At 33.3% G+C, this 125,160-nt stretch overlaps 4 protein-coding genes and 4 non-coding genes across 10 annotated transcripts in view; 7 read left to right on the top strand and 1 right to left on the bottom strand.

Moving 5' to 3' along the window:
* The first annotated feature begins 11,094 nt into the window (after nt 1–11,094).
* Nucleotides 11,095–14,352, top strand: LOC105254184 (kinesin-like protein costa). 2 transcript variants are annotated; one of them, XM_025411303.1, is made up of 3 exons: nt 11,095–11,227; nt 11,309–11,555; nt 11,705–14,352. In XM_025411303.1, exon 3 carries the CDS (start codon nt 11,740–11,742, stop codon nt 14,296–14,298), a length of 2,559 nt encoding a protein of 852 aa, XP_025267088.1. In that variant the 5' UTR covers nt 11,095–11,227; nt 11,309–11,555; nt 11,705–11,739; the 3' UTR covers nt 14,299–14,352. The 2 variants fall into 2 exon arrangements, with proteins under 2 accessions (XP_025267088.1, XP_011260999.1); XM_011262697.3 differs by having other exon boundaries at nt 11,095–11,555.
* Nucleotides 14,353–18,894: 4,542 nt separating this feature from the next.
* Trnav-cac lies at nt 18,895–18,967 on the top strand. The gene has a single exon. It is a non-coding gene; the product is annotated as a tRNA-Val (tRNA).
* Nucleotides 18,968–19,187: 220 nt separating this feature from the next.
* Nucleotides 19,188–19,309, top strand: Trnal-caa. Its single transcript has 2 exons — nt 19,188–19,225; nt 19,265–19,309. It is a non-coding gene; the product is annotated as a tRNA-Leu (tRNA).
* Nucleotides 19,310–19,610: 301 nt separating this feature from the next.
* On the top strand, nt 19,611–19,732 carry Trnal-caa. Its single transcript has 2 exons — nt 19,611–19,648; nt 19,688–19,732. It is a non-coding gene; the product is annotated as a tRNA-Leu (tRNA).
* Nucleotides 19,733–20,197: 465 nt separating this feature from the next.
* Nucleotides 20,198–20,269, top strand: Trnae-cuc. Its single transcript has one exon. It is a non-coding gene; the product is annotated as a tRNA-Glu (tRNA).
* Nucleotides 20,270–20,710: 441 nt separating this feature from the next.
* Nucleotides 20,711–25,963, top strand: LOC105254183 (odorant receptor 85c). The gene is made up of 7 exons (XM_020028409.2): nt 20,711–20,849; nt 20,960–21,079; nt 21,255–21,544; nt 23,092–23,687; nt 23,757–23,861; nt 24,317–24,475; nt 25,896–25,963. The coding sequence occupies exons 2-7, from the start codon at nt 21,006–21,008 to the stop codon at nt 25,953–25,955; spliced, it is 1,284 nt and encodes a 427-aa protein (XP_019883968.1). The 5' UTR covers nt 20,711–20,849; nt 20,960–21,005; the 3' UTR covers nt 25,956–25,963.
* Nucleotides 25,964–25,997: 34 nt separating this feature from the next.
* LOC105254943 lies at nt 25,998–121,287 on the top strand. 2 transcript variants are annotated; one of them, XM_025411312.1, is made up of 12 exons: nt 25,998–26,080; nt 32,728–32,772; nt 39,395–39,587; nt 93,073–93,202; nt 95,203–95,376; nt 113,688–113,801; nt 115,292–115,425; nt 115,863–116,013; nt 116,461–116,792; nt 117,527–117,745; nt 117,914–118,016; nt 118,353–121,287. In XM_025411312.1, the coding sequence occupies exons 4-12, from the start codon at nt 93,088–93,090 to the stop codon at nt 121,211–121,213; spliced, it is 4,203 nt and encodes a 1,400-aa protein (XP_025267097.1). In that variant the 5' UTR covers nt 25,998–26,080; nt 32,728–32,772; nt 39,395–39,587; nt 93,073–93,087; the 3' UTR covers nt 121,214–121,287. The 2 variants fall into 2 exon arrangements, with proteins under 2 accessions (XP_025267097.1, XP_025267096.1); XM_025411311.1 differs by having other exon boundaries at nt 117,524–117,745.
* Nucleotides 121,288–125,141: 3,854 nt separating this feature from the next.
* LOC105254965 (putative ATP-dependent RNA helicase DHX30) overlaps nt 125,142–125,160 on the bottom strand; it is a 5,147-nt gene continuing 5,128 nt past the window's right edge. Inside the window, exon 12 of the mRNA XM_025411307.1 lies at nt 125,142–125,160. This exon is cut by the window's right edge and continues 199 nt beyond it. The gene's annotated coding sequence lies outside the window, so the exon portion shown is untranslated.

The following is a 125,160-nucleotide window of genomic DNA, read 5'->3' as shown; positions in this document are numbered from 1 at the left end:
TTTATTTTAAATTTTTTAATTTAGAATAAATCTCAAGGAGCCTGAAGAGGAAGCTAAGTACCCCTTTCGCGTCGTCGGTGCCGTCAACGTGTCGCGGATGGCGGCGTCTCGTTACCGCGTTTTCGCGTTTAGCTTTTTCGCGTCATCGCGTCATCGCGTTTTCGCGTTGGACTTTCTCGCAATCCCAATTTCATTTATTTGTCATCGAGTTGTCATCTTCCGACGTCAATTAACTGGGATGTTCATTGAGTCGTTGCTGCAACGATCTTTGTCTCACGCCTGGTGCAACGCGGCACTTAGGTGATGCCGGCGCGCATGCGGATGCCAGTACTGTGTATGTGGGCGCGCGATTTTGAGCTTTTGCTCAAAAGTCCGGCTGATTGAGGTCACGCTCTGCTTCTGGCTCCAGTTCGGTACGAATCGGTTAGGATTCGATCGATTGCTTGGAATCGTCGTTAATGGATCCCTTCTCTTGTTCCGTCTGAGATAGGATATTAGGCGCGGACAAGAGTCGAGTGAACTCCATTCGCGTTGATTCCATCAATCGATAGTTTTCTTCCGTTTCGGACTTAACTCTTGTTTGGAGGTAAGATGCGTTGAATTCCCGACCTGTTGACTCGAAGATGACTCTTGTAAAAGTGAAACGGGATTTTCGCTCGTACCGAAACGGGGAGTGCCGTTTAAAGTATATATATATTAAATATATACATCGCGCGACAAAACAGAAAATTTTTAATCGTATCGAATAGTACGGGAGTGCCGTTCAGTATCACGCGTAAAAGTGCGAAAATATCGATATAAAAATATCGCACGTGAGTGCGGGAGTGCCGCTAAAAGTATCGCGCGATTAAGACTGAGAGGAGGAGGAGGCCTAGGAGAGGCATCGAGCTTCGGCAGAGCAACCGTCGGGTAAATAGTTTATTTGCAATTATATATATATATATATATATATATATATATATAAATTAAATATTGAATATATTTATTATAATTTAAATTAAGCAATTAATCGTAATTTGATTTTTTTATTCATATGATTTAAATACGAATTTTAAAGAAAAAGATTTTTATATAAAATTTATAATCTTATAAAGGTTTTATAAAGTTATTGAAGAATTATTAGTAATATTTTATTTTATTAATCTGCTATTATTATGCGTCGGATATAAAATTCAATGCATACAATAATTTTTAAAATATTAATTATTTTGAACATTATTACAATTTAGATCTTCTATTTGTATGTTATAGATCGACGCAACAACTCAGATGATCTGAGAGGAGGAGCAGGCCTAGGAGAGGCATCCTGCACCAGCGGAACAACCTGATGGTGAATATTATTATTTATATTAATTGTATATAAATGAATAATTAATTTATTAATTTGATTTATGTGAATGATTTAAACAAGAAAAAATTGGGAAAATTTTTGTAATATTTCTTTCTAACAATTCTTTCTAAAGGTTCTACTTGAAAAAATTAATTAATTATAAAATTATTTTATATTTATATATCTATTTATAATTGCGCACATCGGACATAAAATTCAATGAATCCAATAATAAATTTCTTAAAATATTAATTATTTTAAACATTGATGTAATTTGCATTTTATATTTGTATGTTACAGACAACGTAGCTTCAATATCAATTCCGCTGTTGCGCATCAGTGCCGGTAAGTGACAACCTTTTATTTTGAAGCAAAGGATTTATAAATGCATGAAGAAATCCATTGCTTCTAACTCTCCGTTGGCGGGACAATACGCGAGTAAAAATTAAAGTGGAAAAGTAAAGGAAAAATATTTTTAATAAAGATAGATGATATTTTTGTTGCAATTGTATGATGGACATGCATGAAATATTCTAAAATTCTATTATATATCGGTCTCTATAAAAAACAATTTTATAAAAATATAGGTTTTTAATCGATAAATATTTAATCTATAAAATAGAGATATTTCTAACCAATCTGCCAACCGAGAGTTAAAATGCATGCTTTTTATCTTTTATGCATGATAATTTATAACTTGTAATTTTTGACGATTGAATAACGTGCGTAAAGAAACGATCATAATATCGCATGATCGTTTTTGAAACAAATTAGTCGTCAGAATAAATGACCAGAAGTGGAGATAACTGGCCTGAAAAATACATGGTCAATATTGGCCAAAAGATGTGTTGCGCGATTAAATTTTATTGCGAATTTTCCGATTAGGGCTCCCCAAATTGCACCTTATCGCGAATTTTTGCTGGTGCAAGCCAGCAAGTAAGGCGGCTAGGGCTGTTAGGGATGTTAGGGCTGTTAGGTTTGTTTATTTTCAGAGAAAAAAACATATATATATATATATATATATACATTGCGTCGTCGACTTTTCGTCGTCGGTGCCGTCAACGTGTCGCGGACGGCGGCGTCTCGTTACCGCGTTTTCGCGTTTAGCTTTTTCGCGTCATCGCGTTATCGCGTTTTCGCGTTGGACTTTCTCGCAATCCCAATTTCATTTATTTGTCATCGAGTTGTCATCTTCCGACGTCAATTAACTGGGATGTTCATTGAGTCGTTGCTGCAACGATCTTTGTCTCACGCCTGGTGCAACGCGGCACTTAGGTGATGCCGGCGCGCATGCGGATGCCAGTACTGTGTATGTGGGCGCGCGATTTTGAGCTTTTGCTCAAAAGTCCGGCTGATTGAGGTCACGCTCTGCTTCTGGCTCCAGTTCGGTACGGATCGGTTAGGATTCGATCGATTGCTTGGAATCGTCGTTAATGGATCCCTTCTCTTGTTCCGTCTGAGATAGGATATTAGGCGCGGACAAGAGTCGAGTGAACTTCATTCGCGTTGATTCCATCAATCGATAGTTTTCTTCCGTTTCGGACTTAACTCTTGTTCGGAGGTAAGATGCGTTGAATTCCCGACCTGTTGACTCGAAGATGACTCTTGTAAAAGTGAAACGGGATTTCCGCTCGTACCGAAACCGGGAGTGCCGTTTAAAGTATATATATATTAAATATATACATCGCGCGACAAAACAGAAAATTTTTAATCGTATCGAATAGTGCGGGAGTGCCGTTCAGTATCGCGCGTAAAAGTGCGAAAATAGCGATATAAAAATATCGCTCGTGAGTGCGGGAGTGCCGTTAAGTATCGCGCGTCTAACTGAGAGGAGGAGGAGGCCTAGGAAAGGCATCAGGCTCCGGCAGAGCAACCTTCTGGTAAATAGTTTATTTATTTGCAATTATATATTAAATATTAAATATATTTATTATAATTTAAATCAAACAATTAATCGCAACAATTAATTTGATTTGTTTATTTATATGATTTAAATAAGAGAGAAAAAGATTTTTAAATAAAAGCTATAGTCTCTTGTAAAGATATAAGCTTTTATAAAATTATTAAAGAATTATTAATAATGTTTTTCTTTAATTTATAGAATTATTTTATGAATCTACTTATTATTATATGGATTGAATATAAGATACACAATACATACAATAATAATTCTTTGAAATATTAATTATTTTGGATGTTATTATAATTTGGATTTTCTATGTGTATGTTATAGATGTAACCAACCCAGATGATCTGAGAGGAGGAGCAGGCCTAGGAAAGGCATCTTGCACCAGCGGAACAACCTGATGGTGTGTATTATTATTTATATTAATTTTATATTAATTAATTAATTAATTAATTTGATTTATATAAATTATTTAAACATGAAAAAATTCGACAAATTTTTATAATAATTCTTTCTATAAAAGTTTCTGCTTAAAAAAATTAATTACTTATAAAATTATTTTATATTTATACATCTATTTATAATTGCGTACATCGGATATAAAATTCAATGAGTCCAATAATAATTTCTTAAAATATTAATTATTTTGAACATTGATATAATTTGCATTTTATATTTGTATGTTACAGACAACATAGCTTCAATATCAATTCCGCTGTTGCGCATCAGTGCCGGTAAGTGACAACTTTTTATTTTGAAGCAAAGGATTTGTAAATGCATGAAGAAATCCGTTGCTTCTAACTCTTGATTGGCGGGACAATACGTGTAAAAATTAAAGTAAAAGAAAAAATATTTGTAAAATAACAATAGATATAGACATACATGAAATATTTATTTCCATTATATATATATGGACACACAGACTTTTACAAAACGATTTTAAAAATAGATTTTTAATTTCTAAATATTTAATCTAAAAAATAAAAATATTTATAAGCAACCCGCCGACCGAGAGTTAAAATGCATGCTAATTATATTTTATGCATGATAATTTATTTTGCGATTTCTGACGACTAAATGACGCACATTAAAATACGATCATAATATCGTACGATCGTAAACAAATAGTCGTCATAATGAATATAGCCAGAAGCAGAGATAACTGGCTTGGAAAATACATCAATATTGGCAATATTGGCCAAAAGATGTGTTGCGCCGCTAAGGCTTCCTTTTATCGCGAATTTCCGGTTAGGGCTTCCTAAATTTTTCATTATCGCGGATTCCTAATTAGGGTTCCCCAAATTTCACTTGATCGTGAATTTCTGCTGGCGTAAGCCAGCAAATAGGGCTGTTAGGTCTTTGTTAGGTCTGTTAGGTCTGTTAGGGCTGTTAGGACTGTTAGGTTTGTTAAGCCTATTAGGTTTGTTAGGGCTATTAAAGCATATAAAAATTAAATTTATTTTCAAGAAAAAAAAAACATAAAAAAAAGTTATTTTTAGGGGTCTGTATTAGGCTTGTTAGGGCTATTAGGTCTGTTAGGGTTGTTAAGATTGTTAGGGCTATTAGGGCATATAAAAATTAAATATATAATATATATATAATTTATTTCATATAAAATTAAATAAATTATATATAAAGAATTGAAATTAATTATAAAAAAAAACTATAAATAAAAATAAAAAAATTAATGTATGGAAAATGTAAAAAATGTAACTTAAATACATAATGCACATTTAAGTTGCATTTTATTATACGTATAACATGTACTAAATTTAATATTTTATTATTTGTATTTTTTTTTTAAATTATACAATTTTAAATTCAAAGATGAATGTTATTAGTATCTAATATGATAATATTTATTTGATAAAATATTGAGAGACAAAAGTAATTCAATTTAAATAATTTTTTTTTCTAACTTATTTGAAATCATATACATTGATTATCATTGAATAATCATTTTAAATAATAAAAATTTTGCAATTTTCTTATGTTGAGAATATTGATACTAATAGCATCGATTATTAAATTGTAATTAACATTATAATTATATCTATAAATTGTAATTATATTATTTTTTATTTTTCATAATTTTCTTTGCAATTGTATAGAAATTATAATCTAGTTGTAATAATGTAAAAGAAATCTATTGTACATTACACGAAATTAGGTGAATACGTACAATAATAAAATTTGTTTAATTAACACATTTGATATATTTTATTTGAATATTTTTATTGCAAAATATTTGGATAGCTTATTTTTTATACTAAAAGATTATTAATAAATTCGAGAAACTTTCGTAATCGCGCAAATACCGTAAAAAAGATTTTTTTACATAATATAAAGGTTATTAAATAAAAGTGAATCAAGAAAAACACGATGTTAACCCAATAATTAGATATTAGCTTTTTACGTAAAATTGGTCGTTCTTTTAATATTATAGAAAACACAAGTATATTCGAAAATAAAATATTGCGAAATATTAAACATTATCAATCATGCGGAAATTAAAATCTAACAAAATAATTTTCTTTGCAATTGTATAGAAAACAAAATAATTTTCTTTGATTATCGTTTTTAATTTAATGTATTTCGAGAATTTCGCATCGCGTTAAATATTTATAGATTACGATTTATTGATTTACGATTTTATAATAAATTATATTGCAAACAATTGCGTTCTTTTCACGTTTTTGGATGTGATCGCTGTCTCGACGAAGAAGCCTTATCGCTGTCCCTCATGTCAGGTGGACATGCAAATGCGCGGTTTGTACTGGCGGAGAATCGAAACGATTTTCATTGCGGGAAAGTTATTTCTCGCCGGTTTTTGTGAGATCTATCCGCAACGCTTAGTTCGGTGCCTCATTGAAAATTGAAAGTTTCATTACAGAATAGGAATTAAACCCAGGTTTTCGTGGCGGTTCCTGGAAACAATGTTTTGGCAGTGATTTAACGACAATCACCGTACATTGTTTGAAATCGAATTACAAAATTCATTATACTTTGAGAGAAGATATATTTTCTCTTTTTGTTAAAAATGTTCTTCCATTAATATTCTCCTATTAATATCACTATTATTTTAATAATGAAAATAATAATTCAAAAATGGATATAATAGATAAAATTCATTTTTTCAAATATAAATTTAATTTAATAAGTTTTTGCGGAAACTTTTTTGTGTAAAATTTTTATTATTTGAAAAATTATGGTTACAAACAAGTATATTTTATTAATTAATTTTGAATTAATTTTATTTTTGGTCTCTTTTAAGAAACCACTTGCAGAAATTACTGGATGCTCCTTACTATCTTATGTATATTATAATTAGTTTATTTTAGATAAGAGTATACATATAATAAAATACATGTGCGTAAATTGTGACATATTTGAAAAACTATTTTTTAATATTATTCTTAATAATATATTAGGAATGCATGATATAATATAAAATGTGTGATTAATTAAAAAATTCGAGACAAATCGAATGGGTACTCTGATATCAGTAAGATATCTGCAAATTATTGTTACGTGCTAAACTGTTAAATGCAACAGAAAAATTAATTTCTTGATAATCTTTCATTTGATGTTGCTAAATATTCAAGTTGAATTTTTTTTTAATCTTGCTGTTATCAGATTTGATTTGTCTCGAATTTTGAGCAAATTTGGTACCCTAAAATTATTATTATTCACACATTTAATCAAGCAACGATAAAAGCGCATGTATTTCATTTTACTTTTAAATATATTTGATTGTAACATGTATATAAAAACTATTATATCCAGTCATTATTTAGTAAAAAAAGATATTTCTTAAAATGGAAGAACATTTTTTTTACGAGAATTTTAATTTCATTTATTGAAAATGATAAGAAGGGTAACAGTTAATTCGCTGCTGAAATCACTGTTATCAGGAGCAATTAGGAAGATCAGGGATTCGTTCCTTCTTGTAAAGGGATTTCTGATGTTTAATGAATCACTTAACTATTCATTGTAGATCGATTTCGCAAGATCCAAAATAGAAGAAATAAGACAAATTGAAGTCGTTTTCCACTTTTAGGATCGTTCTTCTCTCTGTCAGATATTAACCAGCGTGTCACTCGGCAGAGGGATTTTGATTTGATTTAATCGTTGGGCCAATTATCCTTCATTGAACGTGGTGATAACGCGATTAGTTTAAAAATTATTAGAGTTTAGCTTGTTTGCAATTGTCCGTGAAACAAAATTGTATATTTTACTTTTGGTCGCAAAATTTCTTTACATAAAATTATAAGTATATGATAATAAATCAAGCATTAAATTCTGCATTCGCGTTTGATTTTTTTACGTATATATAATTGCAGATCATATGAAATGCGCCTCTAATATTGCAGTATTTTTATTATTACATAAAATGATAATAATTATATTGCGTGTGCGCACATTCCGTCGAGATTATTATAAAAATTATATGGATTGTAATTAAATATTACTATTACTGTCAATTTATTTATTTGTCATATATATTTGTAAAATTCAAATCGCGATTTTTTTCTCATTTAATTGTTGGATAACATCGAAGCTTAGTTTATCTTTTCACGATAATATTTCTTTTAAATATTTGTTTTAGAAAACCTTATAAAATGTATTAAAATTCCGGGTACTCTTTCTTATTTAAAAACATAATCGATAAATTTATTAATGATTTTTTTAGTTGCGATAAACATCAGCTCTACGCTATTCTCAAAATTTCTAATCAGTTTTACATTGTACGTATTTCAGATATTCGTGTAATATGATAAAATAATTTATGTATGTATTCTATATAATATTTTTATGTATCGTATTACGTATAATGTATTTTTTATTATTGTTATAATTATGTATATTATATACTATATATTTCCAACAAGAAATTTTATGTATTAATAATTTTTTGTGTTAACAATAATGAAAAACTTTGTATTAAAAATTTTATATATTATATATTATAATACACACACACATATATATTTTGTTATTGTTATAATTATGTATTATATGGACTATGTATTTTCAATTTAATTATAATTGATTATATATATTAAATGAAATTGTAATTTAAATTTTTAAATTATTTATATTGTACTCCGCGTGTATAAAATATTGCATTTTATAAAATATCTTCAGAATGAAATATTATGCAATAAATCAATTTTTATTCAAGATTAATTCTATTGTAATGTTATAAATAACTTTTACACATAGTTTTGTTATAATTTTCATAGTATAATTTTAATAGTATAATTTGATGCATAATATTTTATTATAATAATATGTAAATTCACATATAAGTGCGTTAATGCTCTCAACATCAAATTATCTATATTATTGAAAATATTTGGATAAATTCGAATATATTTATGATGTTGATAACATCACCAATTAATAAATATATAATTATACTATAATTATAATATATATCTTATAATATATTTTTATTTGATTGCAAGTTATATGTAATTATACACTACAATATTTTGTGTAATTATATAATATATATTTTATAAATTCTTTGTATTATATTTTTTCTATTTGGAAAATTTGAAAAACTACCTACACCACCTACACCCTTTTAAAAGAAAATAAAAATAAAGTAAAAATTTTTTTCCTCCTCATTGTATCTCCACCTTAACGAAGGCCCTTGCCGGGTGAGGAGGTTTGAGTACTCTTATGATCCTAAGAGCTATGCCGGCGGTAACATAATTACCAGTAGGGTCACCCATGCCGGACAGGTCAAAGGGAAAGAGTCAGACTAAGAGAGATACAATAATTATATATGTGTGTGTGTATCTACACATATTCATATATATATATATATATATATATATATATATATATATATATATGAATATACATTATATAAATATTCTTTTGAAAAAAGATAGAATAATCAAGAAAAGGAAGAAAAGGAGAACTGAGTGAAACATCTCTCAAGAATGCTTGAGGACAAATGGCCACAGAAGAAATTCCGATGGACTTCATAAGAAGAAAGAAGTGCGACAAGAGTTCTTACGATCTTGCGACGATAATACGATAATAGTTCATTACAGGACTAGAAGAAGGAATGCGTTGAATAGGAATGCATAGTAATTACGAATAAAAAGATAGCTTGCAGTAGTATAAAAATCGTTCATAATAATAATGTTTTGTAATTATTATGTATTTACTATATATAATATTTTACTATTATGTTATAATTTATAATTTAATATATTGTATTATATAAAGCATTAAGTATCAAAATTATGCCTATGAAAACTGTAATAAAATAACAAAAATATTTACTATAAACTTTTGAACTTTCTTTATATTTTATATGAAGCAAGAAACATTTGGAATATTTTGCAAAATCTATATTTTTCGAGGATCTTAATACTTTATATAATTCTTATAGATTCTTCGGGAGATTTATGATTAATTTAATTTTAAGATTTAAGAAATTTTTATCCTTCTAAATAGTAAATATTCTGTTATTTATTGTTGTAAATTACTAAAGAGATATCCAAATTTATTATTTATTATTATAATTATTAATATATTTAAAAAAGACAATTTTAAAGATTTCAATTGAAAGTATAGAAGGAAATGTAACATTTCATAAATCAATTATTTTTAAAATAGCTAGGCTAAAATCTTTATTTTAATTAAACTTCTGTTTACTACTTTCATATGCTTTATTAAAATATTGTATAGTGATGATTTTTTGAATATTATTCTGGGATGGATAAAAAAACTGGAGATATATAATACAACATTAAGCGTTAAAATAAAACTATGCAAGTTTCTCAGATTAAATTTTTAGACAAAATTCTTGAGATTAATTATATTGTTTTTGATATTTTTTGCGAAACTTCCTTTATGATCAAATTTAAATTTTCTATTTTCGTCGCAATATCATTCGGTGATTTCGCGATGCATTCGGTTGAATCTTGATGAGGTTTGCTTTATAAAATTTCATTTGTCTGACTATATATATATATATATATATATATATATATATATATATATATATATAGGGTGTGCCATTTTATGTGTCCACCCCAAATATTTCTTTCATTTTTGATTAATATTTATATATATATTTATATATATAAATATTTAACGAATTAATCGAATAAATGCATTCCGATTCATCTTTTCGTTTGGTATATATAAATATTTAATTCACTATTCGACTGATTGCATTCCGACTTGCTTTTTTATTCGATATATATAAATATTTAATTAATTAATTAAATCGATTAATTCGTTAAATATTTATATATATATATATATATATATATATATATATATATATAACGAATCAATCGAACGAATGCATTCCGATTCATCTTTTCGTTTGGTATATATAAATATTTAATTCACTATTCGACTAAATCGGAATGCATTCGTTCGATATATATAAATATTTAATTTATATGTATAGTACATTATTATTTTTATATATTAAAAATTTCATAATTCATTTTAAATACTTTCAAGAAGATCGAACAAAACATAAAAGTTTTTGCTTTTATTTTATGGATATTTAAAGTCGCAAATTATTATAGATAACGAAAGAAAAGTTTCCAATATCATTGAGATATATAAGGACAAAACATTTTATTCATTTAAAAGTAATTTTAATGGAATAATGAGAATTTTTTGATTAAAGTGACATCAACCACGACTTAAATCGGATAAATTTAATTAAATTTGTAATCAAAATTTTTATCATTAGACTAATTAGAGTGTATTACCGACACTTTGTGCACATAGCACGGAACAGAACCACAATTTGGACAGCGTGTTATCCATTAAGAAGTTTCATGGAATTGGCTACGTAGTTCAATGTCCATGTTTTATAAACATAGAGGCGCTATCTGCGGCTTCTCTTTCAGAGCCCCGTCTATTAAAGGTGCCTAACCTTACCTGATCTCGTTGATGTATCGTGTAAATACTGAAGTCTTTTAATCTGCGTCGTTAATTTCGTAATTTTATTATCATTCCCATATTTCGCAGATCAATATTTAATCATCTTTCTTATGGAAATGACTGATTTTATGCCGTAGTATACAAACACGCGATTCCATTCTGTGGATTCCACTGCTCGACGTAGTTGACATCGACTCTTTTGTCAGCTGAGAGAAAGCTCGAGAGTTTTTAATGAACATATTTTTTCGTGAACGTTAAATCCTTGTGATATCCATCTCTGTAATCGTAATATATCGTTGGATTATTGCAATATGCCTTGGACGATCTTTCCGTGTAATAAAAAATTTCAAGACACGATTTTGAGATAGATTAGGAATTTTATCAGTAAGTACTCTATATAGTGTTAATTTATTATCTAAATATTTTTATTACAATTTCGTTAAAACACTATGTAATATTATGTAATATTTGGAACATGATAGCTTCTATTGTCACAATAATTTTGCATAAGCGTAACAATAAAAATCCTGCAGGTTCAAATTTACTTATTTGACTAAACAAGCATTGGATGAGATTATATGAGGTGGATAAAATGATGCATTACGGGCTATGGAGTCAATATCAAGGAATATTGAATAATCATCAATGTTACTCACCATATGTCGAGACAATGCCATCCTATCAACATCGTGATCACGAGCGTCATCAGTTAACTGAAGAGGAAAACGAACAGGCTGGTGAAGAGACACATGACACAATGACGCCTGCTACTTCTGGAGAACGTAGTTCTAGCGCGGATCTGTTTAGATTAGAATTTGCAGCTGCTCAATGGTCTAAGTTAGTTTCTAACGCAGAAGGCCTATTTACAAAGCTCATGATGAATAATATCTTGCCACATACCGAACAGGATCAAATTGAACAGTGGCTATGCATGAAACAAGAGTACGAAGAATGTATTGCTAGCGATGAGACCACTAGTTTGCAAGGATATGCAGAGAATACAAGGAGATCATTGGAACGTATCGAGGAAGTAACTGAAACAGATGAGAAAACGGATGAATCTGCGAATCAAGTAAAACTCAAGCTTAATTCCAATTGCACCTCCAGTTCTGAGAGCGAACTATCCGAAGGTGATGATGACGAAGATGAAGATGAAGAAGAGGATCAAAGTGATGCGAGCTCAGAAAGTCCAGATTTTCTAGAGAAGCTAGATGAGTTTATGAACAAATTTAAAATAGAGACCGATATAATTGTTGGTTCTAAAAAGGACGATTTCAGAGAAACAAATATTGAGCTTGTATCGCCTCCAGTGACAAGATCCGTGAATAATAATTATGTACCAGTAGCTCGCCCTGTACCATTAAGAAATCCAAATTCTAGGAGAAATTCTATGCTTCCTGGTTCTGACATGTGTAATGAGGTGTTAGTCTTCAATGATAGTTTGAAACCTTGTTCCAATCAAATTCTTAGAAATCATACGTCAGAGTATACCAAGCCATGTATGTTAGATAATCGTGAGTCGGAAATCAACATTAATGATAATGCTATTAACGATAATTTCCTTGCAATACAAAATGACAATTCGCCAGATTTGTTACTCGATGCTCTAAAAACCACAGAGATACCTGAACCCATTAAGGAATTGAAAGCCCTAACATTGAATAATGAAGCGAAGCAAACACAAGTAAAGAGGATTCAATCAAATTTGGATGGTGCGCACAAACGTATCGAAGAACTGCAGACGACAATTAAGATTAAGCAACGTTTTATAGCAGATATGATTAAGAACTCTGATACACGTACTAATGCGAAGCAAAAATTTCAACGTAAACGTAGTAAATTGGAAGAAGAATATTATAATACAAAGACACAATTAGCACAGGCAGAAAATGCATCTATGTACAGAGAGCCTGAGGAAAAATCGGTACACAAGAAAGAAATTGAACTAATGAAAAATATGGCGATACACTACGAGAAACGATTGATGGATATAGACATGATAAAGCAAATTGCCGGTGATTCGGCGAAAAAAGTTCTGGAGCTTGAAGCCTCATTAAATACTTCCAAGAAGCAGATGGACAAATTGAAACGACAACTAAAACGCGAAGAAGAGCGTAAAAAGCAATTGGAGGAAGAACTTGCGAAGGATCAGCAGAAGATTCGCGAACTCGAGGAGAAGTACAATTTGACTGCTTCCAAGTTGAAGGAAATGCAATCGGAGAGTGAAGATGAGAGACATAATACAAAACCGAAGACTGATTGCTCGGATAAGAAGAAGAATTTATTAGATGTAAGCGCGAGAATATCTCATCTGGACCACGTTTTGAAAGAAAAATCTATGGACTTGGAAAGAACCGCGGACACAGACGAGAAGGAAGCGCTACGGCACGAGATTAGAAACTTGAGACATACTCGGGACTGCTTGGTAGACGAGAAATGCGATCTAGATGAAAAATTCCAAAAGGAGAGGACTCTGACTACGGTCGAGGAACGTAAATTGCTGGAATGCGGCGAAACCATCGAAGCTATCGATGCAATGATCGAGCACAAGAACGAAATGATTTGCGGACGAAAAGATTTCGATGAGAATCAATCTCAACGTGAGAAGGGCGAGAGAATGCTGATGGAACGCTTAAAGAAACTCTCTCACGGTGAAATAATAACGTTATTTATGAAGTACTTTCGCAAGGTAATCGACTTGAAGGAGAGTTCGAAAAATCTGGAAGTTCAGATAACGGAGCTGGAGGCGCACATCGCTAATCAGGATTGGCGACTGATGGAGGCCGAGAGACGAATGGTCTTGATGCAGAGGCAGTACGAGGACAAGTTGCATCATGTATTCAGACACTTTGCGGAGGAGACTAGCAGCTCCGGCCACGAGAGATTGGACAAGGATTCCGAGCTCGCGAGGTACAAGAAAGAGAACAGGGCCTTGAAGAAGCGATTGGCAGACGTCGAAGCTCTACTCAAAGGTACTGCACTTCCGCGTACAGCTAGTCCGTGTAGAGCTCTACAGCAGGGATTAAAACAGATCACGCCGAATACTCGCTCGACAACTAAGGTAACGAGACAGCGAAATAAGCTGATAATTCAAAAGACGACCGACTGCGATAAAAGGAAAAAGTGAGTTTGTTAAGAAACGTTAATTTCGTTTTTTGTTGCATATTGGCAGCCGATTTGGTTTAAATTTTTTACTATACACACTTGTTTTATATAGTCTACATTTCTACACAGTATCTTTATAAGTATTAAAATGCGACCTAGGTAGAATTAAATTTCGCTTTTTTATGCAGTACAAAAATCTCATAATTTATACAGATTATAATGTGTGATAAGTTTTAGGCGCGAGAAGTAATTACTTATTCTGTATTTTTGTAGGATATATATTGTTATAGTAAGAACATATTAATACCTTGCGAGATGTATTAGTACATCAATATTGGTTTGTGTTAATATTAGATAGGTGTTAATAATAGGCATTTGTTTACAGGCACAACTAATTAACTTGACGATAATTGCACTCGTTAATAGATGAAGTTCATATTTACAAAGAGGGATTTACTATGTACATTTAAATTGCATGCGATTTACCCACGTTATATTTATTACAGGGTATACGTAGTCGTAATTTCAAGCTCATAATTATTAAGATTTAAGAAAACAATATGCAGGAATCTCGTTCGGAAGTGTATTTGCATGTTACTCGTAATAATATCGCGTTATTATTTTTAGCAACTGATTATAAGTATCACGATGTAGTAAGATACGGCATGATCGTTTCGTGATAAGATAGCTTAGATGTTTACACGCCTTGCGAATAGCGATGCTCAATTATACACATTAAACAGTAGCATTCGACATCTGAAATGAATTTTAGTCAAATAATGTTTGAATGCGGACAGGAATGCGATGTAGGAAATTCGTTTCACTTGTTAGGCCATCAAAAATCTAGTTATTGATTAGCAGTAACTTTAGGTCTGATTAGGACTAAAGTGAATTCTGTCCATCGATTGTATTTCTTGAACGTGATCATTGATACAAAACGCATAATATATTAGTATGTTAGTATTGTTCTTGTATTTGGAAGATATATACATTCAAGATGGACACATATTGATCTCTGTATTATTAGCTCGCATTACCATGTTAATTATTAAATTATTTATATCACTTATGATGTGATTATCTATGACGAATTTTTCTTTTCTTTAATATTTTTCTAAAAATAATTATATCATTTTTACAGAAATTATTGTAGGTATATAATCTTCTGTCAAAAATATTTTATTTATATTTTATAAATGAAGAAGAGAAAGAAGGAAAGAAAGAGAAAGGTATTGTACATTATATATAATATGAAATATATATATAATATATATAAGAAATTATATATGTACTTTATGATGTTAGAAACTTAAAAGCAAAAGATTGACAACGTGATTTCGGTTGGACGAGAATTAATATCGTTTCATCAAATGTATAGAATAGTCTCGATTGTTTGGCATGACATTAGTCACACATATTCTGAGTTAAGGTATCAATCCACTTCCATTATAATTTATTGTAATTTTGTAAATAAATCGATGCTACATACTTATAAATTCTCGTTTCTTCCAGCTGATTAATGTCTCATGTGCATTGATAATCTAGGAAATAAAAATTTATTCCAGACTTGTATTATTATTTTAAAAATGATTTTCATGAATCTACACGAAGTGGATTTATATTAAGCTTTCTAAATCCAAATAAATATATCTCATGATCTTGATATAAATATATAAAATATTCGAAAGACGTATCTAGATTTATAGATGATTCACATATTTATTAAAACGTCAGAGATTTTGAAAAATGAAATTCAGGTTTTACCGATAAAAATTAAGGCAAATGATGATCTTTTATCAAACTTTCGTTATAAAAATTCGAATTTATCGTGAAATATATGACTGAATAAATATATCCACAGATCTTGCCATAAAGTGTTTCAGACCGTGGAATCTGGAAATGTGTTTTCTCCAAGTGTCATCGTGAATTGATGCTGGAAAGTCATGTAAAATGGGAACGTAAATGGAGCATCAATATCTATCTGAGAATGAAGAATCGCACAATCACATACATTTCTGCACGTGTGTAATACGTATGCATACAGGGCATATCAATATGCGAATCTCAAATTTGCGCCCGCTAAGTGACCGAGAAGTACATTTCACGGTACGATGCCCACGAATTGGCAGCCGCATCTTGAAGACGCACATAATTTCCTGAGTATTTGGTACCCGATCAATCGCGGATCGATCCGAGATCAATTCTAGCGTCCAGCACCGTTATCATGCTCGCCACGCGTGAAAACTGGGATGATCCAGATTTCGAGAGAATACATTGGCATTGCATTGTGTGCTGGACCGCATCATCGGACATGATTTTAGCGGATTTTAGCTCTTTTTGTGTATTATTTTTGCATTATTTATACGATACACACCGTTTTTATTCGAATGTATAAATACGCGAACAACCTGAATTTTTTCCGCGTTCAATAAATAAAGGTCTTTATGTAATCCCTACATTATGATAAAACTAAGCCGTTCGACGGCTTTTTTACGCTTGTAATTTTTTTCTCCCTTTTATTGAAGCTTCTGCGGTCGCAAAGTTCCGATCCTCCGATAAATTTCAGATTTAACGACTATGCGATCAGCTGGTGTGTCAATTAAATTGTACCAATGTAGATTCGAAGTTTATTCCTTATTTTCGTTCGCTGTTATTTTTTTCTGGAAACATTGTATGAATCGGTCTTAATATGTGCAATAATACGTGAATCTTAAGGAGAGGATATCTTTGAAGCAAAAAAATAGCTGTAATAAATCGCTTGCGAGAGACATAAATGAATTAACTCATTAAAATGTTTAGCTCTAGTTTCCACATGGATTTTGCGAAAAAAATTGAGATATTTTAAATTGCAAATAATTTGTTTATATGAGATATAGAATAATAAACAATCGTTTTTTTATATTGTCACGATTCAATCACCCATACGCAAAATTTTGAGATGCCAACGGTATTCTCCCTCTTTAATTATTTCTTTATTGATTGAAACAGAAGCGAAAAAATTTAAGTGACGATAAAAAAAATTTTCGATTTAAAAAAATTTTTTTACATAATCAAGTAGATTTTTGTTAACAAAATTTAAATTTAGTTGTAAATAAATTAATATAAATATATTATATTATATTATATTATAAACATATCTAGATAAATTATTTACAAATATAGATAATTTAGAGAAAAAAACTTCTTGATACCGTATTCGTAGTAAAACAAGAAAATTTTTTTTTTATTACTCTAACAATTAGTGAAAAAATATTTTTACAACTTTAAATATTTCACTTTTTCATCTTATATAAAACTAATGCTAAACTAGTATTAAATAGTAAATTCATTTATATTTATCGAGCAATTTATCAGAAGTGATTTATCCATCTGTTTTGCGGCTTCAAAGATATCTACCTCTTTAATTAATTGTCTTGTTTATCAAATCAAATATTTTGCAATTCATCAATAAATGCACAATTTATTAAATGATTATCTGAATTTGACAATATGATGAACACTTTGCTGTGCAGTAATTTATTACTCTCAACAAAGCTATTACGTTATTCATTAATATCTCTTACATCGTTTTTGCGGTCCTTAAGTGTATATAAGTAACAAGCCTCCTCTCTTTAACTTTAAAACAGGCTGTTTCCGTGTGGGAAAAATGTTTCATGGAAGAGATGCGTTAATTGAGTTTCGAGAAAAATGGTCGAGAGCATTTGGCAGGCGAACAAAATTCGAAATGAGAGAGAGAAAATTAACGTTCGCAGTTTTTACGCACGCACGAATCGTAATGTCAAGAGAGATCACGAGATTGTCGGATTTGCTTAATAATTCGCGATTTCGTCGATGCCATGTATTTTTGCTCAAACATGATATTTATCATTCATCCGAACAATTACATTGTAATCATCTCTGTATCTGTCATGGGAGAAAATGTATATATTACATAATATTACATATATAAGAAATGCAATCATCAACGAGAGCTGAGTAAATCGCATATCCGGGTATTATAATTCACAGGTAATTACAATCGTAACACGATATTATTGTTCGAATCGGAATGTAAATCTTTGTACCATGACGTTAATCTCGAGCCCCCCTCCCCCTTTTCTGTAGGAATTCCGCGGATCCACCAGAGCGATGGTCCAATTTAGTATCATTTACAACTCAAAAGATACTAAAATATTTCCGGCATACGATTGTATTTTCCGATGATGAATGATATGAATTTCAGGAATTTATTTACGAATGCAATGGCGCGCAATTTTTTTAAATTAAAATTAAAATTGCCATTTATTTTATTACATCTCTTTCAATTCATTACAGAAAAATCATTAGATTTGTATGGTTAAAAAACATTTATTTTACAGTAAAAAATATTTACTTATTTTAATAATAAAATTATTATTTATAAATTATTGTATATCTTAATAGAAGAGAAAAGTATCCATGAAATTTATAATGTATTGAATTGTTTTTTCAATCTTGCGTTCCGTATTAATTTACACTAATTATTTTTTATTAATTATTTCATATAAATAAAATATATTTTGACAAATAATATTATATAATTTTATTAAAATTTTTAGATATGCTACATCTATCTTGTTAGAAGAACTACTTCCAACAAGTTTCTGTAGTGTAGTGGTTATCACGTGTGCTTCACACGCACAAGGTCCCCGGTTCGATCCCGGGCGGAAACATCTTTTGTCGTCGTGCGATTTTTTTTTATGATTTACAATTTTATGTATTCTTTTTTTCTTTTTAATCCAATCTAAAAATTACGCACGTACTTTACATTATTAATAAATTATCTTTATGTTTTTTTAGTTTAATATATACATATATATATATATATATATATATATGTTCAAGCATTCACTCTAGAAAAATGAAGTGATTTTAACGAACACGAGTTCAACTGTCAGGATGGCCGAGCGGTCTAAGGCGCCAGACTCAAGGTTCACACCTTCTCGGTTGAAGACCGAGTTTCCCGGGCTTTCTGGTCCTCTCTGAGGGCGTGGGTTCGAATCCCACTTCTGACAAATTCTTTTGCATATGACAACAATATAGGGAAAAGTAAGTGTTTACGAATTTGTTTAAAAAATTGCACAATGTTTTTTTTATATTTTATTTGCACTTTATTAAAGAAAAAATTTTCCGAGAAAATTTATTATTCATTATAACTTATTTTTTATACATAAGGTGTATATATTTATGTGTATGTGTATTTATAGGAAGTTTGATAATTATTTATCTAAATCTTTTACACATTAAATAAATTTAATATATATTTTATTATGTGAGTGCGTGTTATATAGCTTATTGAAACAGTCTGAAGCAAGTGTCAGGATGGCCGAGCGGTCTAAGGCGCCAGACTCAAGGTTCATAACCTTCTCGGTTCGAGACCGAGTGGATGGGCGTTCTGGTCCTCTCTGAGGGCGTGGGTTCGAATCCCACTTCTGACAAATCTTTTTGGTTATCGAAAATATATTTTGCAATTATTATTTTCACATTAATAATCGATAATATATAAAAACAATAAATTTTTTGTCAAATATGCATTGATTAATTTTTGACAGCTTAATTCTCTTTATGATAAATATTTTTTATCACGCTTCCAAGAATCTTTTTTTTATAATATTATAATACACATATAATATTTATACCAGATATCACCAGTTTTATTACAATTGTCTATAATAATAATTATATTATTGGATATAAGAGATAGTAATTTTATTTATTGTGTGTTAACAGTAACAAAACAGTCTCTTAAAATGGATTTTTGTTGGATTGTTGTAATAAGGCATTATAGAAAACTAACGATATTATATTCTAGATATATAAAAATATTTCCAATGCATAAATATATTAAAATTAATGTACAATAGTTCACTATTTCTTCAATTTTCAAGAAGACGTTTCCATAATCCGGTATGGTCTAGTGGCTAGGATACCTGGCTCTCACCCAGGAGGCTCGGGTTCGATTCCCGGTACCGGAATTTATTTTTTTTTTCAGGTAATAAAAAGTATTATATTTTTAATTTAATTTAATTTTTATTTAAATATATGTTATATATAATTTTACAATTATAACAAGTGTAAAAATTATGTATTTAAAGTCTATAATTATATATATATAAAAATTCTCACGCAATTATTTTCCGTTCTTACCGGCCGTGAATCACAATCATCGTTACATAAATTCAAAGCGCGATTGACTGCTCTAGAGCAACGTGTGTGTAAATCGTCCTACAGTAAAACACACATCATTAAATTTGCAAATCGAGTCGCTTATTTCTTTAAGTGGAAAACGGCAGATCGTTTCAGACGCTTGTCAATCGCGACTTGATAAATTATCCCGGTTATTTGCCTCTTTGTAGTAAAACAATCTGTCAAAGCGAGCGAAACGGGGATAAGGACATCGCGGGGAAGTGCATCGCTGCAATTACCGGCACTTTAGTAAATTATCGACGGAGAGGAATAAGTGAGGGAAACGGCGCACTTGTGTCGCGACGAGCGGGAAGGTCTATAATTCGAAGAAGCAGCAATAAAATTGCGTGTCTGCTTTATCCGAGACGGGTGAGTTTTTCGCCAAGCTATTCATTTATAAACGACCCTCGATGCAACGCTTAAACGTAAACACTGTTCGAGGAGCTGCACCCACGCAACATAGGCCTCTTATGCCCTAGCACGAGTCCCTTATCGTTGTCGCAGTCACGAAGGAATCGCGTAGGAATGTCGCAAAAAACGGCCCGTAACCGTTTGGACCAATTCCGAGAATTAAGTGCTCTGCACATCACTTATCTCAAGTGAGGATACGCTTTATATATATTCCATTTTTGACAGTTCAATTCCTTGTGATTAATATTTTCAAGAATCTTTGTTTTCTCTTATAATGTATATTTTATAATATATAATTTGAAAATTTATCTCCGCCATCTTGTTTACGTCATCATCTTCTCATTTTGTATTTTACGTTTATAGGTACATTGGCTTATGGGCTGTTGACTCCGATTCGTCTGCATTGTTAAAATGTTTATACTTCGCGTATAACAAGTTTATTCTGACAATTATGCTCGTCTTCATGGTGACTCTGCTGGCTGACATTTGTTCGAGCTTCGACGACCTGTCAATCGTTACGGATGATGGATGCATCTTCGCCGGGATCGTCGTCGTGTTTTTCAAAGTGATGATCTTCCAAACACGTCGCGCGCAGATCGTGCGATTGCTGCGAGAGACTATCGACGGCTGCGATCAACTCTGCAAGTTTCCCGGTAAGTGAAAAAATTTGCTGGTATTCGTGTAACGAGCATTTAGATGTACGAAATTGATACGGTGAAGGAATTCAGGAACCACCATGTAAAATGTGTTCCACGTTAAATATGCGCCATGTAAATATGCTCGGAATTTCACTCCACATCTTTTTTTATGTATATTGTACAATTTCTGTATGGCTAAAGAGGTAATTATGCATCACTAACTGTTCTTAAGTTGAATTAAATTATTGTCAGTTAAAAAAATATATGCAAAACGGCTTTAAGAATTTTTCCAGGATACTCTAGCAGTGTGAAAAATTGATAATTTTTAGGAATTTTTCTTGAGGAATATTAGAAATTAATTCTTTTTAACATTTTTCTCGATGTTTAAACAATACGTTAGTATTTTTAAATCCTGGATATTTAGTTATTTTTATTCAATATTCGCTTTATTCAATATTTTTATTCAATATTTTTATTTCAATATTTTTATTCAATAATTTTTTATTTGCTCCTCATATAATTATTTGAAACGAAAAAAATATTCTATAAATATATAAAATATATATTATATATTTATATATTTTATATATTTATAGAATATTTTTAAATTAAATATTTCAATTTTCTAAAATGTTTTTACTTCTTGAAATGAGAAAAATAATATATTAAATATTAATTTTTTAAATTTTAATTAGGTTCTAATTAGGTTCACTACCTCAACAATATTCTATGGAATAAAATTATATCGAGTTTTTTCATTTTAGATAATTATGAGAAGCAGCATACCATCGTTGTTGAATACATTATGCACTGAAATTCGTATTGAACGAATAAAAAATTAAATATCCAAGATTTATATATAAACATATTAATTTTATGTTTTCATTAAAAATATATTATTTATAAATTATATTATATATATAAATATAATTTATGTACAATATCGATATTATATATAAATCGATAAATATAATTTAAATATAAATTTCGACAAAAAAAATTTGTAAAAGTCAAAAGAGAGTGGACTGGGCCCTTAGAAAATGCTGAGTCACATATAAATGTATATTCTATTAAGTAAACACCATGACAGGAAAGTACGTAATTTCGTGATTTAATGAGACCCGTGCGTCGAAAAGGACAGTGCAAAAGGGCCATTTTTCAGCTCGTCGAGTTCTTCGTTAATTCAGAACTACTTGAATAATTCTTCCTCCGTCAGTCCTATCTCCTCGACACGCGATTAAAGATCTACGCGCAGAATTACTCGACAGTTTGCATAATCACGCTTGATATATACATCTGTGGTGACATGTGACGTTTCTTTGAAACTGTATATCACGTTTCGCTAATTCTAATATCGTATCGCAGAAAATACACACCAGCAATGATCATGACTAAGATTGTACTTTCCCTTTGAATCCCTATCTTCTCGGTCATACATTGATATTTATAACAATTTGAAATGCATCATTTCAATATTAATTTTTTCATTCATCATAGCTGTAAATTGCAGATATTTATGTTTTTATTCTATATGAATTTTTGATTTAATTACATGACTCAAGTTGGCGATGAGGGCGAGATCCTGGGCAAGTACCTGCTGCTCTCTCGCGTAACCTTTTACGGGTTCAGCACGCTGGCCGTTTTCCTCGTGATCGCCTTGCTCTTCCTCGTGCCCGTGGAGGACGGCGAACTTCCGGTCAGGGCACTGTATCCCTTCGACACGACCAAGTACCCGTGGCACGCAGTCGGCTTCTTCGTCGAAGCCTGCACAGTCTCTATCGGCATGACAGCCATCATCGGGATGGACAGTTTGCATACCAACCTTTGCAATCTGTTTCTCGTGCATCTCGGGATCTTGAACGAACACTTCAAGAGCTGCAGCAGCAACGGAATCGAGCGAGACGATTTAGGCTTTCGTTTCAAGATCTCATCTTCTACGGTCGAGGAAAGGAACCGCGAAAAAGATAATTACGATTCGGACGAGATTCGTCGCGGCAGCAGTAACGTCTTCGTCGAGCGGTTCAGGAGATCTATCCGCAATCATCAACGTCTGCTCGCTATAATAGACGACTTCAACAAGGTATTCAGCGCCGGCATGTTCGTTCAGATGCTCTCGAGCACCTCGATGATTTGCCTAACCGGCTTCCAAGCCGCTTTGGTAAGTCATGATAAGTCAAAGTACCATCGCGGTCAAATCGTGATCAAAGCCTCGCTTTGTTTGGACCAGGTCGTGGGCCAGAGATCCAACATCTGTAAGTTTTCGATATACCTGGCGGCGGCGGTCTCGCAGCTCTTCTACATCTGTTGGATAGGAAACGAAGTAATATATCAGGTACAATTATTTCTCCCGTAATATAATAGCTTCTTTCTATTATAATAAATACTGTACTCTTTCATTAATTATTTACACCGCTTTGAATTATATATAAAAGAGATTTTATAAATTCATTTAGAACGGGTTGTATTTTAATGCTACATTAAGTGTGTGATTGGAATTTTTTACCTATATTAAAACGATAAAATGTTGTATATGTAACATTTACTCTCTCATGTTCACATCCAGTATTAATACATGATCAAGGAAAAGTTAGAAAGTTAATATAATATCAATTACATCTAATATATATATATATATATATATATATATATATATATATATGAATCTTTATATATACAATTCCTACAAGAAATTACTACCTATAATTAATACGATTCGTTATTAATTTCGGAATTATAATATATATATATAATTAACTTTCTCATCGCATTAAATTAATGATCTTGCAGAGCGCGTTGCTAACTCAAAGCCAGTGGCTCTCGGGATGGAGTGATGAACTTTCCTCCAAGACCGGACGTCTGATAAATCTATCCATGATATTTACAAAGAAAACGTTAAATCTGAAAGCAGGTGTCTTCTATGTCTTATCTATGGAAACATTCATTGCGGTGAGTTTAGAAGATGATAATGTTTGATTATCTTTATGTTTAGACTGATATATCAAGCGATACGATAAAGAAGCACGAGATCGTGATAATTAGACGAAATTAAAATCACCCGATCATAAATGCTCAGCAAGCACAAAATTTAATTTATAGATAATTAATTTAGATTGATTAGAACCGGATCTTTCTTTCACGCGATCACGCAAACTTTTCAATTGCGAGCGAAATTTATTGTTAGCTAGAGATATTTGTAAAAATAAAATATGATTTAGGGATTCGAGATAACTTGTATATTTTACTGAGACATTAGATGAATTATTATTTCGATCTCTCTTTATTATGTGTAGGTGTGATATTTTGTTTCTTTTTGAGAAACGATTCTTTTTCTCATTGCTTTCTCTCATGGCGAGTCGATGCTAATATTTTTTATAAGAATATCGGACGAAGAAGCTGAAGAGCGACTGCTATGAATAATATTCCATAAGAATCTAGAAGGAACAAAAAGAGCAAAATGCACATCTCTCGCGCAAAGAGAGACGATGCATGTCTCCGCCCATCCGTTATGAACAACCATATATTAAATCGATAGTCTGCGATTGTCTGATACAACAAAATGCCTAGAGACAAAACGTCAAAGTATATAAAGTTTTAATAGTATCGAGCACTCATGTATTCAAAGATACTCACCTGATATATGAGGATTATCCAAAAATAATTTACGATCGATTATAATAATGATTGGTCAACTTGGAAAGTAGAGTTGCAGAAGACTTAAGACAAGACAATAGTCAAGATAATAAATAACAATAATTAAATAATAAACAATAATAAAAATTATTATATATGAAAATAAGAAATAAAATTATATATATAATAATGATATGAAAATTTTCGAAAATTTAAATTTCCTCTTGAGTAAGAAAAAGATTTCTTTGTAGCAAAATCTATTGTTTTATAATATTAATTATTTTTATTTGATGCTGACTAATATTTAAAATAATATTTAACATAAGTTTGAAAATATAATTTAAGATAATTATTATTATCAAATACATTTATGTCATTTTCTAATTAATTTTAATTTAATATAAATATAATGACTTTTTCTCATGTAATAATTCACCAATATATATATATATATATATATATATATATATATATATATATGAACTTTCTTAATTTTGAACTCTTGGTATTGCCTTGACAATTAATTATAAATTTTATTTTAAAAATTTAATTTGTTGTTTCGAATTTCGAGAAAGAACATTTGGTCTCAATTTGAAAATGAAATAATGGCTACATGAAATATTTCATTAGATTTCTTGTAATAAATACGTTCTTTTTGATGTGCATTTGTCAGTCGCGATTTATCACGATATTTACACGAAAGATCAATTGATAATTTATGCCAATTTTTTTACAGATTCTAAAAGGCTCGTATTCCTTCTTCACTCTGCTGACTACTATGGAAAACGATCAGTGATTCCGACAACCTCTCGGCTTTAGTTATCGTGTAGCGCAATCTCAGAATTCGATCACTAGCGAAGAATATTGGAACAACATGACTAAAAACCAGCTGCAACACGTGTATCGTCGATCCGGAATAAAGTGAGTTTACCATTTATTGTTACCTTGTACAAAATATATCAAATATTTTGTTTTATCAAATGAAGTTGTTGAAATATAAGAGAAAATTGACGAAGCAGTAACTGCAAGTCGTAAATACTTGGAATTAGAAATTTTAGAAATAATTATAGAAATCGTTATATTAATATATGTAATCTCACGATTAATAATGTGGAAAATGACTTTTATTGATATATTTACAATGTATTAATATTACATTTTGAATATTTATTCGAATTATTAAAATAATATATTATTAAAATAATATATCTAATATCATAAAAATATAAAATCGAAACTAATTTAACAGAATAATGTTCCTCTAGTTTGTATAATTTATTATATTAAATATACATAGTATATTTATTATACATAAGAGGAAATGATTGAATTTTTATAAATTTTTACTATTTATTAGTTAGAGCGAATTGATAAATGTCTGTGTACACAGAATTTATATCTTGATCCGCTAAGAGAGACTGCTCAATGTTAGAATCATCGTAAGATCGTGTCTGTGAAACAGGTTGGCGACAAGTTGACAGCTTTTATGATTATGGATCCGCCGAAAACAGGATCCTATTCTCGAGTCGTGCAATCAGGCTGCAACAGCGACAACCTGACCGATCAATTACAATCGTAGTTGTCGGATCTGACGGTTGGTTGTCACATTTCGTCGTGAAATATCATATTGATAGCAATCAAAATCTGTATAGCTCGGTCAGTGCAGGTGATCGTCAAACATATTTTGCATAGGAAGTGATCGCTCTTGTTTTTTTATAAATATTCCGCAGGGTTACAAGTATTATTAGGATTTGATTTGCAACTAAAAACTAAGATAAAATTCTATTTATAATTTTATATGTCACAATATGTCTTAATGTCTATATATATGTATATGTGTGTGTATTCTGATATATTTTGTAATTTAATTTTTCAAAATTGTCTGCATTATATGACATTACGATGTAAAATTGTAAATGGAATTCTGTTTTGAATTTTATCGCAAATTATAAATATCTATAAAGTGGATTTTAAAGAAGAGAAAAACGATATGAATCAATTGGCGCTATCTTTAGTTGAGACAAAATTCATGGAATAAATCGTATATTAAATAACGATATATTTTTATATTATTTTATTTTATATTAAAATAACGATATATTTTTATATTATTTGCATTAATAATTGTTTAATAAAAAAATAATTTGTATAATTTTAATAGATTTGATTTCTACGATTTTGTTTAGTAAAGATAGTTTATTTAGATTCTCGTTTTCTATCAGGCACTTTGTAATCATTGATTGCGACGAAGTCAGAATTTCAAAGATTGTCATAATTAGATACACGATTTCATATAATTCACGTCGTGGCACGCGATCGGGGGGGCAAAAATCGAAAATGAGAATTAGCTTTCCTATCGCGATTCCGTTAGCCAATTGATTGAAGTGCGTTTTTCTAACGAGGACCGCGCATTTTCAATCGCCCACCAATACTCCGCAAGTGTGTTGTTGAATATTAATAAACAGCGAGAGGGGGATAGTTCGACGGACGAATTTCCGAGGTAATCACGCGCGATGTACACGATTAGATTCTTAATTAACTTCATTAAACACTCCGCGCAATTAATCGTCGATTTTGACACGCTTAATTAAGTATTTGTGTGGTAGCCACGAGGTCGGCATCGCGACTCATCGATAAATATCGGCACTGATAATTCACGAAATGAAATCGCGCAGATCCCCGTAGATAGGACCGCCTTATTCTCGGCTTGCAAATAAGGTAACACGCGGACGCTATCGGACGGAAAGATCGACATGACGCGGTCACGACGCGTGAGGCTGGCGAGATCCCGAAAATCCAGTTTTGAAAATCTCTACGTCCTCGACTTGCGATTCAAGGTCATAATTTCTTAATCTCTTTCCACAGTGTTAAGCATATACATATTTAAGAAGTCTACTTTCTGCACGGGAAGCGATCTCTCTCATTTTTTTCATGATTATCTCGCAGATTATCGATGTGAATATTATATCCCGTTTTATTTATTCTCTGTAAAAAAGAAAGAAAATGTCGAATGACTGGCGCTCTTCGTAAAAAAATATTTTTACGTGTGGTTAGCATAAGATTTTTCTTCCATCATCACTCACAATGTAATGTACCAAACTGCACAATTAAAGATTATTATTATTATTAGTATTGTTTTAAAGTTTCTGAATATTTTTGCAAGATACATTACTGTAATTTTTCACAATTGAACGTCAGTAGTATTTTAATCGCAAATAATAATTTTTTGACACATCATCCTTAGATACGCAACAATCTTACTCTCGTTCCCATCGCTAGCTGGAAAACTCGCTACCAGTGCTTTATCCAGAAGTAGGAGTATCGTTAAAAATTGAGACACGGGAGATCAAACGTCGTTTATCATGCTCATCGTATGGCAGTAAAGAGGGAATTAAGCGCGGTAGCCACCAGAGAGTTCGTCGGCAATTAACGAAAGGCCGCGTCTTGATTATCACCTGTTTCTGATCGGAGCGAAACTTCACCTTCCGTGAGCTCTCGCGGTTTGCGGCGTCCCAACGAAAGGAAGAAGACGAGGCAATAATACGTGCCGTGAGACGTGGATGATTATTATGAAAAGAAAGAGAGAGAAAGAGAGAGCCCCGGAGCACTACGAGTGCCACCATGAATTTTTCTCGATGCGACTAAAAAGCCTTGTCGACGTTCTCCGGGATGAGAAGAAGGCGAGGGATCGAGGGGTCGAGGGGGAGATTCAGGAGTCAATCAGCTGTGTCCGCTAATATCTTCCGTTTCATGGGCATTTGTTACATCTTTTTCAAATGGTGTATCGGCGTGATTATAGGGAGAGATAGAGAGCTCTCACGCATCGTGCAAGTGGAATTCATCGACCGGCGCGACCGTTCGCTTACATGATGTGTAATTGAAATTTTTCTTAATCTTGCTTACGATGCACGCTCGGGGTCGACCTACGCGGTATATATTATATATCCCGTCGATCGTTTAGTTTCAATAGATGATTAGATTGATCATTTAATTGATATTTTTCTCGCGCAATTGATTTTTATATATAATTTATGTTTAATTAAATTTAATTTTTCTCGCTCAATTGATTTTTATATATTTTTTTTCTTATATAAAACACATTTTTTTTTATACAAGTTTGTATGCTTTGTTGACAGATATATGTATATTTATTTTTAACTTTCATATAATTTGCTATACACTTTGCAAAGAATATTACATAATTTCATTAGAAATTATATAATATTCTTTGAGTGACTATTTTTATTTTGAAAAAATTATAGATACTACATGGTATGATTTATTAGATACATATGTATGCATTTATAAAATATAACAGGTTATCATTTCTATATTTAAATAATTTTATTTTTATTAATAAATAAATAAATGAAAAAAAATATATATATATTTGAAATATATTGAGATCGAGTATCATATGTGCACTATTGGAATTTCACATAGATGCAAAAAATTTAACCGCAAATCGGAATTTATTTCGCGAAACTATGAGAGATGCACGTACATCGGCCAATTAACTCGTACAATGACATTGATATATCGACGTAAGCTTCAACTAAGAATCGTTTGACACATTGCCTCATTCAAGTACGTTCAATATAAATATTCCGGTCAATATTTTCGTGTCGAATATAATTTATAATTAAAATGTAAATCGAGACGGCGCAAAAACGCAATTCATTCCCTTCATTACTTTATCCGCGAGTCAATATTATAATGTTATAATATGCATACGTACATATTAATTAAGTGATCAGTTAACATAATTTCGATAAATGGGGTCGATAAGAATTCAAATTGGAAATCTATTTTACGTCTGTAAAGTATGTCAACTTTGACATATGTACATATAAAACATGGAGCTATCAATTAATCTTAAATAACAAATTAAAAAATATTAATTCTAATAAATATTCCTATCGTTGCATGTTATTAATTATTAATTTAGAAGCGGGCAAGTTTAATTAGATTAATAATCGAAAAATATAGTGATTATAGTGATTATAGTGATAATATTCAAAAAACGCGTTTTTTTTGACAAATTAGAAAAATTCGCTTTTTCCTTAATTAATATCTGATTAAATATTAAATCGAGATCGCTTTTTTGCAACACTTTTAATATTTTCGAAACTAAATATTTTATTAACGATTTTCTTCCTTAAATTCCTATTTATTTAAATCTAGCTAAGTGTGGTTGAATTGTATGCTTTTGTACACTATTTATTTGTCAGTTCAAAATCGAAGCCTTCTATCCAATGAGTCGCTTACTTATGCATTAAGTCTGACATTCGTCTCTCCGTTCAGTCAATGAACTTCAACTACATTTCAGGTTTCGTGTAAAGTGGTAAACGTAACACCAGTGGTTCTGTCAATCACCGCGAGATACTTGGCATTATGCGCGAGACAGCAAAGTGGGCATACGCCTTCAAAGTCGAGCCAGTCACACATAATGGACTATCTCGTCTTCTCGCCCAGAGAGAAGGCGAAGCGAGAGACGCTGTTCCTCCTCGCGTATTTCTCGGGGCCCTCGCAAATCCCGCCGGTGTTCGCTTCCTAGACAGATGGTCGCTTCGCCACATGTTGCCTAACTGTAGACTGCCTTTAAGTACCATTCCTGCTGGTGGTATCGAATACTTCTTGCCGGTCATTGTATAGCATCTTACGGCTAACGTTGTATGAATTTAGCGTTCGCGTCAAGTTGCACGCTACCACCGTAGAAAATGCGACCGTTCAAGATCGTTTCCGGCATATCTTTTTATATATATTTAGAAAGATTAATTTTTTTCATATACATACATTTTAAGTAATTTAAAATATTTTTATACATAAACGTGATATTTTTTCTTTCTCAAATGTGGATATTTTGAATTTTAAAATTTAGTATATATATTTATTAAGATCATATATCAGCTGATTTATTGTCATCTTGAAATATTATTTTAGAGAATTGCTATTTAACGCTTATGAAATAATTTTACGTCAAATATTCTATTTCTCGGACTTTTAATTAATTATTAAATTATTAAATTTATTAGTTATTAATTTATTAATTTATTAATTATTAAATTTATTCGATTCGTACATATTATTTCATGTTTTATATATATTATATTTATTTTCCGTTGTTAAATTATTTGATTTGATAATTCGTACGTTTTTATTTAATCATTTATTCAATACAATAAATTAAAGTTTCCAGATTGGATTCCTTGACTTATACGTATTATTGTTACAACACGTGTATTGTGATTGACTCGTAGTCGCTTTGTTGTCATTCGTGCGGCGAAGGTTGAACGTACAGGTAGCGAGACACATTCCATGCGTCATCCCATTACTCTCAGAGCAAGAACGCGAAGAGGATCGAGAAACGCCAAACGATCGTTCTTTACGACTGCTACAATTAGCGATCATTAATTTGCACAATTAATTAACCTTCGCGATTAACGACTTATAAAGGAGATAATAACTTTTTCTCTAAATATATATGTACTTTACGCGATATAATTACTTAAAGTAAGAATCAAAGTGATATAGAGATAATTAATCATGCAAACAGAATAATCGTTAATTGTAGCAGTTGTAAAAAATGATTTGATACGTTGAATGATGTACCTGTCTTATCGCGGATTCTCGTCGTGTGTTAATTAGCTTTTGAAAGTGTCGCGTAAAATATCGCATAAATGTATATCGCGCATTTAACGGGTATACAAGACTTATAAGGCTTTAATTGATATTGGGTTAATGAGTCGACTAGGATAATTTAGCTCGATTTTCGCACGTGTGACAAAAGAGATCGATCCCCCCATTTCTTAGATTGTCTATATCGTTAGCATCGGAAATGAGTACCTTTCTCTCTCGTCGCGTCTACCTGCCGCTATGATATCGTATAGTGCTCCAGGTGTCTCATAATGAATCGTGGCCAAGTGAATTCGAGTCCGAGATGCGAATACGCTCGGAGACGAGAATTGGGATGAACCTCATCACGTTTTATCGAGTGATTCGTGCGCGATTGTAATTAATTATATTTAAAGAGTGCAACAAATTATATCAAGAATATAAAACAAGGTGGAGACTTGGGAAATATCTAGTGAAGCGATCCTGAGGTGAATATAAAATGTATTACTTATATATGTCTGTTACTGTAAATCATTTTAATTTATTTTGCAATATTTAGACGTTTTCCGTTTATTATTATTATTATTATTTATTTGCTATTTTCAAAATTATTTCCCCAGCTATTGTATGACACGATTTTTTTACTTTTCTTTACGCATTGTTATATTATGTTATATGTATAAAATATTTTTTGCATATTTAAAATTTATAATTATTTATACAAAAATTAAATATTTATTAAATATTATATGTGCAGCTTATATATATAAAAACTTTTTTTGAAGAAATCATGTGTGTACTTGTTAAATATATTTAAAATGCTAAATATATTTGAAAAACAAATTCAATTTTTGTGCATATTATATGATAATGCATTTATATGATAATTATTTTTTGTAATATTAATAATTTTGAACATTATTCTAATATTTGAATATATTTGTATGTTACAGGTCACATACACAACGTGCGTAATTTCGCTGCAACGCATCCAATCGGTGAGTTAAATTATTCCTTTATTTCATTCTTAGGATGAGATCGATTTATGAAGATTATGTATATATATGTTTAAAAAATAATCAAAGGGTAAAAGTTTCTTTTTCTTGATTATCAATAAGAATCATAATTTTTAATGAATATGGACGCAACAATAATATATAAGTGATTAAAATGTTAATTTATTTTTATAATTATATTTAAAAAAGTAAAAATTTAAATGAAAATTTAAAATATATAGTAAAAAGTTTAAATACAATATCTATATTATACATATATATACATACAAAATCTTATAAATATCTTTATCCTATGTTCTTGAAATAGATTAAGAAAAAGCGCAAATATTTATATACATTACGTATATTATTCATTTTATTATTCTCACATATGCATGATATACATTTATTTTTAATGATTCAATTTTGTTGCCATATCGAGATATCTTTTCGAAATAATCGAAAATGATTGATTCGGATAAAGCAATCTACAAATAAATACGAAGAATGCATTTTAAAATGGAATTTTTAGACATATATGAATCTGTCATTTCCTCTAGCTATCTAGCATCGATGCAAAACGGTAAACTCTCATTTCATATTACTTTCACCGCTCTCGTCACGCTAATTATAACTAAACAAGTATGAGTTTATGATTCGTTAAGCGATTTAAGATCGCTTTAACACCAGAAAGAGAATACAAGCGTGCTTTCCGTACATATTAGCGACGTGGTGTCGTATAAGAAAGCCGTAAGAGAAGCGCTCTCGAACACGACAAAACGTTCGACGTTATTTCGGATATAATTCGCAACCCGCTTTTACGCGAGGATCTCCAATAATTAGCGCACGCCATGCTATAAATATCCTCGGCGACAGATTGCATTAACGGGATACCGCAAAACGCAGCAGGGGAGGCATCATAGTCGAAATTTTAATAACGGTTAATAGCGGTTACATTTCCTGAAGAGGACGAAGCGCGACAGGACGAACTTATGGATTAAAAACTTCTTGCGTGAGAGCGCACGAGCGGGCAATTTTTTCACTTATCTCGCACATTTCATCTAACGGAGACATAAATCCGACGTTGAGACCGGCGTCGTTTGTACTGCCGCGTTCCTTTAAGTGGTTCATTCGCAAAATACGGTCGTACCATCTTTTTATACATATGTACATACGTGTCCTGTGAATCAGCCGCATCCTTCTTCCTTCGCACTTCCACTTTGCTCGAGCAAAAATGCGACGCCTTCGGGAAATAACGTAACATTATTGGAAAAAATTGATGATACGGATAATTTCTATAATCGAAGACACAAAAATCAGGGATAAATACATATAATAAGTGCGATAATGTTATCTTGTTACGACATATGATTTTAAATAGCCAGTCTACTCTAGTACTATGAAATTATTTTTAGGAATTTTTTTTTAAATATTAGCAATTGATCTTTTTTTGAGTATTTCACTTATATTTTTATTGATATTTAAGCAGTTCGTCAGTATTTTTAAATCTAGGATATTTAGCTTTTTTATTCAGTACGAGCCTCTGTGCATAATACATCAAAAATTGTTCTTCTTGTGTGTAATTGACTGAAATAAAAAAATTTGATTTAGTTTTGTTCCGTAAGATATTTTTGGAGTACTGAATTTAATTTCATTTAAAAAAATTGACAAATAAAAAAGTGTTATTTTAAATTTAGATGTTTCAATTTTGCTGAAATCTTTTTAATTTCTTGAACGTTAGAAAAATATATTAAATGTTAATTTGTTAAATTCTAATCAAATTCCATATTTTAAAAATATCCTACGGAATAAAAGTAGAATTTTTTCAGATAATCATCGACAATTTATTTATTATTTTATTATTTTTTTGAACAAAAGAACATTTAAATATCCGAGATTTAAAACTATTTAAATATCTATGAAAAACATATGTAAATCTCTGAAAAGATTAATTCCTTTATAAAAAAATTCTCAATAAAAATCACCAATTTTTTTATTTAAATTGGTAGAGTAGACTCTTAATGAAGATACAAGGGGGGGCGGACAAATGGACGAGATTAACCGCTATGAATTTTTAACGACGATAAACACACGCGTTTTCTTTCCATTCTCTTGTTCGCTCTTCAATCTTATTCCGAGAATTAACAGTCAGGTGGGTGCAGGCGAACCAAGGGCGGAAACGATGACAAAAAAAGGAGAGAAAAGAGGAAAATAAAAGAGCGAAGGGGCAGATCGTATTCTGCACGTGACGGTGACAAATTGCTGCATCTTCTACATCTTGCATAAAAAAAAAAAGAAAAAAAGAAAGCAATGACGCTCCCCGTTTGCCGCTACGTTTCCATGTGGGACACGAATTCGCACTTTCTCGACACGCGGAAGGAAAATAAAAAAAAAAGCGGCAAACGCGCGCGGTGGAGGACTCGTTATTGTGCATAAATCTCTCAGATTACTCGAGATTTATGGCTTTTTCGTACACAAGCCGTATACGGTGCCGTCTTGCGTTCAGCCGCTTCCTCGCCGCCTCTTACGCGCTCTTTCCCTATCATCCTTTGACCTCTTGGACCCCCGGCTTCTTTTCATTCGCGCGAACGTAAGTCTTCACTTGACAGAAGCGTCTTTGAATGACAAATGGAGTCGTTTAGTTTATAAAGCGTATGTCAAGTGTTAATACCGGTATGACAAGTTATAAGAGCGAGGATTAAAGATACATGAAAATGAAACAGGTTTGTGTAGGATTTTTGCGATTTTTAAAAATATTTTTCGTTTTTTAATATTCTTAATATAATTGCTTTTTAAATATAATATTTAGAATAAATAATCAAATTGCATTCCCACTTTTACGTTATGCTTATCCCTCGTACGTATATAATGAATAGCTTCTATTATTTTTTTACTCATCACAAGAAGCGCTTTGTACGATCCAGATATTCATATTTAATCTTCTTAAAACAACGATAAATTCCTAAATAATTTCTTCTTGCGTCGCAATTATTTATTCTAAAAATATATTTATTCGAAAATAAATAAATATATTTATTCGAAAATAAATAAATATATTTATTCTAAAAATTATAGTCACCTCTTATTCATTTCACCAGAAATTTCTCTGTTTTCGAAGTTCCATTTTGTCGCAGACTGTTTTAAAAATCGAGTCTTCGGTTCAGGAATCAATCGGAGATATTAGTGTACCATGCTATTACGAGACACGCGAGACGTTTGACCCGAATCTAATAATTCACATGCGAAATCTCACAAATTAAGATAAGCGCGCTGACGACGATTTTTGCACCGTTAATTCTCTCTCTTTCTCTCGAGAAGTCTGCCTTTCCTCTTCAAAGAGACGCACCGACAATGAGCATAAATCTTGACCACGACCGATATCGGACCTTTTCTTTTTTTTTTTTATGTATATTCGCGTGACCCTCGTCCCTGATATGGCGTTTGAGCATCACCGTTTATCGCATTCCGTCGAATCCGACTTAAAATGCGGCGCTAAATTTAATCAATTTTATCGAGGGAGAAAGTAGGGGAGGAGAATAAGCGACGAAAAGCCGTCGCACGGTTTATCGGGGTTACATCGTGAGTGCATTCGCGAAAAAGAGGAGCGCCGATTATCCATTAATTACTTTCCGGGTGGCCGTGATGATTTTTGTGTCAATATCCTCTCCTTCTCTTTCTTTCTCTACTGACGAAAGTATCAGAACAGCCATCTGCATAGCCGGTTAAACGAATGAAAACTGTACCTCTAATTGCGTGGCGGGTGGGCCCCGAATATTGACGCTTCTCCATCGACCCCTCTGGCCTGCCAATGTATCGCTGGTCCACGAAATTTGATTTTACGTCAATATTCATAAGCTGTGATCGGGACGGGGAGATGTCATTAAAACGCCCATGAAATTATCAGGGGGCACATTGTAATTACTTTGAGATCTTATTGCAGCCTCGTAAACGACGTGCAGCGATAACACGTTCTACAGTGAACTTTCGCCAGATCTCTCGCCAAAATATAACGTGCCCGATATAGGCAAAATCATTTTTTATTTCTCAAAAATACGAATAATTATAGCGATTATTATTGCCCTAGTTTGTTTGTTATTTTTAGCAAAAATAATAGTGCGCGTTTCTTTGATGGCTTGGCTAGAAATGATTGTATAAAGGAAATGAAATAAACATTAAAATATTACGACGCAAGATACAATAGAAAATTGTGCAAAATTATATATTAAAACAATTAGGTGTCAAAGAAAAAGAAAATGGCAAATTTAACGTTCATGAACGTATTATTTTTTTTTCTAAAGTACACGTCTCGGTACTCATCTTATTACGATCGCAATTAGCACGAGACGATGGTAAAATCATTTTTTATTTCTCAAAGATACGAATAATTATGGCGATTATTATCGCCCTATTTTGTTTGTTATTTTTAGCAAAAATAATAGTGCGCGTTTCTTTGATGACTTGGCTAGAAATGATTGTATAAAGGGAATGAAATAAACATTAAAATATTACGACGCAAGATACAATAGAAAATTGTGCAAAATTATATATTAAAACAATTAGGTGTCAAAGAAAGAGAAAATGGCAAATGTAACGTTCATGAACGTATTTTTTTTTTTCTAAAGTACACGTCTCGGTACTCATCTTATTACGATCGCAATTATCACGAGACGATGGTACAGTCATTTCATTTTATGAACGTGTTAAACTACCTCTTTCTGCACGCATCACGAGAAGAAGCTTGAAATTTTGCCAGACTTATGAGACATCGCTGTATTTTGAATATATTATGCAATTTCATCGAGATTTTACATTCATGACTTTCAAAGGAGTTCGTTAATATTTATCCAAAGTATTTCGTGAAATTGCGAGAGATTGACAATAATTTAGAGATCCACGATCAGGAGCATTTAAAGGATCAAATCTTACGTTTATTACTTGATATCAATAATACTGAACGTTACAATTAGTCTCGAAATTTCACCAGCTGAGAGAGATTAATCTAGATTGACGGGATTATCGAGGATAACGCTACGTTTCCATCGCTCTGGATGAGCGGTCACGTGCCGGTCCGTGAAAAGCGTCACGACGGGACGATTGTATTTATTTTCCCAGTTAGCATGGTCAATAAGGTGGCACGAGCCGTGCGAAAGTCGACCTCCTTTCGACTGTGCAGCACAATGTGCAATCTGCATACTCCACTTTGACAGTTTGCCCGATCAATCAGCTGTTTCCCTGAAAAAAAGAGAGGGGCAGGTTTTTAACGCGATAATTCATATCGAAATGATTGACTTTGAGAGTATCATTGAACGACTCAATGCTACCTCTCCTCGCCGAGGTATCCGACAGGAACGTGCGTAACGCGCACCGGAATAAGGAAGTGCTTCCTCTCGCTCGTCGACGCGGGCGCGACGAGGAAGGACGACTCGCTGCTAGAGGAAGAGAGAGACAGCCGTGTGCAATAGCGCGGTTAGAAGGAGGCCGGAGAGCGAGGGAAGCCGCGGAAGAGCGAAGGGAAGGAGCGAGCGAGAGACGGCGGAAGAGCGACGAGGAACCGCTGTTCTCTCCGCAAGGACGAAGACGGCGCGGCGGCGCTCCGTGTCGTAGGCACTTCTCCTGTGTGGTGCCTCTCGCAGCCACAAACTACCCGACCACCACGCGGCACGGATCCACCACGAAACTCATCCTCCTGGTCTCTCTCTCTCGTCTATCCCGTCACGCGACACCATCCGTCAAAATATCGTTGGCGCGCTCCGATCCCTTCGCATCCCTTCTTGCCCTTGGGATCGCGGCCGAAACTCGCGGGAGATGGACCTCCTGGATGGAGCAAGCACATCGATTAATTCCGGAGAGCTTGGACGAGACGTCGTAATTTTCTAAATTCTGTCTCATGCGCCACCGCTAATGTTGGGTATTGTTGAAGTGTGAAGATAAGATCCTTGCGAAGAGCATACATATTGAAGCAACGATGGATTCGGTAAAATAGAAAATAGAGAACGAGCCGATCTACTGCGCGATGCAATTTGAATTTTATGAAATTTATCGTCGTATCGTTATTGCTTTATTATTAGCGAGAGAAGGAATAAAATGAGAGGTGCATCGCACAATTGCTGCATTTATATAAAGAGAAAAATTTCCAACAAGGAGTAAAAATGGAAAGGATAATATTTTTCATGGAATCATTTATTCTTTACCGATGAAAACCGCGATATAAATTTTACTACCATTCGATATAGTAAATTTATACGCATCTGGGATCTATTTAAATTTAGATAAATAAAAATAGAAGAAAGGAAGAGAGAGATACCTTGCAAGAATAATCTGCTTCTCGCCGCATCAGTTTGCCTTCTGAAGAAATTTCACTCATAAATTCTGGCCTTCGATTATGCCAACGAAACACAAATCTTTCGTTTCTCGTCAAAAATGTACAAATTTTACTATCGTAATTGAATATCTTCGAAAAGTGTATGATTCATCTTTCATGCTACCTTCGAAAGTTTCCACGTGAACATTAGAACTAGCACTTTTTTAAAAAATTCGTAAAATTCGCGATGTGAAGTAGTTTCTATAGAATTATAGTCGCGCGTTAATTGACTGGTGAACTGACAATTAATAAAATTTGTGACAGAGGATGTGAATCAAGCTCGAAAATTAACCGCCACAGCTGTTGAAATGCTGGAGGATCCGAGGGAAGCCGCGACCTACGCTCATTATCGTTCCTGACAAACGTCGTCCACGTGCTACGAAGATCATCGATCACCTGGCTGTAGAGTGTCTACAACTTACCGCATGGCCTGCCGCATCCAGCTGACATTTAACAGGTTAGTGCCAGTTAGGATCTTTCAAGATTTTTCTGACACATGTCTCCGAGACATATATATTATATCGAGAACAGAAAAATCGCAAAGTATTTTATTTATTGCCAATTATTTATCTACAATATAAATCATAAATCTTCGAAGGCGATATAAATAACAGGTTCAAAGATGCATCGAAGTAGACTGATATTTAGATTATTTAGTGCATTGATTGTCTGCGTTAAAATAATTACTATCTCGCATAAACACAGACATACACATGTGTAGTATTGAGATTTTCAAGTCTTTTGCATATGTGACGAGCTGCCGACAATAATTAAAACTTACCATCGCAATTTGCTCTTCCAGATTGACGTTCGATTGATTATCTTCAATTGCGATACCGTTATCAATCATTTCGAAATATTGCTCACTCATTATTCCGTATCAGTTGGCGAAATTTCGAATAATTATTTTGATCATTCGAAAAGACCGTTTCGATTCCGGTTGGTGTCCCGGTTCAAGGCTGACACTAACACGCGAGAACTTTCTTTTACCATCATGCAATGTTCTTTCATCAATATGTACATAGATTTTTGAGACAAATATATTTAAAAATTAGCGAATTAATATAGAAAAATTTCTATTAAATTGAAAAATTATTAAATTGTTGCATTAAATCAGCTACTTTGTTTCTTTCATTCGAGTCATCTATTTTATTTTGTTTAAGCAGATAACATTAATTTTTCTTATACATTAATAATTTGCCTCAAAGATAAAATCTCTTATGAAGATAAAAATTTGATTTATTAAATCAATTTAAATTTTATGCAAGCCTTTTTCTCGTAAACAAAAATGAAAAAAAGAAACATTTTTCTTTCGAATGATTTCATGATTTTTTAATATATCAGAAAGCAAAGAAAAAACTTAAATAATTTAGTTTAATTAACGTATTGCCTTAATCTTTAAATTTAAATATCGCATATATCTCGAGATGAATAATTATCTCTTTCAGATGTAGATGTACATAAATCTTTTCTCTGAATATTCGATTGATTTGCTCTTTGATTGATTTGATCTTCTTCCTTGAGACATTTATAGAATTGTATAGCGTATATACGTACATGATCGGTGATTGCGAAATTCTTGATCTCAAAATGCTGATTGTACATACTTCAAACTTATTTCACTGTAATAACGTGAGGTAATGTTTAGGTGTAATTACTATAATAATACTTATTTTCGACAAAATTATGCATCGACTCGTTGCATAATTTTCATTTTTTGAAACTTGTACGACAGTGCAGTTGTTGCGTTGTATTTTGTTAATAATTTGAAAAAAGATAATTTTTTAAAAATAAGTTTCATTAATAGTAGTTTTCGGTCAAATGAAGTAGGTACTTTATTAGATTATTATTCTGATAATGATTAGCAAGGAAGAAAAGAAAGGTCTGTGTAAGAATCTTCGAATAATTATTTCGAAATTAAACCGTATCGAGTACTATTCTATCAGTCGTCCAATCTTTAACTAATTAACATATCTTAAATCTAATACAAAATAAATTTTCAATGACGAAATAAGAAATTCTCGCGAAAGGTTTACGATGATGTCGCATCTTTCTAAATTTTCTCATTCTCGCGAACGAGAGAACAATCTGATTTCCGATTGCTTAGAAATGGCCTTGCAAGGCCATGTGGGGCTCGAGAAACTCGCCTACTTACATACCCACTTTATTCCCGTGGAACAAGACAAGCGAGGCCAGATCGAGATCTCAGCTGAAGAGCAGGTATCGCTCTTCCTTAAGTCTAATAGAACAGATGGTCGTCCCGGTGCCACGCCTTGATGTTCCAATTTCCTCGATCACGGTCACTTTTTGCTCCTTTCGTTCATTTTCCATCTGTTCTTGCGATATCTTCCTCGATACACGGGTATCTCTTTACAAAATAGAGAACGTAATTATCGAAATTGAAAGTTTGTTAGATCGTTCCGTGTGTTTTTCGATCTAATTTTGTCTATTGATTTTTTTGTAGCGTTTTTTTTTTAGAGCAAATCCACAATTAATAATTTGAATTTATTGATTCTTTTTTTCTTTTTTTATTTACATGTTTTATTATTTTTATTTATTTTTATTTTATTTTTATTTATTTATTTTTATCTTTTTCAAATTTCCTATGGTACCGTTAATTCGTCTCGACTTAAGCTGTTTATAAGTGTTCTATTATAATGAGTAATATTCGTGTTTATAAGTGTTCTATCATATGAGTAATAATCTCTCGAAAAAGATGAGGCAGACTGATAAAAATATTCATATAATTTAAGAGAAGGGCTATATAATTCTTCCTCCCCTCCCTCGTTTTGAAGGAAATCCGCAATCCATCATATTTGCGGTAACGCGGTAATTTCGCGTCATCCCATGTATATACTTACCCGAATCTGCGTAGTCTGAAAATTATCCTCGTTTCATTTCATCAATTCTTGCGTACCCATTAAGCCCTTCGCGACCATATAAAGTATAAACGTCAACGCGCGGTCGAATGGCGGTTATTTTTGCCGAAAAATGTTAATCGCCCGAGAGAGGAAACAGTTAAAGACGGTTGGCATCGCTCCCTCTTGAACCCGCAATCAAATTTCTGGCCAGCGAATCGTTCCTCGCGAGGGACCTCGTTAAAATCGCCAGCTGCCACGGTTCCCGAGCTTTTTTCCTCCGCTTCACCCAACCACCCGGCGCGGTCGCCATTTTCGCGCGAGCTCCTCTTCTTTAATTTTAATGCGACCGTGTCCGCGTCGCACGTAACGAGACACGGAGGCACCTCCGGCATAAATGCCAGACATTCATCAATCGATGCCGCCGTTCGAATCGTATTAATTCATCGCGAGGCATGCAATTAGCGAAATTTTAAGGTCGCTCGTTATGGATGTCTCGCGTGTTCTTCACGTGCTACTCCTTTTCGGGAGGAAATCTTTTTACGCCGAGATTGGATCTGTAACGCATTTCTTTTATTTTATTTCGGAGTCGGAATGCAACGCTGACGATTTATCGGAGTTCCCGTATCGTCTCGTTGGACTCTGAACGCACCGAGCGTGAGCCATTGAATAGATTTCACGGTCTTTCGTGGGAATTGGCGGAAACGTGAAAAATACGACATAGAAAAGCGCATCTCAAACTCTCTCGTCTTCATCGATGCAACGAAGTACGACGCGTATTCTATGGCTTTGACTTTTTTACTTTGCGCTCGATTGCTTACGGCAAAAACGGCGCATTATTATTGGAGGAGGGCTCGTGAGATCATCTCGCTAAGAGGTATATTATGATACTGATTTTTTACCGTAATGGATTGATTATTTGAGCCGCTTGTTTCCAAAATTATGTAAATTTAATTTTAAAACATTATGAGTATCAATAAGCATAGATAACGGAAGAAAAAAGCGAATTTAATTTTGGATAAACAAATTGAGTTTTATTTAAAATGTTGGGATATTTTTTTAATAATCAATTTAGAAAAAATATTTTATATGTATTGTATATTAATATAAATTTCAAAATCAATTTAGGAAACAATACAATTTAGATTTACATAATTTATATTTTACATGTATTATATTAATGTAAATTTTATTTTTGACATATTTTCAATCATATAATTCATATATTAAATATTTTTTCTATTTTATTTCCAAAGTAAAATTAACTTACACTATATATTTGGATATAATTTTGATAAAGAGTTTTATCTCAAGCAAGTCATTTCATTGCTAATTAACAGTATATAAGTTTAATTAAGACACGATAATTAATGTTCTCGCCGTATTCGTCATTTACGAAATTTTATTAGCAGCCCTTACGGAAACTTGATGAGTTCCTAATTAGAATCATAATTCACTGTCGTAGAGTTTTATTGCGAAATCGTGGAACCGTTACTTTTTTACAAGGTTTAAACTAGATATACCAGCGGCCCTACGCATTCTTGCATGAAAACATACATTAACCATGATATACATTATTTCTTTTCGCTGCGTAAACTCGTACAAAGTTATTCTCTGTTTTTCCTGATTTCTATAAAGAATTATAACTGCCGATTCTAAAGACAAATCGATACTTCGTATTGAGCGATGCAATCGATTTATTTGATGCGTTCGATTTAAATTTCTCTGACCTGAATATCTAATTACAATAAGAAGTCTTGTGAAAATGGATATAAATTTATCGCTTATCAGATCGGAAAAGAAGATGATACGCGAAAAGTTGTTTTAGTCAATATCACTTTTTGCGAGAATAAAAATAGACAATGACGTACTTGAGTAGTCAAATTGTAAAATAATCTATTTATTTTGAAGAACAAAATTATTTTTCGTTCTTATAAAATTTATTTTTTTTTTTTTATTTCTTTCGCTCTTAACAAAATTAAATATTTCTTATAAAATATTCACGAAAATATATTTTATAATTAATCGCAATCTTAAATTTCGAAAACTTTGAGAGATATTTGTTATATTGCATTTTTATCTAATTTATTCAAATAAGAAATAAAATATTTTACAAGCTTTTTCTAATAATAATTTTTATAAGCTTTTTCTGTTTTTAAATAATTAAAAAACGTTTTTAAACCGCATTTATAAGATGAATGTGCAATTAACAATTTGACAAATTTTATCTTGACAGCTAGAGAACCAAATATCATAATTATTTAGCGATATACGAGACGTGAAATTTTCGCAACCGGTAAAAAATCTGTATAATTGAATTAATTTATTGACATTAGCGTAAATATTACTCCTAAATAACTGCGCGTTGCATTAAATCTTACATCATATTTCGCATCCACCAGAAAAATATGTAAAGTAGCTACTTTTTCTCTTTCACGATCTTTGGAATAAAATAAATCACGGCGACATATTCATCCTCATAATTAACGGTTTACCTAATCTTTTCCATTTTTTTGCACGTCAAAGTGCCTCGCTAAGTGAGAAATCATTATCTCCCGTTGAATTCAAAATCACATCTGTTACGTCGCAGCATCATTATCACGCTCCCTATGCGTGTGTGTATATGTTTCGTATCATAATATATATTCGACGATATTATCGCGCGCGTGACAATATCGATGTCTTCTTTAAGTCACGTCGGATGACTCGTATGAAGTATCACTGAACCGAGTCGTACGGGGAGATTTATGGGGTTCGGAAAAAAAAGTCGAGGGTCCGGCATAATTTTCAACGGTTATTATTCATCGGATACTGACTTCTGGTAGTCGGTATTCTTGTTTGGTATTAAACGTTCACCGCCGCAATTCGTCATTCCGTGCACGCGTGTTGGTGAACGGCTGATGATGCTCGCGACTCTGAACCGGGCTGGAGCCCCGAAAAAATCAGATCACTTCAACAATCCGGACCATTTCAATCAGATTATATTTTGGAGAAGTGATGATTGGAAGGATTCTTGCTAGATTCGCTTTTTTAGCGGTCGCAATAAGTAACGGAAATGCTTTCACTCGAAGATCGGAGAGTGTATTCTTCACCTCGTTAGGCCAGCGACTTAATTGCGTGCTCGATATAATTGACGAAGGTTTAATGGCATCTTACCTTGAAAGTTTAATGACTTATTATTAATAGATGGCAAGCTGGAGAGCGAGGATAATTCTATATAGGTTTTGTCGTCGGCGTCTTTAGTAGAATTATACGTAATAAACCGTAATCGATTCAGGTGTGATTCTAAAATCTGATATTAACAGATAGATGAGGTCGAAGTCAGCCAAGATAATTGTGTGGAATAAATAACTATATTGTAGCGAAATATTTATAATGTCATCATAATAATTTTATCGCTCAGTTATAACAAATTATTCGATTCCGTTTATATAAAAATTATTGCGAAATAAAAAGTATAGATTAACTTAATAATTATTTTCTAATTACAAATATTAATTTATAATTTTTTAATTAGATTTTAAACCAGCTGTTATATTTTACTGCATGAAAAATTATTATAATTTATTCTCCGCTGTCACTATTCACTCGGCACCACTACTGCGCTATTTTACATCCTAACAAAGTATATATCATTAATATCTATAATGAAAATTTACTAATTACTCATTAGATAGCCGTGTTACTTTCAGTCAGCTGAAAATCTATGCAATCTCTCATGGATGTATTTTAATGATTCTACAAATTACTCGTTTACGATGAAATCTCTCACGATTTCTATTTTTCACGCTTTGGAGAAAAGACTTTCGTTGCTTTGACACATTCGAGACGGGGCAGGGGATTTGGCTCATATACAGATACATTGTACGCGAGGATGAAATTGCCAATAGGCAGTAAAAATAACGATGCAAATTGATCCTTTGGCGGAAATTCTTTCTTAAATATTTCAATGAGTATTTTTTACGACACCGCGATTACACATGTAGTTAAGAATGAATTATAGTTGTAGGACGAAAAGATCGTAAAAAGAGAAAAAAAAAAAAGAAAAAGAAAAGCGCTCGTTCGCCCTCGTGTAATTACATCGTGTGTGTGGTTATTACCCTGCCGCATCGGAAAAATCTACCGCAGCGGAAGAGGAGGGGGAGAGAGGAGGAGAGAAAAGAATTAAAGATCGTATCGACGCGCCTTCGAAAACTCGATGATTGATTTCGTTTACTCGCGCGATATCGGGCCCCGGGAGCGCTTGCGGCGACCGGTACCAAGTAATTACGAAATTGTGATTAACGGTGAGTAATTACAAAGTTCGCTACCTCGGTGATGGATTAATTACCGGGGCTATTACGCGAGCGCGCGCGGTCGCGAGAAGGAAAGCGCGCGGTTCGTCGTGACATGCTATTAACCCCGACCCTCCGATTGGCAAGTCTCAATCTTGTTCTTGTTGCGGAATTTCATTGACGCGCGGCGCGCGCATTATTTTGCATACGGGACAGCTAACGAGACGCTTCAATCGCGGCGGAGACGAAGCTCGCATAAAGATGTCGAAGAGCCTCGAAGAGGACCTTGAGGAGTCGACGTGAAGCTGCATAAGAAAAAGAATGACAAATCTGATCCAGCGACGTTAGGATGATCTTGCAAGAAAAGTATTTCGCGAAAATTGAATGCGTTCTTGCATTTATAAAAGACGAGGGGAAATACAAATGTTACAGCTATAAACATCATCGTTTGCCGAGAATCAATTTACGCAAGAGCTGTTTGTCCAACAGCCGCATCCTATAAAGCTGTGCCTACCTTTGAGCGATTGCATCCACCTTTCGCGCGAACTTTTTCTCGTGCTTTTTTCGATCGTTAGGTAGCCGACATAAATTGATTAACTGACGGCGATTAATTAATCACAAACGCCGGGGTGAATTAGTTTCATCGCCGCAAATCTTTCGGCGAGCACGCGTTCGCTCTTCTGGTATCTTTGATGAATCAAGGAGATTTTGTTAGCTATTAAAATCTAGTTTAAATCGCGAAACGCATTTCTAGCTCTTGCAAAGAAAATATCACATTAGCGGAATCCTTTTCTCTCCCAATTTATCTCTTTGGATTTAACGAGAATTAAGGGAAAGCGAGTTTTCAGTTGATGCGATCAAAGAATGCCGCTCGTTTAATCGCTTAATCGCAGCTCCTTGTCGTGAATGTAATATGTGAGGAACGCACGCGGTATTATACTTATGATTTTAGGTAGGATGAGAAAAAGACACGTTGGAACGTGTGTTTTTAACGATGGAATTAATTGTTATATCAGTGAATTCGAAAAATGCTAATAAATTACGACCGGTAGAAATATTTAATGAGAGCAAGATAAGCGAGATCATTGATATATGTTTGAGGCATTGCAAACACGTATTATATCGGAAACACATTTTTATGAAAGTTATCATTCTCGTGTTTATAAGAGCATATAGCATGACGAGATACATGTGTAGTTGTTTTTACAAATTATTCCATGCTATTCTACAAGAAAGTAACAAGCGCTTCTGAAGAAAAAAGAAAGAAAAATTGATACAGAAGAACGTAAAAAATATTAAAAGAATAAAATAAGAATGCAATTTATGTACAATAATTTCTTAATCGTAAACTACTTTCATAAACAAAACTATTGTAAAGTAAATAACGTAAACATTTAAAAGAAATAATTAATAATAATCTTTAAGGTAATAATAATAATAATAAATTTAATAATAATAATAAATTTAATAAAAATAATTAGTTCAGGTAATAATATAATAATAATAGATTTAATAATCTTTGTATATTATGCAATTGGATTAAATATGAGTGATGAAAAAACACTGGTTGTAACAAAGATCGGAGCGACAACTGTCAGTTGATATATGCCATCCATCCATAAAGAAATAAGTGAATAAATTACAAATTTGAAAGAAAACAAATAAATGATATATTAATTAATACAAAGTATCTAACAAAAGCATGAGCTTTAATCATTTTATTAATTAGTAATTAGTATGCTGCTCGATTCGCGTTTTTTTTTCTGAATAACGGTTCTTTCTCCATCTGCCCGTAAATCCTCTATCCTGAAGTTTCTCTCCCAGCTGATTCACTAGTATACCCTTGGCGAAACCCCTTTCATTTTCTAGTCGGTGTCTACCACACCTCCGTATATATCCGCGGTATAATAAAGCATGCATTTATACATCGAGACTAGACTAATTGAAATGGAAAGTGCGCGCGCTTGACATGAGTGGGATGAATCACATTTTACGATCGTGTTATCTCGAAATGAATCTTTTTGTCACGAAGATTTTCCAGCGGAATTCGAGTATTTTTAAATATAATAAACCGTATTTTAATATAATAAATTTTCAATATAATAAATTTTCAATATAATAAACCGTCTCTAAAAATAACTTTCCTCTGATTTCCGCTTTATCCAAAATGATTGTCCAATTTAAAGAGTGAATTTCTTATTTTTTATTATCAACTTCCGACGTGGCATTCATCCGCAAATATATTCAGATCTAGAGGAAAAGCATCTGCCTCGCATTTATTTTATCGTCACATTCGCGGTGTGAAAATTTATGTTTCCTCGAATAGTCTAGCCGTTTTCGCGAGCAAGCAAGAGTTCATAAAAAGCTAAAGGAATCGCGCGTCACGGCGCGATGATCAATCGAACACGCACATGCACGCTTTTTAATATCGTGGCACGCACACATTGCGGCGAATGCATAATTGCGGTCTAGCAACATACGTGCTCTGTTGTTTATTATGTAATAATGTACTTGGAACTCATTATCTCGATCGGCAGCTACAAGTGAGTCTTCGCAATTAGGCATCGCATATAGAACTATTCTTGCTAAAATTTTACGAAAAAAAAAAAAAAAAAAAAATATATATATATATATATATATTTTAATAAAACAAATATTTTATAAAAAAGATATATATTCGACCTCTTTGATCCTTTATCACGCCAATTCTAGACAGCGAATACTATATCTGGATTACTGAAAGCGAATCGAAAGCCAAAGAAGAATAGTTTAATTTAAATTCGAATAAATTTAAACCTCGAAATAGAGATGCAAAAAAACTAAATGTTTCATTTTTCATAAAATATGTTTTATTTTTGTGAAAAAGAAGCAACAAATTTTGTTTCTTTTTCATATATGTATTTTTTTTAAATCTTTATTTTCATTAAAAAGCACTTTATAATCAGATTCTTGCATCCATTCACAATTCATAAATGTGATCATCTTATAAAGTAAAAACTAATCTTTTTATTTATTTTATCCTTTTGAAAATATTTTTAATGAGGATTAATGAGTTTTCTTGTAGTTAAAATAAGATCAAATATAATGTAATTCGAATAATTTCCCGTTAGATGTATAAATTTTTGTTATATATCTCTAACTGATAATTATTTGAATCATATTATGCTTGACTTAATTTATTTAATTTAAAAGTTTCGTTAAAATTATTTTCGAAAAAAAGATAAATTAAAAACACAAACTTTAGTTTCTTTATTATAGAATAAAGAAAAATATTATATTAAAGAAAAATAATGAAAAAAAATAAATTTGATTCTTCTACTAGAAAAAAGTTCTTTTGTATCTCTATTTTGAAATCATCTTTTCCAAAAAAAATATTAAAGTTGTTAAAAATATTGATATATTTTTAATTTTATTTTGTATTCCATATTATATATTCCGTGTCTCATATGTTATATGTAAAAAGGATCCTGTCAAGAGGTTTCCTTCGAGGTCCTTCCTTTCAAAGAGGCTTTCATCGAAGAGTAGCCGAATCGATAATTACGATCGAAGGGAGTGAAAAAAGTGGGGATCGCGTTGCGGGATGAAGTTATTTCAGACGGAGATTCGCATCGACAAAACGAAGGTTATTAAATCCGCGACGAGAAAGAGAGAGATAGGGAGACGACGTAGCTACTCCAATAAAAATCGAAATCGAGTCTCTATCTTGCTCTCTCTTTTCCCCCCTCGCCGCGATTAACGGCCTTAATAAGGCGCGGAGCGTGAATAATGCGGATGCAACCGCGTTAGAATTAATGTATACGCAAAGGAAGCGTCATGGCCACGTGGGCAGAGGCATAAATATTAATTAATGGACCATTATTACGCCGGCGTAGTGAGTTTTACTATGGTTGGATGAGCCCGCGCGTGCTGTCCGTTGCTGTCTGGTTTCGTCGTCGCGATCGTCGATATATAATAAAGTGTTAATATCGACGAGAAGGAAATTTAATCGCGCCCGACGTCGGCGACATTGACTTGTTTGCATCGTAAATCGGATAAATATCGTTACGGAAAATCGTACGCACAGCGGGATACGCACTGAATTATTCAATTTTGGAGGAATATCGACGGATTAATTATTCAAGATTGAGCATATTGCTTGATAAAATCACCAATCAATGTCATCAATATTTTTTTAATTACACTAAAGCACCGTAGCGAGAGATAACTTTAACAGAATTCTGTGAATATATTTTCAGAGATATATTTTCTTATTTTTCATGATAGGCGAAATAATATTTACAATATTAAGATACTTATTACTATAAAAATGCTTTAAAAATGCTTTATAAATTACTTCAAATTATATGCAATTATCTGTGAATTAAAATATGTGAATAATTACAATATTCTTTTTAAATTTAATAATTAATTTTAATATTTAATTTAATAATATAATAATTTAATAATATTTAATTTAATAATTAATTTTAATATTTAAATTTTTACAATATTCTTTTATAAAATATAATGCGTATATATTTTCGTAATATTTGCGTATATTATTGAATAAAAATATTGATTTTTCTCTTACATATTATTTCGCTTACATTGGTATGTTCCACGATTATAAAAAATGATACTATATTTTTCGTAGATATTTAGAACCATATTTGTTTACAGCAAAAGGGAGAGTTCAGTTAGAAATATTAGCCGTTTACCGTATTCTATTGTGTCTTTCCACGGTTAAACACAATATATCGACATTTCTCGCTTAACAATGATGTCCACTTCACGGTGACCGTTACGTCTATTCCGCCACGCGACTTCATCCGAGGATTGTTCCGTTGATTGAATAAAGGAGTAGGACATATCTACGACATCGGTTCCGCGTTAGCAGTAACACTTCCTAGACGTAGTCTAAGGCCGCATTACCGATGTCAAATAAATTAGCGTGCACAGAGCCGGAGTAATCGAGAGGTGACTGCCTAAGATCGCATACCTCCGATGGGCCACTAATTTGTCACGTAGCCGCGCCAGTGATGCACAATTTGCTTCTTGAGACCAATCGCTAAATCGACCTTCATTATCCGGTCATGAGTTAAGAGCCGATCGATTAAGTTGCCTTGGTATTCAAAGGATATTCAATCAAACGTAATTTATAGCGCTTGCGTTTCAAGCAATACAGTATTCTATTCGGAAATAAGGCGTTTAATTTGGCTTTTATAATTTAATTCTCGCGGATTTTTTTATTTTTTTATTTTGAAATCAAGAATTATCGAGAATATTATATTTAACTCTCGCGGATTTTTTAATTAATCAAGAATTATAGAGAATATTAATTATAAATCACGTGGAATTATTAGGACGCGAGTTGTGCATCACTGTATCATAGAGAGAAGCCTCTCTTCTTGAAGCACCCTCGCATCCTCCGCAGGAAGTCAATGAAACGCTGCGAGCACAACGCCCCTAAAAAGATACAGATGACTGCTTGAGCAGGAGTTTATGCACTTTTCGCGTGTGCACAAGTCGCTCTTTTGAATGAATCCTGCCTTTACCGTTGCCTCGAATACAGAATAACGTTACAAATGTTCGTAAATAACGCAGTCGAAAACAAATGATTATCTTTAAGAAAAAATGTCACAGTTTTAGAGAGACATCATGTATTGATAACGATAATCATATTCGCTGATAAATGAAAACAATACGTAATTATGATGATTTTATAAAAAAGAGCGATATCAAAATTTGTACAAAAATTTGTTTTTTTTCTTAAAATTATATCTTGCTGGTCAAGAAGAATCACACGTAGGATTTTCTAAAAATTAATTTTCTGAAATTGATTAGCGAGCATAGGACAATATTTCTTCATCTCATATATGTAACATATAAAATCTCAATTCGAGAAATTCAATACAAATAAATTACATACTCGCTATAGGCCTAAGAAAAATTAAAATTAAAATTAATTTTTATTTTTTAAAAATTAAGAAGAGTTGAAATTAATTTCTAATTTAAAAAAAAATAATTTTCCATGAAACTGACGAGCATCTCGCCTCTGCTTCTTATTGAGATCCCGTGAGATTTAATCGTCTCACATCAGAGCTCGATTAATTTAAACGTTTTTTTCATTTATATAAAGTCCTTTCATCCTGTTCTATTTAAAATCGAGTCGAGTTTAGATACATCACCACGTTACAGCGTTAAATGGAATAAAATTTGCAAACGACGAAGGAAGAAAATATTATAAGACGCTTCGTGGAGCGTAAACGGCGAATTCCTTGCCTCTGGACGCGCCGCCGGCATAATTTCCATGCCGTTGTAGACGGGATCCGATTGATAGGCTGCAAGACTTCCGCGGCGTCCATAAGTTAGATTTAACCATTTCTTGCCTTTGCGGAATGTCATGCGTGCTACCGGTAGCCACAATCACTCGGAACATCGTGATACGCCGTCGCGATTGCGGCATCTGTTATGGGGAATCCTCTAATAAATATTCGAAAAAAATCTCACTCGCGCAGAGACGACGCCGCCGTATTTCCCGAATGATCTGAAAAGAGAGGATTCATTAATTACCATCGCCTGGTTGTTTGATCTCCCCCTTGAAGCTTCCAATTAACGGCGCGCGGTATATTCGTCGATTTAATTAATGAATTACCCCTTATACGTTTGTTTACCCCGTTTACTAATTTATAAATTAAATCCGCATTAAAGCTAGAAACGCAAATTTTTGCAAGAGACGCGGTGGATTGACACAAGCAGTCGTTAAACCGGCTCCAAGTTGGAGCCAGGAAACCGTAAATGAAAATACCCTAGAACCACGACACTTTGAATTTTTTTCACGCGATAAGTATTAACAGGGCAAATCATTAAAATCATATATATCCAACGTAATGAGACGTAGGATTCTATAAACATCTTTGATAGCCGTATAAATTCCGAATAAAAAAGTAAAACAGTTATCCGGCGATGTAACAAGCCATATGGCCGAGCCGCAGGAAAAAAATGGCGCCGCGTCACTTGGTGTAAGCTATCGCGATTTTTTTCACCCGCAAGCGGCCCTAATCGCTTATGAAAGAAAAAAAAAATGAAACTATAGCAGAGCAAGTTTAAGAACGAACGAGCTATTTATTCCTCGATTAATATCAGCCATTAACAAGATTATCTCGGAATAGAAACTTTTTATTTCTCCTCTCTCATCCTTCCTTTTAGTATTCTTCGATGTCATTGATTAGAGTACGTCGGCCTTTGTGGATCCCTTTTTCGTGACTGCACCTCGGATAAAAATTTATAATATAAATATTTTAAAATATTAAATATTTTACATCAGCTGATAATGATTTTTACTATACAGCTGATTTTATTCTTTCTCATGTGTATGAATATTAATATTAATTATATTATAAATGTTGTATGTAAAATATTTAATTATTTCTTAAATGTAAGATTACATTTAAATAAAATTATGAACTTAATATTTTCACATTTAAGAAATATGAGGTTTATTTTTATTTTGATAGAAGAAGTATTTGTGGGAATCAGTTCATTAATTTTTTTATAAATCGATAATAAATGACAGAGCCATATCAAATACTACACAATATTATTGACAAGCTTGATAACTTGTAATTCAAAAATTACTGTCGATATTTTCTTAGATATATTTGATTCCATTTTACTTTTAAAATATGCTATTAAAATATTGTACGGAGATTATGAAACATCCTGTTAAATAACGACCGTGTTAAAAATCGAGATAACGCAGGTGAAGGGGGAATCCGCTTCCTGCATTAATTAACATCGCATTCAGAATTAAAGTTATTTTAACTAAGCGCCGCGTGATAAAATATCGTATCTCGTGTTAACGGATTCCACTTCACCATCCGTGTTTGTTTGAAGTATTGTGACTACATTTTATTTTCACTCAATTTCGAATCTCTCGGTGATTTAATAGATACGAAATATCGACTCATCCTCTTGGAAAAATATCTTTCGGTGAGAAGCTAAACGACAAAGTTATCACGTTTTTTGTGAGAGTGAATGAAAAATGTCCAGTTTATTCCGAGAATAAGAGATTTACACGCATACTTTTTGAAGATTTATGAAGAGATCTTTTACCTTGACGCGAATCATTAGCGTAAATCATCGGCGTAAATACGGTAGAGGATTAAAAAAAAAATTTCCTTATACGCTCAATTAAAAAATAATTTGCATAAATCGATTCTTTACACGGTCTGTCAATAAAAGAGAAATACGCATCGAGGATTATCCTATCGAGAGTAATTGGCTGTCATACATTGGAGAATCGAATTATATAAAGTTTTTATAACGAAACTTTTTGTAAAATATTAAAAATTAATGAGCGATACCGTACGCTTGTCCAAATCTATTCTTGTCGAATGTAATTGCTGCTTAATTTCTCATTTGGGTTTCAAAAGGAGAAGCTCTCGTTTCATCGTCTGCAAAAAATCAACGCCGGCGATCGACTCGAATATTTTATATCGGCACGTGTTTCGACTAATTTTTTTTCTCTGCCCACGTCATACATTCTCTCGGGGATACACCTTCCCGATGCTTTAACGACCGTTAAAAATCTACCGAATTCCTGAGCGAATCGTTAAAGAGTCGTCTTTCGATTATTGCTTAATAAAAAGTACCGGACAACAACAACAACGTCGATGCTCGTGATAAAATTCGCGTGAGAATCAAGACCGTCTTTTAATCGAGAAGCTTTTTCTCTTTATACGCAATGGGCTATCAGTTTAGGCAGTTGAAAAAAATGGCCTAGTGGTCTTAAAAACGTGGAAGTAGACCACTCGATAAAGTATTTCATTGTATTTGAGATTCATTGTCGGTCAATTGTAGATGATTCGTTACGTCGATATTAATTTCGAGCAATTCACATCTTTGATAGCCTTGGATCTTAAAGTGGATTTTTAAATAAATATTTTAAGAAAGAAAAATATATGAGAGATTAATCAAGTTTGATACAAATTGTGCATTACCTTTAAAATAGTAAAAAATATATTTTGATACATTTATATTTTTTTATTTGTTATCTTATATTATCGAGTGGAACTTCTTAATTTTTACGAAATTTTCATGCAAAAAGAAATGCAGCTGCGAGAGCAAAACCAGCCCTGCTGGGAATGAAAGGAAAAAAAAGCGATCGGTTATAAGCCTGGGGACCATGTCAATGTCGCGATTACAAGACGTGTAACGTCGCTTTAATTAATGCATTGACACGGACGTGGAAATTGCAGGCAGTAAACGGTCCAGGTTCGCCATGTTCCTCGAGGATTTACGTCGACACGTGGGCAAAGGGCTCGAAAATTAAAAATTCCTCCGCGCTTGTCATCCGAGTCATCAATTTTCAATATTGTAGTCGTAAAATCGTCTATCTTCGATGCCGATGACAGACAAGTGATATTTTATCGAAAAATTCCGAAATTTAGTGCTAAACGGTCATCTCTTCGTCGGGATTTTACGGCGGAGAAATCGGCGAAGAAATCGGTGTTGATGTGTTTATTGTAATGAAAACGGATCTCTCGAATAGAGTCGAATACCGTAATCTTAGGAATCTAATTTCATGAATTATATCTTATTCCGTATTTAAGAGCGAACAGTCCGTTAACTGATTGAAAGACATTCGCTCTGAGTGGATGCTTTCACAGAGTGCTGTTTTAGAATTTAACGTTTCATTTTAAAAAATTCATATTTTGCATATATGAATTATGGTATAATATCATTCTAATCCTTATTTATTTACGTTTATAATGATTTTTGTATTCTAATCCTTTTACTAAGGAAGCAAAGTAGAAAAGAGGTATTTTCCTCTGCTTAAAATCTCGTCGAGATCTTTTTTTCATCCTTCCTTTTTTCATAAATTTTGGGATTTTAAGTGTCTCTCATGAATATGATAATAATTTCTAAGATACTTATTGGCTCTCTTGTCGCGCGCGCGGCCCTGATACAAACTGTCGCCGTAATAAGCGGCGAGATCACTTAATTCGGCTTCGGAAATTGCGCCTCGTACGCAGGTGTATTAACTATTCAGCGAATGTGACCGGGACTATTAAGCAAATCGTCGTACGATATGAAGGGAGAGTCGGTGAGGGTAATCGCTTACTCAATTAGCCTCTTGATGTAAATTTCTCACGCTCGCGCAAGCGGCTCATTACCGATCGATACGAAATTCGAGATGTCATTTATGCTTTCACCTGGCGGTTAATAATCCTCCAGTCCACTCTAGCAGTATAAAAAATTGATGATTTTTTTTTAAGAATATTGGAAATTGATCTTTTTGATGTTTTACGTATATTTAGATCGATGTTTAAATCGTACGTCAGTATTTTTAAAGGGAAAAAGTTTCTTTAAGACACTTTAGTATTTCTTGAGTTTCTGTTAAATATAAATTTTAATTAATAAATATTTTTTTAGACTTTATCGAGGAAAATTAGGATATTTTTCATGTATTTGTGTTTAAATCTTAGATATTTCTTCTTTTTTCAATACAAATCTCTGCATATGTTCAAGAACAACGATATGATATGCTATTCCTCGTGTAATTGTCTAAAATGAAAAAAACTCGATCCAGTTTTATCAATAAGATATTATGGGATATTGTGAATCTAATTAGAATTTTAAAAAATTAATATTGAATATTTTTCTGATCTTCAAGAAATGAATAAGGTTCAGCAAAATAGAAATATCTTGAAAATTAATAGATCGAATAATTTTAATATTTCTCAAAAATTAAAAGTTAATAAATAAAATTTTTTTAAATGAAGGAAGACTTTTTTGGGTCTACCAATCTAAATAGAAAATTTAAAAGAAAGAATTCTAATTAGAACCTAATTAAAATTATAAAAAAATTAATATTTCGTATCTAATTTTAAAATGACTTTTTGACTATTTCGTATCTAATTTTAAAATGATTGTTTTGTTATTTTTCAATACTTTTCAATCAAATTAGGCAATATTCCAAAAATATCCGAAATAAAAAAATTGAATTTTTTCATTTCAGACAATTACACCAGGAACAAAATTTTACATTATCCAAGTATGCATTTTTAAACATTCGTTCAAAGACTTATATTAGACAAAAAAAGCTAAATATCCAAGATTTAAAAATAGCGATTGTTTAAACATCAATAATAAATATAAAAAAATTTGAAAAAAAGTCCTGAAAATTCATCAATTTTTTTATACTTGAGTAGATTGGGCCTTTAATGTCCCGCGTGTTTTACATCGCTTTTTGTAACCGTATCAACGTGACATGCGTCGTAGCCTCGGGCCATGGTGTTCTTCTACTTGGCAAACGAGGTAGGGAGGCACGGATTATCCGTTAACTAAAGGAATATCTTCTTTAAAGTCTGCCTCGTTACGCGCTCATCATTACAGCGGATCTACGTATCGGGTGTACAATCTTATTGCAGGTCACGCGCCGCGAGAATTACACTCGATCCCTCCCCTCCTTCGAGATGACCTGATAAGATCGCACACCTCGTTCGGACAACGAAGCAATTTCGACATGTGGTTGCTTAATAAAGGCCTTCTCCTGGGAACAAATGATAAATAAGCTCATCATTTTCTTCGCCTACGCGAGCAACAAGGAATCTCGCGGATACCATTTGCATAATTAACTTCGTAATTTCGTCTGTTAACGCTACATTGCGTTTGATGCAATACTTGGCTAGAAATTCAAGGCGCGATAGAATAATTGCAAATTTATGTTGCTTCAGTTTTAAATATTTAAATGCGAATTTTTGCTGCATAATAAGGCATGAAAATTATTTTTTTCGCTCGATCTTTTTCTTTTGCTTTCATACCCCCGATATTACTCACGTCGAAATAAGCAATGGAAGGTTGAAAAAAATATACACTCGGATAATACACTCGGTGTGCAAACAGCACTCTCGCGAAATGGTCGGGACGGTCTGTAATTCGCGACTCATCTCCGCAAATTTACGACTGGATCGATCGTAAATCTCGATCGAATCCACGCATATTGAAAATACGAAAAATCGAAAAATAAAAAAGAAACGTATGATGCGGTAAAAACATATATCATCGACGAGTTCGTATGTTGCATTCGCCTCCCGTTTGCTCCCTTCGTCTTCTGTTCATATATGTATGGCTTGCCGGTTTCTCATCGTGGCTGCATCTTATGTAATGACACCAAACGATCGTGAATATATATATGCGTTAACCCCGGTCGTGGAACGGTCGCTGCTGGATTGGCCGATCGCAGGGGCAACTCGACGTGGAGCTCGGACCAATCAGGAAATTATCTCGTGATCGGCGAAAGATGCAAAAGAACCGTCGATCTCTCGAAAACGGGAACGTACGATCGGCATATCGAGAGAAGATGAAGCAACATGAAGCGACCGCTTGTGCGAACGTGATCTTAAAGAGATGGGTAACTTTTTAATCAAGGGATCTATTTATCATTTAGTCAACAAAAATTGATTTTTAAGATTTTTTTCAAGGATATTAAAAATTAATCTATGTTTTTATTGTCATAAATATTTTTTTTGATATTGGATTTTTTCGATAAATATTAACTTCCATGCGTAACGTGTTTAAAAGCGTATAATTGTACGATGTGAGATACTATTCCTTGTGTAATTGTTTGAAATGCAAAAATTTGATCTATTTTTTTTTATAAAATAATTATAACGAACGAAATTTTATTAGAGAAAAATTGAAAAACGTCAAAGTAGTGTCATTTTAAAATAAAATATTTCAATCTTGTTTAATTTTTTAATTTTAAAAGAAGATCGGAAAATTATTAATTACTACATTTTTTAATTTTTATTAAATTTAGTATTCAGAAAGTGATTTTTCGATATTAAATTGTATTCACACATGTGACACATACACACACACACACACACACATATATATATATATATATATATATATATATATATATATACAGCATAATATTCTATATGATATATATATAAATTTGAAAATAATAATATAACAGGAAAAATTAATCCCCCAAAAGATTTCATCTCTCGAAATCAAGAAAGTATTGCTGTAACTTCTTCGAAAAAAGAAACAGAAATATCAGAAAAAATAGAAATCTCAAATAAGTATTTAGCCAGCTTAAAAAAATCATTTATTAAAATCTTTGATTATTTATATTGCCTATTTTTGTAGAGACAATTTTTCATAAAATCTCGATATTATGGAAATGTGTCTAACGCTTCCATTACATCTCGCACGCTCCACTTTACACGTTCGCGCGTAAGCGCAAGTAAACTGTTACTTTCATCCTTCTACTCGCCCGAGTCGCTTTCATGAGCTATGATTTACGGTTAATAGACAGCAGAGATCGCGTGCTCGCTCGCGACGTGGAAAAACAAACCGACCAGTTGGATGCAAATCCCTGCGGGTCCTCGAGTGGAGAAGGATAACGCGCGCCGGATCTCCTTCGGCGCTTCCTCGATCCAGGGGGGAAACATCTGACCGAGAGTTATGCAAACCGAGTCATTTTCCAGTTACGCATGCCTGCGTGGCACGCATGATAATTCGAGCGGTTGTCTGCAATAACAGGTGTACTTTATGCATACCAGGAGAGAGAAAGAGAGAGAGAGAGAGAGAGAGGAGAGATCTATCAGATATAGAGAGCACGTAGCTCGTAATTCTGTCTATTATGTGGAGATTTTTTCTTCGGCCTTGAGCAGATCTTGAATAGATTTATATTAGCGAGGAAAAAAATATAGATAAAAACGATCATTTGCTTTACCTCTAAAATTCAGTCGCATCAATGTAATTCGAATTAATTAACTAGACTAGCAGTTGGTTGTCGTTTAAAATGGATCTTTTAGATCAACATTTTTTGCTATACATGATATGGATACCAGAAAAAAAATGTCTATCTACCGCACGATCTAGTAAGCAGTCATTCCTAATTTCATGGATAGTTAAAATAACTGAGAGAGAGAGAAATTTTAAATTTCTATCTTTCTGTCATAAAAAATAAATAAAGCTCGAATTATATAATTGTAATGTAATATATATTTTATATATATATATATTAATATATATATATTTAACATATATATTTTATATGTCCAAAGCGAGTGTTAAAACGTAAAGAAGCTTCGATAAGATTGGTATAATTCTTCGTGCATGGTTAAGGGACGGTTTGGGTTTCTTGAGAACCGAAGGCGCACACCCTCGAGGGGTTGACGTGAATTTCCATAACGCGTCCGTTAGTAACCGTCGTCGATTGCGGATAATTGGTCGCGGACGTACCGTCGGCAGAGACCGACCACTTTGCGTTTCCGTAAGGTGCCCGCAGATTTTTCCAACCAACGGCGGGATTGCGGATAATAATCGGCGGCGATGGTTGACCGCAACGTTGGTCCGCGCGCCACGCGTCCCGTACCTTCCGCAGGTGCTTTCGCGGATTTTTTTCGCCGGCTGAATTACGGATAATCAACTTGTCCCCCGCCGTTACAAACGGTTCCAGCCGTTTGCCGGTCGTGCTAATTTGGCGCACTTCGGGTCCGGATGATCGGCGATGCGGAAAGCCGGACTCTTCGAGCACGATCTGCTTCAACGCATTGCGTAATTCGGTGCGTTGCGAAAAATATTTCAGACATGCCACGTGGATGGTGCAATCAGTAACACGCAACAAACCGACAAATAGCTGTATCGAGATTCAAGTATGTGACTGCTTTAGTAATTCCTCGTCATCAAGATTTCTTTTTATTTTATATTTTAATGATTATATATATATATATATATATATATATATATATATATATATATATTTAATGAAAAGAATATTAGAATACCTTAACGAAAAGATTATTATACATATTTTAATAAAAATATCTATTCTAAATATTTGAAGTTTAATTTTTTAAAATTGCATTTAAAATATATTTTACATTTATCAATTTATAGATATTTTTATGTATACGTATTTTAATTTTGTTAAATGCCAGATTATATATAATGCAATTTAAATTTTGTAATATATCTTGTGTATATTAAGTTTTTATAATAATCTTTTTTATTTTAAATATTAAAGAGAATTGATTTTTTTTCTTTTTAACAATTATTGCATTTTATTAATATGTTTTATATTTATCAATTTATAGATATTTGTATGCATACGTATTTTAAATTTAAAAACAAATTTAATACATATATGTGAAAGACAAGTGCAAAAATTGTTCATTTATTCAACGCTCAAGTTTCTCTTAAATCTTTACGCCACATTAGCATCTCTATCAGAGTCTCGTATACTTCTCTTCACAGTTATAATTGGAAGAAAGATCTCTTCGCATTCACCTCGATATAGTTAGATCCAGCCCGCGGCAGAACGTGATTTGTGTATCATTTCCTCGCGTAGCCGGATCGAATATAATTAACGGTTAAGATTCGCGTTACTCACTTTCATCGGCGCTTCGAGCGACCATCTCATAGCGCGAATATTCGCTCGACGGTATCGTGAACAGCCATGCAAATATTTCTCCACTCGAGTGCATCGCACGTGGTGCAGGCACAGTGTCCTCCGGAAGTTCCTCGATTTTTCTCTCTCACTTTCCTCTTTACCACGTCACATCGGTGATTATTTCTGTTCCCCAAAGTATCCGCAATGTTTACCCTTCTGTCGAGAGCAGAAGGTGAGAAGATCAAGTTTTTTTTATTTTATTATACCATGGATCGTGGTACAGGATAATCGCAGGCAATAACGGTTGAATTTTATGATCTATCTTATGGGAATGCGAAGAATTTTGGTATATTATATATTGTCAATGTCAGAATAATTAAAATTTTTCATTCTTCTTAATTTAAGTAGTTGAACATGTGATTGGAAAGTAATTTAAAATACTTCATATATGGTAAAATTGCACAAGACAAGATAATAAATTTGTAGAAATATTTTATGGGTATTGACAATTTTCGAAAACTTAAATTTTGTTTTTGATCTTGAGTAAATCTTTGCAGCAAAAATCTATTGTTTGCTCTCGATTTTATTAACAATTTTTATCTAATAATGCACAATAAATAAAATAACATTTGTAGCATAATTTCTAGAATGTGTGAAAAATCTTGTCTTGAGCTTCTCTCGAATTTCGTGACAAGACAGGACAATATCAATACTAATTTTGATATCTCATATATAATATTTGCACGTTTAACCATCTCTGAAATTCCCTTCGTCTTTATCTCAAAATACCTTCATTAAGCGATGACTTAACAAGAATTTGACATTACAAATAATTTATCGAAAATCACATGATTTTAATGCAATCATATCCTATTTGAATTTGCCAAACGTTTTTCATTGAACAAATAAATAAAAGTTGAATCTTTCAATCACACATGCGCTTTCTATTCAGAGATTTCATGATCGAGAAAGTCTCGGATTGATCATTTTACTTTTACATTTCGTCTTATATCTTAATCCGAGATCTGTAAATATAAATCACCATTAATTACAAATCAATTCAAAGTTAAACAATTCAACTAAATATTTAATATTTAATTATACTTATTCGTTATCTGTAATTCGCTTAATTAAATGACGCAATTTCGGAGGATTATTCGTGATTATTAGTAATATTACGACGATCATTATATCACTATGAACGAATAGAATGTTGATGTTTCTAATGATCTTTCTACTTTTCAAATGTCTTATTTCTCTTCCAACGATAACGCGCCGCGTAGATAGTTTATTGGCCGTAACGATATTTGGACGACTCTATTGAATTAATGACGACCTTCCGAAGCTGATTCTTAAACGCTGCTGACTGTATTTATTATCGATTCGAGAGATACGACTATCGTGTCGAAGAGTCGTGTGTGAGGAGTGGAGCAAATATGTGGAAGTCGAAGGTTCCGCGGCCGACTCGTAAATCTGCCGGCTCATAAAAGTCCGGGTCATGACGGTCAGCTATGTCTTAATCGAAGAATTCTTCTGAGACTCGAATTACGAGCGAGGCAATTTCATGGAAAAGTGAAATCACTAAGCGAGAATCGAAGCGACTCCGCTTTACATCTATTTAATATGGAAGAATAATTTCCGATATTTATCTTTAGCGCGTTTTCACAAAAACGATTAGAATTATATTGATGAACTGGTGTCTCTCTCAAGTAAGAATTAAAAAGAAATTTCTTGAATGAAAGAACGAGGGATATGGCTTTAAATGAATTTTCCTTAAAAGTTTCCAGTCTACTCTAGCAGTATGAAAGATTGCAAATTTTTAAGAATTATTTTAAGAATATTTTTTTGAAGATTAAAAATTAATCTTTTTGATATTTTAAATATATTTTTATTGATATTTAAACAGTATGTCAATTTTCAATTTTGAATATCTAGTTTTTTCTTGGTTAATGAAACTACACTTTGGGTGTAGTGTGTTAAAAAATGCATAATTCAATGATTCATGCATAATTCAACGATTCATGCTCTTGGTGTAATTATCTGAAATGAATAAACTCAGTAATTGAATCCTAATTTTAATAGGAAAAAATTTCGAAAGATAACAAAGTAGTATCATTTTGAAATTAAATATTAAATACTAATTTTTTAAATTCTAATTAGATTTAAATTCTTTAATTAGATTAGTATCTTCAAAAAAGTCTTGTAGTATCTTAAAAAAAATTTATTAAGAATTGAAGTTATTCCATTAATGTTCCATTAATTTTCAAAATATTTCAATTTTTCTGATATTTATTCATTTCCTGAATAAACAGAAAAATATTAAACATATATTTTGACAGAAAGATATTAAATATTAATTTTTTAAATTCTATTTAATATCTTTAAAAAAAATATTCTTTTTCATTACAATAAATTGAAATTACTCGATTCATTAGTTTTCAAGATATTTCAATTTTATTGAAACTTATTTTTTTTTAAAGATCAAAAAAATATTAATCTTTTAAATTCTAATTAGATTAATATCCTTCAAAAAGAGTCCTCTTTCAATATTTAGTTATAATTATTTATTTTAAAAAATTTTTATTAAAAATAAATTGAAGAATAATTGATTATTCGGTGCATTATTTTTCAAAAATATTCATCACACTAGCTTTGAAAATAATATTTTAAGAAAAACACATTTAATACTTTGCAGATTCATTCGAAGATTCAAAGATGCTGTTCTTTTCAAAATTTTATAACTCTATTAACTTTGCGAATTTTTCAATAAAATTTGAAAGATACTTTTCAGAATATATATTCTTTATATCAATATTCTTCATACTTTCAAGAAAATGTTAAAACAATTCTTTTTACTCTCTAAAGATCAAGCTCTTAGTTGCATTCTAATTTTGCACTTTTTTTCGCGATTGAACGTCGTCGACGTATAACGGTTGAATGGGTCGAAAACCACCACCGGTCGTTGTCGCATCGCGAAAAATCCGACCCAGTACGGATTCCTCACCGGGACCCATTAGCGAACGACAGGAGAAATGTTAATAACGTTTCCAGGAAAGGTCCCGTACGCGTCCTCGTGACGGACTCGTTCCTCATCACCATCATCATCATCATCGTCATCATCGACGTTGCCTTCGCGGACGTTCCTTTTTATCTGACGAGACGGCCCTCATTTACACGCGGCCGCTGGCCATTAAATTGCTGGTCGGGATGTGACAACCGTCCGCCCTACTCTTCGGTGCCGATTCGTGAGTGCGAGTTTTGGCACCTTCCTCAAAGTAAAAATGCGGCAACGATTATCCCAATACGAGATAAGTGATTTCAACTGGGCAATTTGAGGGACGATAAAAGTGCGCAGGTAGAGGGAGAAATGACAGTGTCAATGAGAGGAAACGAGATTTCTTGCCGTCCGAATATTCCTCGCCGCCTGAATCGTGTAATTTGATTGTAGGTAATGCTAAGGATGAATTACAAGGCTGGTTGTACAAACCGCAAACGAGTTTTGGTGTAAATACTCCGTGGAATTACAGAGAGATGCACTTGAGTATCACGAGCAGCTGCGTTCAAATTGTAGTTGCAACATCGTTCGTGCATTTTTATCCATTTTTGTTCGTCGTGAATCACGAGGATGTAATGTAACTTTGAGAAAAGTTTGTTTTTCTCATGCGATTATTTTATTGCCGCTTAATTTGAATAATCAAATGATCTTTACTATCATATAGTACATTTCATATAGTACATTTGTCTCCTAGCACGTGAGAGGTTAAGAAATAACATATGGCATAGCATGAAAATTTAAAAAGAGATGTTTTATTGCGAAAGATTCTAATTGTAGGGTATTAATTTTCTGTGAAGATTTTTTTGTCATCGTTGCTATGATTTGTCAATATCTTTCGCATTAATTTCGACGCTTTCCAGTCGAACATTTGTACCATTAATACTTCTATCTTGTTCATTAATTATACAACATAATCACTCAACAGAAATAATTTTTCTTGGATTCTAAACCGTTTAATCAAAAAGAAATTCGATAAGAAATTAGAATTAATTTAGAATCCAAGAAAAATTATTTCTGTTGATCGATTATGTTGTATAATTAACAAACAAGATAGAGGTATTGATTCTCGATTTTATTGATTTTATTGATTACTATTTTGATACAAAAAGCTTCACGAAGCTAAACAAATATGTCAACTTGTGTATAATAAAAAAATTTTTTTAAATATTTATCTCTAAAAAAATTCAAAAAAATTTTTCCTTAAAAAATAATAAAAATTACAAAATAATTTCCTCTAAAAAATAAAAAAATCAGAACTAAATAATAATAATAAAATCAATAGTTAATTAGTCAAGTATTTGCAATCAGTCTGCGAGGATTTGTAATTTTAAATAATATTTGTCATAAAATCAATCTTACATTTATAGAAATGTACATATGTTTTATGAAATTAAAACATATTTTTTTTTTATTAAGAGAAATTTGATTTTTAAAATAAGTTAATTCTTGTTTCGATCCAATAAATTGAATCTTGTTCAGAAAAGATTGATTCAAACAGAAAATCATTAGATACACTCTTCGAAATTAATAATCAATTGGTGACGATATAAATACGACAAGCTCGCGGAAGTAAGCCTAAGTTTTCTCGCTTCGAGAATCATAATACTTTCTTCTCGTTTCACACGTGCATATCTCGTTAGCAACATATATCACGATCTTCCGGAATTTCTCACGGAATTTTCATGAACGTAGCCTGCTAGATCCGATCGATAGAAATAATGCAAAGCCATTTACAGATTTACGCATTCTTCTAGATGGACATTATCATCTATCAAGACAACATCATCATCTATCACACGTGTATCGCTAAATTAAACCCACCTAGCGTGATAGATCGCGTATGAGAAGGGCGGAATTGTAATTCCTGTAATTACGAGAATGATTACATTTGCAATTTGCCGAAACTTCCGACTCTTGCGTGAATTTCGCGATTTAAGTAGATCATGCACGTTAAGTGGATCATGAAATCGTTTGAAATAATTACGCGATCGATAAAGATAACGCATGACTCGATAAATCGCATATCGATATTTCAAAGGGAAGATAGAAAGTTATCAACGATATAATTTATGTTGTCGATAAGTTAATTAAACGATATTTCCAATCGATCAGCCCGTCGATGATATAGAATGTGAAACGTTCGATTTCGGACACATGTTATTATCTTACGTGACGCGAAAGATTCCTTGATTAATTGGATCTGATTTAACGAGGCTTGATGATCTTAATGAGACATCAATTCTAACGCAAAAGATACGACGGTTTTTTCGGTGAATAAATCACTGATGAGTTTAATGTCAACATATCCTTAACTTTACGTGGTATAAATTATTATTTCCTTTTTTGTCTTACAAACTAGACAAATTATTCCGCGAATTAAAAATCAAGACCTCACGCAATATTCAATGACATTAATATATCGCAGTCATAAAGATTAAAATCGAAAGATTCTGAAAACGACATGCAGATTTTACAGTTCAAGAAATTTATTTACGTAATTACTAATCATTTGTGCAACATATTCAATTGGAGAAGAGGAGGGGAAAAAATTATTACTCAGAGATATTAAAAAAATTTTCCATTTTTAATCAACATTTTTGTTCATTACCATAATTTAACTTTAATAATAATAAACCCATACAATTAACAATTACAACTAAGGCTGTCATTAGAATTATTGAATAAGAAACATTGTGGTTTTCTAATTTAGGGTAGATTTATAGCAAATGACTATTGTGGAGGCGTGATTGTTGAGAAAGTTTAACAATAAACATGAATTTGCTTTGATCTTGGCAACAAAACCACAGGGCCTCACCAACGATTATACAGTCCGTCATGAATTATTATAACGATGAGGACTACAGGCTAACTAGGACTATACATTTTTTTAGAAACACAGAGTAAACAATCTTAAGTTAATTTTCCTTCTTTAATCCTGTACCCATCTTATAAAATAAACAATGTAAAATACATACATAATCATAAGTAAATTTTGTTTTTTATCATAATACTGATTCTAAAAATACTATCCGCCTCCGCTTATGCTATAAATTTCACTAGCTCTCACAGCTCTACAGTCGATTTAAATCTCGCCTCTGCGCTTCTCGGTTTGGAAGAAATGAGCCGTTTTGTTCTCGTGACTAATAATATATTACGTGGAGCGTGGGCTCGCCGATACGACGATTAGAGCTACGGAGCTGAAGATGATAAATCTTCCCGCTTTCTTTCTCGTCGCACGTAAGAAAGATGCATACGCGGGGACTTGCTACAGCTAACTCGCGCATAGCTTACCGCTATGGCAACGTCAGCGTCAGCCTTGTTCATGCGTATCGTTTTGCGTAAAAGCGAGAGCCTGCGATCTTGGATTGCAGTTTTTTCGCATTCAAACGTCACGGAAAGAATCACGATTTATGAAGCTTGTCGGACTTTCCGATCTCAAATCGAGAATTAAAAAATTATCGACGATTAAAAGATGAAGAAATTTTTAATTTAATCAAAGAAGAAGATCTCTCCTTTTCGCGTTTTTTTTTTTTCTTTTACCGAAACAATATTTTTATGTGTCCTTTAAGTCTTCACCTGTTTCTCCACCTGCTTTTATTCACCACCGAATAATAATAATAATAATAATAATAATAATAATGATAATAATAATAATAATAGCCACGGTGAACCAAGTAGATGATGCCGCAAAATGCTCGCGGACGATGGACGACGAGTGTGCATACGAGGTCCATGTCGGTATGCTGAGGATAATAACCGAGTAGGGTAATTCCTAATCCTTGGAGCACGAATATCCCCTTTGGCGAGAACCTGACCGGTGTGCGTGAGAACGATTTGACGTTCGTCGGAAAATGATTTCGCTGTCGAGGGTAAAGCGAAATTCGAAGATTATGCAAACGCGACGATTTCCGTTCTTGTCGTTAAATTTATAATGTGAAAAAAAATTCCGCATCTTCGATACTATTGATAATAGTAAGGAATAGTGTAATATTAATAATGATAGGAAATATACGTGTAACTCAAAATTGATTTTGCGATAAAATAGTAAAAAAGAGAAAGTTTCTTTGCATGGAATAAAGCACTCGAAAATTATGCAAACTATTTCCATTCTTGAGTTATTAAATTTATAATGTGAAAAAATGTTTGCATCTTTGGTATAATATTATCCGAACTGATCAGAAATATGTTATGAAATATTATAATATATAATATCTGACATAAGAAAAAGATGGAAGTGGATTTAACATTAAAATATCCCGTAGGAAATATATTTATAACTCAAAATTGATTTTACGATAAAAGATAAAATAGTAAAGACAGAAAGTTTCTTTGGAATAAAGCACTCAGAAATTATGCAAACTATTATATAATATTATCAGAGTCGAGCAAAAATATGTAATTATAAAAGGAATAAAGCTCGTTACGAAATATTATAATGTATAATGGAAATAAAAAAAAAATGAAAGAGGATTTAATATAAATATCACGTGAGAGAAGTAATTTATAACTCGAAATTGATTTTGCTAAAATTATTAAAAGGAGGAGATTCCTTTGGCAACAGTATTCATGAAGCAAGATCCATAGATTCCGCTGATGTATCTTAAGATTGATAGCAGTTAAGACAGATACGAAGCCAAACACTCATCCTTCTCGAGGAGCAGGACTCGCACGTGCGGAAGTAGGAATAGCGATAATAGCGCAGAACGTTAGGCGGCGACAATCGAGTGTATCGCGAAGAAGAGCTCGGAATGCACCATCGAGGCTAGATAATACCGCTTTGGCACTTCTAATCCTTGCGGTATACGGGCTCACGCAAACACAACCATCGCTCGCGACCGATGGAATAATCGCCTGCATTTGTAATCGTCTCGCTTCCGCCATTAGCGCCGAGTGCTTTGCAGCAGACGAGCTCGCTTTTAGAATCCTGAACAAGTCGAGCACTGTCATTCGCCGGCACGCACTCCAAGACGCTAAAAAAAGTCTGCCCCTCCCCCCCAACGACCCCCTTCCGACGAGCTTTTTTTCTCGTTTTGTCGCGCGCACTTCCTGGTGCGGCAGAAACGAGGACAATTGTCTTCCGAAACGCGTTTTTCAGCATCAGATTCCCAGCCAATCTTCCGTCACTGACAATGAGATCGACAAGATTTCGCGATAACGAGAATTTCATTAAAAAAGTTGTTAATTTTTTTCATTATTAATTTCGAAAGACCAAGATTCTAGATTTTTTTTTCTTGATATATAATACCGAAAGTATTGCATCACTTGTAGAAACAGAAAATTTGTTATTTTAAAGTGAACAATAATATAATAAAATAATATAAATTATATTTTATTACTGTGTGCTACACTTTATGCTTTAATATGTTATAAATTTTAAAAATTTTTATTAAATTTCTGATTCTTCAAAATGAATCCTCCCTTTGCTTCCAATACCCCCCCATATTCTTGATATTCTCGATAACAATTTTTTTTGTTAAGTTATTACTGATGTAATTCTAGCATGTTTATAAATCTCATTCATCAATTACTTTTGATTAATAGGAATTCATTTTTCGGACACTTTTATCAAGTTCATCCCGCAAAAGTTCTATTGAATTAAGATTCAATGATTCAAAGGATCATGAAGATTATTCTGTAGAATTAAAAATTTAATATTTCTTATAATTTGTTATAATTTTTAATTTTTACATTATTAAACATAATTCACAATTATAAAATATAAGTTAATAATATTTATACATGTTTCTGTTCATTAAAGTATCGATTTTCTTGTTTCTTACAAACGATGCAATACTTTTAACTGATATTGTGAAATTGAATATACATATTTTGCAAATCGTTTAATCGTGATTCTATGGTTTCGATTTGAATTTACATTGACTTGATTTAAATGTAAAAATAGCAACCCTTTTAATAGGCTCGTAAACTTTCTTTCCCTCTCTCTCTCCCTTTTTCTTTCTCTCTGTTACGTTTAATTTAATTATATATAAAATTATATAAATCTTAAATTAATTATATATAAAAATATTCGCCCTGTACATTCGCGAAATTTATTTACGATTTGATTTTCAAATCGGGATTGCTATTTTTATCCGATGACCTTCCGAGTTTGTTATATTATTATCTTCGAGATCAGTTACAGAACCGTTAAATTTAGTGAATACTAATGATATTATCCCGATATCGCATTCGAGATCCGTGACTCTCGGTCAAACATATTTGCATCGAGTTTCGATAATCGTGCGACACACTTTCGCGCCTGATTTGTCGAGATACACGATCGATTATCTCGGACATATCGATATTTATGCAGCAGGATCAAAGATGCCGGATCCGTAATTGGTGACTCATCAACCTCCCACGATTACCCCCCTTAGTCAATTATAATATCCGGCGCGCGTTGACGAGCCTTGGACGATATTTTATCCAATGGGGTACCGAGCGATCAAAATTCGCTTCGGTCGAGGAATCCACCTCAAACGAGCTTCCGCCTGGAGATCCTCTCTCGCGACAACTCGCCTCCCCCTTCCCCCGGCCGATATATGAATATAATTAAATCCCGTCCTTTATCTGCAGCGTCATCTCTTGCCTCCCTTCCACCCTGTCTTCACCGTCTTCGGCGCCTAATTATCGTCAGCCATGACGATGTCTCTTCGCTCTCTTCCGAGATTTACATAAAAGTCGCGCCGTACTTTCCCGGTCAAGTCGTTTTTACCCTCGACAAGCATTATCGAGCGAAATTCCGACGCTTATTTATTCATCGGGACCTTACTTTACCGAGGATGTCGAATATTCACCGGCGAGAATTCACAATTTTTGTTAATACGATGCCAACCAGGAAGGCAAAGAATTGAGGATGAAGGGAGAAGGAAATTTTTTGTGTGCTTTCTTCCACTTCCCAAAAACGAACGATATTATTCGTATACGTGCTCTGGTTGTCTGCAAATCTCTCAGCGCTCGACTAATTCTCGATGAGAGACCAGCGTGATTTAAACGCCAGCCTCGAAGGTACCCCTGCTGGTACTCGATACAAGTCAAATACGGTCAATGATGCATCTTCCATCTCCATTACAAATTAGTCGGACTCGGTACAAAGACGCCGATTCCAGAAGAATTCTCGAGTGCACGCACACGCATGCATGCGTGTAACGCGCGTGTACGACGTATTCGTACAAATGGACAGCGGTTATGGGAAATTGATGATCGGCATGGATTTACGGGACACGATCGAGGAATGGAAGATCGCCAAGATTGATGTACGTGAGCATCCTTGGCTCTAACTCTGGGATAAATGCGCGAAAGCGACGCTATTGAAGCTTCCAAGCTCTTCGCATCATCAATGTTGGGAAAATTATTGAATGAATCAAGCCTACATCAAAAGTTTCTAGCCTCTGATCCATCGAAAAAGCATAATTGCCCTATCAATTGCTAAATTCCTTTTGTCACCAATCTTCCACACTGAGGAAAAAATTTTTTTAAATCAAATAAATTTGTTTTCTTGAAACTTTTGCTTTAAGGAAGGAATTGTTTATTTCACTTAAACAAAAGCATTTAATTTTAATTAAATACGCATGTTATATTAAGTACATTATTTTCATTTATATATTTTTTATATTTAATATAATACTATTTTCGTAAAATATATAATATAGTTTATTAAATTAAATATATTATTTTTTGAAATTAAAAAATTTAAAATTTTTGGGAATAAAAAATGCATTTTAATAAATATTTTGTAAAATTAAAATATAAAAATATTTAATTAAAAATTATATTTTTTTAAACATATGTAAATAAGTACTTAACTTAAGCAAACAGACGTTTTGAATACAAATAAATACGTGATTAGTATCCACTGAATAAGTAGCTTTCTTGAGTTAATTAAAATTTTTGTATTTCAAGATAATTTTTTCCTCGGTGCAATACAAATGTCAAGAGCATTTATTACAATAGATGATACCTTGTGTGAATCTCAACGATAATTAAACTGTCAAAAGTGCGTTTTACAGATGTTCTTGACTTGTCAAACTTTCTCCAAACGTAAATTATGCTTATTATTATGCTAGTTTGGCTATGTAATTATCTTTTAATCGTTAGACTTGACAGACGCAAAGTTTCAACTGGAGCTTCGAGTAGCGAGCGATACCTGGGAAGGCCGTTTGTGATTAAAAGCGATTCGACGTTACCTCTAATGAACGACGATCTACCATAATTACTCTCGAAACGTGCGTGCACTTTGCGGAATGTATCCGCTGCCGAACGATTAGAGGATGATCCTTAGCCATGAATACACTTTCGTAACCTCCATATGATTATTCCCAGGTGGTTAGCTGTTTTTTTCTTTCTCTCTTCCCTTTCGCGCGATGTAGGTAACTACTTGGCAAGTGTAAAAATTTGAGCAAATATGCACTCGAAGATCTTCTCGCGGATCACATTGGGATTAGCATTAAGGCGATCATTCATAGTCATTCTTGACCGCTCGAGCCTCCCTCATTAGTGTCAATGTTATTGAAGATTATGGACATGAGATTATTTCATATGATAGAGAGTCATTTAGGATCAATTGCACTAGCTTCGATTAACGCAGGTGGATAGAACTAGAATTTAAAGATAAATAACAAGTCGTTAAACTAGAACTAATTGATCTTAATTTATAAACAAATGCAATTCAAAATTTTACAAAGAAGGATTTCGCGTTCTGAAAATTTTTTTATTGTATTAATTGTATTTTTTTATTATATTAATCACACACATGCAATCTCTGTATGACTTTTTATTGCATTAATTATACTTTTATAATCTTGTAAATTTTACTAAAAAATCCGAAGAAAAGTATTCGATAGGAAATCGTAAATTTGAAAATTATACAACTTTTTATAATTTAAAGAAATTATTTGCACTGTCAATTTTTGAGTTTATCATACAATCTTTGTATGATTTTTTTATTCTATTAATTATAATTTTATAATTTTGTAAACTTTACTAAAAAATCTGAAAAGAAAACATTCGATAAGATATAAGAAAGAATTGTATAATTTTTTATAATTCAGAAAAGTTATTTACACTGCCGATTTCTATTATGTTTTACATAGATCACTTATGTATGTATGTACGTATATTTTTTAGAAAGGTTAATAACGATTTCACAAGTTAGTTACCATATTTTCACTTTACATGATAATAATCGTTTTTGTTCGACAGAAGAGATATTCATGGAAGTCAAAGTTTAATATGTAGTCTTTTCTCTGCATATCTTGCTCGCACGCATTATCATTCAATGCATAATGATAATGTATACCGGTTTACGTCATCGAAAAGAAACACATATTTCAAGATGAGAATGCGACAGTCGCAAAAAAAAAGATGATAAAAAATAACACGCGATTTCGTGATAATATCTTAATTCTTCGCGAGCACACCCTGTACACGAAAGTCATTTGGACACTCAGTCAGGTACCCAATTCCGAACAGTTAAACGGAATGACGTATGCTTTGTCGATGCTCCCGAATGGAATTTCGACGAGATGATGTTGAGGAATCGAGGGTGTCGAGTCAGCGTGTTTGGCCATTAAAGTTCGCACCCCGATCGCCATCGATCAAAATAAATCGCTCGCGAGATCCAGAACCGACAGACCTCGGTATCATCGAGTTTCATCGTGTTAACTTCATAAGCGGAGGATCGCATAAGTGGTTCTCCGGAATATAATTTACGAGCGTGCCCTTTTCAACCGTGTGTGGACACATAATGATAAATAAGTGCTACAACAGCGGCGCTTATTGAACTATTAACTTTCGAGTGGCATAGAAAGAGAGAATCCCGCCGATCAATACATATTTATGTAAAAGGAAAAATATATACAAATAATTATTAGACATAATTTTTTTTTCATTTTATGGAAATCAATTATAAATCTGCAATTCCTTTTCTGACTTTTATTCTGCAGCATTTTAAACATTATCCTTTCTGATAATAGTAATTAATATATATATATATATATATATATATATATATATTTTTTTTTTCTATATTTTAAATTTAATGAATAAATATCATTATATAATTATTTGAGATTACATATTCCCGAAATGACTGCAATCAAATGTTTGGTAGATTTATGCAACAATCAATGAAATAACAGACTTAATATACGAGGCTTGAGACGAAAGATTATTTAAGAAAAAAATCGACAGAGAAAACATATAAACTATGTATTAATTATATTATTTAAATTATATACGAGAATTTTTTGATTATTGTCTGCGAGAAATGATTGAGCAGAAAAGAAACTCGGTTGTAGAATAATTCGCACTCGATTTGAGATAAAAGATAAAATGCGTACGTTTTCTATAGTACAAGGACAGATATTCTCAAATAAATCATTAAAAACGTTATATCATTTCATTTTTTTTGGCACACATTTGTCTCATTCGCACGATATTTTTCTCTACCTTTGTTTGTGCCGACTGAACGAGATACGATGCTCGCAGGGACAACGGGAGAGAAAGAACATGGTGCTTTCAGATCTTAAACGTCCACTTAAATGTACTCGGTACAAAATCGTAATGAAAACGCGAGTGAGAAATCACAGTCATTTATAACACTGCATTTGCGACGCACACAAAAAATATTTGCTAATATGAAGGGTACGTATATAAAAAATATGTAAACAGCAATACTTAACACACACTTATTGGTTGAGGTATGAAAATAATATTTTACTTTTATTCTTCAATTCTAAAAAATAGTAAAATATTCTTGTATGTTGTATTTAATTTGCAAAACGCGAAGAGTCATAAAATATTGCACATAGCAAAAATAGAAAAGGGCACCCTAGAATCTTTATTCGCCGACAAACACTGCGATACTAACTACATCCCCACCGTAAAAGTATATATTATATAATAGCATCTTACATTAAATTAAAAAAAAAATAGAAAAATATTTGATACTCTAAAAATCAAAGAAAAATATAATGTACATTTTTCCTGTCAAAAAGTTCAAGCCTCTCTCTCGAGAGAGAAAGAAAATTTGATTGCTTCAGCAGCTATTGTACTTTGTATATCTCTTTCTGTGCATTCGTAAAATACTTCGCTTACTTATATACCATCTGTCACTTGAAAGAATCCTTTGAAGAAACAAAAAAATGACGAGAGAGAAGTTATTGATCTCCGAAGTCTGTTGCCACGCTTCGCGGAAGCTGACCGATCGGCTCGACTAAGAAAATGTGCGATCACCTCGACCGACGAGGACGACGACGATGATCTCTACGAGATCTCCGCGCCTGATATTGACAATCACCGCGGTGATCGATGGATGGATCGCGCGAAGATCGGCTTATCGGGCGTATTGAAACGATCGTGTGGCGAGGGAGAAGAGACAGGGGCCCCGATCTCCGGGGTTCATTGCCACCGATTCCGATGGGGCCGATCGGCCCCACAGGTACGACCGTTAAATATTACGTTCCCGTTCATTTACATACTTACGCGTGCATGCGTGCGTTATAAGGGTGCAATCGCCGACGACGCATTATAATTTAGCGCGCGCGCATAAGCGACGATGATGATCGGTCGGCGATCGATAAGGAATGGGGGAAGAAGGGCCTTGCCAGTGTGATTGAATAAACAGTGTTTAACCCTTTGCGAATCGGGATGACTGTTGCACGAAGGCGGTGAAGGGATGCGTTTCTCGATAATTCGCTATCAATCGAATCTGGTTGCTGAGTCTGATTGACGATGACTAGAATCGAGAAGATGCGTGGCTGAAAGAAGTGCACGCGATAAGCAAAACGCGTTATTTGTAAATTTTAATTATTGCACGATAAATGGTTGTCTCATCTCGCGTGTCAAGGATTCAGTCTATTATAAAAAATTATGATGTGATTTTTAGGAATTTTTTTTTTGAGGAATATTAGAAATTTATACTTTTAATATTTTATACATGTTTTTATTGATATTTAATAGTACGTTATTTTGAAAGTTTGGATATTGGAACTTGGCCTAATTTTATTCCGCAGGATATTTTTGAAATACTGATTAGAATTAAGAAAATTAATATTTAATATACTTTTCTGATCTTCAAGAAAAAAAATTTCAACAAAATTGAAATATCTTGAAAACTAATGGATCCAATATCTTCAACTTTTTTTTAAAGAAAGAGGACACTCTTTTTGAGGATATTAAGCTGATTAAAATTTACGTTTAATTAAAATCTAAGTAGAATTTAAAAAATTAATATTTAATATATTTTTCTGATTTACAAGAAATAAAAAATTTTAGCATAATTATAATATTTTATTTTAAGATATGACAATATTTTGTTATTTTTCAATTTTTCTAATGAAAAAAAATTAGGTTCAATATCCCAAAAATATTCTATAAAATAAAATCAGATCGAGTCTTTTTCTTTTTAAACAACTGCATAAGGAGCAGCATGTTATTACGCGCAAAGATTTTTGAGAAAGAAAATTTCTTGAAATTAATTTACTGGAATAGACTGAAATAGATCTTTAAAACATAACGTTTTGATGATAAAATAGTGAATTAATCGAAAACAAACAAGATTCTCCTAAAGTGAAAGAAAGGAAAGGCGCACTTTTCTTTGCTTTTCACTAGTCTAGTCTGTCAAATCATCGGGCCAATAAATATTATTCTTGTCTTGCGTCATCTCCTGCACCGCGATTCTCTCAGGACTACGCAGGTGTATTTAGACAGTTCTCACGTGTTCTCAGATGTATTTAAACAGTCCGTATATCCCGTATATAGAGTTTACACAGCGCGCCTCGAAGCTTGCTGGGAACAATTCCGTGCGGCTTCTAAAGAAGTAAGTAGGTAGATAGGTAGGAATTGTGTTCGAGCATGGAAACGTTTTGTTTGCACCTGTCGGACTGTCGCGAGACGGGAGGAATCCCGGAGCTCGAATCGAAACCGTGAAACAAGCCAACCAGTGGAGAAACTGGCCCCTAGAGAACAAGCGAGGGATTTTAAATACCGCTGAAGGATCCTCCTCTTTAACGGCAATCCAAGTGTTACCGTGAACACCATCAGCGATTAATAGCGAATAACTAGACTCTAAAAGATTAACTGATCCCACTGACATTTTTTTCTCGGTGCCTCTTCAAGTCTTCTCATTCAGACACAGCTGCCAATTACATGATATCTCAATTGGCCGTAACTTGGATAGGATTTAGAATATCTTACGAGGAAATCTCTCGAGCTGAAAAAAATTGTGATTTTTATGGAACTTTACGTGTTTAACGCGTACCTCGGGCCCTGATTCGTCGTCCCGAAAACACGCTTTCTCGTATAACAGGCGCTGGAAGGCTGAATAATGCATACGTTGGACGGCAGCCATACGCAATTTCGCTGGGTGGATCTCTCGGATCGAGCCGAGATACGCCCGTTTAATTTATGTACGTTTAATGTTTTGATGGGAGGGGATCGCGCGGTTTCTCTCGAGTTCCGCCTGGACCTTATCAGAAATTAAGCGCGTACTAATTTGTATGATTGGATCATAAATCGCGATTCGCGAAACGCTACCCTAGCGCAGGGACCCTCGAACCCATAATTCGATCGGTTTAAATTCGCCATTACGGTCTGTTTATCGCCACCCCGGTCGATCGTTGCTAAATCATGGGGGTGACCGTGCTCGAATTACGGTCGTATTTTCACATTAAATTAATTAACACCGACGTATTTATCACGTCTTCTTCCATCGCTCGAGAGGATCGTGTGCGAAGAGCAATGTTTGTCGAATGTTGCGAGGTGAAAAATATTAATATATTTCGCTTTTTATTAAAATCTTATGCTCTTTAGTTTATCCTTTAGTATTGTAATTTGAATATGCAATAAAATTGCATAGAGAAGTGATTTAATTCGACATCAGTTTCCTGGCAAGTGTTTAAGGGCCTAATCTACTTTAATGGAACAAAGAATTGTTAATTTTTAGAAATTTTTTTGAAGAATCTTAGAAATTGATCATATTTTTATTCATGTTCTCTATAGCATATTCGGAAATGTTATAGTTTGACATAAGAAAAAAGTTTTATTTTGCAGAAAATGCATTTAAAATTTTGCAGATCTATTTGAAGAGCTGCACACTAGCCTATTCAAAGTCTTATAACTTCGTCAATTTTACAATATTTTTCAATAAAATTTGAAAAAGTTTTTTGATTAAATTTACAAGGCATATTCTTCGGATATCCCATATTTTCAGAAAATGTAAAAAATAAAAAAATTAAATTTCTTTGATCCTCTAAAGTAGACTGGAGCTTATTAATCAACCTCGGCTCGTTAATTCTACGTTAGTTCCAGCCTTTCGTATTAAATCAATAAAGCATGTACGATGCCATCTTCTCTTGAGGTGCATTTCTTCAGAGGATTCATGATACGTCTGACGTTGCTTTTAATTCGCTTTTGGAGCGACGATTACGAGACGCGGGACAGAAATGCGTGATCCGAGACGGACGCACGTAGCTGGTTGCAGGCGGTGCAGCAAGATCCTGACTTGATTTGCGATACGGCCGACTCGCAAGTGGTATTATTATGGACTGTAAAGCATTCGCCAAGCTCGAAAAGTCGACGTGCACCACGAGCGAGACGAGATATTTCGATTGTTACGGCCTGCGAAAACCTCTTCAGATTCGACAGACTGTACGCGCGTAGATGCCAAAGCGAAAGAGGGCTAATAAATTTGGCAAACAGTATCCGTATCTAGGCCAAGATCAACTTGGCCGCGGGTATCGAGGGAAAGAAATATATTACTCTGTCCGCACACCTCGCATTTTCTTATTTTATTTTATACATTGATATCTGTATAATATTATAATATATAATTAATTAGCGAAATTTTTTTCTCTCGTATTCTTTAGATAATATATCTATCTACTGCAGTACCATCTCTTAAGAAGTGTGCTTTAAAAAAATTTATATTATATTATTATATGTTATATTTTATTTATTTATATTATTTATATATTATTTATATTATTATATTATTATTTTTTAATTATTTTATATTTTATTATTTTTATACATTATTGTTATAATTGTTATAATTTATATAATTATAATAATCGTTAAACCTAATCGAAAAATGTAATATTATATCTATAATTTTGAGTAATATTATTTTATACATTTTAATATCATTTTTATTAATTTATAAATTTATTTATTACTTTTAATATTATTTTATATTATTTAATATTATTAATATAAATAATATATAAATAATATAAATAAATAAAATATAACATATAATAATATAATATAAATTTTTTTAAAGCACATTTCTTAAGAGATGGTACTGCAGTAGATAGATATATTATCTAAAGAATATGAGAGAAAAAAATTTCGCTAATTAATTATATATTATTATATTATTTTATATTATTTAAAATAATATTTTATTTTATTATTTTAAATAAGAAAAATTAGCAACAATTTTATGAAATCGTTATCCTTCAGAAAAATTGCCGATGGGATTTCTCTTTTTCTGATTAAAGTAGATCGGAGTGATTGAAAATAATAGACAATTACATGATCGTGCTCGAGATGGGAATATCGATATTCGCATTCGTAACATCATAATGTAGCAGGTGCAATCGTGAATTGGCAGTTTCCTTCGCGGACGCAGTATTGTCCGATCGAATCTCGATGCTAAGCAAATCAGCTCGGGTCATCGGCATCGAAAAAAATCGCAATCGAGCGAGGTTGCAAAAGTCGGCCGGCGGAGAAGTACCTGCGAAGTCAACGGCGGCTTCGCGTCCTTATTAAAGGGACCGAAAGAAGCGAGATAGCTCGGAACTCCTTCGCTTTCTTCTTTCGTGTGTGAACCAAGTCCGGTGAGAAAGCACACAGGCGAAAGTTAATCTCACGTTGAGCAGAATCATTATCGGTGCAATTATCGATTATGACATGTTTATAACAGTTTAAAAAAGCCAGGGGCAGGGAAATAAGTTATATGGGTCGCAAGAAAGTAAAGTATTTAATAATATCGTTGCTGGTATGCGCAAATCGCAAATTTATTTAAAACTGGAAAAGAAAAATATGTACAACTGTATCTGTACTTTTGAGAATTTTTCGGTCATATTGTTCGTATTTAATTTCTTACATGTTTATTCATCTGTATATTCATTAATCGCACGATGCTTTTATTTTAATTTGGTTTCACTGAGAACATGAATTTTATCAGATGGTCGTACAAATTGATATCCTCTGATTTCAGAGATTGAACATTAATTAATGAAATGATTGCGCACGTACGTAAATTAATCAAGAAATTTGATAAGCAATTAATTAATTTCTTTCGACATACTTTCCAATAATTTTTGCCCATTTGAAAATAATTCCTAGCGACATTTATATAAATAGCTGCTAAAAAAACTTTTCTATTCGATACACATGGCTCCTGCCACGAGCTTCCTTAATACACCGTTAGTTAATAGAATCGTCTTCGCAATGGGACGTAATTTACTTCGCGAATCGATCTTCGATAATCATCGAGCATATGAAATCAGCAGCACCCTTGAATTTACGAGCGCAAAAGGAAGACTAAAAAAAAGAAAAAAAGAAGGAATGAAATTATATATATTTAAATATAAATATAAATATAATAAATTTGTCCGTATAACGCAACAATTTGCTGAACCCATAAGTGAAACTTGATAAAGCAATTTGCTCCGAAATTTACATGGGTGAATACGAGAAATAACGATACGATCATCTTTATTTTTTTTTTTGCTTTTTTCGCGACTGCTGGTCGTTTAATTTTAGCGTCGTTCTTCCAGCAGGTATTTAAGAAGAATTTATAAAATAACGGTACAGCAATACGTACATATATATAGTGTACGCGAATTGCACGACGTCTCACATAGAAGTATATTGCCACAGATGGTTGAGGAGTCTTTGTATCGGAACTTTTTAGATTCTTCGCTCGGAGGGCACAGTAACCACACGTTGCACCTTATCCAGCATCTACTTAATCTCCGTCTCGAGCAATCATCCGTATATCGACAGTCAATTTCGGATCGTCCCGCTGACGCGTACTATTTTATTTCGCGACTTGTCAATGGTCTATGTACCATTTGTCGAATTGCTTTGCGATTTTACGCTTATTGTTAGCTCGACTTCCGTCTCTCTTGACTTGGTTCGATAATAAACGTCAGATAAGAAAGCTTTCATCTTTCGTCTCGCTGTAAAAAATCTTTAAAAGATCGTCAGGTTCAAATTAAAGATTTGGTCGCGACACGAAATAAATAGTTGTACAGATTTAGATTATAAAATACTCTGTACGTATGAAAAAAATTGTGCTTTCTTTCTTTTTTTTTTAATTTACGAAGAGCTACGGTTCTTTTTTAAATTAAAAAATAATAATCATGCATTATTCGTTCTTTCATGCTTGTTATTTTTTAATTTGATAATGTAAATTTCGATTAATTTTGCCAGAATCAGATAGAAATAAATCTAATAAATAAATAAAATGATAAATAAGTTTCGAATAGATAAATTAATATTTTGATATAAGTAAAATAATTTTGAATAAATATAAGTAATAAAATATTTAATTAATTAATAATAAATAAGCAAATAAAGATAAATCTTAAGAACAAATGATATGATATAAATAAATTTCGGACAAATAAAGAAATTTTGATATAAATTTTAGATAAATAATATGATAAATAAATTTAGAATCATCCCTAAATACAGATAGTCGCTCTTGCTATGTAAATCAACGAGAGACGTTAGTGCAGTATGTTAAAAAGAAGTCGCGCGAGGAATCCTGGCGCAGGACTAATCGTTAAATCCGGAATACTAAAGAGCTTAAGCGATGAAGTGGAGGAGGAAGGGGATTAAGACGAATTTTTATAGCATCCCATCTCGGCGCGATACGACTCATTCGGTCCTGGATTGTCACACGGCCCTTTATCGTCGTTAAGAGCCTCGTTCTTCTTTTCCTCTTTCTTTTTTCTCCTTTTATAACCGACCAATACGGCGCGTAAAAAAGACCGAAGAACGAGAAGACGACAAGGAGGCTGCTGTGACAACGAAATGACGCCCCTGATGGGACCGCGAAATTACAACGTAGAAAGTATGATGAGACAACGATGGAACCGTCTCCCGAAAATCCGTCGCGATTAATCAAATTGTAAGAAATTGTATTATAAACTAATGTTATTTTAATTTGTGCAAAACAGCGTTAATTTAGTTTCAAAAAATTCTATTCTAAATATTAAAAGTAAATTGTATATAACAGTAATTTTAATTTTCTAGACAAAAGTAACGAGATATAAAATATTATATAATATATTATAAAATATCCAAGTAAGTATGAAAACTTGCTTTTTGAAAAAAACATTTTAATCGAGGAAACTGTTGTATAAAATAATTGTTTTAATTTCTTATAAAAATAATAGCAAAAATTTACGAAAAAATTAAAAATATTAAAAATTAATACAAGACTCCGTCATGATCGATCAGAACTGTCATCAGGTCAAGGGATCGCATTGAAGATGACGGGAAGAAAGCTTGCGTGCTGCCGGAAATCAGTAGTTTCGTTAAATATCAGCTGCTGACGTGTAAAGTAACATCGTTGATTTTACGAGCTTTTATTTTTGCGAGCGGTTGGTAAAGCTCGTCATTTTTGTAACACGCAGGCGGGTTAACATCCAGACGAATTTCAAGGCTGGAAGAACGCACGTGATTCTTCGAAGGATCTTATTTTTTTCTTTTTTTAATTAAATTTCTTTTTTTAATTGAACGTACTTACGCAGATGTAGTAGGGCTTAGAAATTATGCGCGCCTGTGTAAAAATTTATCTAACTGTGTGTGATGGATTTTGTGATATCGATAATGATTCCGATAATGAATCTACAGTTGTAAGGATCTTTCGAGAGGTCCTTTTATACGGAGACAGGTGGTTACATCGGTCTTCCTCTTCCTTTCTTCTTCTTCTCTCTTCTCTACTGCTGTCATTACAAATGGTTAAAGCGTTGTATTGAAGATTGTAATTTTTTGCTGTTTATCGTATAATCAAACTCATCGAATATCATCGACAGATGTCTAAACGAGAAGTCATGTTAAACAAGAGTCATATCGCAAGAAACACGAGTTTCTCGCATTTATTGCGAAGCTTGTTAGGCACAAAAGATATCTCTGGAATTTTATTCAATTAATTAATCATTATATTTTATGTAATCAACTTTCAGAATCCTTTCCCAAAAATTGACTACAATAATGATATTTCGACATGTTTTACAAATTAAAGCGTAAAATTTCAACGCTTTACTTATAAAACATATCAAAAAATAGATTATTAAAAAATATCGGGCGAATTTAGAGAAAGTGGGAAATATTCAAAAAATACATAGGATATGTCATTATTATTAAAAAAGATGTATAAGTTATTTTATTCGTTTAAACATTGCTTTTAAAGAACAGAGAACATTTTGATAGTTTTCTTAATGTTCAATGCTTGGTGAATAGAATCTGCTTATATGTTTAAAAAATAATTGTGGTAAATTTTTAAATTTATGTGCAAATATAAATATAAATATAGTTACACATAAATTTGTTTATTAATTTAAATTATAAATTTATTTATAAACTTATACATAAATATAAATCTAATAATAATAAAACGCTTATTAATGATCATAAAGCTAGAATAATAAGACAGCTGAATTACGCGAATAGCGCGTGCAACATGCTAGTTTTCGCTACATACATAAATTACATCGTGTAGCACTTGTTATATACAGTATTCTCTGCGAATGGTTATATTCAAGATCCATTATAATCACTGTCGATCGACGCGGTCGGTTGGACGCAGCTGGAAGGGGGCTCTTAAAACACGCGATCAACTCTGGCAAGATTGATGCGGTAGCCGGCAATATTGCCGTTGCACGCCCACAATTTGTCGGGTCGGGTATTTATCGTAAACGCCGCTGCGTCTCTTTAACAATGTAACGCGCTGTCCGCCAAAGAACGTGGCGTAAATCTTGGTAGAGATATTTGCAATAAAAGAAAATTATGAAAATTTTAGTCCCCGCATGAGACGAAACGGCATGAGACGATTACTCGGCTTGACGTTGCACTTAACAGGCGTACATTATGCAAATCGTAAAATCCGAACCAACGTGTATAATATGCAAATCGTATCGATACCGAGTGTCAATGCAAGTGTCCGCTTCACGAAAGCGGATTATCTCGAAATGACCGATATATCTTTGTTAGACAGTCTCGAAAATGTCTTGTCTTTGATTTAACATCAAAGAGTTTTAAATCATTTTTATTAAACAAGAAAAGATATACGGATCTTATTATATAATTTTATTATATTTTATTACATTTTATTATATTTTATTATATTTTAATATATTTTATTATATTTTAATAAAAATCGAATCAATTTATAGACTTTAATGTCTTTTCAGGAAATAGAAATTTTCGATGAAATAATAAGTGACATGTACCATGTATGTGTCTACATGTGAAACGTTTTATAGAGATATTATGAGAAGAAAGAAAGGTTGAATGCTCGATGAGAGGCTTATGCGACGAAAGTTCAAACGTACATTTCGCGAGCGCATCTGTCACTACAAGCGCAAGATGACCGAGAAATTGATTCTGTCAGAATGAGAAATTAATATCTCTATCATCGTCGCGTTGGAATTCAATCATCTTCCGTCATAATGCAAGTGCCATTAGTCATTTAAATTCCTAGGAATACGCGCGATGAAAATTTAAGACAATTGGCCACGCTGTTCACGTCATGTGTCTTTGGAATGTCTGAAACTCGTTAGAATAAAAGTATCGAAAATTTTTACATTCCGAAAAACATGCATGCATTTTGCTTCAATTTCTCTCTCTCTCTTTCTCTCTTCTTATTTTCACAATAAACGAAATTCAAATCGCCGATGTTATCATTGACGGGATTAAGTTTATAGAGATTCCTTCAAAGTACGATAAACAGCAAACCGCGAAAGGAATTTACGGCCGAGAGTCTCCGCTCATTTCGTCGCGCTTTCTTAATTAAGGAGAGATCCGTATGTAACGATATTATTTAAAAGCGAGGAGGTGGGGAGGAGTTTGACACGATTTATCGTTATTATCCCTAATTGACCGCGCCGCGTTTATGTTTTATTAAACTCTTGTACACCGCCGTGACTTGCGATTGAAATCGTGCGTAAGTAAGTGCGTTCAACGAGACGCATCCGTCACGTACGGGCGAAGACACCTTTCGCGGTCCCCGTCTGAGAAACAGGTTGCCTTGGAGGTACAACGACTCGAAGAAACGCGGGATTCCGAGCCGAAACGAGCGAAAGAGGGACAGATGAAAGGGGGACCGATCCAGGGCAAGACGTGATAGGAAGAGGGAGGAGGAGGGACGCGGAAAGAGCGTATTATGCATAGTAACGATCTATTTAAAAGCGGACCGGCAAAGTCACCGGCAATTAATTAGACACTTTTGGACAATTTAATTATCAACTTTTACGAGACGTGCACGAAACGCCTTCCGCGATCAAATCCCGAAAGGAATGCCGAAAATAATCGCCGATATCGGGAGGAATCCGGAATAAAAGGCCTGGGCCTGAGTAAAAATGCAACTTCCTTAAAATTGTTCGGCGACAATACTTGTCAAGGGAGAAAAAGCGGCCTGTTGAAAATAACCATGTCACCATCTATAATAAATTGGCGAAATAAAAAATTAATTTTATAATGCATTCCAGGAATATCTAATCTAATCTAATAAAAGAGCGTATCTTATGATACACCTTCGTGTATCTCGTATATCTTTTTATATCTTTTTATATACGACACTAAATTTCACATTTTCAACGTCGTGTAATAAAAAGGAACGAAATGAAACTCGATATAAATTTATGAAAAATATAAATTACTTGGAGAGAAATCACGCAAAAATAGATAAAATGTCTATCAAAGAGTAATAATAATATAAAAAAAATGAATCGCATAAATTTTTTAAACGGTAATCGGACACTCAATTGATATTCGTGCTTGATTAGGTGTCGAGATTCGATTACGCTGAATAAAATCGCCTACATTATGTTCTCGTGTCTATGCAAATCTTCGCAACCTCAATGTCAGTATCAATGTCGTCGTCAGGGGACATAAATTCTTATTCGCGATCTATTCCGCCAACAGAGGAGATGCAAATCTCGATGCAAATCTCGTCGCTTATGAAATTTTAATGCTCGCGAAGACAGTCGATTGCAATAAACATCGCGACATAATAGATTTCTGACGGATCAACATGTCAGTCAATTTCAATTTTTGATCACTTCATCTCGAGAATTATCATTTTTAAATGTGACTCTTTTCGCGAAGGATATTTTTGCACATTTGTGTTTCTAAATGTTGCGGGATTTATTCTTTTCGGTGAATTTTCAAGGCTTGATACAGTTACTTTTTTCTCTCGTTGCAGATAAATTAACATTTTTTTAGTATTTTTGTACGTGTATGTGTGGAGCAAATTGCTCGTAATTAGCCGCTTTTAGGCTCAATTTTCTGGCGATTTTCTACCTTGCTATCGCAAAAATTAAAATAAGTCACCTCGTTGCGTTTTCGTTAAAGAGACGAAAAAACGCGAGGAGATTGGTTTCCGTGTCGCGGCCTTTAAAAGGCGCCGGTTCATATCTCGATGCAACGAGGGGCACCGAGGGAATCGCACGAGGAATATTAATGCATCGCTCTTTTCGCGGCGATGGTAATTGCGAGAGCACGCGAAAACGCCGCTATTAACATCGGGCTCCCGTGTATTTATGCGATAACGGGGTTTCGCTTATATACCCCGTGTGTTACAGTCAATGTCGAGGTCGATGTCGGCGAGGTCCTTCGAGCCTGGCCCCGAATTTGCGAACGTCAGTAATTTAAGCGTGAACGTCAGTGATTTCTTATACGTCGAAACACGTGGACACTCGCTATTTTTAGAGACTCCTGATTCTTGGTCCTCTCGCGCGACATTAATTCTATCGCACAAAGTAGGGTGAGACATTTCAGTATCACCTGAATATCATTTTCCTCATCTTTTTTTTTACAAAGAAATATTTTATATAAGAATATTTTATATAAAAATTGTTTGATTTTAAGAGAGTCTTCTTGCCTCTGTTTTATTAAATATCTTTCAATATGTTTGCGGAATATTACGAAATTTAAAAAAATTATGTAACTCATGCAAAAATTAAATAATACTAAATTAATATTTAATAATCCTAAATTAACATGTTATTAACAAATTATATGGTTGAATTTATTTCGAGAAAATTTTTGTTCGATCCCCATTTAAGAAAAATGATGCTTAATAAATTTCTCAAAAGACATGATCTGCAAACAAATTGATAAATTGTCTCCCTTAAGGTTAAATAATTTTTATATAATATTGTTTTTGTAAAATGAGTAGGAAAAAAGTTATTTAGATGAGAAGACACACACGTACACTTATTAAAATTAAAATGAGCCATACTGTATACAATTTTACTCTTACATTTGTATGAAAGAGGCTATCTTAATTTCATTTTTTTTTAGTAGCAATCGAGAAAGTACGTTCAATTCGTTTTGATAATGACTTTTAACATTCTTTAAAAGCAAAGTATGCATGCGATTGAACTTCGTTATCTAGTTGGACGTTCGAATAAATTAACTCTTTACGAGGCAACGCCACGCAATACGTTTATCAGAAGATTTTATTTTTATCATGATGATTTCTTGGTAAATTACCATTATAGATATCAGTTTATAGTACTTTCGGGCTTCATTCAGATAATAATTAGTTCGAATTTGCTTTAAATCGCGAATTTAAAGTACATATTCTCTCTTACGCGTAGTAAATTCCATAACCGAATCTCTGCGTTCCTCGAAGCTTTTTTATAAATTCCACACATGTCAATGAAAAATTGTCTTCCTTGACATTGATGTCACCGCTAGAAAATCTAGAATCGCTGCTTTCTATTCATTATTTCGTGATCATTTTGTTTATTGACCGTGACTGTTGGCACTATTACGAAATAACTCGCGCGTATGACATACGAATGCGTACCTATGCAGTTCGCACCATCTAAATCACTGTAATTTGTCGATTGAAAGTATGTAGATATGCACAAATTGATCGAATTACACGGCACATGGAGCGAGAAACGATGCATCTTCTTGATTCTAAATTTTAGATGTAGTTCGAGTCGCGTAAAATTCTAGAAGTTGCTTGGATAAAAGAAGGGAAATGTATGCTTTTGACACTTTCGTATCTTTATTATTATTTTATACGATAAGCGCTCAAAAACACGAGTAATTTGCCACTAAACTTGGCTTGATTGATAGCTAGATCGTAAAATCTTCAAGAAGTCGCTTTAGGCAAGAGTTGTGATAGCGGTTTATATCGTTAAGTATGTTGTGGATTAATGTTTTATTCAGAGTTTCCATTAAATATCACTAAGTTAATTATTAGGAGTTTCCATTAGATATTACTGAGTTAATTAAGAATCCAATCTACTTTGGAGCGTCAAAAATCTCGATTGATTTTTTTACGTATCTAAAATAATTTTTTAAGTATCTAAAATAAATGTAAAATATTTAAAATATTTAAAAACACTACTTTATTATTTTTCACACACATACACACAATTTTCTCTAATAAAATTAGTTTGAGCATCCTATAAATAATCCTATAAACTAATTCGAATTTATTCATCTTAGATAATTACATAATATTATACAATCGAGCTATGCACTCCTAAATACGCTATAAAAACTCGCTATAATAACCATAAAAAAGCTAAATACCAAGATTTAAAAATATCGACATACTATATAAAATCCATAAAAACTTATATTATTATAAAAATTCAACATTAATTTCCATCTCTAATATCCTTTAAAAAAATTCCTAAAAATTATCAATTTTTCATACTGCTGGAGTAAACTGTGCCTTCAAATTACAAATATTAATTATTATGATATTCTATAAAATCATTAAAATCATGTCTTCGTCTTTTTGTGTAAAGAAAAAGATTACAAAATTATTGAATATCATTACATCTTCTTCAAACGGATTACAAAGACTTTTTTACTCAAAGACTCGATCGTCTCGCTAGATTAATGCTTAGAGACGCGTTGCTGGATGAAAAAGCGTAGGGATATCATGCAACGATGATGTTTGGATGAGGAAAATTCAGGATGGCTCACGTGTCCAACAAAGATCCGTCCAACCGCAGGTATATTATAATACATCTATCGTACGTTGAATCTTCTTGGCGAGCATAATGCGCGCTTAGAGGACGTCGTTATGTCTCGCGCGAGCATCCTTATAAATTGCACGCGCGAGACCGGATCAATAGAGCAAGAAACACCGGCGGGCAAGGAGCTTAACGTTATGCGCAATCGAGCTGATGGCACGCGTAAGATAACACGTGTTGCAACGTGCGGAACGCAACGTGCTCAAATCGAACGCGTCTGATGCAGGTGCCGGCTCCTCTCAGAGAGGCACACACGGAAAGATCTGGCGCTTCCTGCAACGTCAAGGATGCTTACCGTTGTTTACCGCGCTTCCTCTGTAAATCAATCTCTAATCGGGACGATGGGTGAATTATACATTTTTTCGCGATGACCGAATCGAGGACGGACAAGTCGAGGTGATGAACGGCACCTTCCTAGTTCGTCTCGCTCGGGCATGTGTGTTATACGGTATCGGCCATAATTTCAGACACACGGTAAAAAAACATTTTGTATTTCTGTCAAAATTTTCTCGTGTAAAAATTTTTGTGTTAAATTTTTAACATACTCTTATTTTGACATTTCTGCGTTGAGTTAATATTCATCGTTTTCTAAGAATTAAAACAACGCGATTAATATGTAAATGCAGGAATTTTTGATGAAATATGTTATATGTTAAAATGAGATAAGTTGTGTTATTTTTCTCTCTAACAGCTTCCATATGTTAAATCGACATAGCTCTTCTGTTATTTATCATAAAAATGTAAGAATAACATTTTCTTTCAATTAAATTTAACATTATAAATATGTTAATTTAACATAAACTTTATTTCCAGATAAAGTTTAAGTGTTACACTTTTGTGTTAATTTTTAAACATATTACTTGTGTTATTTATTTACATACTTGCCTTCTGTTAAATTAATATTAAAATTAGAGTGGATAAATTGGGATAAATTGTGAAATATGTTAAATTTAACACACAATTTTTTACTGTGCAGAATAACGTACATATTAGCATGTCGTTAAAGCGTCGATCGGCAGGATCCGAATTTAACGTATTGAATTTTTCAAGCAGTGTCTCTGCTGATGTCTGAATGTCGCTCTATTGGCGTTTACGATTTACAGAGATTTATAGCAGATTCTTGGCCATGTAAAATCCATCAAATTTCCCCTTCCAACTGTCAGTCGTTTGACCATCAAAAATTAAAATATACACCTGGACAAAATTAAGGCGTAATTCTTTTTCTTTAAAATTTTTCGTTAAAATTTAAATAAATCAGCTTTTAAAGAAAAAGTAAAAAAAACCCTAATATAAGCGTCGCTTTCCTTCTAGTAATTGAATTTCGAGACGAGATCCGTCGTTTTTATAGACACATTTGGCGAATTTATCATTCGCTTAACAGATCTTATCCCGACTGCTTTGAATATTTTTTATTTGACTCATTTAGAACCTGACTGGATTCTTGCGAAGGAGAGGAAAATTTTTCCATCTATGGGAACCACACTTTCTCCTTTCCTTCCGACAGCTGAGAGGCACTTAAGTAATTTCGCGTCAAAGTAATTTGAAGACGAGCGAGGATGAAAGAATCAAGAGGGAAGGAAGGAGAGAATTTAATCAAAGTGCAATCCGGTTACAAGTGCAACGAGTGCGAAAGATGCGTCTCGACATGTGTTTTAATACGTGATTAACACAATTTCGCGGAGGGTCTGCGCTGTAATTACCGGCGCACTCGTTAGCATTTACTAAGATTCAATAGTCGGACTTTGGACGCGACTCGATTAATATAATCGCGATGGCATTAATAATTTCCGACGTCCGTTGCGGGGATCCTTTAAGCGAGAGGATTATTAGCGAAAGAATAATTACACGACGTTGTAGGCGAGTAACTAGTCATTTACAACGCTTATTATATTCCCTAAAGACAAGCGGATGTAAACGATTATTAAGTGATTCGGGCTCTTTAATTGAATTCTAATAACACGCTGCGTAGTAAAGTCTGATGAGTAACGCGAGAATTTTACAGAGTCACTTTGTTACGCTCCTTCTTTAGCGCCGATTTGCATGAAAGATTTACATTTAAGGGCACGCGAGACGCGATGATAAACGACGGGATTAAACGGATGCCAAATATCTCGTTATTTTGAGAGAAGAGCTTAGATGGCACGTCAGTAACGGGCCTTTGATTAATAACGACGATCTGGCGGTCTCTTTTTTTTTTCCTGATCAGACAGAAATATACATCCATCTCTCTCTCTGCGGCAGAACTTCCGAAATTGCGGTTGTGCCTGTCGTCGGAGACTAATGAAATTATTCAGATGACGAGGCGTAATCTCGTGGACCGGCGATTTATCACTCGAGAGAGCTAGATTATACAATCCAGCCCGATGCGACTCATTTTTGGCGATTAATATAATTTGACAGGAATTAACATAACTCTCGACGATCATCGTTCTTCAATCTGTCACGATAAAAACAGCATAATTCTTGCAATTTATCGCGCCTTAGCTCGATTCAGGAGGAAGAGGATTTGTGCCTCGTGAAAATTTCTCGCGTTCGCCAGAATCGATTACAAGAGATAAAAAGCGCGGGAACATCCGAGGTTCGATTATGAGGTCCCGGGGTTAATTACAATTTTACTTAACGACCGTAATCATAACACTCCTCAACCGATCGGAACACACGTGGAAGAAATTCAAATTATTACCTTAATGGCTAAATGATTCTAATGGCTAAATTAGTATCCTTTCAATTTTCGCGTGTGTGTTCAATTTCCTATGCTTCATGCTTGCACGTCGCGTGAGCGATCCTAAAGTAAACTTGTAAGAAATCCGTCATGTCGCATGTGAAAAATTAATTTATTAACGTGACGAAAAATATAGTTTCTGTTTATTTCATTTATACATCTCTAAATATTTTTCTCGCGGTAATATATCGTTCCTGATGTGGAATTCCATTGACAAACGCGTATTTATGAGCCATGATGGAAATACATAAAAATTTTTTGCGTGTTATCGCAGAATTAAAAGCGAACATTAATACTCTCGGGATTTTCCATGACGCGAAACTCGTAAAATCGACTCGTCCTCGATTCTATTTTTACGATCTACATTTATTTATTTATCTTTGCAGCATGCTGTGGGGAAGATGCGTTCTCTAGCTCTCGTTCTCGCGAGCTGCTTCAACCTTCTGCAAATCGTCGTTCATTGCCAGGAATTGTCGATCATCAGGCACTCTGATGGCGATATTTTTACCATCGAAGGTAAATATGTATATTAATGTATATTATAATGTTATTATACTAATAAAAATATGTATATTTTATAATTATCATCATTATCGTATTCCGATCTACGAAAGAATAAACATTTCACAAGTCGCGATAATCCAAAACGATGACGGAATAAATTGCATTGGGATACGATAATAGCGGTAAAATATAAAAAAGGAAAAGAGTTCCTTATGTCTTATTTCCGTTACAATCTCAATCTTACTTCGAGGTGTAAAAACTGTTTTTTTTTAAATAGAAAATAGAGGTTAAAAAGAAACATCTGGATTTTTCATTATTTTTTTAAATGTAATATATTGTCTTTCTCCATATTTTTAATTTATCTTTTTTCGAAAGTAATTTTAAAGGATTAATTAATGAAACTTTTGGAGCATTATATCAAACATGACATAATTTGAATAATTTTTAAAGAGTATTATTTTGTAATTTTCAGATTACAAAATAAAAATTTTTATTATGCATTTAATTGAAAACTCCGAATTACGTTGTGTTTAATATCATTTTAATCATAAAAAACTCATTAATCTATTAAAATTATTAATTTTGAAAGAAATATAAATTAAAAATTTTAGTTTCCTTTATTATATTAAAATAATGACTAAAATTCATTTTTGAAAATTAAAGAAGAACTGTGTTTTTGCATCTATAATAAAGATAATTCATTTAAACTCAATTTATGAAAAATGTAGAAATAATAATTATATAACTATATAACTAATTGAAATGCTATTTACATTACATTTAAAATAGTGATGATTAGTTCAATCTGTCATTTAAAAATTCAAGAATAAAAATCAACTTGCAATAATTAAAATATAAAGACATTAAATATCTGGGGAAAAAACAAAAATAAAATTTTCAAGAAAGAGCTTCTTTCACAGAAACACCGTATTTTATGAAAAAATAAGCATTTCATTTTTGTTTTATACTTATATCTCTAATACTATCTACTTGATTTTTCTCGTGATGCTGTAAAAACGACAACATTATTGATGTATATCGCTGATTCTACTTTCGAGATGCGCATTCATAAAGATCGATTCGCGCCGCAAGTCCTCGCATAATTTTCCGGTACACGGAAGCAAAGTGTGATACGAGAGCGACGATTTTGTGCCACAAATTGTGACACAACCGCGCTACGTGAAAATAAAAAGACTCTTGTAACGGATTAACCGCGAAATTACGATGTAACGGTTTGACAGCTGTCCGACCTGTCCTTGCTCGGCTGGATTATACAGCGTGTCCTGACGGAACACGCGACGGCTCATACGTCACCTTTTTCGACAATCTCAAGACATTATCAAGAGATCCACGCGAACCACATTTAAAGCACGAGCAACTTATTGATTCTCGAAAGACCGGCTAATTAACTGTTAATGTATAATGATTTATTTTAATACGCGACACAAAAAACGTGACAACTGAAAGCAGGGAAATAAAAATTATGGTTGAATAAAATTAAATGAGAAAAAAGATATAATCTTTTTTTTAATTCGAACGAATAATAAAATATTGCAGACTAAAAATCCTATATTTTTAAACGTGTTAAAATGTAAATATATTTAAATAATGTCAAATAATTTTATATATTCACACTTGGAGAGATCTATTTTTATTTTTCTTTCTAATCAAATCAGTGTCTTAATTAAAAAGTAATAAATCACGATTCATAAAAGCACGACAAATTAGTGAAATCTCATCTAAAGAAGTGTTAATGGAAATTGTTTCAATTAGTGTGAACTTTTTCAAAGCAAAATGGCGAGTGCTTTCGCTCAAGATCAGTGAAACTTACTGATCTTGGGTGAAATCTCGGTGACATTTTCACTGCTCCAGTTTAAGAGAGTAGATTAAAATATCGGATGTTGAATTTTAAATCAAAAATTACAATCTACATGTAAAATAATCGTGCGAGATATGTGTCTCGAGATACGTATAAAGTCATTTATAAAAGTCATTTATAAAACTTGTTACAGGTTCCTGCACAGAAGCCTGCACAGTGCTCAGCAGCGGCACCGCCAGTCCTTATTCCCGTAGCTTCTCGAGTTCCTCGAGTCTTCTTGTACCGAACAGCTCCTGCACGTGTCAGTGTAACTTCGATCTGCCGATATTCCGGGAGGATCTTCACATATGCGTCAACGATATCCACGGTAAGTTACAAAGGCTAGTCGTCGATGAAATGAAAAAGGCGCGAGTCATCGCGCGGACGTTAACGATTTCCGATTTCCGTTACTTCCTCCTCGCCAGCTGGTCTAAATCAAGCGGCAAAATCGCACAGACGGCGGATTTATCCGTCTAATTCCCCTGGATTTAACTCGTCGTCGCGAATCAAGGCAGTATTCATCAACGCTATTAATCTCTGAGCTGCTTGACGCATCTCGTACGAAGAGATTGTCTCGGGAATCATCGTCCGGTACTTTACGGACGCGTCAAATGTTGCCTGTAAATCATGGGAGGGAATCGCGATGTCGATCGACATTGAAAATTTCGGGTCGCGGAATCGCGCGTCCTGTGTAATAAAGCCAATTATTTCCCAATACGCGCAGGTAAAATGAAATATTACGCTTGAGGATTCCGCGACAACAGTCGTTCGATTCCTTCGCGCTGTCGAATATATAATTATCCCATGCCATAAAAGACGAGGGGGAAGGTATGATTATGTCCCGTACAGTCGATACAGTGCCCTCTTTTCCCGCGCAATATTAATAATAATAATAACGACGATACCGCGATGTATTATTTATTACACCGTCATTAATTTTCGCGCAACCAGACCGGGTATAATCGAAATATCGTCCGCGTTAGGTGGTCGCCGTGCACGGCTATTCGACCGTACACCAGGTGTAGCCTCCCCGGAAGTGTGTCGTCTCCTTTCCCCTCCTGTTTCACCGCCAATATCTCCGGAGTACCGTTTTTAAACTGGCGGTCGCGATTGGCCGCTGCAGGCAGAGGTGAGGCCGCGCAAAAATGACGCATCCCGCTCGACCAATGCAATTTTTTTCGGGCCGGCATTAATGTTTACCCTGCATGCGTGGCGGCGAAACGTCACGCGATTAAATCGCCGACGAATTTGGATAATTTTCCCTCCCTCCGCTCCTCTTCGCTCCTTGCTTCGCTCCTCGTCGATCGACTTTTCCCCCGTTGAAGGGACCTAAATTCGAACAATTTTTGGGAATTGGCGTAAGTGAATACCTGGCTCACCGGGGGACCCGCCTTTTAAAAACTGCGCCAAAGGACGTAATTGCACGTTGAAGGGCGAGAAGGGCGAGGACATGTGCGTGTCTACGCGTATACGCAGTGGGGTACCATCGCGTGTGCTGCCGGGGTAGCTGATGAATTGCCGGGTGTACGTCAGGGCTCTCTCCTTATAATTTATAAGGGAAACCCACATTCTCCGGCGGCCACGTCCTTTTGCCGATAAATTCGCGAGACCGTCGATTTATTCCGGTAATGAAATCGCCGATGCGGCGATAATGTTCTTCTCCGAGTATGAGTGAAAAATGCTCCAGAAACCTACCGTCGAGCACATTCGTTGATATATCTCGAAGAAATATAAAATTAATAATATACAAAAATTAGTTAATAAATTTAATGAAGTATGACCATCCGTTTGTCGATATATTGGATACATCTTTATAAGTATAAGATGATAGATTCTTATGTGAAATATTTTTAATTAGCTGAATATCACTGGATCGTGATTACTCGATATTGAAATCGAATTTGAATCTCTATTAATGTAATATTAATATGTTGACTTTCTGAAAAAATAAGGAAAATCTGGATCTTTCTTTTGCATCTGGAATAATGAGAGTTTTTTTATGAAATTTTAGAACTCTAGGAATTTAAAAAGAAAACTCTCCTTTTAATAATTTTGATCTTATATTGTCCGAAGAAATCGGAAATCCATCGATCCAAGTCAAATTATGAATCATATATATTTAAAATATATTAGAATAATATATATTTTGAAAAATATATTTTAAAAAATATTGAATATGCAGGACTTTTATTGTAATTTTTAGTGATGAAAAAATAAATATGTTTAACTTACTTTAGTTAGTTTAGAAAGTTATTCAGTTCTTCTCATTTGCAAATTTATAACACTTGAATCTGGAGTGATTCTATGTTTTTCTTACGTATAAATAAAAAGCATCAGAAAACGCACGAAATATAAGAACTTATTTTAGAAAATTACACAAAAAAATCTATATTTTATTTTATTTTTAATAAAAATACTTGAAATATCAAAAAATTTTTATAGATTTCAATATTGAAAATTTTTATAAGATTTGATAAATGTCTTCGTGTCGCGTATCTTGAATTTAGGAAGACAAAAATAACGTTTTACTTAATTGTATCAATTAATATCGATCCAGATGCATTAAAAAAATAAATAAATAAATAAGATCTTGTAACTATAATAACAATTTTTGTAGATGCGAAAAATTGTTTTTCACAAAGATTCTAGCTACATTACTTATCCAATAATTAATACTTGACAATGGGATCTAAATTTGTCAGAAGATTTTTCTATCAAAAATTCTACACGTAAGGAATATATTCCAGCAGATACATAAAACATCGATAAATTTTTGATCGTGACCAAGAAATACTTACATAAGCGAAACACTCTGTTGAATGCGAGCGAAGAACAAATTTCGCATCGCGTACCGCAAGCTCTACCCCCTTCATCTGGCGGTCGAGCGGATTTCTCATACCGTTCTCAATCGAACCGCGTCATCGGAAATGATTGCCCCAGCTGTTCGAGCTCCGTCTGTTCGGCGCGTTTCTAAATCGTCTGCTATATACGCGGCATTAAAGCGGTGCGACGTGTCAGAAAGAAGCGAGCCTAGTGATTTGCGAGAGTCGCGCTGAAATGAAATTATTAATTAAAGATAATCCTTAATTTTGAACATTAACTGTGTATACTTTGTACGCTCAACATTTCTCGAGTGTAAGCCTAAGAAGGTAATCGTATTACAAATATTATAAATACAGTTATACATAATATAATGATGTTATATAAAAGATATAAATATAATGTGGTGACTTAGTTAAGTCCACCGGCTTATATTCGATTTTTTTAATTTTTATCACCGGCTGTACAATTCGAGGGATATTAATCAGGATTATGGAATACTTTGACTTTTCAAAACCGCCTGGCGAATATATCTCGTACGATTATTTATTGAAACAGTAGCGGATACGGATTGCTACTTTCAATAGGCTTTCCTTCTCGCCCGAAGAGAAGCCATATGTTGATTTTGATTTATGACTTTTACGATTCTTGAGTTATAGATTTAATTTCTCTCGTCTCTTTTACTAATATCAAACTAATATCGTATCAGGTTTAATATTAAAATTTCGTTGTCTAAAGATGTCATTGATAAACTGCACTACGATACTTATTGCAATAGTCATTCATCATGTTTTTGATATGTTCGGTGAATTCTTTGGACTCATAAGTACAAAGAACTATTCGAATTATAATGAATTCCTCGTTATGCTATTATTTATCGTCAACAATCCATTATCGTCCATTATTGCCGCATCCGCGGCTCTCTCAAGCGCATTAAAACACCCCAAATTATGTATCGTTCGTCCCGTCGCGAGCACATAACGCCGGCTTTTTAACCACTTACCGCGTCGATTTTTTCCTCCCTGTTATACTCCTGTACGGTATAACTTATGTCGCACATCATAAAGACCGCTTAAAATATGTATAACGGTTGTGGCGGCGAGAGAGAAAAAGACAGAGCGGACATATGGAAATTAAAGCCCTAATCTATTCTAGCAGTATAAAAAATTGATAATTCTTAAGAATTTTTTTTGAAGAATGTTAGAATTAATCTTGACGTTTTTTGTTGTCTTTTTTTATATTTAAGCAGTTGATATTTTTTTTAAGTCTATTTAGCTATTTTTTATCAATGAATGTAGTGTGTTTGAAAATATCAATGACATGTTACTCGTCGCGTAATTATCTAAAATTAATAAACTCGGTTTAATATTATTTTATAGAATATTTTAGGATGAATTTTTATTTCACTGGAGAAAATTGTGAAATAAAAAAATGTCATTCTAAATTTTGTTGAAATTTATTCATTTCTTGAAGATCAAAAATAAAATAAAATTAATTAATAATTATTAATCTTCTAGATTCCAATATCCCCAAGAAAATATTCTTTTTTATTTAAAAGAAGATGAAGTTATTCGGTCTATTAATTTTCATGATATTTATCACACCAACTTTCCAACAGTGTTTGAGAAAAACGCGTTTAAAGATTTTGCACAAGTCCACTGTCCTATTCCAAAACATTAATTTTGCAAATTTTGCCAATAAAATTTGAAAAGTATATTATTTAGACATCATACTTTTAGAAAAGGTAAAAAAATTGATTTTTTAGCTCTTTAAAATATTGTCAAACTCGCGTCGTGTTGGTAGCTTCTTTGGTGAATCGCTCTTAATATAAGCGACAAATGATTAGTTAATTCTTTGTTTATTTATTTGTAATGAATCATAATTCATCAATTACGATTTGCGAGCACCACAAGCATGATTCGAAATTCAGAAGAAGAGATACATATATTTTTATATATTTATTTATTTGTTTATTTATTTATTTATTGCGAAAATATATATTTATTTTATGGATAAAATGAGCATAACGTATATATACGGGTATAATATACGCGTCCAGGAGTCAGGAAATTTTTATTCTTGTATAAATCTTCCTTTTCCCGCACCTTTAAATTCTCTATACATTTGATGGAAATGAGAAGATAGTTTACTATGTGATCAAGCATGAAAAAGCTGCGTCGCCCTGTCATTTTGCATCGTCCCGCTATTATTAATATTAATCTTCTTATCGAGCGGCGCGCGTGAACAGAGTTGTCCGTAATCTTTTAGCGGAAGACGAGCGATCGAAGATTAAAAACGTTTCGTGGAAGCGAACGAGTTTTTGAGAGAGCGCTGAAAAAAACATTTTTTGGATCATTATTAGCTCGGCAATTTTTTGATGATATGCATTTAATGATAAGATGGCAGATGGAATTTCTAACACACGGAACAATAGTCACTGCAATATAATTTTAAAATTTGTAATTATACAATAATTATGTTATAATTATATTTAATTCATATTTATAATTATGTGAAATTATGATAATTAAATTTGTCTAATCCTTTCATCATTAGCCATGCTTTGCACACAATTATCACGGATTATGAAGAGTATCTTTAAGTAGCTTTCATTATGTTGTTACACTTCGGCGCATGACTTTGAGATTGAAAAGCGAGCGAGTAGTCGGAAGTATAATTCGCGATAGATGTAGCCAGGCTACCTATTAATCAGGCGCTTAGATTACACAGTCTACGTCTCGGAGCGTCTCAAATTAGTCAAATTAGTCGGATCGGCTCTACCCTTTGATTAACCGTAGGGAGGATCCCGATGTCTCAACCGTGCATTAATGTCAACGAATTAATATCGAGTCTCGTTCGATAATCGATTTCGTAATCAGGGTTATCCTTCGTCAGCCGTATCCGACGTTTGCAAGACATTTATTTTTCATTTTCAAAGATTATTAATTATTATTCAGCGAGTAAAAGCATTTTCGTGCACGTGAAATTGTAATTATAAATCTATTGCATTTAATTATGGGATTACGAGTCATAAAACGTCATTAGTGGAGAGATCAATTATTTATTTTTTACTCCACACTTTTTTAATAAAACATTTTTCTACAACATTAATGCGAATGCGCCTGTAGAGCGTGTGTTGTAACTGAGATTTTATGGCGCATGAGCGCATCAAGCGATCGTTAATGAACACGCGAAGATTTATTTACGTCATTAATCCGACAAATTACCTTTCTTCCAGCACCCACCAGGTAAATGTCATGTTTTCGTACGAAAGTGGAATTACGATAATCAAAATGTAGGAGAATTATCTCTCAGGGGGGAGGGTTTGTTGCTGCCGCGAGGAAAACTAACGTGCGACCTCGACGAGCAACCTTGCACCTTGCACTCGTCATCAATCTCTAATTTCCGCACCTGCAACAGGTAACACGTCGCGCGTGTGTGAGTCAGACTCTCAGGTAGATGGGGAAAATTGTGTTCGTGTATGAGTAAAGTCTCTCGAGACCCTGACCTGGGGAAGAAACGGATCCTCGCGTATAATAATGCTCGGGAAATATCAGCGAAAAGAAGCCTGTTGGGTCCTTTAGACTCCTCTTAGAGCCTTCAGTATATTTGAATGTCATTGTTAACGCATTTCTTTCTTTCCCTTCGATTATTGCGTTATGTCCATAAATGGAAAAATATCAAACACATATTCGATTCTCGTGAAGGGTAATCATCATGAGGAGAGAAGTCAGGTATTTAAACATTTATAAATCTTCGTGCGAGGTACTCGAGAGGTATAAATCGATGTCGAAGTAACATTTAAGCGCGCGTGCATTCAGAATTGTCTAACAATGTACCTTAACAACCTGACAGCTTAATCTGTCTACGCGTAAGTGCCACGTGAGCAATAGAGGAAGAGTCGTGAGCACGTGAATAGTGGTGTCTATCGCGGTTCTTATCCATTGAATCGAATCGATGAAATTGAAAATGGGTATCGCGCGGTGCAATCAACGGCAGACTCTCTCGATTATCCCCTCGCTGGGAGAATTGCTCCCCGCGAATGATAATGGAACGCAAGACCGGTAATTTCTGCGATGAGAGTCCGCGCGATCTCCGCGTTTATTAAAGCAAACTCCATCTCATTCGGTCGTATATTACGATGCCCGTTCAATACCCGACGAACGTTCCACTGCGATCGTCCACTACTAGTATTTACCTATCTCGATGCTAATAATTATCTTGTTCCCTCCTCTAGAAATTAACCTTCCGCTATCTTGTGCTAACTTTTGTGATGTAAATAAGCTCGTGCAATTGCTATTTTATCACATATTTTATTTCTCATGTTACAAAGTGCTCTCTCTTATTATCTCATATTTTATTTCTCTGTTACATGTGTGTGCGGAGATATAAATAAAAAATCTTTTATTCATAAATAGTTTTTTTCTGTGAAAAACAAGCCTTGTTTTTTTCTTCATTACATGTATTTTTACTATTAAAGCATACAAGATTCTTTTATAATTGATTTTTTTTTATTCACTCTCAATTCGTGAATATAAACATCTTATAAATTAAGATTGATTTTTATTTAATTTTTTAAAAGTATTTTTAATAGTGAATAAAGGATTTTTACGATAAAAGCAAAATGTAATAAAAAATTTTACTATACATGTAAATGAAAATTATTTGAGTCATGTCATGTTTGGTGTAATTTGTCGCAAAAGTCAATTAAAATTAGTGTCAATTAAAATTACTTTAAAAAGTAATAAGCGAAAGACGAAAAAAAAATAAATTAAAAATATAAAAACTTTAGGGAAAGAGAAATTTTTTAATAATATTACATTATGAAAAAATATAAAGAAAAATATTATATTTAATATTATATATTAATATTAATATATATTAATATTATATATTAATATTATATTTAAAAAAAATAAAATTTAGTTCTTTTTTTTAACTTTCTTTTTCAAGAAACTTTACATTGTATCAGCAGCATCCGCTTCTTCCATTCGACGATCGCACGTGAATTTCTCTTATTTATCTTTATCAATTTATTATATTTCACTCGCTATGCAAACAGATCTTTGACACATTAAAAAGCAGAGACCGGACAGTCATCTATTATTAAAGTAAGCAAATCGTGAAAGTCTAACCGTACAGCTTTGTTGCATCCGTGAATTTGCATTTAGATTTCCTAACATCCTAAACAAGGATAAACGCGAAATGTGGGTAACCAGACAAGAAACACATAATTAGCTTCGTGCGAGCAATGATCATTTCATTCTCGCTTTGTCGCGCGTTTCTTGCGCCGTTTCGTGTTCTCGAGATAGGACACGAAACGCGTCGCGACCCTAATTTACCTGCCTACAGTTACCCTCGCTTCCTTCACAGACAAGTTGTACTTTACAAGAGAGATCCTTTCAAGCTCATGTTTAAGGTTCCGTTTATCTTGCCGGTTTGGGTCTCCTAATCAACGTAATAACGTGCTCGCTGAGCATTACATGTTACGTTCCGTGTAAGTGATGCTGCGACCATCGTTTCTGCCATGGATTGATCGCTAAACGGGCTGAAAACCGCGCACGACGCGTAGAAGAAGGTCCTCTGGCGCGTTTATTATTATGGTAATTTTTTCGCCGTTATCCTGAATTGCAGATACACAATTATAATTTTGTCGATGATGCGATTGTGGAGGGTAAACAACGGATCTATCGTTCAAGCGCATTTCCGCATTTTTTTTCACGGTTAAGAATGTCCCTTTTGCAAGTTTTACAACATTTATTCAGCGAATCTTTGCAAACTTTAAATACACGCTGTCAAAATGCATCGAATTCGCTATCTATATTTCGCGAATTTGTCATGATTAGAAATCTTTCAAGGATATCAAAGCAGCGAGATATTATAGAGTAATCACTATAGAGAACAATATTAATACTCATTCTTTATTAATTGATTAGAATTGCGATGCAATGTAAAATATTACAGGCAAATAAAGATGCAAATAAATCATTTTTTTAATAGAAAAAAAGAATAAATTAATTTTGTTATTATTGTTATTATTTTTTAAGTATAATATTATTCTTTTATATATTTTATTGAAATAATAAAAAAAATACAAATTTTTAACGTTTTTGAAATTTATCTTTTGAAAGAAATTTTAATCGATTTTTGCGACCAAACACGACATGCTTCCAATAATTTATTATACATCTAGAAAGCATCTAAATTATATTGTGTTTGATATCATTTAAACTACGCAGATATTTTATTAATCCATTAAAATTGTTTTTGGAAAAATAATGTAAAAAAAGAGTTAGTTGTTATATATACAATTATATAAAAGCTTTACATTCAAGAAGAGACTTATTTTAACAATATTTTTTAATGAAGATGTTAAAAATACATCTATTAAAAAAAACAATATTTTGAAAACAACGAGGCTTATTTTTTCACAAAAAACTATATATTATAAAAAAAAAACATTTAATTTTCTTTGCATTTACATCTCATGGTAACATTTTTGTCAGATTTTTAATTGTACGATGTTTTTTTTTTTCATAAAGCGATTGTATTATAATTCTTTGATTACAAGCATGCGATTCTAACCGTCTTCAGCTTCTATCGTCAAGAATACTTCGCGATTCACCGCTACCTCTCCTCTAAGCTTCAGGGTTCATTCTGAAGGGTCACGCGAAGATTCCACTTTGTGGCTCGTACATTTTGAGCGTTCTTGCTCGTCCGGAACCGCTCCAGTAATGATGCAATCGACGTGCAAGAGTACGTGTTTCCATGTTACATAGCGAAATCTAATCTTCGTAAGCATCACTTATGCATTTCATGTCTGGCACCTGCTGAGATCTTCACTATGCATCGCCACGTATGCATTTCGATTTGAACATAATGTCTTGCCGAAGAAACAATATCGCGCAATATTATATATGATGATGATGTTCCTTCTAAATGATAAATTTACATTTCCGTGGATTAAATATATAAAGTCTGAAAATCTGTAAAACGTGACTACTAAGATAAAAAATATAATATATGTTCTAAGATTTGATTCTATCTTCAGAGAAATTTTTAAAATATTTAACTGATTTTTTGGCTCTATTTGATTAATCCAAAACTTAAACAAAATTTATTAATGCCAATTAAGTTATTGTAAATTGCTATATATCTGGGCAAAGTATTTTAAATGTTTTACTTAATTTTAATTTGAAATTAGAAACAAATTTTAGAAACACATTGAAAAGAGGCAAATTAAATTTGCACGAGTTTCTCGTGTTTATAAAAAACATTTTATACTGTTGATCGGAATAGATTTTTTTATAGATTTTTCAATCAAAATCCATGATTTTTTTAAAACATCTATAAATCCATGATTCTTTTGAAACATCTTCCAATAAAATTCTAGAAATTTTTCTTTACAAGAGGTTGCGAGTTTTCAGCTTCAAAAAGATTCTAGCGAATTACCAATATCCATGTTGCGATGTTGCAAGAAAAATATGATAAAAGAACAGAGTAGTATATAATCGAGATAAAGGAAATCGAATGCACGCGGATACATCTTCGATCGTTTTGTACCGCTCATAAATTATCGTTCATTCCAGAGGTCCATCTCGGCAGATGGTCGGTATATTCATACAGATGTAGATTTTTTCATGGCTACAACGACGATTGTGCCGATCAAGGATCAGACAAGCGCATTTGCACCAGTGAATATTAATAGCCAAAAATTTAGAATGTCAAAGAATTTAGAAAGTCAAACAAATCATTTTTTTATTATTTTCTGAAAGTAATATAATATCTAAAGAATTGCCTTTCAAATTTTATTGAAAAATTCGCAAAATTATAGGATTATAAGATTTTAAATAAAAAGATAATGCATTTTCACAAGTGGGGCTACAAATCTTTAAACACATTTTTCTCTTAAATACATTTTCAAATTGATATAATGAATATCTTAAAAAATGGACTGCATAATTTCATCTCTTTTTAAATTAAAAGGAATACTATTTTGGTGGAAGTTATTAAAGTTAGATAGAATTAAAAAAATTAACAGTTATTACTTTTCTGATGTTCAAGAAATGAATAAATTTCAGCAAAATTGATAATGATATTACTTAATTATTATTCAATTATTACTTTTTCTAATAAAATTAGGTCCAATACTTTATACATACAGAATAAAATTAGGCCGAATGTATTTATTTCAGATAATTACACGAGTAAATCATATTGTCAAATTACATTTTTGAACATTAGTACGTCAGTATTTTTAAATCTTGAATATTTAGCGTTTTCTTATCAGTATGAACCTCTGTATGTAACATATTCAAAAATACATGGTGCGACAGTGCCTTCTCACGTAATTGTCTGAAATGAAAAAAACTCATTGTCAGTTTAATTTTATTCTATAGAATATATTTGGAATATTGAACCTAATTAGAATCTAAAAAATTAATATTTGATATTCTTCTGATATTTTTAATTATTGAAAAAATTTCAACAAAGTTGGAGTATAAAATTTTAAAATGAGATACTCTCTATATTTTATTTTTTAATTCTTTCTAATAAAATTAAATTTAGCACATTATAATATTCTGCAAAAAATCCTACAAAATAAAATTAGATTAATTTATTCATTTCAGACAATAATTGCGTACCATCGAATTATGTATTTTCAAACATATTACGTGCAAAAGCTTATATTGATTAAAAAAGAGCTAAATATCTGAGATTTAGAAATACTGTTTGAACATCAATAAGATATATGTAAACGCCAAGAAATCAATTTGTAATATTCTTCAAAAAAAATTTTTTAATTATCAATTTTTTATATGTTTTAAATTATCATTTTTTTATATTGCTAGAATAGACTGGGCCCTTAATCGCATATAACATATTACCAATAATTGCATTGCAATTAAAAAGTGATAATGACAAGATTGCGATTCCAATGTGACGTAACGACGAACATCAAGAAAGAAGAGAGACTTCGAGATATCATGCTCATTGTAGCAAGAGGTGTCTTAAATCATCGAGATGCTAAGATGCGAGACGAAAATCGCGATCTAAGAGACAGAGCGATGATATATTGTATGACGTTTGTATTGAAGATGAATTGAAGATGAATTGCAAAACGGTATCCAGGAAAAATCGAAGCTCCGACGAATTAAATTTTATTCTCTCGTCCATTCTAGTGTAAAGTTGAATTTAAAAAAAGAAACATACATCGTCGCATAATTAACTCTTATACTTGATTTATCATTTGCGTCTGCAACATTGGCTACACCTCTATTGAACAATAAATTTTTACGCGCGAGATAAGGAATTAAATGCGCAAATAATTGCGCGACGATTTATGATCTTTCACGAGAAACGAAATACACGTAAATTATTTGAATGTCGCAAATGGGTTATAAATAGCGCGTCGTAGGTGCGTCGAGAGGTAATCACAGGTAAAGGGAAGAGGATGAGAACGAGCACAGTGTGTGATGATTTCTGGAATTTTCGTTCTCAGGCTGTACCGATGCAACTAATGTGCGAACAAACATCGCGATGAAGCATCTGTCATATTTATTTATCTCCGCCTATACTGACGTAAAGATATTACATTGTGTGACATTTGATTTTTAGATCTACAGGAATGAAGAGTGAGTGATTTCAAAGTGATTGTTGCCTTTCGATCTGATTGTTGCGTTTCCCTATAAAAAAAAAATTATTCCGCTCATAATTATTCTCGTCTTTCTAGTGATATTAATTAATATTATTAATATTATTAATATTATTAATATTATTAATATTATTAATTAGTTAATATTATTTAAAGTGGAACGGAGGGAAAGAGGGGAAGATGCAAAGAGATCAAACCTGTTTCCCTTGTTTTATCACCGATAGATGCACAAGATTGATAAAGCGGAGACTTACGTACAGTACCGTAAATTCTGTGCGGCCAATATTCATGGGAACCACGGGAAAATATCGTTTTACCTAATGACTCAATGTCATCGCGCACGCATTAGAATCCAACATTCTTTCGCGAAGAAATTGCGAGAATTGATTGGGGGTCGTTATAAAGGAAAATCAACGTTCGCGGAGAGGTTCAGCCCTCACGACGAGCCTTTCCCAAGCTGGTGACTTGAATGCCTGTGCACGTCTGAACGTCGCAACGTGGTCCACAAAGATACCTCTCGATCAATGAGCCGAGACTCTATTAACACACTTGCTGTCGCGTTGCGGCTCCCAATCGTCATCGGCGATAAATATTACTCACGGTGACTGTTACTTCGGTGCGTTGCTTTGAATAACAAATAGGTCTTTACAGGAAAGAAGGAGACTTTCAAGCGTTTTTTTCTGCTGAACGAATCACCCGTTCCACTTTGCCGACGAATTTCTTCGAGCAAGATTCGAAATCAGCTGTTCGAATTAGCTGTGTTTTTTTTATTTTGGAGAATTTCCGCCCTTAAATTAATCAATCTCTCTAGCTGCTATATTTTTAAGGAAGCGTTGTAGAGCTATCTTATTGCTCTTTGACAATTAGTTGGTTTCGCAAAATACGAGATATTCTAGAATCCAAATGGGACCCACGTTGGCTTCCTCGGGGTCAAACGCGTGACTCTTTCCAAGCCTACGCGTGCCTGTTTTGCAAGCAATAAATAAGCGATTCGTGAAGATAACTTGCCACCGATGGCAGCGGAACCGAGAAAGCAAGCGTGCTTGGCATTTAGTTGGCATCGACGCGCCGGTAGAAGAAGTACCGCAAGAAACAATGAGCCGGATTTCTCCTCGGAGAGAGAAAGGCAGACGATCTCGTGGTACACGATCCGACTTCTGCTTCTGGACGTTCTTAACTTTGACAGCTTGCTTTATCTTCCCTGTCGCAGAAGCGAGCTTCAGGTCCGTTTCTTTGCATTTGTAAAAAGTTACTGAAGGAAAAGCAATGTGATGTCGCAAGTGATCTAGAAAAAATTCTCAGTTTGTTAACTTAACTTTTGGATATTACTTTCAAGGGCAATAATTAAATCTTTGTGCTTGAGAAAAAATGTCTATATTTTTTTCAACGATAATAGGAGAAGATACCCTCCAAGTATTACTTCATCAAAAGATACTTGGAGATTTCGCGACTCGATTAAACGAATGACACCGCAATCTTTCTCATGTGTCAATTCCAGCAACAGGTGTCAAGGCCGATCGGTAGCCGGAAGCTGGCGTTCGTCAGCTTGAATGATAATGATTTGCCGTAGTTACATAGTTAGGATTCTTTCGTGACGCATGATGCGTCAGAAGTCGGGATACATCAGGGATGTTTGCAGATTGAAAACGTAATGCTGGAATTTCTCCGCGTTATCATGTACATTCGACGAGGCTCGGCTGCAGATTATTACGGAAATTCAGAGAATCATTAAATTGATTCTCCGCGGAAGATAATTTACGGCTTTAGCGAAATTGCACGATCGCGAAATTGGTTGAGTTCGAGGCGCGTTCCAACGGAATGCCAAGATTTGAATGGGTCGTTAAGAAAACGTCCAGTTCGTTTATTCTTCAGTGTTTTCTCGTCTGCTGTCACCGGTTTATAATCGATGATCTTACGCAGATGCGTAATACATTGCACGCTCAAGTTCGCAATTATCATCAGGAAACGCAGAAGAATCTCGCTAACCAAGTACGTTAAACCAAGTATGTTAAACTAATTTGCTGATTATCCCATGATTATCGCCGCGTGTCATCGAGCAGTAAAATCTGCTTCGATATAGTTAACATTATATGTAGTTTCATATACACACATTATTCATATATATATTTTTATATTACTTCAGAGATCTCAATAACTCGAGATGTAAAAGAAAACTAAATGTTTTATTTTATAAACATTTTTTCATAATTTTATTTTTTTTTCTCACACATATATGCATTTTTTTATAACATCTGTACTATCATTAAATGTCTTATAATCGGTTTCCTACATTCATTCGTAATTAACGAATGTAAACATTTGATAAATTAAAAACTAATTCTTTTTTATTTTTTTAAAAACAATTTTAATGGATTAAAATGGATTAACTTTTTAATTTTCTTTATTGTATTAATAAGAAATATTTATGAAAAAATATATTATTATATTTAAAAATATTATATGATTATTAAATATTATATGAAGACATAAAATGATAATTTTGAGATATGCCTAAGTACGCTGTATTTCAATACTAATTAATAAGTTATGACATTATGATTATTCATGATACCGGTATTTAACGCTGCGATATTCTTCTACTTATTACGTTTTAGATACAGAATTACACACAGACCTCTTATAATTTGTTACAATCATATGCGAACTCGCGTGTATTAATTCATCAACCATATCGTATATATTGTTAGAAAGTTACTAAAACTGTGAGTAACTATTATTTTATAGTGAGTAAATAAAATAATTTTTTTAACATTAGTTTATAGTTCAAGAGAAATATATATTTGTGAATTTTTTAAACATAATGACAAAGAGTCGGAAATTCGATTGGATAATTATTCAGAAAATTGCTGAAACTAAATTATAACTTTCTCCCTATTAATTTCATGAGGATTACATCGAGTAGGATTATATACCTAAAACTCATTAATTTTAATTTAACGCCTCGTTGGCTATGCAAATTCAAATGGTCGTTCCATTTCGAAAATAGATATCATTAAATCGAATTTTCGGCCCTTTTCATCATGTTTATCTTTACAAATTCGTAGGAAATGTACACCTTTTGCGTCATGCGATAATAAAAATAACGGTCTTTTTCTACAAATGTGTGCGTTTAATTTATATCATTCCGTCAACTCGCTATAAAATAACAGCTATTTAGTTTCATCAACTTCCTAATGGTCACCGACATATACAACCTCTAATTAATTATTTCAATATTGGTGGAGAGAAACATGCGAGAAACATCGCAAAAAAAATACGGAAAGTATACGGGATCTGTATGCACGACTGACTGCAAGCAACTGAGCCTTATCGAGGCCTAGCGCGATCGTGGGTCAGCGAGATGACATTATCTATCACCCGGTCCATAGAGAACCGGACGCCACATCTAGTTTGGTAGATTCGTCGTCGTCTTATGCCGGAAGGGTCAGAGTTCAAATGCGATCAGGATTCGCAGTTGCTGACCCTTGCTCGCGTGGAGCGAACTCGACGATCGTTAATCAGCTGATCGTTATCCGACCCCGTAGAATACGGGAGTGTAAGTAGCCGTAAATCGAGAATCGCGACTGTTGCTATTAATTAGACTTAACTTCTCTTAGTCAGTTTTCTATCTATTTAATCATGCTAATTTTTTTATTTAAAAAAATAATTTAAAATATATTATTATTCAGAAAGGAATAATTTAGAGAATTTATTCGATAGGGACTTCATAAATCATTTTTCTTTATTGCTTTTATTCTGTCATTGTTTCTTGCGAAATCGACACTTTTCTATTCCCAAGATTTTGATCTTTTTAGTTTATTTTATAAATTTTTTCATTTTTTTTTATTTTGAATATATCAAATATATTGAAATATATTTTTCATATTTTTTTTATCTCTTACATATTTAATTATATTTTGATTTATCATTTACATGTTTAATTTGGAAAGAAGAAAAAGAGAGAGGGAAAAAAAGAAAATTTTAAATGTTTTCACTCGATTATTTTTTTTAAATGATGCAGTTATAAAATAATGTTTCGAATAAAAGTTTATTTAAGAAGCTCAAATAAAAGTTCATTTTATTTAAGAAGATCTATAAAATATATAAATTACATAAAAATTTTGAATTATTTTTTTTTAAATAGTTGATAAGAGTTTTCATTGGAAAAACATTTTGTTTTTCCGCTCATATATATATATATATATATAATATATATTTTATATACATGTCCTATGTGCATTATATGCACGTAAATTGCAAAGGACAATTTATGATGTGTATTTCGTGGAATTAAGTTATCCTCGAGCAAGGAGTAGAGAAAATTTAAATAATACGTCGCGAAACATCTTCGTAAAATAAGTGCGCGTTATCGCGACAGCGACTGCAATTGTGCGAAAAGTTATTGTCCGACATGGACATTTTCGGACATCGTCACTCGTGCGAAAACGCCGATATATAATTCATAAATGATCGGCGGCCGGTTACGGGGCTTTAATATGGAGAATATAAATTCGCAGCGCGCAAACGGACTCCGTTCGACCATCGAACAGGTTCTCCGAACGTTCCTTTACCTCTCGCCATGCTGTATAATTAAATCCGATAGACCTTACTCGTCGGGAACTCACCGATTTATCGCGCTCTTTATCCAATAATGTACAATGTAAATTAGAAATTGCAAAAACATACACAACCACTCGCCAAACATTACGCGCCGCGCGAAATTGGAGGGTATTGAATTTTATGTTCGTTTCGCGACGAGCATCGATACCGAAGATTAATTCGAGGAAGGCGTTTGCATAATCAAATATGCGGTTAACCGAATTTGTGAACTCGGACTTTTGAGAGACTGGTAATAAATACTCGTCGATTAGCATCTCCCTTTTCTGCGAAGTCGAACTTAATATAAAGTCACAGATGCGACTATGCATGAGGCTGTATTTCACAATGCGAATAAATATCATATAAAATTTTTCTGCCTTATATTGCGAATATTAAATATAATATTAAATATTAAATATAATATTAAATATTAAATATAATATTAAATATTAAATATAATATTAAATATTGTTTTTATGTTACATGTAAGTAGAATGCTATCATTTCAATTTTTCTGACAATAGATTCTGACTACGCAATGATTGTGACTTGAAGCGAAATCTCTCTCAAGTTTTTTAATATTTAAAAAGAATAATAATTTTTTAAATATTTTTCATCAAAGAATATAATCAATTTTTTTTTAGAAAGAGAGAGATTGACGGAAAAATGGCAAATATTTCTTTTCTATTTCGAAGCGAAGATTACCGCGTTCCCTTACATGCAAAGTGCCCTTGCATGCAACTGCTATTATAAAAATTCGATAATAAGCTGATTATAGTGCACCTTTTCAAAGACACCTTGTTATGCTGTCTCCTGACCGTGATTTTTCTCTCTGTTGAAAAAAAAAGAAATGCTCGATACATTTTGCGCGATATCCCTCTCGCGGAATTCGCATTCGTGTTTTTCCCCGGGGTCCGCGAGATTTTCGGTATAAGCTGAAGATACTCTCGCGCAATTTATTCAAATGAGCAAAACGCACGGCTATTTGGCCGGGGACGATATTTTGCCCTAAATTATAAGCTGTCTCGCCAAAATTGTTGGGTAAAATGAACATGCACGATTGCGCAGAAAAAAGTAATCATCATCGTCAGAGACACCTTAATTCTGTATTTTTACGAAAAATATTTGTTTCGAGAGTTTACAAACTTTTTTGTTCAATTATGATTTGTATAATCTATTCTATTTTCTTATTCTATTCCTTGCCACTGCGTCAACGAATTGCATGCAAGATTTATTTGATGTTTTATTAATAAATTAAAACATAATAAAACATAATAAATTAAAACATAATAAATTAAAAACATTTATTAATAAAAGATTTATTTGGTGTTTTATCAATTTTATTTAATTTCTCGATATAAGATATATCATACTTATATATCTTCTTTCAAAAATAAAGACTGAACAAATTGATATTCATGTATTAAGGCTTAAGCACTCCACGATTGTTCTAACAATCTATTTTATTAATTGATGCAATAGATGGCATAAAAGTTTATTATAATTTGCACGAGTACTTTTTTATAGTTGCTGAAAAAAATCTTATATTTTTTTTATATTTTTAGAGTGCAACGTTGCGGGATTTGTCAGCAACAACGGTTACGTGGAGAGAGTACCGTATGTCTTCCTTCCACAGCGAGGACAGATAATATATCCGCAAGCAGAGATTCGCTTTGAAGGTAAATTCTTACTAAACGATTCTGCAGCTTGAGCACTAATTATGTAGTTCGACGGGATAAATATTCTTTTACTGTATAAGAATAAATTAAAAATCCAGATTACTCTAGCAGTATGAAAAATTAATAAATGTTAGGAAATTTCTTCTCAAAAATATTAGAAATTGATCTTTTTTTTAGATTTTTTTTATTTTATTGATGTTTAAACAATAAATCAGTATTTTTAAATCACGAATATTTAGCTTGTTTATTCAATATTTTGATTTTCAAGTAATAGATGAAATTTCAGCAAATTGAAATATCTAATTTTTAAATGACACCACTTTGTTATTTTTCAATTAATAACTTTTTTAAAATTTTTATGAAGAATATTAAATATTGATCTTTTTGGTGTTTTACATTATTATTTATATTTAAACAATTAATATTTTTAAGTCTTAGATATTAGCATTTTTTATTCAATACGAACCACTGCTTTAAACTGACACTATTTATTTTTTTTATTTTTTTCTGAAATTATGTTCAGTATTTCAAAAAATCTTACGAAATAAAAACCTAGATTGAATTTCTTTATTTTAGACAATTACATGAAAAAAACAGAATATCATAATTTTAAAAAATCAATACAGAAAATAATAAGTGTCAAATCAAAACTTATATACTTAAATTAACGCGTTCATTGTTTCGTATATACACAACAATTGATAATCTTCTTAGAAGAATTTAATAATTTTAAATTTCAACAATATTCTAGTCTTATTTTAATATTGTAATTGTCACTTCAAGAATATCTAATTATCTAATTCTACTTTAAGAAAATTATAATCCTTGATTTAAAAATGTTATTTTCTATCTAACATTGTTTCTTTTCCATTCAAGGAAATCTTAAATCATAGGAATATATTTGATTGAACTATATAAAATGATTTCATTCAAGTAAGCATTATTCGAGCAATTATATTTTTCTTTAATTAACGCAATATAATTTCATTTCGAGATTTCCATGTTAAAACTAAATATATTTTCAAAATAAGAAATTCAAAATAAGATGTCCTTTTTTTCTGTGTATGTACTAATTAAATATGAATAAAAATATAATGAAAACATGAAAATGATCAATTTCAAATATTCTTCAAAACAATTTTCAAAAAATCAGTCATCAATTTTTCGTACTAGACTGAGACTCGTAATAAAATTGAATTATATTCAACACAAACAAAACATCATTTAATTTTGTGTGCAAAACAAAATGTAACTGGCATTAAAAGGAGAGAAGTAAAGCAAATCGATAGCAGTTGCATATTTTTTCTCTCCATTTTCAAGAGAAGAAGCGAAACACGAAAGTCTAGAGTACAGCCTTCATAAAAATTCTCTTTACGCGCTTCTCTCCGGAGAAGAGCCCCGTTGGCGTTCATTTCGCTCATTATCCCTCGCCTCGTTTCGCTCGCTGACGATCGCTCTTAACACGGACATAAATTACCTTCCGAAACTAGGTGTGACCACTCCTGTATGCGGGATCGCCGGTGCCCAGCAATTGGGGAGGGTGGGATGGTCCGAACTGAGGAACCTTTCCGACACCGAGCCGCCCTTCAGATTGTTCCGGGACGAGGGCAGGACATTCCTCCAGGTCGGTGGGAATTTTTCACATGACTTATTACTCCGTCATTACAGCGCAAGATCGTAATTAGTCGCGTAAATAGCGACGGATGATAGCTGGTCCAGGAGAGAAGTATGACATTTATGACACCAAGCTGAGCCAAGATTGCCGATTCGGTATCAGCTGCGACACCGATTGGTAATGATGCAAAACGGGAAGCTTCAACGGCGCCGATGGTGCCTTCAATTACCGTAATTAGCTCGCGCTCGAGGGGAAAAGAGAGAATTTCCTAATTCGATCTAATTTTCATTTTATACACTTGACTGGTTTTACTACTTCCTTCTGTATTTTATATATATCGAACACGCGAACCCATCTCGCGATAAATGCGGAATAATGTGTTCGAAGCTCGTGTGACGTAATCTTCGAATTTACACCATCGTTACTATTTTGATCGATTATTCTAGTGGATCGGCGAGGCCGGATTAAGAGATGCTGCTGAAGGACGAGTCGTGACGGCCAAATTAGTCTGCAGAGACGCGTCACCCAAGTCGACGTTCAGCGGCGTTTTTACACCGTGCGTGGCCTTTAGAGTGGCTGGTTCACCGTCCAAAAATAGTACGTATTTATGAGTACATTTTATGAAACGTTACATTAATATTTCTCGAATATTTCTCATTTTATTTGCTGGAAGGGTCTCTTATAATTTCTCTTCTTCTTATTTTGTCTTGTCTTTCAACATGGCCTTCTGCCATCGGTTGCTTTCTTTTCTTGAAAGATAAAAGTCCACCTTCCTTTCCAATACTTAGTTGGTCTCCCCGAGTGTCCTTTTATTTTAGGGTATTTTTTACGGCCCATCTGAAATCCTCTTCCAATATATTTTATATGTGTTCTTAAAATTTACTCTCATTTCCTGAAATAAAAGTCGGATTCACATGATTTAATTTTTTATTATTTATGATCGAATAAATACTGCGATTATTTATTAATGAAGATACTTTAAGCGATGATTCAGACTTTTTAAGAAATGATCCGTGCTAAAAATACTTTTCTTTCCCATGACAGACGTCCGCGAAGTGATGTTCGCATCGACATCCCAAGTGTCTCAAGGTCTATCAGCTACGGAATACATCGCCATTGGTCTCTCTTCCGTTATCTTAGCTCTCATATACGTAGCCAGCGTATCGTTATATTTACACAGCAGAAGGGCGAAGAGAAAATCCATCGAGGAGGCGAACATCACTCTCGACGGCGGTCGAGATGGCGGTGGATTGGTCAAGAATAATCCGTTGCTGGCCGCTACGAGACACTTTGAGAGCGACACGAATAGCGGACTTACCGAGAGTGATTTGGGCGATGATCTGCCACCCAGCGATAACGAACAGGGTTTCGAGAACGTAAGTAAGCTGTCAATTTTTTTTCCCACCTTGTTTCACCTCGAGCAATTATTTTATCCGAAAGAATTGCTCTGCAAAGTACACAATAAAAGTATATTCATACATAAATATATTTGTTTTTTACACAATCGAGAATCACGAGCAATTTTAATTAAGAGAAGTGCCAGGAGGAGATTGTAGATAGATTTGTTCTATCGCGTAATTGGACGGTAGCTTGTACACGTCGAGGAGATGTTACGTGTTTATTGAAATGCAGACGAAATTATTCGGTTATCTCTTCGGGATTCGCGGCATCTCTCTCTCGAGTGCAGATACCATTCATCTTCGCCGGATCACCGCGCGCGTTTAATAACGCATCCAATTAGCGCATTAGTTTTGCGCTCCGTTAGTCCGTGCCATCCCAACTAGGCGAGGTGCATCCCACTTTTACACCGTACCGCTTGTCGGAGTATCACGCACTACGTGATTTCAGTGCGTTCTGCGAACCGCTACCACCTGGCACGATTCTTTCTTTCCTCAAACAGTCGAAATGTGGTCGCGTTTCATTCGAAGAATCAGTCTTTAGATAATTTCGAATCGATCGATATCGATTAATCGCGCGAATTTGAAGAATTCAGTGCGAGAGAAGATCGGATTCATAATTTTGCGAGGTTCCCTTTCAAAGTATATGAAGTATAAAAAGCTACCCGACTTGCGAATCTCTCGATTGACAGTAGATATACCTCTTCCAGCAGATAACGTCCGCGATCGTTCATCCACACTGCGTGTATCTGGAGCAATCGGAAGGGCTCTTCTCTTCGGGTTCTATTCTGGGCGAGAGGCTGCCGGAAGAGGATGTACGGGTCGTGGAGACGGCTGACAACCCGCATCAGCAGGATGTACCGGTTCTTCCAGGTGCTCAACGGAGGAAGCTATACTTCAATCCCGCGTACTTCGATCGACAGCTATTGCTGGTGAGTTGCTTAGTGGAATGGTGAAGGAAAGTTGCTTATTTTCCATTCGCGGGTTTAACGTTTTCAAACTCGATGTTTTATCAATGGCACCTCCGAGGTCTATTCGATTCGTCTACGTCTATTTGACCAGCGACAAGATAATTTGAAAGCAGCCTGGCATTTTTTTAGGCCCCACCTCCGGCCGCTATCGAGTTCCTGCTCAAAATCCGAGAAGTTATTTCCATCGCCAAGCACAAGATGGCTGCGAAAAGATTCGTTCCTACTCTCAACGGTGAGTCTTGAAAAAAACAGATATCATGTCCTAAATAAATGAAAAAAATAGAGCAATCTTTAACAAATATAAGATATATTAAAAGATATTTTAAAAGAAAATGATTAGGAATATATATTAGAAATATAAGATATATTAAATAATTAGGAATATATATTGATTAGGAATATATATTAGAAATGTAAGATATTAGAAGATACTTTAAAAGAAAATGATTAGGAATATCTCATGAGATAGGCTTCTGAAAATTATGTATCTTTCACGACTTATAATTAAGAATAATTAACTTTTTCCTTTTTCATTTCATCATTACTGACAATGGTATCTGACACATAGGTATTCCGGAAGAAGAGAGCAATTCCGAGCGATGCGAGTCGGCAAAGTCGAGCAAACATCAGCAGAGGGTGACGCCAAACTCCGCTCAGGATGGTTCGGTCGCGAAATCGCGCAGATCCCAACGATGCACCGGGTGTCCCGGATGTAGCAGCGATTCCCCTCGACAGCTGCCCGCGCTCCCTGTGCCGGATTTGCCGACCCATGGTGAAAGTAAAGTGCGTGCCTGGCTGGAAGACGTGCGGCCGCCACGACACAGCTGGCGAGACGCCGAGGACACGCGCAGGAATTTCCAGGAGAACGCGCGGACATTCGCCAGGAACTTGGAGTATCTGAAACAGTTGGCGAGACGCGACTTTGTCGATCCGGACGATCGCGCGAGTCTCGCCGGCAAATCGATATCATCGTGGAAGGACAATCCGCCGATGTTGAAGACCTTCCAGAATATCACTGTTAAAAGTGAGATTCTCGGGAACGACGACCGTCATAGCGTGTCCAGGCGATCGACCAGGTCCATGTTCGACAAGTCCGAGTACGATCGTTACGGTCGCGGCAAGCGCATGAACGGAACGCCGTTTCAATTCACCGCTGGCGATGACGCGATAAACGCCAAAGTCCGCAAAGCCATCGAGAATTCCTTTATCAAGCAGATGGAGGAGAGCGCAGCCATAGAAAATGAGATAAAGGAGAGCGCGAAGGACGATAAGAATAGCAAGAGCGAAGACGAGAAATCGGCGAAGACGGAAAGATCGTCGTCCAGTAACACTGAAAAATCCGAGAAACCGAAATTACAGCTGCAGAACAATTCCGCTCCGAAGAGATCGAGGAAGTCGAAGGCGCCGAGCGCACCACCATTGAGGAAAAAGGAACTTCCGGACATGATCAACGAACTACCTGGTGCGAAGAACACCGCGAAACGTATCATGGACGCCGTGATACGCGAGATGGTGGATGTAAAAGCGTTGGATCATCATCACGTGAAGTCAACCGATTGCGCGACAATCGGGAATTATGAAGTGGACAGTCTCGAGCGTTCCAAATGTAGCAGCAAATCATCGACATCGCCCGATCAGTCAACGGACAATCAATCGAGTCCGGCTCTGTCGACGGCGTTGCCCATGGACGAAGAATTGACGATGCAAAACGCCGTCATCAATACTCGTACCGGTGAGATGACCCTGTCGAAACTTAATAACCAGATCCTTATCCAAAGAAACTGCTACAACAGCTTACCAGAACTGATCAGCAATCAGCGATCGGAAGCGTATTCGCTGGTAAGTGAGGTCTACGTGAATGACGGTTATGCCAGTCCCGCCTGCAGCGACGACAGTGGTCCGGAGATCCAGTACGAGCCGGAGAATCCGGGCCATTTGACCATCAGAGTGCAAGACTCACCTGAGAATTATGTTAAGCTTGATGAGTCCGAGTACGAGCCGGATACTCTTGATCGGAAGCCGATGAAGCTTCGAATCAATGACGACATGCAATACGAACAGACAGATATGGTTAACGAGGTTTTTGTAGACTCGTTGGAGCGACCGGCACAAATCCTGCTGAGGAGCAAGGGCAGTTTCCGCGACGATAGTTCCTCCGCAGCGCGACAACGCTGCTGTCATGGGAGTCTGCGAGAAATTTACGAGGCGAAGCTTAAATCGAATGTGAAGGAATCGCACTCGATCACACAAGGTCATAGTCACGATTCCAAATGTCGAATAAACGGCGATTCGAGTGATGATATTCTATCGTGGAAGAAGTGCAAGTACCTGACGCCAGATAGTAGACAAGCGAAAAGACAGCGGAAACCGCATAATCAGCCGGACGTGGTACCATTGCCGCCCACGGAAGAGATCTATCAACGACCGAAGCCACCGCGACGCGTCGAGGACGCGAAACTTTTACTGCCGCCGCCGCCATCGCCGTCAAAAAACGTCTGGGACAGGAGACCTGTCGAAGCGGGTGACCCTACGGCCAGCAACGGCGCTCCTGTCCCGAAACTCAACGAATATCATGTAGGGAACCAGACGTGTCTCTGCGCGTCACAAATTCAACTTGTCGACGACATGGCGACCGAGTACGAGTCTTATAGTGAGAAAGACGTCGCTTTAATGGGGTTGACGTTCCTCGACGAGATGATAGACGACCATACCGTGACGAATGGCTGCAGGGATTGTCCATGCGAGACGCGAATCGAGGTCGAAGATTCCGAAGACAGGTACAGGTTTTATGAAGACCAGATTAACGTCGAAGAGGAGAGGCCTGCCACAAGTTTCTCGCATCACAGAAGCTCCGCGAAGACTAGGACTCGATCGTGGAGCATCGATGGACATCGCCGGGGAGATCAAGACAGATTAATCAGCAGAGCGCAGAACGGTTCCAGAACGCGACAATTGATGATGGGTCTCTCGAGGAGTTGCGATTCCAGTGCGAGCAACATGATGATACCGCTGGTGGCGGACAATCGACGCGGCCACGTCAAGGTTGAAGACAGCGGCTATCTCAGTAGCACCGACAGCAACGGCTCTCGCAAGCGATTATTGCGACACGAAGTGAGCAGCGTATCCGAGGAGACCGACGAGACCGAGTCGGTGTGCGATGGTGCCGAAAGTGAGAGCGGTGCTGAAAGCATTGGCACTGACAGCGTATTCTTCGGCAACTTTCGCAAACTGTCGGAGATGTCCAAGAGCGCCGACTCTGGTGTAGACCTGGACGGGAAGAATCCTTTTCCGTATTATCAGTTTTCCAACGCGAGGAACGAGGCCACGATGGTCCTGGAGAGAGCCAATTTCAGCGCTAGTGACAGCGAGACTGAGAGCCTCGTCACCGTCCTGCCGCCCTGTAACAGCCAATGCAGTTTGATATCATAACTGAAGTGCCTTCACATTTTAAGTAGATGGAAAATTCTTCAAAGATCCGCCGGAAGATCTATTAAGAGTTTACTCAGCAGTATAAGTAATTGATAATTGTAGAATTTTTTTTAAGAATATTAGAAGTTGAACTTTTCAGCGTTTTTCATACATATTTTTATCAATCTTTAAAGTATGTAGTATTTTTTAATCTTGGATATTTTATTTTATTTTATTTTTTTGTTAAATATGAATTTCTGCGCATAATGTGTTTAAAAACTCAGTGTAACTATTTCTAGTATAATTATGAAATGAAAAGATTCGATCTCTTTTATTCTAATAGGATATTTTTGGAACATTGTCTAGTTAGAATTTAAAAAATGAATATTTAATATTTTTTGAAATTTCAGCAAAATTGAAATATCTTATTGTAAAATAATTTTAGTATCCCAAAAATATTCTACAGATTAAAACTAGATTGATTTTTTCATTTTAAATAATTATACGAAGAACAGATTGAACCATGTATTTTTGAACACATAGGTCATATTAAAAATTAAATATTCAAGATTTAAATTTACTGACGTGTACCATTTCAACTTCAACAAAAACTCTAAAAAGTTTCAATTTCTAATATTCTTTAAACAAAATTTCTGAAAATCAATTTTTTATATTGCTTCTAGAGTAGATTGATCCTTTAAAATTAGAATACTCAATTTTTGTTGAAATATATGATGCGATGACGATGTTTCCATCAGATAGAGATGATGAAACAATATTAGGTAAACAATATTAGGTATACGTTAAAAATATTATTTATAAACGTTACATATTATTTATATTATTTATAATATTTTAAAATCATTGTAAAAAGCATTCGGCATATTTTCCCGTTGTTCGCAGACTTGCAGATGATATAATCATCGCAATTTTCTAATAAGAATATCAAATCGTAGAAATTAGAACAACTCATAGAGCAACTTCTCATCAACATTATCTTTGTTTTTATCAATGCCACATTTACATTATGGATGTAACATTATTTTTAGGGCGTAAGTAAAAATCAAAAACTTTTGCCATTTTCTACGGTAGATAGAATAAATCTAATATTGAATTTAATATTAACAGGATGATAAAATGCATTAGCATTATTAAACTTTTGAATTTTCGTAAATCGAAATATAAACTTTATATAGTCACATCAACTTTACAGGAAAATTCTAAGGCCAGTATAGAGAAATTAATTTAAATTAATTAATTAAAACAGATAGTTTATAATAGTTTTGTAAGAGTATTATAATACAATAGAAAGCGCTATGCGCTTAAAAGTTCATCAAGCGGGTAATTGATACATTCTTGTTGCTCATTTCACAAGACTAAAAAATTGAGAGTCTTCTGTGCGCTTTTACTATTTTTTATACTAATATATTTTCAAGTATAAATTATTACGAAAGCGCTCTCTCTCTCTCTCTCTCTCTCTCTCTCTCCAAGATATTTTTTATATCAACACACACACTCACACATATCTAGTGTTAATATTTATTTAAAAAAATTAATGAAACAACACAAAAGAAGACTTTAGAAGTTTACAATATTTGTAATATATAGTGACTAATTATATTCGTAAAATAATTTTAAAAACTATAATACATATATTATATTATATATTTATTTCTATTTATTTATTATTTTTTATATGTATAATAGTTATATAATGAATTAGACAAGCCGTGTGGAATGAATCTAAGGTGATAGCGTTTTTATTTTAGACAATGATAAAAATTTAAGTTTATTTATGCATTTTTTTTAAAGCGAACTGCAACTTTTGCTATCGAAATTATCAGTTATGGTAATCTAAAATCGATATGCTAGAGGCCGGAAGTGCAATATTAGTTCGTAAAGAAAAAAAACTGCACAAATCATAAATTAATAAGTAAGTAGTTCGCACGGATATATTGATAGAGTAGAATTATTCCAAAGCAATAAATTACAAAATATGCAAAGATATCTCTTCTACAAGAATAATGACAGCACAAATATTAAATAAAATTAATTAATAAAATACATCTTTTTGTTATATAAACATTTTGATTAAACATTACATATTCATGAGATGTTTTAGGAAAAAGATTTATTCTTTCGAAAAAGATAATATATGAAAGAATAAGCATTGTAAATAAGCAATGATATCTTGCCAAAAAGGTATTAATATCCTATGTATTTTCCAGATAATATATTATTGCTAATTGCTGACAATTATTGTTATTGTTTCAGCTCTCTTTTTCTATCAGTTATTATTACAATTATTACAATTTTTTAGAAATTAATTTATAATATGACTGATATTTCATCGTTTTTTTTGCTTATAAATAGTGAATACACAGATGAGAAGAAAACCATGTGTAATACTATAGGACTACAGGGACTATATATTTTATAGGACATAATTTATTAATTTTTAATTTATTAATTTATAATTTATTAATTTAACATATTCGCTTTTCGGGATATATCGTATCATACATTACGAAATTATCTGAAGTGAATATGTCAAGATATTTCATATTTTTCTATTGTTGACAACTCTCGTACTTAAGATATGTTTGTCGTTAGTATTTAAAATAATTTTATATAAATTAAAAATATAGATTTATTTTTTGCAAAGTTATATATTTTTATGTTAATTATCTTTTTTAAAGTTTTATATATTTAATAATTATATATTTATATTAAATTAATATATTAAATTAATAAACTAAATTATATACATATATAATATATATTTCTGTATACTTTAATAAAATTGTTATAATAGCAGAAGCGCATGCTTCCATGTACCTGCCAAATGTAAATATTCGAGATAGATTTTAATATATACTGTTAAATGTATTTATATATGCTATTTAATATATCAGTTGCAGACGCAATATGCGATATTGTTTCATTATAAAAAAATATATTTTATAGAATATTTATACAAAAGTAGTACACATATTTATATAAGAGTATGCCGTTACGATCGTAAATATTTCTGAGAGTTCCAGAACATCCAACAAAGAATGTTATATTAGTTTATCCATTTCCTGAATCATATAAATTAATTTATTAAAATCTAATGTTATTAAAACCTAATAAAAACGACATATATCTGTACATGTACATATTATGCAAAAATCTATACAAGATTAAGTAATAACTTCATCCACCTGAAATGTATACAAGATTAAGTAATAATTTTATCCAGCTGAAAAATATTACTAATATTATGGTCCTCTTGGTACAATATAACTTTCATGATTATAATTTTGTCATATCTCTAAAAATAGTATAGATACTCCAAGTGGATAAAGTTATTGCCTCAGCTTCTATATTATGACTTCAGAATTTGCAATTAAATGTGCACGTGTCAACATATATTTCTCTTATAAAAAAATATATATTTCTATAAAAATTTATTATTAATTATTATTTACAAATAATTTTCTTTTTTTTTTTTGAAAATCTTTTACATCCACAAATTAAGTTCTGTACACTTCAAATATTTACAACGATCGTAATGTAGCATAAAAGAGATTTCATGGGAACAAATTTTGATAATTGCTCGAACATTTTGGCGAGGGTAAGCTGGTGTCGGTAGGTTTTGGGTGCATCAAAAAAAAGCGCTTTAAACAAAATAAAATATATATCATTAAAGAGGTATTTGAGAAAACTACGTATTCGTTAATGAAATATCAAACAATGTATGTGTCTCGACTTTTTTATCGTGTTATATAATTATATATTTGTTGAATATCTCATATAATTTAATCGAAACAATGTTGTTATCGTAGTTACAAAAAGCATCATATTGTGATTGTACATAATGTTTGTAACAAATTCTTAATATTTTATAATAAAAATTGTTAATGGGAAAAAGATGCAGAATGTCTAATTAAATACTTTATATATTTGTTAAAATGTATATTTTC

Source organism: Camponotus floridanus, unplaced genomic scaffold (genome assembly GCF_003227725.1).
Source record: "Camponotus floridanus strain SB8 unplaced genomic scaffold, Cflo_v7.5 scaffold39, whole genome shotgun sequence".
In the NCBI taxonomy this organism is placed as follows: Eukaryota; Metazoa; Arthropoda; class Insecta; order Hymenoptera; family Formicidae; genus Camponotus; species Camponotus floridanus.
Note: the sequence above shows the minus strand (reverse complement) of the source record. Positions and strands in the feature narration are given on the sequence as shown.

Bases quoted from the DNA above. Each gene is read 5' to 3' on its own strand.
- LOC105254184 (XM_025411303.1), top strand. From the start codon at position 11,740: ATGAGATTATATGAGGTGGATAAAATGATGCATTACGGGCTATGGAGT.
- LOC105254183 (XM_020028409.2), top strand. From the start codon at position 21,006: ATGTCGCAAAAAACGGCCCGTAACCGTTTGGACCAATTCCGAGAATTA. The intron at 23,688-23,756 runs GTAAGTCATGAT...TGTTTGGACCAG, and splicing joins CCGGCTTCCAAGCCGCTTTG to GTCGTGGGCCAGAGATCCAA. The intron at 23,862-24,316 runs GTACAATTATTT...ATGATCTTGCAG, and splicing joins GAAACGAAGTAATATATCAG to AGCGCGTTGCTAACTCAAAG.
- LOC105254943 (XM_025411311.1), top strand. From the start codon at position 93,088: ATGCGTTCTCTAGCTCTCGTTCTCGCGAGCTGCTTCAACCTTCTGCAA. The intron at 93,203-95,202 runs GTAAATATGTAT...AACTTGTTACAG, and splicing joins CGATATTTTTACCATCGAAG to GTTCCTGCACAGAAGCCTGC. The intron at 116,793-117,523 runs GTAAGTAAGCTG...TACCTCTTCCAG, and splicing joins ACGAACAGGGTTTCGAGAAC to CAGATAACGTCCGCGATCGT.